Source organism: Adelges cooleyi, unplaced genomic scaffold (assembly GCF_023614345.1).
Source record: "Adelges cooleyi isolate 19-005CV unplaced genomic scaffold, UGA_ACOO_1.1 ACOO_flye_CR_arks_rails_tigmint_CR_PRNA_8, whole genome shotgun sequence".
NCBI classification, from domain to species: Eukaryota; Metazoa; Arthropoda; class Insecta; order Hemiptera; family Adelgidae; genus Adelges; species Adelges cooleyi.
Genome location: NW_026096513.1, coordinates 420,458 through 542,353, shown reverse-complemented (window position 1 = coordinate 542,353; position 121,896 = coordinate 420,458). Strand labels below are relative to the sequence as shown.

General features: G+C 31.7%; 10 protein-coding genes across 18 annotated transcripts; 7 read left to right on the top strand and 3 right to left on the bottom strand.

The window, feature by feature from the left end:
- The first annotated feature begins 8,395 nt into the window (after positions 1 to 8,395).
- LOC126845865 (homeobox protein goosecoid-like) lies at positions 8,396 to 15,794 on the top strand. Its single transcript, XM_050584855.1, has 3 exons — positions 8,396 to 8,807; positions 11,778 to 12,049; positions 15,410 to 15,794. The coding sequence occupies exons 1-3, from the start codon at positions 8,396 to 8,398 to the stop codon at positions 15,644 to 15,646; spliced, it is 921 nt and encodes a 306-aa protein (XP_050440812.1). The 3' UTR covers positions 15,647 to 15,794.
- Positions 15,795 to 25,641: 9,847 nt separating this feature from the next.
- LOC126845820 (serine/arginine-rich splicing factor 2) lies at positions 25,642 to 28,388 on the top strand. The gene is made up of 4 exons (XM_050584749.1): positions 25,642 to 26,033; positions 26,416 to 26,547; positions 27,831 to 27,979; positions 28,045 to 28,388. Exons 1-3 carry the CDS (start codon positions 25,852 to 25,854, stop codon positions 27,976 to 27,978), a joined length of 462 nt encoding a protein of 153 aa, XP_050440706.1. The 5' UTR covers positions 25,642 to 25,851; the 3' UTR covers position 27,979; positions 28,045 to 28,388.
- A 2,524-nt stretch (positions 28,389 to 30,912) lies between these two features.
- Positions 30,913 to 36,949, top strand: LOC126845598 (putative RNA-binding protein Luc7-like 2). Of its 5 annotated transcripts, none has more exons than XM_050584339.1 (7): positions 30,913 to 31,170; positions 31,252 to 31,346; positions 35,863 to 35,961; positions 36,031 to 36,249; positions 36,316 to 36,528; positions 36,584 to 36,711; positions 36,794 to 36,949. In XM_050584339.1, the coding sequence occupies exons 1-7, from the start codon at positions 31,110 to 31,112 to the stop codon at positions 36,879 to 36,881; spliced, it is 903 nt and encodes a 300-aa protein (XP_050440296.1). In that variant the 5' UTR covers positions 30,913 to 31,109; the 3' UTR covers positions 36,882 to 36,949. The 5 variants fall into 5 exon arrangements, with proteins under 5 accessions (XP_050440296.1, XP_050440295.1, XP_050440299.1 ...); XM_050584338.1 differs by having other exon boundaries at positions 36,785 to 36,949; XM_050584342.1 differs by lacking the exon at positions 30,913 to 31,170 and adding an exon at positions 35,413 to 35,502 and having other exon boundaries at positions 31,259 to 31,346; positions 36,785 to 36,949.
- A 272-nt stretch (positions 36,950 to 37,221) lies between these two features.
- Positions 37,222 to 40,608, bottom strand: LOC126845599 (rho GDP-dissociation inhibitor 1). 3 transcript variants are annotated; one of them, XM_050584346.1, is made up of 5 exons: positions 40,439 to 40,608; positions 40,149 to 40,346; positions 38,321 to 38,430; positions 38,141 to 38,255; positions 37,222 to 37,911 (listed from the first exon to the last, which is right to left on the bottom strand). In XM_050584346.1, exons 2-5 carry the CDS (start codon positions 40,342 to 40,344, stop codon positions 37,709 to 37,711), a joined length of 624 nt encoding a protein of 207 aa, XP_050440303.1. In that variant the 5' UTR covers positions 40,345 to 40,346; positions 40,439 to 40,608; the 3' UTR covers positions 37,222 to 37,708. The 3 variants fall into 3 exon arrangements, with proteins under 3 accessions (XP_050440303.1, XP_050440301.1, XP_050440302.1); XM_050584344.1 differs by having other exon boundaries at positions 37,226 to 37,911; positions 40,435 to 40,608; XM_050584345.1 differs by having other exon boundaries at positions 37,229 to 37,911; positions 40,443 to 40,608.
- A 253-nt stretch (positions 40,609 to 40,861) lies between these two features.
- On the top strand, positions 40,862 to 50,495 carry LOC126845887 (sterol regulatory element-binding protein cleavage-activating protein). The gene is made up of 21 exons (XM_050584876.1): positions 40,862 to 41,429; positions 41,513 to 41,677; positions 41,962 to 42,085; positions 42,261 to 42,385; positions 42,637 to 42,802; positions 42,883 to 43,028; positions 43,607 to 43,814; positions 43,888 to 43,998; positions 44,082 to 44,285; positions 44,363 to 44,932; positions 45,529 to 45,817; positions 45,904 to 46,148; positions 46,277 to 46,431; positions 46,618 to 46,758; positions 46,829 to 47,084; positions 47,461 to 47,632; positions 47,699 to 47,868; positions 48,733 to 48,880; positions 48,953 to 49,098; positions 49,702 to 49,764; positions 50,212 to 50,495. The coding sequence occupies exons 2-21, from the start codon at positions 41,532 to 41,534 to the stop codon at positions 50,386 to 50,388; spliced, it is 3,762 nt and encodes a 1,253-aa protein (XP_050440833.1). The 5' UTR covers positions 40,862 to 41,429; positions 41,513 to 41,531; the 3' UTR covers positions 50,389 to 50,495.
- Positions 50,496 to 51,470: 975 nt separating this feature from the next.
- On the top strand, positions 51,471 to 59,166 carry LOC126845888 (E3 ubiquitin-protein ligase ariadne-1). The gene is made up of 10 exons (XM_050584878.1): positions 51,471 to 52,024; positions 52,523 to 52,675; positions 52,955 to 53,026; positions 53,125 to 53,340; positions 53,411 to 53,632; positions 54,266 to 54,396; positions 56,400 to 56,604; positions 57,437 to 57,550; positions 57,629 to 57,741; positions 57,825 to 59,166. Exons 1-10 carry the CDS (start codon positions 51,818 to 51,820, stop codon positions 57,910 to 57,912), a joined length of 1,521 nt encoding a protein of 506 aa, XP_050440835.1. The 5' UTR covers positions 51,471 to 51,817; the 3' UTR covers positions 57,913 to 59,166.
- Positions 59,167 to 59,790: 624 nt separating this feature from the next.
- On the bottom strand, positions 59,791 to 63,074 carry LOC126845889 (zinc finger CCCH domain-containing protein 10-like). 3 transcript variants are annotated; one of them, XM_050584880.1, is made up of 3 exons: positions 62,812 to 63,074; positions 60,919 to 61,907; positions 59,791 to 60,579 (listed from the first exon to the last, which is right to left on the bottom strand). In XM_050584880.1, the coding sequence occupies exon 2, from the start codon at positions 61,903 to 61,905 to the stop codon at positions 60,919 to 60,921; it is 987 nt and encodes a 328-aa protein (XP_050440837.1). In that variant the 5' UTR covers positions 61,906 to 61,907; positions 62,812 to 63,074; the 3' UTR covers positions 59,791 to 60,579. The 3 variants fall into 3 exon arrangements, with proteins under 3 accessions (XP_050440837.1, XP_050440836.1, XP_050440838.1); XM_050584879.1 differs by having other exon boundaries at positions 60,923 to 61,907; XM_050584881.1 differs by having other exon boundaries at positions 61,144 to 61,907.
- A 183-nt stretch (positions 63,075 to 63,257) lies between these two features.
- On the bottom strand, positions 63,258 to 65,708 carry LOC126845890 (protein SCO1 homolog, mitochondrial). The gene is made up of 5 exons (XM_050584882.1): positions 65,489 to 65,708; positions 65,131 to 65,329; positions 64,183 to 64,380; positions 63,712 to 63,920; positions 63,258 to 63,538 (listed from the first exon to the last, which is right to left on the bottom strand). The coding sequence occupies exons 1-5, from the start codon at positions 65,519 to 65,521 to the stop codon at positions 63,341 to 63,343; spliced, it is 837 nt and encodes a 278-aa protein (XP_050440839.1). The 5' UTR covers positions 65,522 to 65,708; the 3' UTR covers positions 63,258 to 63,340.
- Positions 65,709 to 65,857: 149 nt separating this feature from the next.
- Positions 65,858 to 67,577, top strand: LOC126845891 (prefoldin subunit 2). The gene is made up of 3 exons (XM_050584883.1): positions 65,858 to 66,193; positions 66,270 to 66,393; positions 67,206 to 67,577. The coding sequence occupies exons 1-3, from the start codon at positions 66,060 to 66,062 to the stop codon at positions 67,389 to 67,391; spliced, it is 444 nt and encodes a 147-aa protein (XP_050440840.1). The 5' UTR covers positions 65,858 to 66,059; the 3' UTR covers positions 67,392 to 67,577.
- A 5,641-nt stretch (positions 67,578 to 73,218) lies between these two features.
- Positions 73,219 to 99,081, top strand: LOC126845712 (homeobox protein SIX6-like). The gene is made up of 2 exons (XM_050584555.1): positions 73,219 to 74,271; positions 98,502 to 99,081. The coding sequence occupies exons 1-2, from the start codon at positions 73,577 to 73,579 to the stop codon at positions 98,764 to 98,766; spliced, it is 960 nt and encodes a 319-aa protein (XP_050440512.1). The 5' UTR covers positions 73,219 to 73,576; the 3' UTR covers positions 98,767 to 99,081.
- Positions 99,082 to 121,896: the final 22,815 nt, after the last annotated feature.

Below are 121,896 nucleotides of genomic sequence, written 5' to 3'. Positions count from 1 at the left end.
AATAATGATGATACACAGGATAGCCAGTCGGTCGGGGGAGTTTCGGGTTGCGTCGCCGCCGTCCCTTTTAATGGAAACACCATGTATGTATGTATATATATATATTTATAATAGACCCCACGGCCGCCCACCCGACGATTGTTGTGCTGCCGCACACTAATTGTTTTACACGCCTGGCTTATGGCAGCAGCAGCAGCTGATAATGTCAGTGATTGTCGAAAAACAAATATCATAAAGGACTCGGGCCGGCCACTTGACTACCGGGTTCCCGTGTCAACAAAAAAAAAAAAAAAAAACCACCACCACCGCAGATCACCACCGCCGTCGTTTGTCGTCGCTCTTTTTTTTTTTAGATTTTCTCTCCCTCCCGGGCTTGTACACTATTCGAATTTCACTCGTCTGCTCGTTTGTGTTTGCTGTTTACCTTTGACCTTCTTTCCATCGGGATGTTTGCACCGTTATAAGAAAACTTTTTAACCACTCAGCGGATTTCGAAGACAAACACCGTCTCGCGGGGATCGGAAAGCTAAGTAAAACACGCGGACGGTTCGACAACAATGATGACTGTTTTTTTTTAATTATCCGGCGACGACAACAGCGCATAGGTGTGTGCGTGTGTATGTACAGCATGTATTGTATAATACAATAAGGTAATAGTAATGGTGCTTGACAGTAAAAGGACCGCGTCGCCACTGTCTCGTGTACACGTTTATAATTGTTTAGCTAAATCAGTCAATTATACGGTATAATGTACTCGCCGATAAATGTATCCACCTAATTTTATTGCAAATGGCTATTGATAGAGATTACTGTATTACAAAAACATTCATTAATTACACTATTATTGTATAAAAAAATAGTTCTATGGAAAAAATATTATTTGAGTACCAAAAAATACATAAGTACATTAGCTACGCTTTGAACATTTCATTTTATTTTATAATAATTTAGAAGACAAAACTCTATTTATATGTACAAACAATACAAACTTTTAAGGTAGTTTTTCTCAGAACGGTTATTTTGAAAAAAGGCCCTTCTTCCGAGAAATGCCGCAATTATACATTAAAAATAAGTTTTCATTGTTACTAAGGTATAGGGCTAAGTCCCTCTCCCCACCCATCAATTTAAAGCTAATTGCGTCACTTGCGGTAAATGTTGTTTGAGAGAGCTATTTTTGTGAGTAGAAAAAAATGTATTAACATTAGCAATAAAATACATAAGCAATTTTTCAAACTAATATTCAAAAAAAATATATTATTATACTGGTGACAATAACTAACAAAACTTTTAAATTTCAAATTCTAATAACTTTTTCGAAAAATATTATTTTATAAATCGACCATGCAAGTCTACAGCAAAATATATTGTCTATCAGCTTAGTGTTTTCCATATGATATATTTTTGTAATATTTGACCCTAAACTAAAATATTACACAAAACAAAATCCACCAGTAAATCTAATAATAAACGTGGTTGATTTAGGACACCCAGTGTCAGCTACGTCTTCAGATTAAATTGTACCAGAATAATTAGGATATCATTTTTAACATTTACAATGCATCCACAGAAATTAATTTTAAAAACCAAAATCTAACGCGAACTCTTTGACCTTAGCTGTTAAAATTAAGAGCGGCTAACTCAAAATTACTGTCGCCACCTTTTTGTCTAAAATCGTCATAGAGTTTATTAATTTTATATCTTACATATGTTAATTTTTGTAACTATAAACTTTAAAAATCTATGGCGGTTTTGGACAAAAAAAATGATAACATTCATTCTGAGTTGACCGCTCACTTATGATGACTGATTAAGCAGCTCCTAGAACTTTAACAAGAACTGGGCTTCAAAATGGTGCTTTCAGTTTCCAATTATATTATTAACTCTTTCGTGTTTTCAATTTGTATCTGCATCCTTGGTCATCTTCTATGATTTTTTCCTTCTATTCTAATCCCAGCAAATCATAAAGTCTAATAAGTAAACATCAAACGCGTTAATCTAAAGTTCAACTACAAGTAGATAATTGATTTTAAGGCTTTAAACGAGCACCGTGCGGTGTACTTATGTACCTATATTGTATCACCGGTGCCCACTAATTACAATAGGTCTTCCGGACCGTGTATATACGTCCCTGCAAGAGCCCGGACGACGACGGTGAATAATAATAATAATTGTGCGGTTGCCGATGCGTGAAACGGTTCCTTTGCAGGGGCCAGCACACACTAAGTACACAATATAATAATAATATGCCATTCGGTGTGTGGGATTTATGCGTGCTGTTGTTTGCGCATCTTCGGCCGATTGACTCTTTTGTACTTAGTGATTCAGCATAATATTATAATATGTATATGTATATATATATATATATATATGATTTCACTGTATACTACTATCCTGTACACACGGGTTGACCAATCGGCTCAAGTGGAATTCTTACATTGTCACACTTCACCGTGTCTCGCCGGGTACGCACACAAACAAGCGGTTATGGGATTCACCTCGAGCAAAGAGAATTAATGTACAGAAGCGCAGCGGGACTATTTAATATAATGTATAGGTACATGATATTTATTATTTACCGCATAGTGTAGGCACTCGTGTATTATAGATAGGTACCGGAGACGGCATAATAATAATATGCCAGACTGCTGCTACTGCTCGAGTCTTTAGGTATATAGCCGCTTCTGTACCTACTACATATATAAAGAATCCACTAAATCCTATTGAGTGCCGGTCGATTAAATCGTTGACACAAGGGCCGCTGCCTAGCCCGTGATAAAAAACAGCCTCGTTTCACAATGAAAGCGTGCAACGGACTTGACAATATATTTTATTTGTTTACCCAAACGACAAAATATGTTTATTTGCTTATGTTTATGACATGACATGCGACATAGCCGGCGATTACTAGCTACTGCAGCGATAGGTTGGGTTTACCCCTGAATACACTGAAGAATGCGGAGTCAGTAAATTGCGGCCCTGGTATATGTTACACGTACGTAAATTGCGGCCGGGTTATATTTTATTAATATGTCAATTGCGGCCTAAATATTTTTTATTCATACGTAATATTTTGCGTATAGGGATATTTTTTCAAAACCAATATTTTCCTTCCCATTTTTCAGATTTAGGACTGGCAAGATAATAATTGTATTAATATTGGTATGGTTAAAAATATTGGTTTTGCTGTTTGATGTTTATGATTAAAAAAATGTGTACGCTAATTCTTGCACAATATAGTCCAACCGAGTAATTTGTTTTGTTTTCAATTCATACATTTTTTTTTTTCTATAAATGTTTCTTTTTCCGTCATTTTCTTGCTTTTTGTTCCCTGACTTCTCAAGGTGATATACGTATCACTATGCATGTTTTTTAAAATGTCAATGAAATTAAATATGTTTTGGGTGTGATGAATTGAACGAACTGTTTGATTTTCTGTGAAATGATTCACAATTATTTGTTGTGCGAATTGTCGAGGATACAAATTCGGCCCATAGGTATCTGTGACGGGAACTTTGAGTCGTTGGTTAAATAGGTTTCTAATATGTATACAGTAAATTTTATTATTCCATCATCTCGTTGTTGCAATTAGAGCTACCGATTACACGTGTAAGTAAATACACGTGTAACACGTGTAGTTCGAATTGACGTGTAGAAGTTCGTGTAGTTCGCGAAGTTTGTGTAGTGATAAGTACACGTGTGCCTGCAACTACACGTATTCTTACAACTGTAAGTTTTAAGAAGACCTCTAATTTACGTGATACTATTCTTTAGTTAATGGTTGTCATTATGATAAAGTATTATAGCCATTGGGCCAAGTTGGTTGAATCTCGGGTCATACACGAACTTCTACACCTGAATTCGGACTACACGAACTTGTCCTACACGTGTATTTAAAATACACGTGTATTTATAATTACACGAACTTCTACACGTCAGTTCGCACTACACAATCCTTGTCCTACACGTGTATTTTAAATACACGTGTAGAATCGTCGGCTCTAGTTGCAATGGCATTATATCGTACGCAAAACAATCTTCAACCATATCAAAACTTAAAAAAGGAAGTCAAATAAATAATTTAAAAAAATTACTTATTTCACTATTGTTATTTTTATAAGCATAACTTAAGCCCAACTTCTGTATTTTTCTATACCAACTTTGACCAAGGTGAAATCTACACTGTTATACTTCAATAGAAGGCCAAACATGTTTTGCAGCCTTATGGATAGCTTTTTCAAAATCGACATACATTCGAATGGGACTGAATTGTAAGTTATTATTTTTGCACTCTATAACTAAACGTTGAAATGTATTCAAATAGCATTGTGTAGACTTTGAAGGTAGTAGAATAAAACGAGTGGAACATAAGACTGATTAATTGTACAATGAACTGTAAATCGTTGATGATATCATTTGGACAACTTTTGAATGTACCATCTACAAATATAGTATCTGAATTGCATAGCACTTTTAAATTGCTTAATGTAGAGAAACTTACTATATTTGTTTCTTTATTATTAACTAACAAAAAATGTTCAGTTGTATTTGTTTCAAATTCCATATTGTCAAAAAATATCATGTAATTCCGAAAAAGTAGCTGGTAATTTTAGTAGGACAGAAGCATTGTGTAAATTTCTTTTAATTAAATTTACATCTTGAGTAGTTCAAGTTTCAATATCAGCATTTTTTAATTCAGAATGGATAATTTTAGATGGCCTAGTAAACATATCGCCAACGGCTTTTCTTTTTAAATTATTTTCAAGTTTCTGTCGATTCATTTGTTGTTCAGATATTTGTGCATGATTGTGATCATTAAAACCCCCTTTAAAAATATTATTATCATTAAATTTCAAAAAAACACTTACACGTTTTAATTGTTCAACGCCAACGTTGAATAATGAATTTTTTTAGAAACTTATGAAAACAAAATTTGTAACCCTCGACCGCTTTCAACGTTTTATTTCTTTCGTTTTTCATAACGTTCATTTTATTTGTATATTAAATTGAAAATAATATACTGTATAACTGTACAACTGCACACGATCAAATGCACACTGGCTGCTAGTAATATTATTATTTTAGTGAACATATCTTTACCGTAGATTGTTACTTTAAATTATTTTGATGACTGCCGTGACTGGAAACAAACAGAATATCCCGGGCCGCAGTTTAAATATGTATAAAATATACACGGGCCGCAATTTACAGCGACCCAGAGAATGGATCCCTTTGAAGTAAACTGTAGCTTTTATAATATATTATACTTGCTTCGTACAATTTAATTTTTATGTGTAATTTTTTATCTAGCCCCTCCCTAATGCTAGTTATCACTCGATTGCATTCAGTCGTGTGCTGTACTGTAATCTTTTTTTTGCGTATAATTTATTAATAAGTCTCGATTCTATTGAATTTAGATTTATGGAAAGTTCAAGATCATGTTTAATCTCTCGTGATTCTCCCATCTCTAGAAGCACCCGACACGAGTGAACGCTGATATTATCAATAGAAAACTAAACAGTGGTGAGTACTATTAGATAATAGTAAAATAATATTACTTATTTCATAAAGGTCAGAAAAATTGTATACAATAAAATACGTTAATATTGTTTTAATATTAAAGTAGTAATTCAATAAATATTTTTTGAATTTTGACGGATTACCGATTACATCAACGTAGACGGTAGAAGCTATAAGCTGATAAGCAGTAAACTGTACGAGTATCTTTGAGACTATCTTAATCTAAACAAACTGATATGACTTTTGAAATCAGTGTAACCAATAGTTATGTCTTAGTTTCTATACAATAGGCCGAATTAGTAATTTCTAAAGCTATAAATACAATTTAAAGCAGTGCCTTTTGTTTTTTTATATATAGGCTAGAAAACGTGTGCAAAGCAGATGTGCTGTTGATGGGCATATTATCATCTCAACCGTTTCCTAGGTGGCTAGGTAACAACAATCAATAAGACATATTTATCGTTTTGTTGATATCATTTTTCACTGTCCTCGACAACAACTGATCTCATCATATTTATATAAAAGTATTTACAAGACTGTAATGGTTTATTTAGTTTTTATCTATTTCTTTATACTTCTACAATGAAAACAAAATTCATAATAAAATTAGAATTTTCCGTATTAATCAAAAGCAAGAAAAAAACACAAAGAAGTACTTAAAAATGAGAAATTTTAGGAATTTCTCATTTGAATTTGCTACTTTGATTTGGGGCAGGGGGATAAGTCAAACATTTTTTTTTAAATATTTATACTATTTATTACAAAACTGAACAATTATCACCCACCGTTCAATATTGTAATAACTAATAACCACTATAGTGTTTTATTTTATGTAAGTATATAATCTATGGGATTCTTATAATAAGTGTTAGGAACTAAAAACTATAATATATGCGTTGCTATTTTATAAAATTTTAAATCTTTGTTAAGCGTTCTTAGCAGTTTTTTTCATTTATTATTCCACGTCAACTATTTCTTGTGCCTATATAGGTAAAAATTAAAAACTAATATTTTAAAATGCGCTTTCATTTTATATATTTATTTGGTTTTTATTTTGGATTTATACTATAGTTGTATAATATTCCAATATAAATTTCTTTCAGCATTAAGACAAGAACGACAGATTCTCGTCGTTTATCTGCCTTTTACACTTTAGTTATTAGTTTAGTTATTAGTTTAGTTATTAGTTTACAGAGTTTAGTTATTCTTTTTGCGGCTATTAGTATTTAATACTTTTTGATATTTAATCTATCATATCATTGTTATCACATAAATGATAAAAGTCCCACTTTGTACTGATAATTTTTAAAACGACGAAATTAATCTTATGTATTACTAAAACGAATTGTTGCATATTCGGTAAACAGTTTATTTATTCGTCGTTTTATAAATTATCATTACAAAATGAGTCTTTTATCGTTTATGTGATAAACAATGATATGATTAAGTAAATAATAAAAATTATTAAACATTTATAGCTGCAAAAAGAATAGCTGAAAGGCAGATAAATGACGAGAATCTATCATCCTTGTTTTAATGCTGAAAGAAAATTATATTCGAACATTATACAATTATTGAAAAAATACAAATTGTTCAGGAGATATGCAAATATGTTTACAAATTATATTTCGTATAATTTGATGTTTATCTTAAATAATATTTTTAAAATATAGTATTTAAATTTTTAAATTAAAAAAAAATATATATAAGATAGGTATTTGGTTTTTTTCTAAACCTTATTTTCATTTTTTCAAACTCGTGTGCATTGCTCGCTTACCGGCGGTTAGGTTAGATAATATTTAGGAATTGTGTGCTAACTGTTTAGGTAAAATCACATACATTTTCAATAGGAATTCATTAATAGCAATATTAGTATATAAAATTATCGTTTAATGCTAAGTACCACATTTGTAAAAATCATTGAACTATAATTGTGGTTAGATTTAATACAATTTTTAAAAATATTAATTATATTTAATGCGTAGTTTGTTTACATGTATTATTTTTAAACAATTTATACAAATAAATTCATATTATAATAACGTTTTGTATTGCAATAGAATAACTTCCCCCTCTAAGAACAAGCCTTCGTAATGCATATTTGATATTACACGTTAAAGACCATCGTATTAATTATTTATATTATAATACAACAGCAGTTATATGGTCGCGAATAAATATGATTAAGCGGTACTTACGCACACATACAGGTACACACTGCACAATTACCTACTAACAGCGCAAAACACGGTACTATGTTTATTGTGACATGTTCGGTTAGATCACATACCGAGGGGGTATTTAGGTAGGTGCCTACCCGCCTAATAACCGAGTCGAGGAAAGGTAAACGATTATGATGTTTTGACAAATGATAAAATAGCATCACGGCAACGTTATCGGGGTGGGGATAAGCGGGGTACACGCGTTAACGTTAACGAGGGCCGGCACGGAGGGATAAATAAGTGGTGAGCGGCGCCGATTACACGGACACCGATCACGCCCACTCGGGGTGCGTGAAAGGGACAGGGTGCGTCGACGTCTCTGACCGTCAGCCAATCGCGGGCCACGTTCTCCGGATTCGACAACGGCCGACACCGGATGAATCCGTTGCGGCACTCAAATGTAGCGCGGCACTTAAACGATTGACGACTATATTAAAAGTTTACCGCGCGCGCACCAATCGTCAACAAAATCATACTATTTTATTATTACTCGTACCGCGGGCATCGACGTTCGTTGTTAACTGTTGTTGTTGTTGTTGTTATTTTTGCCTTTTTCGCTTTAATAATAATTACCGTTGTTGTTATTGCTGTCCGATTTGATGACCCGCCAGCGGTACGAGATTTCGTGAACGCTAACGCGACAAGCAGAAAAGTACATGAAATTGGAAGGCCAACGTGTGTTCCTCGGAAGTTTCGGCGTGGCGGGCCTCGGCGATAACGGTAACCGGCCCGAAAGGCCAACGGCCATCGGCGATTTTCGCGGCGTACCGCCGACACAAACACAGCCGTGCGAATACGGCGACACAGACAAGAGACAAACAGCAACCACGGCAACCGCAGCCACCGCCGCAGCCGTGCCGAAGACTTCGGCCGTCGGCTCGTCGCTTTTCACCATCGACAGCATACTGGCCCCGTCCCGACCGGACGCCGTCGGCCGCGGCCACGTTTCGGCCGCCGCAGCCGCCGCCGCGGCCGCAGGGTTTTTCAAGCAACCCATCAACTTTGGACAACTGGCAGCCGCCGCTGCTGCTTCCGGTTATGCGCACTCTACGGCCGCCAATTTCTTAGGTAAACCCTGGCAAAATTATTAAAACCCAATTGAAAATATTAAACCTAATATTTTTTTGTTAATTATCCTGAAATACCTTTATGAATTTTACCCGGGAATATATATTATGTAGATATTATATCGATGGCTAATTTAAAAAAAATACGTTAAGGAAATATTTGGCCAAATGATATTTATTGTACAATATTTTGCAAAAACGCGACAAATAAATAAGTCTATTTCAACCGACAGAAAGCGTATAAAAAACGCTTTAAGTACCTAATGAAAACAAAAGAGGATAAACTTTAAAATACTTTCATGTAAAATCGTAATTTTGTACATATATTTTTTAACTGAGCTATCGAATAAAATTATAACATTATAAATTATTTGTTGTATCCAAAATTCCAATAACTAGTAAGTGTAGGTGTCAGGTATTGTTGTTATTCTATTATAATGTTCCTAATCTAAATAAAGTATTAAACTATTGCACAATTATATAATAGGGTTAGTTTTAAAAAATAATTTACTTTTATGTACAATTAAATTCAAAATACAAACAAAAGGTCACTGCGGAATAATAGGTTTTTGCATTTGCATAGAATATTGAGTAACTAACCAAAAATGGGACTTAACGACTCTTAATTAAACGCCTTTAATATTGTATCGTATTTACACTAATAGAGTATTAACAATGCTATGATTGTTATGTAATGAACTATGCTTATACAACAAAATAATTAAGCATTTAATTAATTAACGCACTAAAAGGCGTTTGTACCTACTGCTGAAATCTACAAACTAAAAACATAATAACTCTGAAAGATAGATTTCGTTTTATAAATATATAATACGAAAAAATATTATCCTGGCTAAATTGCTCGTTTTATTAGCAGTTAGTGTGATTTGTAATATACTCAAAGCATTAAGAACCAAAACAATAAAATTATAATTATTTTGGTCGATGAACCGCTATTTCTATCATTAAATATAATATTTGTATTATAGTTTTTCAAGAGATATTAAAAAATACTTCATAAAATATTATTTTCGATAAAAGTAGCTTGTAAGAAAACATAAATTACATAATTTTAACTTGGATTTCTTGTTAAATTTGATCAAAATCGCTCGTGGCCTATTTGATTCTCATCTCATTACTTTATTTCTTTAAATAGTCTATTTTATTAGTGAAATAGCACCCGTGACTGAGATAAAAATTCGTGATTTTTAAAAATCGAATTAAACTCTACACCGATTAAGAATCGTATAGGTACACACATTATTATTATTATGATTATAAATAATGCGTATTGCGATTTGAGCGTGGATTTAAATTATTTAACTATACCATTATCCTATATTCAACAGATATATCTGTACATAAAAAATACATTTTATGTTTTCCAGTTACATTGTATTTCTAATGAGGTACAAACCGATTTTGTTATCCACCATTTCGCTCAATACGAATAAAATTGGGTGAAATCGCGCGATGATTTTATGTAGTAATAAAATAATATTTACTATATTATGTAGGTATAATATTTCAAATTTACACATATTATTATCGGCATTGGTCGTGTCTGTGTATAAAATATGTCGTACAATATTGATATGTGTGTACTTTTTAAAATAAGTTTTATTTACACACGGGTGGCGGACCGCATTGTGGTTGTATTCTCCCTTTAACGGCGATCGGTTAGAGGGAGTTTGTTGCCGTGTTGTGGGCACAACATAATAATATGTTTTAAATCAGTTGGCGATATGCAAAGGCTTCGCAAATAATTGCCTCGCGTGCATTCAAAAAGATCCTGTGGACCGTGTAAAGCCGGGCGGTCGTGCCAACGCTTTTGTGCGTGCCATTCAATAAAATATGACATTTTTCAAGTATAATAAATATGGCGAAATTACACCTGATCGGGCATAAAGGGCGTTTTGTAGTCTGGGGGATATACACATACACCACAGAGTACATACGTTAAAACGCATCGATACAATAATCGTTTTTCACATACACAAACTTACACGGTATATTTTTTTTTTTTGTATTATTATATTTTGTTTGCTATATATCATATATTATGTAGATATTATAAGTAGGCGCATGTGCCTAATATCGCAAAAACGGTTACCTATAGTAAAAGACTATATTATGTACGTGTACGTTTACTTTGATTATTTTTGTTTCTTCAATAGTATAGTATATGAATGATTCAATTTATTAAATTAATAAAACTAAAAATATTTTTATCTAAAAAATATATATTTACATGCGTGTGATGGTTAATTTGAAAACTAGTATTTTTTTTGTTTAACAGAATAATATTGATAATTGATTAAATGTTATTCCGTTATTATGTAAACGGCGAAACGCATAATTTCGAATACCCGAGGCATGATTCGGATTTGACAACAAAAGAATATTCAAATTTCGTTGTATTTTTGCAATTTTAGACACATAGTTGCGGTTTTCAGACCAATCATAATATGTTTTTTGTACTCGCCTGTTCGGGGCTTCTAGCCATCCATAATATGCGCACGTTTATACGGTAAATGCACATTAAATTAGAAACTAGAAAAACAAACGCGAATCTAACAAATCGCATAAGACCTTTGTTTAGTATTGCCCGGATTGGCTGTGTGCAAAGCCACTACGCGGGGATCGAACTTTAATCAACCATGAATAAATAATGCGCAACGGACGTACGTGTTTGCATTGTTCCCATGTTAGCGGTTCAAATCAGATCAACGGTGCCTTGGGCGCGGTACAGTGCATTTATGCATAATACGTATAACGTGCGTGCAACCCTCTCGTGTTCGATTGTATTTACATACGTGTATTTTCGAAAACACATACTCGACTTACGTTTTAGAAAACGATTATATTCCGACATAACTTTTGCAAAAGTTTTCTATCGGAAATTTTAATCTCCCCTCCCCCCTTTTAAAAAAAGCTTTTAAATTTAAATCGAATAATATTTTTGTTTCAGCAGCCGCTGCCGGTTACCAGAGCATTTACCCGAGCTATATGATGGCCATGGCGGTAACCGGCAACCACGGTGCCAACGGCGGACCGCATCACGGTTCGGCGGCGTCCATGTTTGCGGGCCCGCCGGCAAAGAGGAAAAGGAGACACCGGACCATTTTCACGGAAGAACAACTGGAACAATTGGAAGCCACGTTCGAGAAGACTCACTATCCCGACGTTGTGCTCAGAGAACAGCTAGCACTCAAAGTGGACTTGAAAGAAGAACGAGTCGAGGTAATGATCGTCGAGTGTACAGACTTTTTATAGTAACTTTTGGCAAATGGGCTTTAAGTTTTCTATTTTCCATCAGGCTCGTTAAACGGTCGTTTAATAACGCATACAATTGCCACGTCCGGGGTGTAATTGATGGGAACATAATGTAGATGTCGCGGGGGTTAAGTGATCTCTTTCTATTTCCTTCTCGTTTTAGGGGACTATATTATGCCGGAGTGTTTTGATTGGGTTCGGTCGAGTGGCTTTAGGGTAACAATGAACCGCTCCAACCTTCTGGATTTATTTTAATTAAATTGCATGATATGGTTTCGTTTTCTCTATTTCCGTAACAATATTCGCGTGTTTACAAGACGAATTAATGGGAAACGGCGTTTGTACAGTTTCTCCGTCGATGATTAACCAACTTAGGGCACTCTGTGTTTTTGTTGATCTTCGAACCCTTATAAATGAAAAACCTCTAATTGTGTCAAAAGCTTTTTATTATTATTAGCTCTTGCGCTCACACAATTCATAAACCCATAAAAATAACAATAGTCCTCTTTTTTATATATATGTATATATTAATTCATACATCGTTTTGGGACAAATATCGATGCGATACACTATTATTATTATTATTATAGAAATTAAATCCAATTGTTGCGATCGTTTTCGTATTTGTATTTACAAATAAATATATTATTTCCTTAAGTGATTAAATTAACTGTACCTATTCATCAACTTGAAAGTTAGCACAACTTCGTATACGAAACAAACAACAATTGTTAGATAATTTAAATAAAAAAATTAAAATTTCCTTTTTTATAAAAAAAAAAAAAAAATACTGCGTTAGGATATTAGATAAATTTTAAATACATATACGTTCACTTATACGTGAGTGTGCTGTATAAAATACTTACAAAGTTATAAACGAAAGAGAACATTTTTTAGTATATTGGAGGAAATGTTAATTTTGAATTTGAGTAGAGTGAGCAAAATTAAACGCATTTATCTGAAATTCGAGCGGAGCGAGACAATTATTTGTGGTAATTATAGTCTTAAAAGGGCGTACACCTACGAATTTATTTAACAATACACCACTGGATTTAACCAAATTATGTAATTGTTAACGAAAGTTTTATTTTAACTATATTTATTATTCACCTTGACAAGTAAATAAAAAATCGCATATAATATAAAATAAAAGTTACCCAACTACAATACGTCAACCTGACCAAAAAAAAATTATTTGTTGTTTTAAGTAAATATTTTATACTCCTAACAATATGGAAATATGTAAATAAATAGCACAATATATTTTGTTCAAACAATCCTATTCTATAAGAACAATACCATGATGATGCGCTGAACCTGTCTGTAATGTTATGTAGGCATTCGGCATTTAAAAAGTTTTGAGCCAATGGCTGTGAGCACTATTTTGAAACGTTTTTATTTTGTATACTTCACCTGTGACTTAAGATTTATACTTAGGTACGTATTATGCGTTATACCTACGTGTGTTGGTTAAGAAGAGCGGAATGAAATTTTTAAAAATACAAAACCAGAAAAAAACCGTAACTCTGTATAAATATAACGAATCCTGTTAACCGCGAGGCCGAAGGAATTATGCAAAAACAATACGTCAATTTTGTATGGAATCCTTTTTTTCCCTCGGATAGACGCAGCCGAGTATAAAAACATTTTGAATAGAAATGAAACGGTGTGTTATTTTTTCGCAAAACATTATTATTTTATAATACTACTAAATGTATATTGTATGTATAAGAATATGGCTGCGGATTTTTTTATGATTATTATTATTATTGTAAGGCTATCCAACTGTAACGCGGGAAATTCAATAAGCTCCCTCAGGGCCTCGCGCCCTGCCGCCATTACAGTTAAATCCCGACGTGGGAAGTGCAGACATTTGGTATATCAATACAGAAAAGTCCGAGTTTAACGATTTGAATATATATACCAAGCACCAATACAGTATATTATGTATATTTGTATATGTATATACACGACTACAATAACCGCAAATCGTGATTTATTTTTATTTTAATAATGATAAAATAATAATATTTATAATCTCTATTCCAGACTTTCCGACATTTATGGTGGGATTATTTTAAAAGTCAACGATATTTAAAAGTATACGTATTTTTTTTTAACGTACCAAAATAATATTATATAAAATTATATTATACCTATTAATAATATTATTAAAATATAGGGGTCGAATTTTTGTGTATTAAAATACCTGAATATGCATAAATTCATTCGTTAAACAAATAGACTAATATTTGTGTATTTAATATAGGCATCAAAATCTTAAAATTACACTTTTACAAAAATAAAATTCTAGTAAAAAAATCCAAAAATAGGTCTACAATTTTTTAAGTTGTCAAAAAAAATGTCTTTTTTATGAGAATATATTTAATTTAAAAATATTATACAATCGGTTTTCTCTACTTTATGTAATTAAACTTTAAAATTAAAAATCGCTAACTATGCACAAATATGGATAATTATAAACTCCATGTCTTTCGTTTTTGTAGACCGTAAAATACATTTATAAGTAAGTGTTTAATTGGGTTAACCATCGAGCCTTAGCTAGTGTTCTTCGAACATACATATATGTTACTGATTAGATAGTAATTATAGAATAGCATTAAACATGTTTTAAATGAACTATATCCCTGCCCAGAGTACTTTGTCACTACAATAATAATATAAATATTTAAAAAAAAAAAAAGAGAGAGAGCGAAATATATAAAAAAAGAACAATGAAATACATATTCATATTCATATTGTATTTATACCTGTATATATATGTACAATGTAATATGCGAAAATCGCGCTTTGTCAAACGTTTCAGTATAACATTATATCTATATATTATGTAGTCTATGCGCTTCAGTATTTTCCGCCATACGTCAACTGATCCGTGAAAACGTTGGTGTATGTTTACGGAACCGAAATAATTGGAACAAAGACTTTATTTGACTGATGTATACTCTCCTGGGTGTACGATATTATATTACCATTCGATATTCGTAATAATAATAATAATGCAATTTATAACTGTGTCGCTTTTCTCGCGCGCGTTTATCCGCATACGTGCACAATTATTATATTATATTACTATGTTGTCTATAATATATTATATTATACTACCTACACCGACGAATAGTGCACGCTTACGTGCACTGTGCAGGTATTTGGTCGGTTTGGTAAAATTTCGATTTAATCAATCATTAAACGCATTGCACGAACGGGTTACGTACATGCGTTATTATCGTGGCCGAAAATCTTAAGCACTAGCCTTTATTTATATTGTCTCGCATTGATTGTTTTTTTTTTTTTTTTTTTTTACAGGTTTGGTTTAAAAACCGTCGGGCCAAGTGGCGAAAACAGAGACGCGAAGAACAAGATAGATTAAGAAAAATGCAACATCATCTGGTCGACCAGCCTGGAGTGTCCAACGGGTTGGCTGTCGCAGTGGCAGCAGCGGCGGCGGCCAGGAGTGGAGAACACATGCGTATGATACACCATCACGTAGAAGAGGAAGAACTCGACGAAGATCCCGATTCTTCAGACCTAGAAGTGGCTTAATATGGATTTTTTTTTTTGTAAAATAAGATAGTTGATAACGTCGAAGTGTTTCCAGTAGGTAATATAAATACTATTGTAGTTTTAAACATTTGTTTTTATTTATAGTTAAAACAACGGCGTACAGGTCTGGCAGAGAGATAATGCCATTTTGTCATAACATAAATAAATTTGATTCGAGAACCACAAAATAAAAGCTTTCCGCCATATGAAGTAATCTCAGGGAAACAGATCTGACGATAGTAGGGGCCACTCGACGTCCCCTCGCAGTGAAATGAGGCCCCTTGTAAAATTGTGAGTGCTTGCAAAAGGAGGACCTTATTGATCAAAAGGGCCATCGCTTTTTGCCTCTTAAGCCAATTGTTTTTATGTGATAACAAAATAGTATTATTTAATTGATCTATGAAAAAATTTAAAAGTGACATTGATTTTTGAAAAACGTCATACCTCTCTGCCGCACTCGCTGTATTTGTTTCATTAAAATCAAACGTTACTAAGTAAAATAGTTAAAAAATATACATACAAGTAGTTGCCAAGCCAACTTTAAAACGTTTATCAATGTTGTTTTTAAATCTATTACTTCAGTAAAACGTTAAGTAGTCTGACACTCTGAATTTAATAGGTAAAAATAGGTAGCTGAAAAATAAGTAGGGCTATTGAAATTTAATGGTACAGTAAATTTTTCTATAAAATAATTGTTTTAGCTAAACAAGTTTCTAAAAAAATCCTTATAATATTTAATGGTCTAAATTTATATTTAATATTCAGTTTCAAAATATTAATTTTAAGGGATGACAGATTTAACTATGAAAAGCGGAATGAAGTACTAATGACTGGTCGACAAATTAGTTTTGGATAAATTATTTTTAAACTATTATCATTTAAAGGTATAGACCCGGGTGAAGTAGACTGCAATAATATATTTTATATGCACACACACACCACTCATCCGCACTTCCTTCTTCGCCTTACTTGAAATGGTAAAAAAAGTATTTATTTAAAACTGGCTTATCAACCAGTAATTATAGTTAATTACATCATTTGGTTTTGATAGGTATTTTAGGTAATTATAATATGTTAGTTGCTACTTGACTTTTAACAATTATCCTTTAAGATAAGATATTTGTTTACTATGAATATTAAAGATAATTTGTAAATATATATATATACGTGTATAAATGTATACGTATTGTTGTAAATATATATGATGTTTATTACTGAATACTCTTTGCGTGAAAAATGTATTAAACATTATACTTTATCTTGCTTTTATTTATAAAATTCATGTTATTATTATTATGCTTAATATATCTACATAATATATTCGAATTACCGAAAACACCTAAAATGTAGAGAGAAAATGCAATTAAATAATCAAAACTTCAATAACAATATTATGTTGTTAATGTTTATTTGTAATGATATGTTTTGTGTTTCAAATATGTTAAACATTCTAGTCATTAGAGCTTAATGGTAATTTTGTATTTAAAATAAAATAACGAAAAATACAAAATTGTGTGTACGTAGGTTTTAATGTAATTATTTTTGTTTCATATTGTTTTAGTTAAATATAACGGCTTGAAAATAACTTTAATAATTGTAATAACATGATTTTGTTTATTCAACCTGATTTGTTCCCGTTCTACCCACGTTAACTTCCAATTAATTATTTCCTTATTTCCTTGTTATTCTTACGAATTTTTATTGAGTTAAACTTAGTAAGGGATTTTTGTTGTTTTATTATTTTCAAAAATGTGCTAGGCTGAGTCGTACTGACTAACTCCGGACGGAACTACTCATACAGCCCAAAAAAGTGATTTTACGTTTGAAAACAAATGTCTTTAAATTTGTATGTTTTCACTATTATTTTGACATAATATTAGTTATACTTTTGCAACCTAGGTGTTGGCCTTTGTACTACTGTGTGTGTTATTACTTATTACTTATTACTCATTTCACATGTGTAGTAACTATTAACTAATGTTTTGCTGATTTTTCCTTGGGGAAACACATCATATTCTCTTCCTAATCCTTTATATTAGGACATTAAAAAACATAATCTACGTTAGGATCAACCACAGTTATAATTACGGTTCTCTTGGTAAGTAGTAACGGTTATATTAAAAGTGGACAGTAAAATGTACTCATTTATTTAGTTGCCAAGGTAGGTATATCTCATCCGTTGGCTCCAAATCAAACATTACAAATAATTATAAATAATTGCTAATGCTCATGACGTGTAGTTTATAATCTACTTATTATACTGTTCGAACAACTTTGTTATAATAAAAATATAACAATATATTATATATTTTCTCACAATTTGATCATATTGTTAAATATATATAATACGCACAATAATATTGTTAATTACTATAAAATATAAACATAATATTTCTGCGAACAATGTTGTACAATTTATACCTACATAATATTTATCTATGTAAAAATTATCCTTAGTATTAATATATGTAAACTGCGCCCGAGTTCTTATCAAATGGAAAAAGTTTACATTGCATGTAAACTGCAATGAAAACTTTGTAATTTTTCATGTTCTCGTTTTGTTTTAGAACTTTGAAATTTATAAGTGTCATTTAAATTATTTAATTTAATATATGTTTCTGTTTGAATTTTTTTAAACCTTTCTATAAGCATAAAAATATTTGGATGTATATAAGCTAGAATTAAAGTGGGAATGGAACGACTCGCATGCATTTGTGGTTGAAGTTGGCTCTGCTGATGCTTGAGCCCATATTTCAGGTGGATACTGAGCTCTTCACTTATACATACATACATCTACCAAATAATCCGCAAATCGTGTCACTCTTTCATCGTCGGGCTTAGATTTCATTAAATAATTTACAAAATACTCAGATAAACTTTCTGGGCTTAAAAATGGTATACCGTAGCATGAACTACTTCTAATATCACTGTTCTTATTTTTATAGTCAATACTCAAGCCATTTTGCTGGATATTTCTATTCCACGATTGTGTTAGATGAAAGCGACATCCGTGTATCTTTATCTGAGGCCAAACAGCATGGACATTGGTAATTTATGCAATTTGGTAAAAGTGGTAGCAACCCTAAAATATTAATATATCTGTGATTTTATTGATTCGGGCGCTTTTTGCATTTCATACCGATGATAAGAAACTGGGCGCAGTTTACATGTAACCTTTTTCCACTTGATAAAAACTCGGGCGCAGTTTACATATACCATTTTTAAACCAAATTATAGTCTGGGCGCAGTTTACCTAAAATAAGGTAATTTGGGCCATATAAACTACTCGGTCATGAAATAATCTAGCTTTGATTATTCTCCAGGTAACTTACATCAAGACTGTACTCATCTAAGACTACAAATATATGCCCTAAAAGAGTAATTTCTTAATAATTATTAAAGATTTCAAAGACTCGTTATTTTCAAAATTAATTTATAAATACATTCAGTTAAATGCCGATTTAATTAAACAATAATTAAAATGAGAAATACTTTTCTGGAACTCTGTTAATTTACAAAACAATCCTTACTAATTACTTGTCTGTCATTTATTTCTATTCGATCATCTTTTTCTTAGAAAAAGGAAACTCATTTCACTTCTATTTTAATAAAGTATGTTTATTAATTATTATTGTAATCATATACAATTGATAGTGTTGAAATATATATTTCGTTACGTAGTGCAAGTAATTATAATTACCTTACAATAGACATTACGTTTTTATGAAGTTTATAGTTTGCCTTTGTACTCTAAAGGAGGGTTCCCACATCTAGATTCTTAATGAAAAAGCAAAACTAAAATCTTTATCAAAAGCCAGTGGTTACTACATAATTTCCCATTAATCCCATTCTACTATGCGTATATAAGTACTACACGCTCTCATATAACTGTAATTATTTTCTTTAAAATATTATTCGAGTAGTTAAAACTCTACTTATTTAAATAACATTAAAAAAAAAAATTAGGAATCAGTCATGTTTTGAAAAATGGCAATTTTAACTTTTTTATGTTTTTAAATGGATGAGAACTTTTAAAATAATTACGATTTTGTCACTTATATATCTTGCTTCTTGTAAGACGGATTTGAACTATACTCAATTTGATTACCTACAGTTACTATTCAACTGATCTTCAAAAATATTTTAATTCTTACTAATAATAGTATATTATCGACGCAAACATATTAGAAATTGATCTATATCCTTCGTACCTTTTCAATATTTTCCACGAGCCATAACTATCAGGAGCATCCTAAGGATTAAGGGGGGGGGGGGGGGTAAACAAATGGGGTATTCCGCATGTGCCGTAGGGCGGCATAATTTATCAGAGCCCAGAGGGTTAGTTGTTGACAGCGGCAATAATAGTGGTTTCCTTAGGGTAGGACTTTATGGTTAGTACGGGAAAGCTAAATGTATAAGTACCATTGTTGGTCATTTTCATCAGTACCTATGGCTTAATATTATAGTGTAGGCGAAGAATACAGGAAAAAATAGTTACTATAATTATTTTATTTAATTCAACTATTAATTATTATACTTAAAAAACATTAAAAAAACGACTACAGGGATTTTGATTATTTTCGACGATGCATTAAGTAGTGGGTTTTATTGAAAAAACTCAAAGGGATATCGCACAAAAAGACATTTAACTTAATTTATTGAATGTATTTAATATTTAACTTTTTTTTTTAGAAATCGTAGGTACCTTAGTACCTACTCTTATCAAAAGCATTAAAAGTGTAAATGTAAATCTACGAAGATTTATATTATTTTTAATTGCAGTGTCCTAATGTTTTTTAAAGTTACAAATAGTATAGGTAAGTAAATGATGAAAATATTACAATAATAATTATTGAATCAGGAAAAAAACACGACGAGTCTATCAACTAAAAACGACAAAAATGGGGCTGAATATGTTTTTCCCTGTACTCTTCAGTTTAGCCTATAATTATTATAGTTTTCTAAATATACTATTAAGTTTTAGCTAAACTGGCTAGAGCGGCCATGAGAAAACTGAAGGTAAGTATGGGATATTCTTAATTCTACGGTACCTTACACGCACGACAGCATTCCGATGTGTTTACTTATATATTATTTTGAAAAAATTATGACGAATATGTATTTTGTAGATACATTTATAACCCAGAGGGAGAAGAAAATTTGTGGCGAAGTAGATTACTATAATATATTTGTATAATACAATAATTGTTGAAACCCCGTACATAGGTACACGCCGCGCGTTGGGAACCTCAAAGACGCCGATTTGTCTGAAGATTCTGTAAAAGAATTAAATACAAGGTATATCGAACAAGTAAGAATCAAAGGGATAGGATGAAGAGAAAAAAAAATTATGAATCGATGTAGATTATGCGGCTACGCGCGTCCAATCGAGTGGCAACGCCGTCTTCACCTCCATCGATCCGGGGCTAATTGTTTGAAAAAAAACCGTCCGGGTCATCGACTCAACCGACTCCAAATAAACATACTATTATTGATATGAGGATAACGATGATAATAATAATAATATAGTGGTGTATATAACGATAAAAATCCCACATAGGCCGCCGCCGGGGCTGCGTGTACATCGCACTGTTATAACATTATATAGGTATAATATAATATATCGGTCGACAATGGCTTTTGTGCGCTAGGCGGGGCCTATATAATACGTCGAAAACGCTTATAGGTACAGATAATATTATATATTTTATTCACAGGCGAACCGAGGCCACCGGGACGCAAATCCAAACTCCAATTTCACACTGGAGCGGTCACACCGGATCATTGGATGAAACCGGCCCGTTGCCGCCGCAAACAATAAAGCGCGCCGTGTGTGTGTATATCGGTTACACAAAAGGCCAAACAATGCGCACCGCGGATTAACTTATTTATACAACATGTGTTCTGTCGGCTTTAAACGGTTCAGATGGGTGGTCCCAAGCCCGGTGGCCGTACACGCATGTACACACGCACAGAAGCGACGCGACGGCACAAAGTACCTAGGTAAATACATAATAATATACATATTATAAGAAATGTAATCATATGGGAATTATTAGGATCCAATATAATATAATAATAATAATATATGTATATAAAATGCGAATTTGGCTGCACAATAATGCGTTTTTTTTATTATTACTAACTGTATGTCCGTATAATATATTTTTGTCTTGGTTTCGGTTTCTTTCTAGATTATAGCCTATAATATGATACTGGCATATCCGTAGTTATGTATTAATATAACAATATGTATGTATGCGCATTTCATTTTGTAACTAGTGCATGCCGCGTACGCGGTATAGGTACAACAATAAAGTCAGCCGTCGGAAAAATATACCTATAGGATTAGGAAAATTTGATAATATTCTATTTACGCATAAGGTATAGAACAAAAAAACCAATATGTTAACTATTCGTTATTACACGAATAACCGTTTAAGAAATAAGAATATTACATTAAACGTCCGGGGTACAATTCAATACACCATATTATGGAACTATAACCGTATTATTGATATCCACTATCCACAGTCGTGCGGCTTCCACCCTAGGACGACTACTGGGTCCATAGATAGCAACGGATTGAGTATAGAAACCAATGAAAAGTCTAAAGTAAATACTTTTAAAAAAATAGTCGTGCCTCGATAAATATGCAGGACAGTTGTGGAGCAACCGTCAACTGATTGTGTTTGGTCATAGAGTACATCAACGTTTGACGGCAATAACGATAAAATATATCTTGTTGATCGGTGGTACCTAGGCGACGGTCGTGATGAAATCCATAACAACAGCAGCACATCTGTTGATAAACACACTCATACACACGTTTTCTAGCCTATATAATATAAAGAAAACAACAAGACACTGTTTTACATTTTGTTTATTGCTTTACAAATTACTAATTAGATCTATTGTAGGAACTAGATCATGTTTGTTTCACTGATATTAAAAGTCATTTCAGTTAGTTCAGAATTAAGTTTACTGCTTATAACTTGTACCTTCTACGTTGATGTATCGATCGTCCGTCAAAATTCAAAAAATCTTAATAGAATTACTACTTTCAATTAAAATAACATTAATGTATTTTATTATAAGTGTAATTTGTTAAAAATTTGAGTTTATAATAAGTCAAAATTATAAAACAAATATTACATCATACCATTGATTTTATAATATTATAAAACCAATAATAATTATAACTACTCATCAGAGACTTATAACCTAACGTATAAGCAATGTAAGTATCACGATAAATGTATGCATACAATTATGGCGTAAATTTCTTGTTAAATTGCTTATCTGAACCTGCGACACTTTACTGCCACACTTATAAATTATACTTGTTACTATAAGTAGTAGTTAGGTAATTTTATTTAAGGGCGGACAGTGGACTGCTAAAGTATATCAAAGACTTGTCTACATAACTTTTGTAATAATATATTTTCAACAGTTTTATTCGGTTCAATTACTGCGTTAATACGAGGGTAATAACACGTTTTTTGTGTCATTTGAAAACTTACTAGTATGGTGTATACTAATAGGGTGCATAATAATATATTGTAGTAGGTATTATACGACATTTTATATCCTTGGGGTTTGGGGTCTAAATAAAAATCTTAAGAATCTCTCTGACAACTCCATATTACATTATCTCCTTTTATAATACCTATACACAACTATTTGTGTCCCTCCTTTTGATACCGTGATATTACCAGAACATCTAATCCTAATCTTTGTAGGTATACCTTTATAGTTTTTAAATACAGCTCAAGGGAAACAGGGGGAAATAATATACGAGGGTGAAAAGCACGTTCGGTAAATACATACAACAATGCTTTTGTCAATTCGCCTACAAGGCATGATTAACCTTTATAATCGTTTTTTAATACATTATAATATATGTACTCCCTTTGGATGATACAAAATTATATTAATTAAAATACTAACTAATTATTATTAATAACATGTTGTTATAATATTAAATAGTACCTATTGGAAAACAATTTGACTAACATTTTTCAAAATATTTAATTATGAACTTTATCAAAACAGTTCACATAAACAATACCTATTCAATTGTTGTAGATAGTTGTTTATCAATTAACAAAACACATATCTACGCTCAATCAAATTAACAAGAATATATACAAACAACAATTAAAAATAATGAGTAAATAATATAATACTAATTGAAAATAAAATAATATAACTATAATATTAACTATTCTGGACTGGTTAAAATCAGGTACAACTATCATAATAGCATATTACTATTATATTACGCACGATCTTAAAACGCTTAAACTTATACTTAGTTTTAAAAAATATGTATACAATTTTTTGTTAACTAAGTACCGTTTTAGCTGCGATGTTTTAAAATTGTTATATAATATTTCACTAATGGTTTTTTTAAGGGTACAACTAGAAATTGTTTGACCTCCTCGTCCTAATGTGCTACAAACCCCAAGCTTCTAAAGCCACTGAACTGGATTGTTTTTTAAAAAATTTAATCATAAATCAAAGTCCTGAATTAAAGAATGTATAGACACTAGACGTCAAAAATAACACCCTCAAGCTTATACGAGCTCACCTGAAAATAAATTGTTATGGTCGAAATTAATAATCAAACCACTATATTGCGTATATTTTACGCCTCAATAAATAGCCACTATCAGGGCTTTATGACTGGGTGTGAAACTAATTTTAAATTTTACGTTGTTGCACCTATACTCTTACGATCCAAAATAGTTTTTGGCACGGTCTGACTTAAAAAAACAAAAAAAACTGTAGCTCTAACAAATTTTGACAAGTACTGACGGAACTCATAAACGTACTTCGGCACGCATAATAAGGAGTTTTCATTTGGCAATTTATCCGTAAAATATTGTTATCTTATGTTTTCGTAGGAAAACTAACAGGTACTTAGTATCTGTAATATAATTAACTCCATTACTAATAAACATAATTCGTTTTTAGTTTTTACATTAAGCGAAATACGGAACCGTTGTGATACAGCTCACACATAGAACTAGCATTAGTACAAACGCATTTTGATGTGAAACAAAATTTAAATGTAATTTTGGTTTGATTACCCAATGTTGAACGCAGTGGCGGAACTACATTTCTTGAAACCCGCGGATACAATTTCCTAGGACTTGGGAGGCCCTTTATCGAAACTTAACTTATTATTAACCCTGTGTTTGATAATTTGGGTAGATACATAAAAAAATATTATATAAATAGGCATAATATTATATTAATAATTTATTGAGTTACAGTTACAGTTATTAAAATTTTTTTTTTTCTGTTTTGAGATTGAGTAAACAACTTTACCAATTACCAACAATGGTAAATTAAATTTCATTCTCTATTGAAATCATTGCAAGACTACCGCCGAGACGTGTTTGAAACATAATACCTACTTCTAAGATAATTTTTTATTAACTCAAGTTTTGAAAATAACCTTTCTGCACTAACAATAGTTACCAGTAACGTCAAAAATAAGTAAAAATGTATATATTATATTATATTTATTTATTAATATTTATATATTCATTATAATTTATATACCTTTGGAGGTATATAATAAATAGATGTTCCGATACCGACGAGTCCCATTGTACTTATTCAAGTAGGCAACTTTAAAAAGTTTGTAAGTTCTTCAAAAATGATTGAAATTTCTTCAAACTTTATTTTTGTCTTATTTTAATACAGACTAAACAATATTTGGGCACAAAACATTTTTTTCCAAAAAGAAATAATTCTGGGACTGAAAGGGTTAACTACATACATAAGTCAGTGTCGTCAGTATAAATCATTTTTATGTTTAAAATTTGCTATTTAAACTTCAACGCCTTAAAATATGCCGGGAAAAATGTTTTTAGTAGTATGTTGATTGTGGAAGGGAAATGTTTTTAAAATTTCGGATTATGATGGTAACACTGTACGAAATGACGCTTAGAATTAACACGAATTGTATGTTTGTGTACTGCTACACGAATTACAATACGGTACAATTCATAAACATTACGGTCGCCATTTTACTAGTTGACTTTTGTTGATGTGTTGTGTAAAATTGTCAGGCGTGACGTCTTCAAGTGTCACAGATTAGGCGTAGTTTAATTCACACACTATGCAGTAAGTTTTGGCGTACCGTTTTTTTTTTTCGTGTATCGAGTCGGTGTGTAAGTAAATTATTCACAATGAGCTACAGTAGACCACCGCCAAGAATTGAGGGCATGGTCTCCCTAAAAGTCGACAATTTAACATACAGAACAACGCCAGAAGATTTAAGGAGAGTGTTTGAAAGATGCGGAGAAGTCGGTGATATATACATTCCGCGGGATCGATTCACGCGAGAAAGTAGAGGTTTTGCTTTCGTCAGGTATACTTAAATACGTTCTTATATCATATTACCTTTTTTCTGAATATTGTACGTTCTTTTGCAAAAATGATTAAAAATTTGACTTTGAGCTAAGATACAAATATATTTCGTCCGGAGGGTCGAGTTTCCTTGTTACCGAGTTGAAGCTCCTCTTCGAGATGGAAGGCTGTGATTTTTAACTTTGATCTTATCTGATTTGCAAAAAGAATAATTATAATACATTGTCATAACTTATAGGCTCGTCCATGCCATGGAAATGAACCCCAAATTGTAACACTAACATGTGGCTGTTAAATTTTCATTAAGTGAATTTCCAAAATGGTGCAGTTGGACGAGCCTTAACAACATATAACTTATATTTAATTCAAATAATTAATACTAGATTTTACGACAAACGTGATGCTGAAGATGCATTGGATGCTATGGACGGCCGTATGTTAGATGGCAGGGAATTGCGTGTTCAAATGGCTCGCTACGGGCGCCCGACATCACCATATAGGAGGCGTCGTAGAAGGTATATTTTTAACTTTATTTTTTGTTTTAACCATTGTTTAATGAATTATGTATCTGTAAATTTTTCAATAACTTTGTTTTTATGTTAGGACTGATTTTATATTTTTTAATTATTCCTTGATCATATCCTTTCAATTTAAAAACTTTTAAATTAATTGCATCATATTTAACTACTTTAAATTTACTAATTAAGAGTACCTTTTTTTAGTAAAAATATCTAATTTATCAGTTATAAAAAAAGATAGGTTAAAAAATTTACTGATTTACCTTATATTTAGTTTTGATGATTTGTATTGTCAAAGTAAAATATATACTGTGGATATAATTTAGAGGGAGTAGTTTTTAAAAAAAAAAGGTAAAACCCTTTTTTTGAATATAAGTATAAATGAAAAAAATGTGTGTGTTTCATTGTGCTATTTATATAATTGCCCTCCCTAAAACCAACTTAAGTATGTGCCTGATATAAAAAAAAAAGTTGTTAATGTTTAACTAGACATAAACTCATAAAGAATAAAACATTTTTATATTATAGTCCCAATAAATTGTTCTTATCCTTTGTATAACATATTATAATCTCGTTATATTGTCTTATGCTGTCAATATATTTTAATTATTATTTGATTTATTTAGATAATATTATGTATTTATATATTATTATAAATTATTGTGCTTTAATCATTTACATAATGTCTTTTAATGTTTTATCATTTTACAAAACTTTGTAAAAGAACGTGAGACTTGTTGAAAACCCATTGATAGCAGCGACTATTTTCAGGTTTGGGGTGTAATTGGGGTGTCGGCTGAGTGCTGTGGCTGAGGCTGTGCTAAGGTGTATTTATCGGGCTGATCGCAGCAGAAGGCGAGGGCGTTGTTCCTGCCAATAGCAGATGCGTGCTGAGTGCTGACTAGCTGCTGTTCAGCCGAGTGCCAGTTGCAGATTTCAGTTTGCTGAATTAAATTATTTTTTATTTTTTGTTGAAATAAAACTAGCAATCCTGAGTCCTGGCAACTGCGATTAGGGTTAGGAAACATTATTTAATTCACCTATACGATCACTTTTTTCTTCGCGCTTATGAAGTTAAAATTAATTCTTGGTCAAATTCCCAGACTTTATGGATCTCATTAATTAAATTATCAATCATTTACTTTTCGTAATAATAAAATATGTTGAAATTAAATGCACAACAAATTATTAATACTGTATACTGTTTATAGTTTCACTATAAATGTAATTTTTATTAACGATCATTTTATTATATAAGTAACATTGACATTTTGATCTAGGTCTCGTTCACCTCGCCGTCGTTCGTACTCCAGATCTAGGTCACGTGGACGTCGATCACGTTCATATTCTAGGTCTAGGTCTCGTTCACGCTCTGGTAGTAGAAGTTCAAGAGGTCATTCTAAATCTCCAAGTCGTTCCCGATCATAAGGTATATATCAATATAATATAATAAACATTTATTTTTGCAAATAACTAACTTATTACATTTTTTAGGTGTGGGTTCTTCAGTTGTGGAGTACATGTCTTAAGTCAAAATTTTTCTGAAGATACTACCTAATTTGCTTTTACCATAACAAAAATAATTACATCCTATTTTAAACAACTAGTTTAAACTGAAATGTACATCATTATAAATTAATAATTGTAGCCTATATAAGTGGTTTTTTGTTTTAACTAGTAACTATTAAAAATATTCATTACAATTTCATCAACGAAAGAATCAAGATTGATGATTTTATTTAGCATATAGTAATAAAATATCAATAGACTTTGAATTTTTTATAATTTACTTATTTACTTAGTTATTATTATTTAATAATAAATCATCATTAAATAGATCAATGATACATTTTTTATTATGATATATTTTTTAACTGACTTATGTTTTTAAATTATTATTTTTTAGTGAATTTGTATTGTTTATCTATTTTGTAAACACAATCTAATGAGAAAAGCTAGACAAATAAAATAATGATTAAATGGTTAAGACATAAGTTAATATTTGGTGTATTAAGTACTTTGATAAATTCTAGAAATGTGTCATGATTTGAGTGTTTTTTGTAAATAAAGGAGAACGGAAAGCCCTATTAAATAGTTATAAAGGGCAAAGGATAGGTAATATTTGTCAAAAATTGATCTAGTAGCTATTTTAAATTTCCTGACTATTTTTAAGGTAAAAAACATTAAGTTTTATAATTACAAAATTTACACTTTTTTTCTCCCAATCATGAAGTAAGTTAGATAAAAAAAATTACTATCATAGAATTCAGTGTCTAACGTAGTTAAAATTATTTTTATGTGAAGTTTAATGTTGTCTTCATTGGGGGGGGGGGGGGTCATTAAAATGACGGGTTTTTATTTAGCTGTTAAAAATTAGTTAGATTTATCAGCAATAAATAAATATAATGCTTATAATAAAATTTTGAAAACGTAAATAATAAATCGCCCTTTTAGCTCCCATAGAGAAGATTTGTTATAAAATATAACGATATAAATTTTTTTTGAAATCTGTCTGGTAGACACTTCAAAATGCAACTTAGCGTTTTAGTCTTTTTTTCTCTACAATTTTGGGCTTTCCGTTCCCTTACGAAATTGGAATTGTGTAGCTGCAAAAAATGTTTTTAAAAAACCATCTCTGACTCCATACTTGATATTTTCCAAGCTGAGTATCATGATATAATAAAATGTAGATTAGCCTTTGTTAAAACTAACTTTAGGACATAACTGATAGAACGTGCAACACCAAAATGATATAAGGATCAAAATCATCTAATAATTTTTGCCTCTATTACTACTACGTTTCGCATTCTATTAGTAATATTAATGTTTTTGTCATATTTAGAAGACATTTTTTTATGAAATGCTACGATTTTATCAGTCTGCTCTGGTTGAGTGTGAGCAAAGTTCTTCAATTATACGAATAATCATTACAAAGATATGAACTTCTATGCTCAAAGACTGTTTTACTAATCTATTTTTCACATAGAAGCTGGCGGTGATTGTATTTTCAAAATCATGATGACTTGGAAATAAACTATTACCTAGGTTTGGCTGTTATATTTTTTGTATTTATTTGTATTAGTTATAAAATAAAAATAAAACTTAATTGTTAACATAAAATCGTTCATTTTATAATGAGTCAATATGTACAGGGTGATTTTTTTTCTTGTTTTTATAAAATGTGATCTTAATTTTTTTTTTACCCCCCTCTCAACTTAGTTTTTTTGATATAAACTTTTGAAACTTAAATGGTAACGCATATATTTCATTAACTTTTTTAATTTAGAATAATGTATTAAAAATGTTGACTAGTTGATAACCAGTATTGGATAACTATTTTTAAAGTTATAAAAGTTTAAAAGTTGGGATGAGAGGGGAAATGCGAGCATATAAAAAATAATACTACACTTCACCTTTCCTCCTGCCCTAAACTTGAAACTTCAATAACTTCAAAAATAGTATTCCGAAACTGGTTATCACCAGTCAAAATATTTAGTACATTATTCTCAATTTAAAAAGTTAATGAAATATATACGTTACTATTCAAAATTCAAAAGTTGCTGTCAAAAAACTAAGTAAGAAGTGGAGTAAAAATAAAAAAAGTTATGAAAAATTGTATTAAAAAAACAATTTAATTTCTCATTAAACCCTGTGAGATATTAAGTGGTCCATAATAAAAAAAATCACTGTAGTTGGGGAGTATGAATGGTAAATATAACTAATCCGAGTATAACAAAGTAATCGATAAAAGAGTGTAATGAAGCCTCGAATTATTAAAAAAAAAAGCCCGTACTGACAGACCACAGTGGGGCCGGGGGAGGTCTCGGGACTCAGGCTGTAGAAATTATTAACATAGCTTTTTAAACGCTTTGATGTGAATCTGTAAATGATAGAAATATAAGCATTGTAATGATAATAATGTGCTGTAGAAGAGGGAGACGCTTAGATTTATGTGAAAAATAGTAGTCTTCCCAAAAATTTCAATGGATATTTTTAGCAGAATGATATGAAAACTTGACATAATAATATAGGGTATTACATACTTTATATTATTATTTAGTAATTATAATTTATGCTATTTTAGAATAAACTATAATAAAAAAAATTTATAAAAAAGAATGGCCAACTTTATTGCTTACAGATAATTATCTATTTCAAGTATAATTTAACGATTAACCTAGTTAGTTTTTAACCAGAAAATTAAAATATTATTTCGTTCAACCTTACATTTTGAGAGTATACTTTTTCCCACTCAATTTTTAGAATCTCTTTGGTCCGTGTTCACCTGGACCTTGGTTGTGTTGTACGTTGTGTTTTATTAACACATTATTTGTATAATATTTTTCAGTGTATACTACTGTATATATGCGATGACGATCAGCGATGAGCGATGTTAGATGTGTTAACGTTACAATTTCCGATTACGAGTAGATACACAGGATTTATACAAAATTGTTTACGTTACATTTGTCTAAGTTTTTGGTATTACTTTTGAAATAGTTTTTCCTTTAAATTATTATTATAATATCTATTAAATTGACGCATCAATTATTGCGGTCATGTCTGCACACGACCAAATGAGAGCCATGCTAGACCAACTCATGGGCACTGGCAGAAACGGTAAGTATGCCTACATATTATGGGTTTATTGTACTTAGATTCTAATTGATTTCAATGACTTATAATTTGTTTTTATTGCAGGCGAAACAAGTCGATATCAAGTACAATTCAACGATCCAAAAGTCTGCAAAAGTTTTCTTTTATATTGCTGCCCTCATGATATTCTTGCATCCACAGTAAGTAAATATTTATTCAATTTTATATATCTTATGGGGCTAGTCGGTTATGAAATAATATTCTAACTGATAAAAACATCAAGTGTAATATATCGTTTGGTTGTTAATATATTCAATTTACCGTACATTATATACGTTTTGATTTCTAGTAGGTAGACTTTAATTTTTTAATGCATAATAAAACAATTCAAGTTCAATTATTATCGTTTTAATGTTGAAAAAATTATAGGAAACTTATTATTAATCTCGCTGTTGTCAAGCAAACTAAATTTGATTTGTGTTAGAAAAAATTATGTCAAATATCTAGTTATAAAATTAAATTTACTTTAGAGTACATTGATGACATCTATGTGTAAAAGTTTGGTTGTGTTATTTTTCTTGAAATACTGATCTATATGTTAAAGAATATAAAAAAAATACTTATACTCTGTTCCAAAAGAGAATAACCAGCGCAGAAACTAAAACACGTTAATATCAGCTGCGCCAGCACAGCCGGAAGTAACGCTATTTAGTTTCTGCGCTGGTTATTCTCTTTTGGAACAGAATATACATTCAAATGTAAAGTATTTTGCACTATACAATTTTTTTGAAACAACAATAAAATAATGTTTTTTGTTATACTGTCAATTAAGTAAAAAATGATTTTATATTTTCAATACAGCTACAGCATTTTAATAAAACATTTTATGATGCAGAAAACCTTTCATAGTTTTTTCAGCTTATTAAATTATACCATTAAGATTTTCATAAGTACGTGGGAATTTACCTACAGCTATATCTATTTATTAATTCGTTTAAAATCATTTGAGTATCACAAATAAAATGTTTTAACAAATAAAATTTATTAATTTAATAATTTAATTTTTTGGTAATCATTTTTGTATGGATAACAATACTATTTTAGTATTTTCCATAACTCTAACGTTTTCATATGAAGAATAATCAATAAAAAAATTTGGTTGATAACCAGTTTTAAGTATCTAACCACTTTCAGAGATCTAAGTGTTAAATATTTCACACACAAAATGTTTGAATACTCTTTATAATAGCACAAACAAAATGTTTATGTACCTTGTAGCTCATAACATACAAATTTTGTCATAGTATTGACTGTACACTTGTGATGTTGATTTTTTGATGTTAAATTATACATTTAAAACAATTTTTTTTTAATATCTTAATCAATATTATTTCCTATCAGTTTTTAAAACAATATCCTTTATGTGAAATTAAACAATTCACACAAGATTTGACCTATAATTTTAAAAAAATTAACTTGAGATGCTAAGATTTGTAATTATTTTTATAATTTTTGTTTAACACTTGACTTATTTATAATTAGAGAATTATATAATGGTATTTTTCATCAAAAAAGGAACTTGGGTACTGGTTTTTGTTCATAACTACTACATAATTTGTGTAATAACAAGTATTTTTAATTTTGTTATTTAATTTAAGAACAAAAAACGTAGACAATACATTTTAAAAAGTTATTAATATAAAAAATATAAATTTTTACGGCTACAATATATCTATAGGCTACATTAATTTTACAAAATTTCATTTTTTAACAATAAATATATTAAATAAGCTAAAAAATAATAAATATAAACAATAAATTCAATATATTTTATAGTATTTTTTAAAATCAAATCCACATCTAAAACAAGAAAAAGTAAATATATTTTTATATTTCCTCTTATTTAACATTTAGTAACTACTAATATACACCTACTATTGTATGCTCAGAGATTCATCTTAAAATGTGAGTACTTTGAAAATAATTTATCTTTTCAAATAAAAATAAGTAATATTACCACACAATATATATATTATAATAATATGTATATATTATGTGTGTATGTATGTATAAATCATTTATTCTGTAATATTACTTATTTAATGAGAAAAACATGTATGTTAAATATTAACCAATGGTAATTGAACTAAGTAAATTTGAACATGGATTAATTTTGACTTACTTCAAAACATGTCAACAATTAATTATCATCGTAAAAATTCTTAGAAAAGGTTGCTTATTTATGTTGAAAAATTACAGTGATTTATTGCCATTGAAAACAAAACTACATCATATTACAAATTGTTTGTGCGGAGTAAAAATCAAAACTTCTATTAACCCTTTGAATGGTTGCATTTTGACATTTTGATTGAATCCATGCCTTATCCTTATCCCAAATTTATTAGGGAACCCTTCTATAGGGTCTATTAGATCCCACCTCGACCAAATAAGGCTGAACATTTTGCATAGTATATATATATATATATATACTAATACTTCCCTTTTTTTGTAATTTTAAAAAAATTGAATCTTTTTTATAAATTAATTTTTTTTTATTTAAGTTAAAACATTTTAAAAGAGTCAAACAAATAATTAAAGTAAATACATGTTATTTTTATGTTGTTACTAAGTTCCATTACCATTGATTAATGTTAAATAACTGAGTAGTTTTACTTGTAAATTAAAAAAAATCTGCAAATGAACGTGAGTACATAATTTTTTTATCAAATGTTATCATTTTGTCACTTATTTACTTTTTTGTATTTTTAAGATTGAATATATTGTATAATTATTTTTAAATCTTTACACATGTATACATAATTATTTTTAAAAAATCACAATATTCTCATATGTGATTTATACATTTATACAGGGTTGTTACGGCACTGCAAGACCGGCTAATCTCTCACATTATTGTGTTAATTTTTAGATAAAGTAGTATAATTTGTATTCTATTATTTAATATTTATTTTCAATCTAATTTAGTGATAAAAGATTTAAACAAATTTAATAAGTGGCTATAATTTTTTATAAAGTATGCCAAGTACAGGTTATCCAAATGTCATGTTACAGTAATTTTTCCTATCAAATAATTGTTATTTTGACTTTTGGATTTTTATTTATCATTCAATATTACCATTATTGAAGACCCTGCAATTGATTTTTATTTAATTGTAAATTTGAACTAATTATTGTTTAAGTTTATAAATGTAGATTTTTTATTTGTATTGGAAAATATTTTCATAAATATATAACAATAAATAGAGTCATTCTTATAATAACAATAAGTATAAGCTCTATATGTTTGCTCTTTAAATGTTTATCAAAACATAAAGTGTCATAGTAATTAGTTGTTAATTTGATTAAGTTAGGAACTAAAATACTATGTAACAACCCTGTCATATACAGGGTGAAATACTTAATGTCTCTTCAAAAATTTGCAGTTTTGTAGTATTTAATTTTAAAAACATATTTGTTTATGTTACTTCACAATTTTATAAAGTTACTAATTTTTTGTTTTCTTTAGTATTTTCTAGAACTCTAAAAAAAATTGAGATTTTAGTTTAACTAGTGTAGTATAGTGTATACTATACTAGTTAAACTAAAATCAAGATTTTTTTTTTTGTGGGTTGGTTGCTTTCTGCATAACTCCATTCAATTTGTGGACAATTTTGACTGGTTGATAGCCAGTTTTGAATAATTACTTCTAAGTTAAAAGTTTAGGACAGAAGACGGACAAATTGTAGTATTATTTTTATCTGATAATTATTCTACCGCACTTTACCTCTGGTCCTAAATTTTTAAATTAAGTAGCTTTAAAAGTAATTATTCAAAAATATTTACAGACTAATAAAAATATTAAACAAATTATTCGTAATTTAAAAAGTTAATTAAATAGAGCTCTGGGAGAAAATAAAAAAGATAACAATTTGATTACGTGATGTTATAAATTAATATAAACTAAAGAGTTTCCAAAAAGAAAAACTACAAAATTGCAATTAGTTTAAGAAAAAATGAGTGTATCGTCCTTAATGAATCTCATCCCTGTATACTTTCAACTACACTTGAAAAAGCTAGTCTACAAAGATAACAACAAACATCTTGTGAGTAGTTATTATTATATTATACTCCTGGAAAGTCGATGTACTGACATTTTTTTGAGACTAAGTCATCAACAAGGACAGTACGTACATCAAATTCAGTATATTACGTCTATTTGAATGCGAATGTTTTACTCTTAATCCTGATTATTGTCACCCTCTCTAGGAATAGTCACAAACGAATTGTTGTTTTGATTCGTTTCAAGACAATGATACAGAGATGGGGAAGATCCTCGCCATCAATGCGTCAATGTCGGTGAGCAAATAACTAAATGGTCGTCTGTCTGTAAGTCAAATATTTTGAGACAACGGCAGAGCTATCTGTTAAAATACATTTAAGTTTTTTCTTAATATAATGTAATTATATATTTATATTATATTATTTATGTTTAATTAAACATAATTCATTTAAACCATATATCTTCCTAGAATGTGCAAGTGTAAGTTTCAGGTTAAATAACCATACGTAAGTCAATGATAATTATAAAACATTTTTCTAAAATATATATCACATCCCTAGGTTTGTCTATGGTCCTTATAATAATTCCTAAAGTTCCTTCTAATGCATTTAGTTTACTAAATGTGTAGCATAAGTTTAACAATAATGTTATTTCAGCGCATGGACATTGGGGAGTGTCCAAAAATACATGACAATGCGCTGAGAGCAGATTTTGAAAAAGCACAACAAAAATTTGACTATTTCTATGATGTTGATGTAAGTTAAAAAAAAATGTTACTTAAGTAATGAAAAAATAAAATTACTAATAATGATTATTGTTAATAGGCTACTGAACATTTACAAGCGTTCATTAGCGATTGTGATCGAAGGACAGAAGCAGCTCGTAAAAGGTTACTCGAAACTCAAGAAGAATTAACGGCTGAAGTTGCAGAAAAAGCCAATGCCGTGCATGAATTGGCTGAAAAAATTGGACAAACATTGGCTAAAGCAGAAGAACTAGGAGCCCAAGGTTTGGTCGATGAAAGTCTGAAGCTAATGGGAGAAGTAAATATTTCCTTTTTTTTTTATTAGTTTTTTATATTTGTTTAATAACTGTTTTATGTTTAAAAGATTGAAGAATTGCGCAAGAATAAAGCAGAAGCTGAAGACACTTATAGAAATTCAATGCCCGTTAGCAGTTACCAGCAGCAAAAATTAAGAGTATGCGATGTGTGTTCAGCATATTTGGGTATTCACGATAATGATAGAAGATTAGCAGATCATTTTGGAGGAAAACTACATTTAGGATTTATAAAAATTAGAGAAAAACTAACAGAACTTGAGGTAATACGAGTTAACTTAAATAATGTGCCGTCATTTACATATATGTATATTTTAGAAAAACTATGAAGAAAGACGTGAAGCTCGTCGTAAATTTGATGAACAAGAACGGTACAAGAGAGATGATAAAAGAAGCAATAGATCTAGAAGCCCAGATCGTAGTGACCGTCATAATAGGCGATCTAGGTAAAACTATATTTGTTTTAAATTTTATCTAAATGTAGTTTATTGTAAATTTGAACAAACTTAATATGACTAGATCTCGCAGCCGTCCAAACAAACATCGTTCTCGTAGCCGCAGTCGCAGCCGAAGCTATAAACATGACAGAAGAGATAGGGATAGACGGCGTTATTAATTTATTTTATTTATTTGTATCACGGACTATGTTTTTCTTTTGTATTAAAATTAATTATGACAGTTTAACTCGAGTTGTTATACACTTTTTTAAATGATTACCAGTATAATTCATAAACAAGAAATGTGAAAAATATGAGACTCAAATGTAATCTATATTAAATCTATGTTCGGTGACAGTTTCTGTCATGTAAATTTTAATCAATTTCATTTCGCTGAAAATTTGATAAGATTGTAGCATAGTTTTATTTATGTGTTAATATTATTACTACTAAATGTATAAATATGAAGCCCTTTTTTAAATTTTTAAACTTATAATGCCACTGCAAAATGTATTATATAATATTTATGAATGTAAATTAATAAAACTAGATCCTAACGAGTATAACAATTAAAAAAAAAAAGAGTAATTTATCTGTTTTATAAAAAAAAATACAATTTTATGTGATGTAGTATAAAATTATAAATAGTAATTCAAATATATTACATTGTTCGATATAAAATAACCCCGTGGTCCCTAAATTTGTTTAGTATTTATATAAATTAAAATAAGACCCGAGCACATTGGGTTGATCATATTTTACTTTGGCACTCAAATAAGTAGTATTACATAAATTAGTTTTTTTTTAACAATAATTTAGACCACAAAATTTGTTCAATAAATATTGGAGTAACAATAAACTATGAATAATCTGATTAAATTATAAGTTGATATATAATATATAAATTGAAAAAGAAAAAATATATCTTGTGATTACTGATTATATAAAATGTTTGTAAGCAAATAGGTCATTATTGACTTTGTACTTGATAGTCCAAAACTACAAATTAGTTGTCTTTCCAGTCTTTTTTTATTTCAAATACCCATTCCCACTTCAAATGTTCGTTTTTGTCGTCATCCGTAAACAAAGAATGAACTGTGTAAGAGCCACGTGCTATCATACCACTTGGAGCATCTTCAGCCGGTGTTGTATAGCTCTGTATTTCCATTTTCGGTGGGTAGGATCCAACCATATGAGTCATTTTGTCAACTAATAACAAAAAAGTATTTTATTAATACATATATTCAATTATAATTACACTGGCCTAAAAATAAGTCAACATGATCGAATTTGATTAAGCATTCATTTTGTAAATGCTTTGTTTTTTAATATACAGTCAATTGCAAATGATTTGCTGTTTCTTGAATTCTGTTTAATAGACAGAATTTGTAACAATTAAAACCTTATCAATCTTTATAAATCCGTTTTAGATACATACCTGGTACACCAAGACGGTAAGTTTTCTGAACATATTTTAATCCATGAACGATTTCCCGTTGAACAATAAAATCTATTCTAATCTTGTATGAAATTCCTTCTTTGATTATAAAAACCTAAAAATATGTTAAAGACCATGTTTAAAATTGTTGAAAAATAATTTCAAACTTTCATTACCGACCTGCTTTTTCAAATTTGTTAAATCTCCAGATAAATCAAGTTCCATGTCAGGTCTATCTGCGACACACAGAGCTAATTTCTTAACAATAACTTTATTTGGATTGTTCTCATCTATAAATTTCCAATAATATTAGAGTATTATTTGCATACTAAAAAAACATGCACACCTATCTATAGCTGGCTATCTACAAAATCACCCAAGTTCGTTACAATTAGTTAACCAAGAAAACAGCATACCCCAAGAATCTACTACCTGTTACTTTTTTATTAGTAGCAATTAATAACATTAACATTAATACTAGACTTCCAGTGTTATTCCTATCATCGTATTTGTCTGAACGTGGATTTAGTGCTGTAGCGACGCTATTAACTAAAAAGAGAAATCGGCTGCATGTCACTGAACGTGGCAATTTACGGCTGTTTTTAAGTAAATTTGAGCCTGACATAAACAAACTGGTAAAATTGCATCAAATTCATCATTCACATTAGAATTTAAATAAGTTTTTAATTTAATAATTTTAATAATAATTATATTTACATAATCATTTTGTACTTTGTTTTAATTGTAATAAAAATACTTCTAAATATGGTTTCGTATGCATTTTTTTAATTGATCTCATTAAAAAAACTCATTTGCAATATATTGGGGGGCACTATAAAATTTTTGATTCTCAAAGTGGGCGGTGGGAGGAATACGTTTGAGAACCTCTGGTCTATACATTTTATTTTGTATTAATTTATTAATATTTTATTTTTATTAATTAAGAACAAAATAATAAATTGTTTTGAAATTCGCTATAAAATACTAAATTAGAAAAATAAAATAATGGCATTGCTGTGTAACTAAAATTATTTCTCTAATATTGAAAATAGTTTTTAAATATAAAATATTAGATAAAATTAGATAATCTGTTGTTATTTCAGTGAATTGAGGTGGTTAACGCGCCGTTATTGTTTCCATTTTGCTGCAGCAGGCAGAAACCAGTTGTAGAGCATTATACTGGCTATAAAGCGCACCAGTTCTCGACATTACAATTATTATAAAAACAATAAAAACATCCCCTCCCACTACCAATAGTACTCGAATGCTTTTTGTTGTAGAGATTTGATTATAATATTAAAAGTACAAACCTACTGTGTATCTTTAGGTAGAAAGTTTTTACCATACCTTTATTGACATTTGTTTTATGAACTTTTGAATAATGCAAAAATTCTTACTGTAAATAATGTAAGCAAAAAATGTTTGGGAATATTGCTCTAAACGCACATAGTAAACATTCCAAGCTTTCTTTGGATATCCTTAGATTTATTCTACGTTTAATAGTTTCTGAGTACTATCTGAGAAGTCTGGAGAGGTGTTCTTAATTAAATTTAATAGTGGGATTATTAACCCTTCGTTAGTGTGTTGACTCAAAATGTTTAAAAATCTTTGTCACATTAATGAACCCCAACACACTATCAGAGGTTAATATTCCAAAAAACCAATTTCTGTAGTTGTTTTTTACCAAGCCACCTATTCTAAAAAATAAAAGAATCAAGAATCTAAAAAAATATAGTCTAACCTAAAAATATAATTAAGTGAAATCTGTCTAAGATGGAATCACATGAAACCAAATGAAAAATATTCTGCAGTAAGTAGATCCCCATCTTATTCAGTAAAATATACATGCAAAGTGCAGGTTAGCAGGGCCATACACAAATTGAGTGTTATCAGTTTTACAATTTAGTCAGGGTGCGTCTTGGAAAGGTTTTACTGTAGTTCATAATAAGTAATACAGGTTTGAATGTGTCAAGAGCTTATGACATAGTTAAGTAAATTATGATCTTACCAAAAATAATTTTTCCACTATTAGCATCACCCAAGAGCTTTTCTTTGTACTTCTGTAAACTAGGATCTTCCTTGTCGACACTTAAAAGTTCTTCAATGGATTTTTCCGGTGGTGGCTTGTAGCTAGAATCGATTTCGTCGTCATCGTGTATGGCCAAATTTTCAATATTATCTTTAATCAAATCTCCTCCGGACATTTCTGTGCGAATTTTATATATTTATGTATAAATTATTATTACGCCCTGGTGGTTAGTATTCATGAGAATATTTTTGTCGTATAAACGTACCTACTTACTTTTCAGGATGTTCAAAAAATATATTTTAATCGGAACTAGATTTGTTTGCAAGACGTGCCAATTTAATGTCGATTCTGAAAATGAGCGTAAAATGGCAACAACTGGAGAATTCGTTTGTACTATTGTTTTTTTGGTAACATGAACATTTTGTCTCAACTCCAATTCCAAACTGATAACGGCCGTGATAAGGACGGAATTTGTACCAAGGACTTTGTAAATGGACGAGTGTATTCTGGGTTGCTGCCACTTTTACCAAAATGCATAAATTACCAATGTCCATGACGAATTACTTATCAGCGGACAGCGAGCAGAATTAGTATTGATAAGGTCTTCGAGTGTTTTGACTTTTGGCACTCACTCGATCGGTCGTTTCGCTCCGCTAAACTAAAAATATCCTAGGTTTGCAGGCTACAGCCTATAGTCTAGTCTAACAGGCTACAGTTTAAGTGAAGTTTTTTGAAAATTTAAAAAAACTTGATAAAAAACTGGTCATTGGGAAAAGTGTACAATGGAAAATTGTCTTTGGTAAAAGTGGTGTGATCCCATCCTAGCGTGTAGTGTGTACAATAATTAGCGTGGTCACTATCAAGTTGGTTTTTTATCACAATATAATATTCACATTTCGGTTCACTATTCACGTTATGCAGCTAGTGAGTGACGACGGTGTAATTTGAAACTGTAAATAGTAGTATTATAAGGGTTTCAAGTTCAGTTTCAAGATGAACTAGTCAAACCTCGGTTAACACGTTCAGGTTTTTGTTTGATTGTACAATAATTACTATTGTTTGTATAAAAAAATTAACTCGTACCCTTGTAGTTTTTTATTATAAAATTGTAATTTGGCAGTTTCTAATAATGGTTTTTTAAAATCTACTGTACGAGGTCAATTCGATTATTTTTCGCACTATGGTTGTGAACTCTAGCTTGAAGTAATTCGAGCTAGTAATTTGACCACAATGTTTTTTAGAATGCTTACTATTAAGAAGGTATGATTTTTTTTGTTTATTACTACCGTCACCCACTTGTACAGTTTTGTAGTCATCAGTAATTTTTTTTTTTTAAATTTAAGTTCTAGATTTAGTAGTACGATGGTGAATTCTAATTGGGAAAATACTTCTGTTCCAAAACGCCTTCCAAACAAGGTGTCGCAGTTTTATTATTCCTACGGATTATTTTGTGCCTCTCATCCTGTTTTTGCATTGGTGTTAGCTGTATTTATTGTAATTACATGCAGGTAATTCAACTTTTTAATTGAAAAAATATATGCTTTGAATAAATGTTATAAAGTAAACGCTTTTTCAATGATTTCATTTTAATAAATATTAAAACAATTAAAACTAACAATTCAGTAAAAAGAGTCATATAAGATTTGGAGGGAATTTTTCATTGAAAAGGTTAATCAATATCTAATTACTGTATACCTATTTCAAAAATATGTTGTGAAATAATTATTTTACTAAGTTGTTTCGTTAATTTATATAGAAAACATAATATGTAATATATTTGTACTATTTCCAGTTTAACATTATTTGGATTGCCATTGTTCAGTAATGTCGCACATTCAATTGTCACACCAACATATACGCCAGACAATGTAACAAATCGATGGTTTCATGGGCATCCTAGTATATATATACAACAAGTAAACTGTGTTAATTAATTTATACTAAGTTAAGTTTAAAATAAATAAGTTAAGCACAATATTTTTTTTCTATGAAAAAAATGACAAAATGTGTATGTAAAACAATAAAATAATTTTTTTTTTTTAATTTCTTCTCCTTAACATTGTATTATTTTAACACAGTATTTATTTTTAGATTATTTTGAGATCCATCGTGACTCCTTGGACGGAAGATCTTGTTTTATCGGATGCATTCAGAGGTCCTTTAGCTGAATCATTTAGATTAGTTGAAATCATTAGAAATTACCAAATGCAAAATAAGTAATTACTTATTTTTTTTAGTAAATTATAAGGCAAATTTAAGTGCAACTTTTTTTAAATAAACAATATTTGTATTTTATTTATTTATGTTATATATTAACATCTTATTATTTAAAGTATTGAATTAAATTTAAAATTGTCATGTACTTTATTCAAAAAGTATCATTTACATTTGCCCTATTCATTTAAAATTACATTTTCAGGTGACCCCATTTTATTAGATTTACAGTTAACTTATTACTTTTTTTTAGAATGTCTTTGAATGATATTTGTCTGCACGTTGAAACTATCAATTCTGACATAAAATTATTACCAGAGTATAATTGTTTAATTGTATCTCCAAATAACTTGTGGCATCAAGATCCAGAAGAGTTTCGTGCTGACAACAATCTTGTGAAAACAATTTTCACGCATCAGGTATTTGTTAAACAGAGATCATACTTAATTTACGTGTACATTACTTAAATTAAATTTATAATTTTGAACTTTTTTTTTAGAATCCATCGAATATAAAAATAAGTATTCCAGAAATTGTGTTTGGGATGCCTATAAAGGAAACAGGAATTAAACGATATTCTGTACATCCTCGCCAAAGAGTAGTACAGTTTGCTATAACAATATTTATGAAACAGCTTGTTCCTCCGTAATAAAACATTTTTTTTTTTTTTTTTAATAATAATGTCTACAACACATTATCCATGTGTGAAATCACACTAGTTGATTCTTTGAAGTTCAAGGGGAATGAAAAAATGAATTATTTATATTTATATTTCATATTATTCAAACGGTCATTCATATAATCACAGATATTAGATAAGTTATCCCATTGTTAAAAAAAGTAGGGGCTAGTACAACTTAAGAAATAGGTAGGATTAGAAACTCGTATACCCGCCTTTCTTATTTGGTAAAAATGTTGTCTTTTGAATGCATCTTATCCGTTGCCATTTTAACAATAGATTTTAATTGATTGTCATTCTTGTATTACCAAAACCTAAGACGTAATTTAAATAATGTAGCGCTGTTGTGCAAAGACGTTAAACTTGGTACTGGATTTGAATCCACAGCACTACTAAACGGACTTAAGGTGTATGGTGGAACCTTACACCTTGCTCAAAGCCCTGCTGTTTTCTTGGAGAGACGTTAGAAATTAAAATACATTTTATTTTTGATGAGTGTAATTTTTATAAATGTAAAACTAATGTAATCTTATTTGATATTTAGTTATATTGAAGGTTTGAAAAATCATTTAAAAGACGTATATCCAATAAATGTAAAACAATCTCAACTTCTTTCGGAAACTTCCACGATGCACATATACTACCCTGGAGAAGTGAATTATGAGACAATATTTGTATTGATTACATGCTATATACTATTGTTTGTATATGTTTATTACTCAATTCAAAAAATGGATGTGTTTGGATCTAAAGTATGGTTTAATATTAAATTACCATCAATGATTAATTTTGTTTCATAATTGGTGGCAACACTTTTTTTTTTAGATAGGAATAAGTTGTGGTGCAGTTTTCACTGTTGTTTCAACACTTTTAACAACTATGGGATTGTGTTTTTTATTTGGACTAGATTTTACAATTAGTGTTCAAAGTCAGATGGTAATACTCATTATATATTTTTGAAATAGAATTTTGGTTTTAAATGAAACAATATAATGAAAAATATTTATAATTATGCTTAGGTGTTTCCTTACTTAGTTATTGTCGTCGGTCTGGAAAATATGTTGATAATAATTAAATCTGTGGGATCAACGGCGCCTAATTTAGATGTAAAAATACGGTTGGCTCAAGGTATAAGTAACGAAGGATGGGCTATCACACAGAATCTTTTGATTGAAGTTACCATTTTGACTGGAGGACTGTTAACTTTTGTGCCATCTATACAAGTAATTTATTAACTTTATTTTAATTAATAAATCAACAAATTATCTTTAATGTTATAATTTGTTTTTTTTTTTAATAGGAATTCTGTATATTTGCTATAGTGGGTTTATTGTGCGATTACTTTTTTCAAATGGTTTTCTTTCTTGCACTTATTTCTTTAAATATGAAATCTGTTGAAGATTCCACGTATCAAAAAACGTATTATCCTTTTTCGTTTACAAATTTAGCCAATAAAATGCATAAATCTAACCCGCCTGCATTGAAACACACGAGTCGCAGTGGAGTTATGTTAAAATCTGCATCTCATCCGCGGTTAAACGGTCTACAGATTATGGCCTCGATAGAAGATCCACGTCGTAAACCTTTATCTAAACGTTTAAAATTTCTTTACTTTTGGGCCTCCATAAGAATAGTTCAACGTGCTTTGATGTTGATTATGATTATTTGGATATCTGGCATTATTTATAATACAATAACTGTGCAAGACTTTTTTGAGTTGAGAAAATCTAATCCATCTTCGGAATTACCAAAATCTCGGCACAATTCCGATATACATTTTCCTCTTGCTTGGGAAGAAGGTCGAAGAGCTGTTATTATTGAAAATAAAGCTAGAGATGCTGAGAAAAAAGAACAAGATATAAATGAAAAAGTAAAGTTTTACATATTACTACATATAATTATTGATTGTTTAATGTATCCATTTTGAATATTAAGAATATAATATGCACATATCATGCCCACTGAGAGAACATGCCGGTTTTGCTCAAGTATACTGGCTACCTAGCAGCCGTTGAGGATAGGCTGGCAAATAGGGCGGTCTTGGAGGGGGGAACCCTAGTCACACTAGGTGGTGCGCGGAAATACGCAGAACAGTGAGTTTTCGTCAGGTCGCAGCATGTTCTATTGGCGGACAGGGTATAGAGTATATTGAATATATCATAATATCAAATATACTCTATGTATTATAAAATATGAAGTATACTCCATTTTCAATTATTTAAGACATTTTAAATATTGTGAAAGTGTGTTAGTTATTACTTTTTGTTGTAATCGATAACTTAATATAGTTGTGATAATTGTGAAATTAAAAAAATACTGAAGTAATTTATTGGCTTCTTACAAGAAAGCAATGTTTTTCATTGTATCCAATCTTTACATAATATTTAAAATTGGTCAAGTGTTCTGTGTTCCTTGTTAAGTCTTCATTTTTATTAAATCAGTCACAATTTTTTTTTTTTTATATAGATGAACAAAACAAAAGATAATGATTCTCCGTATCATATACAGCTGTTAAATGCAGAAAAATGGCCATGTTGGCCAAGACTTTCGTGGTACAATTGGCCTTTTTTGATGGGTCTATATAATATGAGTATTGCTGGTTCTTATGTGTCTATCTTACAACCTATACTTTTGGCTCATTCTGTGACGCCAAAAGAAGCGATGTCCTTACGAGAATCTCTTAATGACGCTGACAAATCTTTTCCGTCCCACTGGAAATCTTTGGCTGCTGCACTTGATCCTTTTGATTTTGTTGGTCAGTTACAAAAAATAACTATTTGTAACAAATTATTGCTATACCATAAGTCATAACTTTGTATATTTTCTAATTTCTGTATTTAGATACTCATATAGTAGCTCCCCTAGAAAACCGAAAGGATATAAATGTTGATAACTCATCCGAGCCGTTTATACCAACATCGCCATCTGAACTAATGTTAATTACTGTTCTGTGTTTAATTAGCATTTTAGTATTGGTTTACACATTGGTAATGCTTTATCGATGTGTATGTAGTCGCAATTATGCTGAATGGAGAGCTGGCTGGAGTCATGATTTAAGTTATGTGCAGCATGATTCGGGTATACAGGTTTGTTAGTTGGGTTTTATTTTATTACAATAATTATATCACCATTTTAATTTAATATAATAATATTGTAATGCTATTAAATTAAATATATTGCAATGAATGGTATATTTTAACATTGTATTTTTTAGGTAATTTTGGAAGCGGTTCCAATAGAATTTAAAGGACATTTGCAATCTGTAGAATGCATTGCCACTTATGGGAATATTATCGTCAGTACTTGTCTTGGAGGTTGTGTCAATGTTTGGAACGCGTTAACTGGAGAGTTAATTTGTAATATCGATCGGTAAATTAAATATATTCTGCATCTATTATGACTGAAGGGTTAAGTGTATTTACAATTCTGTTGTGATCTTCGAAGTCCTTCCTATAATAACAGCTATGGGCTTAAAAGAATTTTGAGGGTCTAAAGGTTTCCCTCCCCTCATGATTAAAATGCTACTTTTAGATACATTATTATTATTTTTTTTAGAAACAATTTAGAGGATTCGAGTGATGATGAAATAGGTGATATAAGTTTTACTGAAGATGCATCTAATGACCTTATGGATTTTACATCGGATTCCATCAATAGTTCACGTTTGCTACTCGAGCCTTTGAAAAATACAGAGCAGTAATTATTTAATATTCTGTGTAATTTACGTTACTTTGCATTTTCTACTTGGTTTCCTATTACCTTTAAGGTTGTGTGCGAGGTGCAAAAATATAATTTCTAATGAAAACATCCATTCCGATACCTTAAACCAGGATGCGAAAAAATCTAAATTGCCTTTGAGTATCAACCAAAATGATTTGGAGACTAGGTCAAGAAAATTATCTGAAGATGAAATCAGTGTCAACTCGCAGATTTGGTGTGTTGATTGCAATGAAAATGTTGTTGTTTTAGGATGTGCTGATGGTTCATTACAATTTTGGGATTTATATAATGGATCGCTAAAAGTAAGGTTTTTAAAAATAAAATATTTCAAAACTGTCATGACTGTTCTTACTAGTTTGGCTTAACATTTAGTCATAGAGCTTAGTATATCATTTTAATATTGTTAAACTATACTTATTTTTCAAGCTAATTAAGTTTTGGTAGGTGACAATATCCTTAGGTGTGTTCATATTTTTATTTTTATTTTTGTTAATACAGTTATATGTTTTTATATTTTCTTAATTTTGCCAAATTGTAGGTAATTTTGAATTTACCTGCAAAAGTTAAAAGTTTTTATTTTAATAATCCTATTTAGAAATTAAAATAGTAAAAATAGATGTTCAACTTTATATACAGTCGGATTAAATAATTAACATGAACTTTTTTACAATATTTCAGTGCCAGTGGCAGACTGATACTAGTGACGGTTTTACAGCCATAAAATTAATCAACAAGTATGTCGTTGCTGTAAGGTTAAATGGATCATTAGATTATTTTAAACTGGACATATTCAGCGATTCTACTCTTAGAGAAACTGTGGAAGTATCAAAAACCAAATTTGCCCACAGAAGTATTAAAACGTTTATTGTTATGTTAATATTGAAAACATAATATGTCATGTACTTCTTCGTTTTAGAGCATGTACGAACAGGAAGTATAGGATCGTCTATAAACACTTATAATTCAACAAATGACACTGTACGATGTCTACATTTAGAATCTTTGAAAGCACACAATCAACCAATAACAGTTCTTGAAACTAATGGAGCGTTTATTGTCACTGGTAGTCAAGATCATATGCTTAAGGTTAAAAATAGTATTCCTATTGATCTTTGTTGTATTACTTGATTTTGTTTACTTGACGTTGTTGTTAACAATCACTTGGTTTAATGTTAGAAATTATAGTCTGTATTATAAAAAGTTTTGGCGAACACAAGTCGCAAAGATTTTCTGTGCTTTTTCTCATGCATGTTTTTTTGGCACAGGGACTTACAATGTATTTAAAGTTTGAAATAATGATATTGTGTGAAGTTAGATAAGTACTATACTCTAGTTAACTTGAAAAACACAAGTAGCGGCGATAGGGTGGTAAGATTTATTAGCGGGGCCGCTGTTTAGTGTTTTTAATTAAGTAAATTTTAAATGTCATTTATAGTAATTTGGTACTAAATAATGTAGCTGTTGTGTTTATATGACTTGGAACAAAATTTGTATACATAAACAACGACATCGTTATAGATTCATTTATTAGCCTTTGACTTTAATGTTCTTCGCTGTTTTTTTTATTGACGAAAAACTATTTTGGAAAGTTTTACATTATACATTAACATTTAATGAACTATGTAAAAATATAGAATCATAAATTATAATTATTTTTGATAAGGGCTTTTTGTTGACCAAGTGTTGGTTTTTAAGGCCTATTTCGGTCGCCTATAGGGATGGTGGTTGTCTCTCTCTCTAGATAGTTGTCGGCTTAATAAGAGAGGCCTCCTAATAGCCGAGTGTTGAACCTTTGATATTGAGCGCTACACACTCACCTTACCCACTACTACTCATCCTCCTAAAAATGTAAAGTGAATAATTTTAGCAATTATCTTGATCTTTTTTCTTATTACTATTTTGATTTTTAGTAATTGTTACTTTAATTACTTGCTTATTTACTTTTTTTAGGTATTTAGAATTGAAGATCGGCAGCTTTTGTACACGTTGCACGGGCATTATGGTCCAATAACTTGCTTATTCATTGATCAAGTAAATCCCCATATGGCAGCATCTGGCAGTCAAGACGGAATGATGTGCGTTTGGGATTTAGTGACTGGTTTGTTCAAACATTCTTTATTATTAGATTTTCTAATTAATTTAAGTATTTATTAATTGTTATAATTTATAGGTACATGTATGTATACAGTACAAAGTCACGACGGGGCAGTTTTAGGCTTAACGTGTTCAGCCAGCTATGTAATTAGTATTGGTCAAGACGATCGAATTTGTGTTTGGGATCGATTTCATGGTCATAAACTTAACAGTATTCAAATTGTATGTGGTATTCTATTTAAGAGGACGTCACACACCCGTTATTTTCTTCAAAAAGCCCGCCTTGCGCGGATTAATTTTACACAGGCTATAATCAAAACTAAGAAACCAAATTTTTACATAATATAGACAACAACATTGTCTGTGTTCTACCATCGCCCTTTTTGTAATATTTCAACCAGTTAATGAATAATTAATTAAGAAAGGGTTTTTTTGACTTCTTTAAAAATGATATAGCGTTGATTGTATTAGATATATTGAAAAAATACGGATGATGGAACATAGATAATTTTGTCATAAATAATATGTATGAATTTCTTTCCTTAACTATATATGAAGCCTGAAAAAAATTAATCCACGCAAAGCAGTTTTGATGGCAAAAAAATTGTGTTTTAACCTATAGAAATGACTATTATAGTCTGACAAAAAAAATGGCAATCAACAAAGTGTCCTCAATACTGTATTAATAAGTATAGATTATAGTTCAAACTCTAAATTAAGATTTTTCGAAAAATTGCCTATACTTTACTCTTTAGAAATGGCCGGTGGGGCGTCCTCTTAAGGCTTTTATCATTTAATGTATTTTTAATTAGTATTGTTTTTCAGTGTAATGTATATTGTTACAATTTAGCAATGCTGACCCACAATTTGCTCATTACCTCTAAACAGGTATAGTAAATCATCAAGATATTATTTTTTCTTCTTCTAATTATAGTATTAGTTTTTGTATTAAAAATTATACATATATTGAAGGCTAACAGGCCACTGGCCTTATCCGTCACAGTTATGATTGTTCAGAAGATTCAAAAAACTAGTTTTCCTATATTAGTATTATTTTTAATAGTTAAACTTAAGGTAGGTATATTAAATTTACGAGGACACTTGAACAAAGGCAAATTGCCGATACATTCAGCAAAGTTTGATTCATAAGTTTGGTGCACAAGTTTGATTTTTTTCATACATTTAGTAATTTAATTTTCAAAAAAGGCGGACCTATTAGAGTGCGCTCATTTGATGTATATTTTGTCTTGCTTATTATTAATATACTGCTATGGCGGATAACTTGCCTGTTAGCCGTTGATGTGTAACATTGTTTAATAAGTATTTGATTTTTAGGGTTGTATAGTTATAATGGATGTTCAAACAGGAGATCCAGTTAAAGTATTTAGTTTGGGAGATTCAGACTGTAATGTTGTTACTCAAATGTTGACATTATCAGATAGCATTGTTTGTGACTATGGTACAGAATTGCGGGTCGTACGGTTCCCTATGATAGCTACTAAAGAAGATTAGACTTAACAAATGACAAAAATAAAGACAAATTATATTAATATTTTTTTTTTACTCAAAAATATATTTATTTTTATAATTATATGATCTCAAGTTATTTTAAATAAATTATTTTTATTATTGTTAATTATTGTAATTTGTTCTTCGATATTTTATCTTCTATATCCACTATTTGTAAAGTTTATTATCCCATTTTTTTTAAAATTTAATAGTTTTAAGAAATAATATTCCAATACTTAATAGTCAAAAGTTAATTCTTTATTTTGATGTCAAAACTGTTGGTATACTTTTGTCGTCCCATCAATCACCATAAATAATTAAACCAAAATGGTAACCTATAAAATGAATAGCAACAATGTTATTATTACACTTGATTTAGTGGGTAGCCATTAATTATTAGTATTCCACATTTTTGTTTTAAATAAAATACATAGAAGTAAGTACCTAGAAACTATTACCCTGTACCCAAAATAGTAATGAAGAATAAAAAATTTAACAGAAAAAAAATTACTTCATTATTTTCTAATATATAAATTATTATTAAACTTGTTAGTATATATTAAGCTTTTAAGTTTAATCTTTTAACTCATTTATATTATGTCATTATGTACTACTAAGTATTGAGTTATATTTTATTAATTATAATAATAAAAATAATATATTATATTATGTTATAAAATAATGCTATTATTAAATAACATTAATAAAAAAAAAACTCAATAATTTGTATATTTATTATTCAGTAGTTATTAATCAATTAGATTAATCCAAATACATAGGGAGTATTACTGTTCAGATTTGGTATTACCAAATTTACCATTAATTATTATATACAGGTTCACAGTTCTAGTCTATAGGTGATAAATCCACCAGATTAATTACGGTATCATTAAACACAATTCACAATCAAAACTCCGAAATATGCAGTGCTGCCAACGCTTGAGAATATAGTAGTTGAAGCATGAAACCCAAGGAGTTTATAGAGAACATTCGCTATTTGGCTCACACAAAGTAGATGACGTCACGGGGTCAGGAAACAACTGATTGCTACATGCTAGGCAAAATAAAATAAAATAAATAGTCTTTAAACCAGATAGATATTGTTCGTAAGAAAAAAAAACATAAATAAATATACATAATATATATATATATATATTATGTATATACATACACGTTTGTGTGTATATATGTACACATAATACATATATATAAATCTTTAGACTTAGTTACATAGATATACTAAGAACATTTTGTCAGTTTAAGATCTCCTGGCGCTCATCTGAACGAGATAGAAGTCAAATTACCAAGTGGCACTCTCAGCTCAAGTCTATCAAGAACAATACTCCAATAACGAAAAAAAAATTTTAATAGGTACAAAATAAATTAATCTTAAAATTTGTCTACTTGGCCATTGGACATAGGCCGTTGCGTTATGGATTCAGATGAGGATGCATTAAACGACGTAGATTCTGGTAACGAGTCCAGTGGTGACGATGTGGACTTTCCGATGGAAGTTGATGTGCGGCATGAACGGGAAAAAAATCTAGATGTAGATGAATTTCCTTTTGAAGTTTTGTCCACTGAAAATATTGTTCAGCACATGATTGATTGTATCAAGGAAGTTAACACAGTGCTTCAAGTAATTCTTTGCATGATTATTGACATAAGTATTCCCTTAATTTGTTTGTAGTTATCAATCTGTAGACTGGTGTGCAACCATCTCCACTTGTCTCTGTTGTTCGCTATCCTTTTTATTTACACATAATATGAATCACATTCTACATCTTTTATTATTTGTATCAAACGCAATCTTCCCCCAGTGGTACTTTCCTATAAGGCTCTTTTTTTATAGTCAATTTGACAAATCTATTGTGTCTAAAGGATTAATCTAAATATTTGACCTATCCGCTCATTACGTCTTTTTCTCGTCCTCTTCAGCCTTCCTTTACCTACTTCTGATATTCTCTCCAGTACCTCATTACTGGTTAATCTGTCCATCCAGTTTATCTTAAAAATTTTGCTACCACAATCTAGTTTGTTGTATTATATTTAAAAGTTAAGTTTATTAATAAATAGTAATAATAGTAGTTCATTGTCAAGTAAATATAACGGTACTCAACTTTGCGGTGGTTTTCAGATGCCGGCTACAACTACTCGTATTTTATTAAACCATTTCAAGTGGGACAAAGAAAAATTAATGGAAAGATTTTATGATGGTGATCAAGATAAATTATTTTCAGAAGCCCGAGTCATAAATCCATTCAAAAGAACACAACCAATCATACAAAGGGTATTTATAATTAAATATACTTATTTATATTTATACATTAAATATTCTTATTTTGATAATTTACATAAGATTAAATAAAAGTGTTAGTACTCATAGTATTAATTAAATTTAAAATTATCATATTACAATTTTTATCTTCTGTTATTTTTATGTTTTGTGTAGTAATTAGCAGTGTACTTTGTTCAATTTAATCAAAAACTTAGTAGCATAAATTATCTAATTATTTTGCATTAGTCAACGTATGGCAGTATTAATATCTACTTGTTTATTTATATTTAGCCATCGTCTACCCGAAGAGGTACTTCTGGGATGGAAGATTGTACTATATGTTTTGCAAGACTACCATCTAATGTAAGTTGATTTAATTTTATTGTAAGAGTTTAAAACAAATTGATATGATATTGTAATTATTTATATACCATTTTAAATTTGTTTTGTTATATCTCTAGTTGATGACCGGTCTAGAATGTAATCATCGATTTTGCGCTCAGTGCTGGACAGAATATTTGACGACAAAGATTATCGAAGAAGGTGTTGGTCAAACAATTGCTTGCGCTGCTAGCGGTTGTGATATATTAGTAGATGATGTCACAGTAATGCGATTAGTGAGAGACCCAAAGGTCCGAATGAAATACCAACACCTAATAACTAATAGTTTTGTCGAAGTCAGTTTATTTTATTAATTATATTTGTAACAAATGTTTTGTTTTATTCTAACCACATTTAAAATTATAGTGTAATCGATTATTACGTTGGTGTCCATCACCTGACTGCAATAATGTTATTAAAGCCCAATACATCGAATCAAAACCAGTCACGTGCAGATGTTTGCATGTATTTTGTTTTGTTTGTGGAGAAAACTGGCATGATCCAGTAAAATGTAATTTATTAAGAAAATGGATCAAAAAATGTGATGATGATTCCGAAACATCTAACTGGATAGCAGCTAATACTAAAGTAAACTATTTCAAACATGTATTATGCTTATTAATTTAATTATACATGCCAGGTTAGATAGGCTAGGTTAATTTGGGTTTACTTATTACCTATATATTTAATGGTTCATTAAAATTGAATAGGCCTATCATGGACCACTTAATAATGATTAAGAAACCATTATATGGCTAACTGAATTTAAAATAATAAAGTTCAACTACTTAAAAATAACTTTCAAGTTGTTGATATCTTAATAATTTTACGAGTTATATATGTCTATCGGAGTTGAGTTTTCTTTAATTTCAAGAAACAAATAATCAAGGTTAAGTTCAGTGGTCTTAAAATTATTTTTTTTAAAACTTCCACTTGTGCCATTAGGTTAACTAAAACAAATTTTTGTAACATTGTTCCACTTGCCCTTGACGTATAAGACGTAGAGAGTTTAAAAAAGTTACCTCCAATTCCAAAAAAAATATTGGTTCTTAAAAAATATATTTTTTAAACTTTGGTTTAATGACCTCATTACTTCCCCTCTAAATCCTTTACAAAGGGTGGATAACGGCATGCTTATGGTTTGGCTGGCTTGATCTAATAGAAATGTCTAGTTTTTTCAATATACGGTAATGTATTAATAAGTATTTTTTTTTTTTTTAGGAATGTCCTAAATGTAATGTTACAATAGAAAAAGATGGTGGTTGTAACCATATGGTTTGTAAAAATCAAAATTGCAAGACCGATTTCTGTTGGGTCTGTCTTGGCCCATGGGAACCGCATGGATCATCATGGTAACATTATTAAATTTAAACCTAATAATAAATTAAAAAATAACACTGTGTGTACCTATGTCATTATACACAGTTAAAGTGAATACTTTTTTAATACAAATTGTATTAGTTGAATGATGTAGAAGAGCAAAAGAGAAAAACCGTTGATTTTCTATTGATGGGAGAGAATAGCGAAGTGTTATTATATTACTATTCTGTTTTATTCATTAGATTGCACATCAAAATCTAACTCACCAATTTGTCTGTATCCACCTGGCCATTTCCATTTCAATTAACAAGTGTTAAGATGATATCTTTTTTCCTTTTGACTATTTTTTTTTTTTTAAGTAGTGAATAGGTTTGCTGATGTACAGTATATTAAACATGTTGCTAGATATTTTGAAGGAACAATTTATATACATATTTCCAATTATTCATACTATATATTCATGCTGTAATAAACAAATGAAAAAACCTTAATTTGAAAATTGTGCACATCACCAGAGATGAATATTTATTAAATCTGTTAATTTAATTTGTTATTTAAATGGAAAACTTCACCACTTTATAGGTTACGGGTAAATATTGAGATCGAGCAGTAAAAGTTGTAGAGCTTTTTTTTTTATTAACTAGAGTAGATTGAAGCATAATATTTCAAAAAAAGTCCAAAATAGTTATTTATATATTATGTATATGTATATAAGTGTGTGTGTGTTTTCCAAAAATACTGTACTTCTTTTTCATTTTTTTCTAGTGGCCAAAACTGGTAAATCACAGACAAAACTATGGAACATAGGTACACGCTTGGTGCTATTTGTGTTGCGCTATAAATTAATTTCCTCCACTACCTACCAATAATTTTATCTATACTCAAGTGGTTATACTAACATTATATTAGTCAATAAGATTTCAATATACATTTCATTATTTCATATACATAATTTATTATTAGGAATTACCACAATTGGCTGCTTGAGCTGTAAAATAAAAGCATGATTATACATTTTAATTTTCTTATTCTCAAAGCCAGTTCTGGCGTAAGGTTAGGCAGGTTCAAAATTAATTTCAAGTTAGTTTAAATTAATAGCAAACAAATTTAACATACACTTTTAAAACACATTTTGTTACCATACTTACTTTTATTACTATCCTTAAAAAACCACGAAGAGTATTTATATTACTTTATTTATTAACAGTATAACACTTGAAATCCGATTAAATTACTCGTAGAATTTTTTTAGCGTAAAATGTCTGTGTGTTATTTTAAAATTATTTTACTTATTTGAAATTTTGACATTTCACCTCTTTTTGGAGTTGCGAATAATAAAAATATATACTTTATTTGTTTATTAGGTATTATATAAGGAGGCATGATAAATGAAATTGAGTTTTATGTATTTCATTAGTTTGATTATTTAATTCCTATTCAATCATAACTACACATCGAATATCACTTTGATATTGTTCTCATAATATTATATAGAACATTGTATTGTACAATTTCCAGAAAAATGTTTAAATAATACATTTGACCAAATTAACCCTACAATGACAAGGCGAGAGAGGGGTAAAGATATATGAAGTAGGAAAATTAAAAAGAGAAGTCATGAAATTATTTATTGTCCAAATATGTGAATTAAACAGTTTTTCTGATTGTAATATAGTTTTACGATTGATTGTCAATAATATTAATCATTTAATTTCCGCATAATTATTTTACAAATTTATGGGTTTCTTTATTATTTTTTTTTTAGTCATTATTTCTAAATGATAATATGTTTTTATTTTTTCCTTAATTAGCCCTAGTGTATGAAATATTTATTTTATTTTCATTAGTCATTTGTGATTTAAGTGATATTACTATTATTATGATTTTACTGACAATTGTGTGGACAGAATTTGAATATAACAGTTTTTATCATGTTCATCAATTATGTGGTGAATATCTAAGTTATTATCAAGTTACAATAGATTATGATATATATTTTTTCTTTGTTTTTTTTACGCGAGTTATAATTGTTTAGGTACAATTGTAACCGATACGACGAAGAAGAAGCAAAAGCTGCCAGAGACGCTCAAGAAAGATCCAGAGCTGCATTGCAGAGGTATCTTTTCTACTGTAATCGTTATATGAACCATATGCAATCTCTAAAATTTGAACACAAGCTTTATGCGAGCGTTAAAGAAAAAATGGAAGAAATGCAACAGCACAATATGTCGTGGATCGAGGTAAATATTACTGGAAACAGCAATGTTATTGTGACATATTATATAGGGTGATGACTTGACAAAATTGGATAAAGAAATGTTTACTCAAGAAATATAGGAAGGGAGGGTAAATCCTGAGGTCGAGTAGAATTTTTTAACCATTTGGTGTATACTATTTTTATCAACAATTGGATATTGTTAAAATTCTGTTCGTCAGTTTAAAATTAAAACTATTTTTTTTATTTTAACCCTTTCAGTCCAGACTTTTTTATGTGGAAAAAAAATATAATAGCGTCTTTATCAAATTTTTTTTGTTTAAAGAGAGATTTATTAAAAACATTGATAACATATAATCAATATTATATTTTATTCTGGTTCTAACAATTTTACGAATTCAAAGATACCGCTAGATCCTGTAAGGTTAATCTAAACGGAATGAAAATTAATTAAAATGTATGTACAATACAATGTACAAGGGGACTAAAAAGGGATAAACAAAAAAAATTAATTTACGGCAACTTTTGATAGATTTTCTAACTACTGTAATCGTGTATAAATATGTTTTAAATAATTTTCCTCATTGTACAAATTCAAACTGTAAAGACTGTAAAATATAATCTAATACAAATTTGAATTAACTTTTCAAACAATATATTTTTTAGAAAATTCTTATTTAAAAAACCAGTATTTTTTCAGCTAACGCCAATTCTCAAGTATGAATTAGTCTTAAAATAAAAACAGCGACCATATCATTGTAAACAATGGGTTATTTTAATTAATGCTATTATTTTATTCATTATTATATTTTTTTATACTGATAAAAGATCGTTTAAAATGTAATTATGATTTTCAGGTTCAATTTTTAAAAAAAGCTGTAGATATACTTTGCCAGTGTAGACAGACACTTATGTACACTTATGTATTTGCATACTATCTCAAGAAAAATAACCAATCTGTACTTTTCGAGGTAATTGATAATCCATTTTGTTTAATTTATTACTGAAAAAATATATATGTACGTAATTTTAAATTTGTCCAAATTTAGGATAATCAACGAGATTTAGAAAGTGCTACAGAAATTTTATCAGAATATTTGGAGAGAGATATTACTTCGGAAAATCTAGCAGACATTAAGCAGAAAGTCCAAGATAAATATCGGTAATATGGACTACCTATCAACATTAGATAATCTTTTAAAATAAACAAATTAATATAATATATATTTTGTTATTATTATTTAGTTATTGCGAAAGTCGAAGAAAAGTATTGCTAGAACACGTTCACGAAGGCTACGAAAAAGATTGGTGGGATTACACAGAAAGATTGTGAACTAGTCACATACATCCGTGATATAGATTATAAATAATAAGTATACATAAAAAACAACACTTACACACACTCACACAAACATGCTTTAAATGTTTTTTTTTTAACTCCTGTAAACAACGTAAAACAATGTACTAAAAACTCTGTCGGAGATTTAAAAAAAAAAAATACAGAACAACTGTAGCTTTATTTACTAGATAATTATTAGTAATAAATCTATTTGTAATTTTTAAGTAGAAATTATCCTCGCTCTATCTGTATCTTATATATTACTACTATTTTTTGTCTAAGGTTTGGCCTTGTTAATTTCCAATGTCTTGAGTTCTTTTACAGGAATATCATGTGTATATTTTTTTTGTCCTAAACTTTTAAGTTTTTATTATTAATGTTTAATAGAGTAAATTCAGAATACTATTGCTCGTTATTTTAAACATAAGTTAACTAAAATAATTAATATAGAATTCATTTTCTATTATACCTAATCACTGAAAATAAAAGCTATTTAAACAAAACAACGATTTGTAAGTAAAATCTTTGAAAGAAGAGTTATTACGCGGTCATTTTATTAAACATGGCTTTATGTGTACTACTTCACAGATCGGTTATAATGGTTTTACTTTGGTTGCCAATCGCAATATAATACAAATTACAAATGGGGCAAAGAGACGGGTGGACAGTTTGACGTATATAACGTGTACTTGCAAGGATAAAACATTTTAAGATTAAGTTGGCCGTTTATTGTGGTTTTAAATTATTATCTCATTACATTTAGAAATTAAATAAATCAATTATTTTGCTAAACGTTAAAAAAAAAAACTGGAGTACGGTTTTCAGGGGCGGTTCTAGGACTCAAATTTCATACGGGCAATTTCTTTATTCTTTATACAAAATGTAGTTAAACATATAATGTTATAATAAATTATAGGTAATATAAACTATATTTTTATAATTCATACATTCTGGTACGGGCAGCTGCCCACCCTGCCCGTACGCTAGAACCGCCACTGACGGTTTTACAGTTTAACTCAAAAACTAACGATTACACTGTAAATTAGATTTCACCATGAGATAGTTAATTTATTTCACTTGGTGGTGATTGTGATGTCACGCACTGCCAGTCTCCATTTTAGATTTATGTATTATGTATATATTATACGGTTTGACTTATATATTGTACAATTTATAAAATGTCTCATACCATCAGATTATATTCATTATAAAATGTAACATACAATAAATAAAATCTATGAACTCTCATTATGTTTTTTTTTGTTTAGTTACCGACAATAATATTATTGATTTATCATAGAAAAGTTGTGATGATAATTAAAAAAATTCAACAATTGGTTGTTTAAAAAAACAAATATTATAACCCATTATTCTGATTCACAATTAAACATACGACCATGTGCCGATACACATTGCATATAAGGTTGATTCAAATTTTCACTTTTTTTTAATCTTTTAAAACGCGAGTATGCCACATTTTAACTGAATTAAACAATAATAATAATAATGGAATTATTATTTTATATTTATTATTATGATATAGACGAAATAATTGTTTTACTTTATTTATAAGTTCCAATAAAATTATATCCAACAAAATTTTGATTTAAATCATCGATTTTAATATTTTTATTACTTAACCATTTGGGCACTATGTTTGGTATTTCAAAGGCTTTGCAAAATTAATGTTTTTATCGTTCAATTCAGTTGAACTTTGGCATACTTATGTTTTTACAGATAACAAAAAAATTGAGAGGGTGCCAGTTTAAAAATATCAAAAAAGTGAATATTTAAAACCCTGGTGCGTATGTTAAGGAAAAAGATCACACCTTAAAAATGTATGAATTAATTAAAAATAAAATAGAACATAGGTAATGATGTTGGATAGTTTATTAATGATATAAAGTTACAATTCAATTTATTTCTTACACCGAGAAGTAACTGACAGATTTTTTTTGCATATCCTTGAACGGAATCATAGGTCTGTTTCGAATGAAAATAATTATGATAGGCTCCAGTGACAAAATAAGGAAAGTCATTTGAGAGGACGACGATGATGATGAGTTGAGTGTACTTTTGCAGTACCTTAACTATTTGCACAACATAGCTTGCGCTAATATAAGTTTAATATTGTAAAATTTTTATCTACTTTTGACCATAAGTAAGTTTTGCAATTTAATAACTTAACTTTTTATCTACCTCTTATAACCAATTTACTGACTAGTCAATAAGAAAAATTCTGAGTCAATTAAGTAAAACACACTACTGCAAAGCCAGTATCTCTTAATATTAATTACATAAAATGAGATATTAAATCTGTTTATACGTACAATATATTTATACAATTTAAATAGTATTTAAAGCTATATTTTCGTATCTACTAATATGCCGTACTGTATTTTAATAATAATAGCAATTAAAAAAAAAAAAAAAATACAATTATCATGAAATTTAGTTTATCTGTTGTCAAAAATTTGATGTACTTCTATTAATTTTACAACTCACATTATTTTATTTTATAAGTTTACATAAAACGGGTGATAAAGGAGTTAAAAAAGAAAAAAATTATAATACGTTCCTATTGAAATATAAATCATACATTCTTTGTTTTGTTAATGTCAAATCTCTATTAGTAATGTTCCCATTCTCATTGTTCATGAACTGAAACAATACAAACATACAAGTGTAAGTTTATAACAATTAATGTCAATAATTAGGAATAATTTAATCAGTCCATTTCATCTGGGCAAATTTTGACTGCCATGCCCACGCCCCTGCCAAGATGAAATAGATATTCTAAATTGCCGCATATATAAAATCCCTTCAAAAAGGTTTTGCAAAAATAATGAAATTTCTGGAATGATCAAACTAAAAGATGTCCACAAAAGGTAAAATTATAATTATGATAGGAGTCACAACATGTTAATAAATGTTGTAAAAATGTAAAAGCAATTCGAGACTTGTGAGTGAAAACAGAAAAACTAAATGGTAGGAACATACCTACGGTTGGATATAGTGTTGGGCCGATGTTGATCTGCCAATAGGATAAGATACCAAAGGCTGCGAGTTAGTCGACTGCGGCAGGGGCGGCGGGCCAGATCCAGATACAACAGGTGGTATCTGAATCGGAGCCATGGAGACGGTAGCTATGGACACGGGCGTGCCGGCCGCAGCCACCGCCGCCAAGCTGACTGGGACTGTGGTCACGGTGCGTATAGCGCTCACCATTTGCTGGGTGCTGCGCAGGGGCGCTTGTTCATTAATGCGCAGCTGTGCGTTTTGTTCCAACAAAAATTCGTTAGTTGCCTGCAGTTCCTCATTACGCTTTTTCAATTCGGCCACGCGCTTGCGCAACATCTCCACTTCGTCTTGCAACAACCAGTAAGGTTGTTGTTGCGTAGACCCGGGCGGAGCAGCAGCAAATTCCATGTCGCGACTTGGGAACGGACGCCCTAGCGGCATTCTGTTGTCGAAATCATAGCGCCTGCGCTTGGGATCGGGTTCTTCATCATATTCAAAACGCCTGCGAAACGGTTCGTTGCCGAAGTTAGGTGGCATTGTTGGTGGTTGTGGTGCGTTATAAGGACCACTAGGACCTCTAACGGGTATGTCATGCGGTTGATCTACATGTCGGAATTTACAATGCGCTTGACTGCGATGGCAATTGCCTTTCAAGTAGTCTTTGCAAATAGGTATGTCCTCAGAAGAGGGCGCGCCGCTCATTTCTAAGGTTCTCAGAACATCCGGTGCCATGCGTCCGGTTTGATTATAGTATTCCTCATCCTCTCGAGAACAATGAATGAACCGACAGTCATGGCGACTGCACTTGCCATTTTGAAAGTCGTGGCAAAATACATATTTACGCTTATCCTCTTCTATCGGAGGATGAAAGAATTTGCAAGATTTGCCTCTATTGCAAACATTGCGCATGAAATCGCGGCACACATTGTCTGGAGTATCCGATTCTAGATCCTTTTTCCCTTTCATCCCTGCGATTTTAGATCATTATTAAATATTAAATATTATATTATATATAAATTTAATAAATGGCTAATCAATTATTAATGGTGGAAATAAGGGGCTCATTCTTCCAAAATGTTTTCAAGCGCCTTAGTATTTACATTACCACCAATGTTGTAAGAAACACCATTTGGTGGTCAGTGTGTTAATATGTCCGAGTAATTAATAATAGGAAACTTATTTTTCTATTTTTTTCTCAATTCAGAATTTCTGTAGAATTTATAGTTTTTATATATGCGAATTGTAACTATGGATGTGATTTGGAATATAACTAGATGTACCAGTGAAAATTTGAGTCGACATTTGGACACATAAAAGTTCAGTTGTAAACATTTTTTCTTAAAATTATCTTTTGAGTAATAATTTTATAAATAAAAATTATTTTAGTCTATAGTAATATCGTTGAATAAGTAGTTTAAAAAAAAGAATCAATATATAAATAAATTGCTTAGAGTATTATTATTTTTTAAAGTTATTATTGATATTACAATTGGATAGAGCTGCAGTCAAATCTGTTCACTTAGCTACTATACTGTCTAGTAACATACTAACACAACGTATATATATTATACATAAAAGTGTATAGGTATTTTACCTTAATCTGTTCTAAACTTCAGTAAATCATTAATAAACTCGGGTAATTCGCATTTTAATCATCAGAGAGTAAACTAATAATGGCACATAAACTATGCGGTTTATACAATTTAAGTTTATAGCCAATAATGCGCAGTTACAGAGTACTAAGTGAAATTCAACGTACGATTTTATCTTTGAAAATTGGTTTTTCATCTTGCGCATTTAATATTATCGACCATTTTGAAAATACTAGTGACATTATCAATAATTATTATAAATTAATATTTAATACTTTACCTTCGAGATTAATATATTACATAAAACAAAATACGAAACTCCAATCAATACACCTTTTGTTTACAAGCGGAAACGCATACTATGTGCAGTAACAATGCATAATATGATTAATATTATAAAATAACGGATTTAAATAAACTGTTAAATAAAAAAAAATTACAATATGTCAATCAGAGGGTATTTTCCCAATTGAATGGAAAACAAAATACAAATATTATTATTTTGTCATTTACAATTGTTATAAATTCCAGATTTTTGAGGAAAATAAATAATAAATAATAATCAATGACCTTTTAGTCCCTGGGCGTGGCTTAACGCGATGTAAACAAAGTATTTTTTTCTTCCAAGGATTTGTATAAAATGGAAGCAAAGGGAAGCATTATTCAAAATAATGAAGCAATAAGCTTTTATAGCGTTGTTTTTTTTTATTATTATTTATCAACGATAACAGACAGATGTAGGATACAGAAAAAGCTAATGTTATTATACTAGGATTATAATATATATATAAAAAAAAAAAAATTGATTTTTAAAAAATGTTCGTTTTGTTAGTCAATGCATTGATCTTGTTCATAGTATTAGTCAGCAATGATCCTTTTTCTTGTTTGAACTTAAACATGTGCATTAATATATGTTCGACTATTTCTTCGGCGGTTTTATTTTGTCCAAAGTAATCAATGAATTCGCCTTCTGGATTGACCAAATACATTATGATGGTATGATCGACCTGTAAAATATATTTACAAAATCGATTGAAAACTCATTTTTTTTTTTTAAAGAAATCAGTGAAACCTGTCTTGAGACAGAATCGCACGGGACCATACACAATTTCTGCTTAGTACAATCTTTCGTTTTATTCAGTGTTCAACTTAAGACAGGTTTCACTCAATCTGCACTCACTATGTAATCATTGTCCAAGTCTTTTTTTCCTGGACTATAATATACTCGGTACTTTTTGCAAACATTTTGGATTTGTTCGGAAGTTCCACTTAAACCAATGAATTTTGGAGAAAATTCTTTAATATACTTTTCTACAATTTTAGGACTGTCTCTTTCCGGATCAACTGTAATAAATATACCTTGGATGCCGGTATTCATTTCTTGCTTTTCTAAAAAAAAAAAACAATGATTAAACCCCTGATTTGGGACAATTCTTCAATAAAGTTTTTTTTTGTTGTCAACTCATATTGATTTAAGACAATATTTCATCATAGAACCATTTCAGCTATTTAAATAATAGTTTATAAATAAAAATTGCACGACTATCCGAAAGACAAATCGGGAACTGAAACATGTGTTTTTAGCCATTCTGCCACGGCCTCTACACAATATTTGAATGATTAAATATCAAAGGTAATTACATTTGCTTACCAAGATTGTCAATAACTAGGGCCATTTTTTCTAATTCATCGGGACATATATCAGGACAATGGCTGAATCCAAAATATATAAGCATCCATTTACCCAAAAACTGTTCACTATTTACAATATTGTTCGATCCATCAACTAGTTCAAAAGGACCACCGATTTTAGCCTTGCCCAATTGTTTTTTTCTTTCGCGCCTTTGTTCTAAAAAAAAAAAACAAAAAAATGTAATTTGAATTAAATTTATACATACAAAATTGCTTTTAAAATTAAAATGAAGTTGTTAAATATTGGTTAGATAATAATATGCTTGAACTAATCTAACTACATAGTTATATTTTTGAAAATTAATTCAAAATAAAAATATGTAACCTAGGATTTATCTAATGACTCATGAGTTAATTTTAACCGTGAATAACGAGGAATATCTTATTTTCAATAATTTTATGCATGAGAAAGAAATCAGTTCAATTCAATATTTAAAACAATTTTAGATTGTTAATTGTACCAGTTTGGCCTATCAAAAATGGCCTTTACAGTATCAAATTTCAGATTTTTGTGGTCCGGGACAAATTAACCCGTTGACCACTATTGTGGAGTAAAAATTTACTCCTGTGAAACTTATTGTGCACTTAAAATCGTATTCAATATCTATAAAATTATGATGAATAGAATTGTGAAGACGTGCAAACCTGCTAAATACCTTATAAAATTAATACCTAGACTTCTTTTCAACGAATTAATATAAAATAATATTTTTTAAAATCGAAAAAGTTGGTGTTTTTACTTTGTATAAATATTTTGTAACTTTTAAACTTCCAGTTTAAAACTTACTTATTTCTCACTTGCTTATTTAAGTATTAACATGTTTCAAATGGATAATGAGACCATAAAATAACCTAAGGCAATAGTCTATGAAGTATATTATTTTATTAATCCACTGTAATTGATTACTTTCATTTTGTTCTTCTTTTAAATACAATAAGTATGCAATCATGCCAGATCCCAAAACACCTGTTATCATAAGGTTCTTCCAGGTAATAGGACCTCGTTTACCAACATCGTTTTCCTTGCGTTTTGGTAGTTCTATCCGTTTGTTTGGTTCCTTTGCTGCATTGCTGTAGTTCAATTGAGCTATACGTCTGATTTGAAACTGGATACAAAAAAATATATATAATATATTATACATATATAAATTATGAACATTATTAATATTACATGTTATAAATTTATTTCAGTTATTTATAGAGGAATTAAGTTAAATATGTAAATTAAAATTCAAGTTATATTCGTGAAAAATGTAGGTGTTTACTTTTTGATAAAATCTTCTAAGACTACACGACATCCTGGTTTAACAATGCTTTTAAAAGACACTAAATTAAAAAATATGAATAAAACACTTTTTATGAGCTTAGGTATTATTTGTTGTAAACTATAATGGAAATTGCCCAATGTTATGAATTATATGTTAAATAAATAAAAATACTTCTGTGCTCAAAGCTAAGTACATTTTAAGCCCTTTCAACCGAGCCTCGGATTTTTATCATAAAAAATTTATCAAAAGTTATCAGCCGGTTATGGTCGATTTGGTTAGTGATAACGATAGAAGGTAGTAACCGCTAACCACATAACCTATAACAATTTCATTCAAAATAATTTTATCAAGTCTTCCGAAGAGTAGTTTGAGTTTTGACTAGCAAATGCTGCATGATATCAGAGAAGAACATATTTGTTCGTTTTCAACTAAGTTTAAGAACTCTGAACTTTAAATAAAGTATATTAAATTTATTTTTAATGTGAATTGAACGTATGCACTTACTTATTTCTGACGTTAAGAACTGTTAATTAAATTATACCAATAAACGTTAAGATCAAACTTCGTTATGGAAAAATTAGGTAGAAATAAAAAACCCACCGAAGAAGAAATCATTCAAAGCACTTTTAATGCCTTAAGATTAGAACAAAGACAACTAGCTACGAAGTTATCTGAAATCGAACTTGATTTGAACGAACACAAGTACTTATTGTTTATTCATCCAAAACATTTGTTACCTCTGTACCTAATACTTTAATGTATAATTATTTTTTTTCAGTGTTGTTATTGAAACTCTTAACAAATTGGATGGCAAAAGGAAGTGTTTCCGAATGATTGGTGGGGTATTAGTGGAAAGACAAATTAGCGATGTACTACCAACCCTTATCAAAAACAGAGGAGAGGTTTGTTTAATTTTACTAATTCATTTTTTATTACCTCTTACACTGTCCAAGACGAAATATGTAAATTAACTGGGATAATTGAACAATCCAAAATATGTCTATAATACCACTGATTTTTGATACTTTACATTATAACAGTAAAACTATTTTCACATTCTTTCTTTTCATTCCCATGTGTTTGCATTTTAGATTGGGATTTCGTGTGAAACAACAAAATCAAATATAACTTATCACACTCGTGAATATATATTTTTTCAATGGAGTTTTTTATATCTGCCTTTATATAAGCAGATTTTATGTTAATAGGTAGAGCATATCGCCATCATGCCAAAAGTGACTAAAAACACAAAAGTGTTAAAAAGTGACTATGTGCAAAAACATGTTTAAATGACCTATTTTGATGAAGTAAATGATTTAAACATAATTTTTCACTTGGTTATTTTTAATACATAGTTACTTGGTATTAAGGCGTAGATATAAATTAATTTCTGTAACTTTAATTTCATCATAATTCAAGAATGCTAGTCCCCTTATTTTTTCAAGTCTTGACATTTGTGCTGCACGTATTGACTATACTATTACAATAACTTAATGCTTTTTTAAAAATAAATAGTTAATAAATTGATTAAACTTCTGTTCTTGGATGATTTGATTTTAATAGGTAATGAATAATTTCTATAAATAAATTTATATACATTTTTACAGACAATTTAAAATAATGTTACTATAATATGATTAATACTTCTTATAGTATTAATAGTAAAGCTCTTTTCCATTTGAGTAGTACATAATATGTATTTTAAACATTTTAGATGAGTAAAATCGTGAAAACTTTAAACGAACAACTTACTAAAAAAGGTACTGAAATCAACGACTTCAAAACTAAGCACAATATACAAGTAAGAGGTGGATTTATGGAACCAACAGAAATGCCTGATAAACAAGCTGAAGAAAAGAAAACTGAACAAGGGAGTTCTGTAATAGTTAACAATGTCTGATCTTAAGGATTTTTATTTTTTTTAAGCAACTCAATAATTTTGTTCATAATTCATATGTGCATTATTGTAAATTCTTTTCTTTGTATAACATTGGAAGAACTTAAATTAGTTTTTCAGTAACAACATTAATATGAAAAACTATTACTAGATGTAATCTAACATTTTTATTATAAAGTTTATTAATAAATGTTAACTTCCTAACAATATATAGTTATTCTATTATTCTTAACATTGATATAAATTACCATTATACATTATTATATGTATAAAAACAATTTTCATATTTTAGCTTGCTAAAGCCAGAATTTCAAAAATAAATGTACTAAAAATAGTATTAAGAAATGAACTTATATTATACATTACATTTTACAATACATTTAACATTGCACACAGAAATTATTAATTATTTCTTTTAAATTTTATTATGACTCGGTTAACATGTTTATGTATTTTGTTTTACTTTTTGAGTTATAGTTTAGAAGTTGTTTAATGAGATAACTGAAAATAAGAATCTAATTTAGAATTGGTATCAAATAAAGAGATGTATTTTCAGATTAACACCTAAATGCGCCATAGTTATCTGAGCCGCGTAAACAATGTTTAAGAATAATGATAGTTTTATTTAAAATTATCATAGCACAATGCATCGATTTTTAATATATGCTATCGTTATAAAATATGTAGTCAATGTATAACTGATAGTAATTAGTAAGTTAAAATAATATAATTGATTAGTATATATTTGTAGGTATAATTTAAATAATATTATTTTCAAAACAAACAACTATAACTAAAGAATATAAAAGTAAAAGTATAAAACCTAGGACAAAATATGTAATGATAATAATAGGTAATAAACACAATACTTACAACACTTACTTTACTCAGGCCCGTATTTACGAAAATTGCCGCCAGGGGCAACATAAAATTTGCCGCCCCCCAAAAAAATATTTTGAAAATTATTTTTTTTTTTCAATACTTTTAGGTACATATTTTACCTAAATCTTTAATACTTATTATAATATCTTAAATACTTAGAAAATGTTCATCGCATTCGCTTATATGTAAAAAAAAGTATTTTTATTGGGTAAAATCTGTCAACCAATTGCTAAAAATATATTTTTTTTGGAACATTTTTATTATCCGTTTATTATTATTATTATTTTGTCGATTGTAGACAATAATACAGCTAGTGGTTCGTAACATTTTTCTAAAATACAAATTAAAAAAAACATTACATAAAATGGGTTGATTTTTTTTAATTACATTTTTTAAATTAATTTTGCTTAAAAAATTTTGCCGCCCCTAAGACATGCCGCTAGTAGGGACAACTGCCCCTCCGAGCCCTCCCTTAAATACGGGCCTGACTTTACTCCTTAATAAGTGGGTGGATAGGATTCCAAAGGTAATGAAAATATTTCCATTATATTGTTATTTACAGTTTATGGGTAACTATAGCAAAACATGTTTATAGACTGACGATCAACCCTATATATAGGGTTATACTTGTATCCTATGTACGCCAGTACTACTACTACTCACTTACCGCTTAAGTATAATACTTTCTTACTGTATCTACTGGTTTCAAAATTGAACCTACTATTCACAGATTTGCATCGATGCGTTTATTTAAAAGTGATTTTATCACTTTCATCATAATTTCTATAGACCTGTGACCTCCCCGACCCCACTGTACTGGTTTTTTTATTTAAATATATATTATATTTTTTTTTATTGGTTAGTCAATAAATTGATACCTTACCGTGCCCCTCCCTATAAGTAAAAGGTAAAATTGAAAAACTGGTGCCAAATTCGGAATCAGCAACCCTGATGAAAACGTGTGTTACGATGCAGGGACGAAATTAGCGGGGGTTTAGGGGAGTACCAACACCAAGGCATCAGACTTAAAGGAACACATATTTTTAGGGACTTCGTAGAACGTGACGCCCGAATGTATTGTCTCAGTCTAACGAATTGGCAACATAGCAAAATTACGTTGCTTAGATTAAAATATGGTGTTTAAGTCGAAATTATACTTTAAACACAAATAAAAATGTTTAATAAAGAACATTTTCGAGGGCACCCTGCTGTTTTTTTTTCTAAAATATAATTATATTCTCCAATGTACTTTTTTTTTAATAGAACGAGTTCAAAACACAGAACACTATCTATTATATCGGCAAAATATAAAAAATTAAAACAAAGTGGTATCTATTTCGTTTGTTACGCTAACCATAGACTAGGTACAGTGAAGACTAAAGAGGTCGTCCTTCAGTACCCAGTCTACATGGACCATAGTTGACCAAAGAAATAAAAAAAAAAATGATAATTCTCAGAACAGCAGTGTTAAGTATATTTATTTAGTATGGCTGAGTACGGACTGATAACATCACACTTCAACATCCCTTGCCCTAAGTTAATTAGCTCTAATTAGTAAAAATGACTTAATAATTACATTAGTTTTTTATACATATTTTAAGGAAATATAGATGAAGGGCACAGGGGAAAAACGGTAGTTTCACATATAACCATCCCAGCACTGGGAAACACTTATACAATTTGAAAGCGGCCTAACATAGCCTAATAAAGCTTCCGTGCACAAATGGGTCCACTTTGGTAATTTTCTACTACTGTTTATTTAAGTACTAAAACATTTTTTGTAACGTCTAGACTCTAGTATTTGGTATTTAATAATAAAAAGTTGTATTTCATTTCATATTAAAAATGTGTTTTAAAAAACAAAACTGGGCATTGACTAGTTAAAAACTAAAGGTTTTGTTAATTTATTTTTTTTTGTCAATCCTTATCCAAAAAATTACCTACCAGATTTTGTTTTTTGTTTTTGCTGTTCTTCATTTAAAAATATTACAAAAAAACGGATTTCTGGATTTATGATGTACAACAGGTAGAAGTAATATGAATTATTTAATTTATTTATCTTTTTAAATAGGTAAAACAAAAGAAACAACCACCATATATAGACATTAACTATTATAATATTCGGTAGTTGTACACTGACGTACACTTAGTCAAAATACTATTTAGAAAATATGTATTACCTAATGGTACTTGCACGTTGCAAGTACATATAGGATTATTTCTCAAAAATAATAAGATCTACCGAGTGATCCTTTTAACGCCCAACCAGTTTTCTCTTAAAATATATGAAATTTTGTATTTTTGTTTTTTAATATTTCTGTTAATGCTATATACAATATTCAAATTTTCATCTTTTTTAGCATTTTTACAGAGCTTTATTAACTTTGGAGTTATTTTGATCTGCCCACATTTCCCGCACTTCACCTCCCGTCCTAAATTTTTTAACTTAAACCCTCCGTTAGTCACCTGATTTTTCGGTCCCACTTAAATTAAGTGTGCCTATGTACATTTTTTACCTGAGTCACCGTATGATTAAAGAAGCGTTAAAAATAATTATTCAAAACCAGTTATATCGACCAGTTAACATTTTATTACATTATTTTTAATTTAAAAATCCAAATAAATATATATGTAAAAATTTGAGTTTTAAAAGTTGATAAAGCTCTAGTAAACACTAAAAGAGTTTAAAATTTGAATATTGTCATAAATACAAATTTTTTCAAAAATAAACACTATAAAATTGCAATTATTTTGTAAAAACTTATTTGAAATTAGGCGTTTTTATCCCACGAGCATTTGAATTGCCTACACAATACGCCCGGGTTATATATCTTGCAAACAGAGTTGGGCATTATATAAATAATATTTTTTAATTATTATTCGTGACTTATTTTATTTGTTATTATTAGATTAATATAATCATGATTAAAAAGTTAACTTTGTATCAGGATTAAAATGGTTATTTATCAATTTAACTTTTATCTATTTTAACTTAAAAAAAAAAAATACCCAACTCTGCTTGCAAAGCGTCGCGTTGTTACATACATTATCTGCTGATATTTAATTTGACTACTACGGTACATAATAATATTGTGTATGACAGTATGTTGGGTACTTTTTATGAAAAACAAATTTGTGAACATATTTAAAGCAAATACTACTATGTACTGACTACTGAAATCAGAATCATATGTTTAGGTATCTTCTTCTTTTAGTGCTTGACTTATTAATATTTTTATTATAATGAAAAATACCTATTCAATGTTATCACATGTTTTGCGAACATAATATTTTGCCGACAAAATAGTGTGGACATATTATGTTCAGATAAACCGGTTAGCTCGCAATTAGTTTTTCTTCTTTTATGTAATAAAATATACAAACAGTTTTGATTTTTCAAATTACTGATTTACCCACAAAACCACTATTTTAGTATAGTGTAACAGATCGCTAAATTAAAAAAAAAATAACCTAAGGGTTTTAATAGAAGGCTTTATGGGACTGAAAGCAGACCGTTTTGTTGGACCTTTTAGACTAAAAAGCCTGTAGACATTTTGACTACTATTAGGATGGTCCGGTTTACGTTCTACATTTCAATTGTATAAACATATACGTATATTACGAGTTGTTTCATAGAACTTTTTTGGCTATTTTACTAAGTTATGATAAATTGTTGATGTAAAAAAATCGCGGTTTGATATTCAAACATTTTCAATTATAACTTTTTTAATTACAAAAATACTGCCCCCCCCCCAAACATAATCTAGTAAAGAAGTAAACAAATTCCATTTTAGCTAGAATTATCAAAAATCGCGTCACAGATAAAGTATCGACCTTTCGATCATTATGCCTTAAAATTGTCGAGCTAGGTTAGCTTAAATTGCCTATACATGACTCCTTAAATAAATAGGCGGGTGTGGCGGGGTCCACTAAAAGGCTCGCGTATAATACCGTATACAATTTTTTATACTTTAAATTCAATCGCCGACTAAAAATAAAAAAAAATTAATGGTTTTAAATATTTTCACATAAAACTAAAAAAATAACATAAAATTAAAAAGCACACTCGCCACTCGATGGGTACAAAACCTTATATCTCTTGTTTTTCTTATTTAATTTCCAAAATGGTTCTAAACACCGATGTCGACGAGCGTTTAAATACTATTACTCGAGCTATAGTACCTACTATATCTCGAGCTGGCGAATGTACAAAGAAAACGTACCTAAATATTTTGTCATAACAACATCAGACGCCTTTTACAATTTACACTAATAATATTATTATGCGGTGTATATAGATACTAGGTGAGTGTATACCGTCTTGTGCTGTGTGAATAAAAATAAACGAGCTGTGCAAGAGAAAAAAAAGCGACGAGTTTGCCGCATATAGTACACCTATTTATGTACATATGTATATACACACAAGATAAGATTTATCCTCTTGGCCGTATCCGCGGCAGCAAGCGAAACGGGTAGTGTGATTTATTTAATAATAATAATAATAATAATAAATAATAACGTATATAGAGGTATAGTAATAATAACGATGACGACGGCGATGATGATGATAATATTATATCGGACGGTGCGAGTGCGGCTGCGGACGGAGGGGAGGGGGCGATTCTGCGGGCCGTGTGGGGGTGTGGCGGCAAAGTCAACGAAAACATTATCATAGCACCGGTATACGCGGTGGCGGTGCGGTGACGCGCAGATAGGTGTGGTTGAGCGGCTACCGAACGCGTTTTTGTTTGTGGAAATCCCCACCCGAGTATCAATCACTGCAGTGCCCGCACTGTAACCTATACGGGGCTCACGGGATACGCCCGCGCCGGATTGGCGGTAGCCATGGCGACGGACGGCTAATCATGGGCGGGGCGATACCCCGGGCGACCTTACACGGTATCGCGCGCGCGATACCCGCCGTATACTAGTATCAACCGGTCAACGATATTGCGATGATCTGACGCAAACGATACCCCGGTCGACGAAAATATTTTATCATTATACACACACTCCGTCACACACACACACGCACACCGGTCGTGTGTGCGCGCCGCGATTACATTAGGTATAATAATAATAATAATAATAATACGTACGCGTTCGAATCGTAATCGAATTTCATAGGACAATATTAAATACTATTTTAGGCGTTATAATTATTTATTATTAACTGTACCCGACTACCGTCGTGTTCGCGTCGACTCGACTCCGCTGACCGTTCCCGCTGTAATTTGATCGGTTCGGAAAGTGCATAATACTATAATATCCGTTTTCAACCGGTGCGTCCGTAGTGGAATGTAGTGATGGCATTGGGCATATCTTCGACGCCGACGGATTCGTCGGGACGGGGATCGCCGGTGAGTCCGATTAGCCCGATCACGCCGCTGCCCACGAGGCTGGCTCCCATGCCGATGGTGCCCAACCCGATGTTCGGTCTGCCCATGCTCAACTTTAGCGTGTCGCAGGTGGCCAGCGTGTGCGAGACACTGGAGGAGAGCGGCGACATCGAGCGGCTGGCCCGGTTCCTGTGGTCGTTGCCGGTGGCCCACCCGAACATCGTCGAGCTGAACAAGAACGAGGCCGTGCTCCGGGCGCGCGCCATCGTTTCGTTCCACAGCGGCAACTACCGCGACATGTACACTATCCTGGAACACCATAAGTTTACCAAAGACTCGCACGGTAAGCTACAGGCAATGTGGCTGGAGGCCCACTACCAAGAAGCGGAAAAGCTGCGAGGCAGGCCGCTGGGGCCCGTCGACAAGTACAGAGTCCGCAAGAAGTTCCCGTTGCCCCGGACCATTTGGGACGGCGAGCAAAAGACCCACTGTTTCAAAGAACGCACCCGGAGTCTGTTGCGCGAGTGGTACCTCCAAGACCCGTATCCCAACCCGACCAAGAAGAAGGAACTGGCCCAAGCCACGGGCCTCACGCCTACCCAAGTGGGCAATTGGTTCAAGAACCGAAGACAGCGAGACAGAGCGGCTGCTGCCAAAAATAGGTACGTCCAAAATAATTGTCTTATAATTTTTACTTTAAGTTTTAGAAATCAGTATTTATGCGTATTAAATTATCTTACTGTTTTATTAACGCATTTTTAAAAAACATTGTTCCCGTGGGAAAATTGCTTTTTTTTATTGGTAATTCAAATGCACTACTAAATACACTGCAAAATTATAATTAAATTATTTTTATCTTACTTTAAAAGTTCCGGTTTGAAAATAACTTCGTTACAATTGAAAAAAATACTTGTTTAAAATAAAATATATAGGTATACAAAAAAAGCTTAACTTTAATAATAATTAATAAACATATACCTTGGTGATGAATATAACTTGATTTTTGTCAAATATCTGAGCATTGAAAATGTCTCAGTCACAAATAATCATACATGTAATTACAAACTTTGGTTCTTTTAATTGATTGAAAAATAAGTTTCGATTTATTTTTGAAAAAAAAAATGACTACAAAAAAGTAACTTGAATTACGTATAAATTACTTTCCAAAAAAAATATTTTTACTTTCAAAAATATCATCAAACTACTTAAAAAATCATTTCGTTCCAATAACTTGTAATTCATGTTAGATACTCCCCAACACTGATATAAAATATTACCTATACATAGGTAGGTACCTAGAATTTGTATAAAGGCCAGACGACATTTTAAACAGATAAAGTGCTTGTCAATATTATTTTGCAACATAAGTATTTTCTTTTTATTATTTCCAACAGCAACACCATAATACGGTAAAATGTAAAATTAATTTAAAATATAACATTTGCACTGAAAATATTAATTTTACATATTCTCCATGTATAAAACATGGATCCAGGAAATTAAATTTTCTAAAACTATAATATTTTCATAACTCTGCACCTATTTATAAAATTAAAATTTAAAACTAAAATATTATTTATTTTAACTATGCACTATCGATGTTATATTTAGTATAATATAATAATATATTATAATAATAGATACATTTTTATTAATCACATAAGACAACTGAAGTCGATACTTGTTAGTTAGTTACAACATAAATGGACTTATATGAATATTAAAAACAAAATTACTCAATACAATCACTGTAAAATATTGGCTAGAAACGTAAGTTGATCTAATCCGCAATAAAATTTAGAATAACTGATAATTTTCAATCTGATATTATCATTAGAATAGGCGCCATAATTATAAACTATCAAATTTAAATTTAAAATACAAATGTAAAGCTATTATTTGCTTTATGTGTAACAAGTTTTGTACCTATATCTACGTACACGACACAACCGAGTCCGGAATACACACAACGTTTTAAAAAGATATTTATATTAATAAAAAAAATACATATTATAGTATTTTAATACACCCCTGGGTGGCTTGTTCATTCATTATAATATCATAAAACATAATTTGTTCCACCTCATTGTGTGCTACCGAATTTACGCTTAACTATTTTATATGCATATAGGTTGATGGAAAATTGGTTTTTTTTTTTTTAAATAAATATAACATTATGTTGGTTTACAAATTAAATAGGAACCGGTTTTACATTTACTTTTCATGAACCGATAATATTATATGTATAATACTACCAAACGCGTCGCGGTTACAATACCCATATATGTGGTCTGTATGGAGCGAGTGAGGTGGAGGACAGTGATTAGTGTCTGGCGTATCATTATTACAATGTTTAATGCTTCTTTTCGAATTTAAATCAAGCCTAACGTTTGACATTAGTATAATACATCAGAAATTCCAAATAGTCTGCTCACAGTGCAAGTATATGTAACCAAGGTACATATGTGTTTTGTATAAAATTGTGAAAATGTTGACCCTTTTTTTAGTTTATTTAATTAATTGTGTATCGTTTAATGTTTAAACCTAATGTCTCGTCTAAGTCGATTCCTTTATGGGATTTTGTACATAATATCATAGCTTTCGATCAAAATCGAATAGGATGTCGTATGTTTTTTTATTATTTTTTGCCTATCTCGCAAGTATATAATAGCAGTTCCACCGAATTCTCAAGTGGCGGTGTCGGTCAACATGATACACATATACAACAATAATAATACAACGGTTATTACTAGGTATACTGAGCTACACTATATAATGCTATACTCTATTTTTTTTCTTCTTCTGAATAGTCAAAGAAAAACAAACACTTATGTACATTACATCGAATGTACGATTGCAATTCAAACGTTTACTATATAGGTACACACACACGCAGAAAAATGTATTATAATAAATAATAGTGTATATACGGCGAGTCCACGGTTGCATATAGGTGTACTGAACTTTACAACACAATGTGTAAAACACAAATAAAATGTACATTAAATCGCATTACAATGTACCTAATATTATATCGCATAGTATTAAAACATAATATTTCTCATAAAATACAACAACTTTGTTTTAAATATAATAATTATTATTCATAACAAAATATAAAATGCATCGAAGTCCAAAAACAAACATTTTCGTTTGTACGCTATTTATATAAAAAATGTTTAAACACGATATCGTACCTACTAATAACCAAAATCCGAAATAATTGTAGTTCTGTTTTAGTAGTTATATTATTGTATTTGTACTGATGACGGCATTTTCGACTGCACCGTGAGAAACGTCCGTTATGAGCTATCATGATCATTTTGATATTCAATACTCGTCCGTCATATTTTTCCACGAGCCTATTTACACTACCCACATATATAATATAGGTATACTATTGTATAATACAACACATACAAGCGTGTACGGCCTTTTGTTTTTGGCCCCTTATACTACTTGCGCTCTCCGTGTTTGTTCAGGAGGTTTGTGGCTATATTGATTTCAATCGCTCATCCCAGTATGTATCAGAACCCTGTACGGCTGTACCCATATCCGTATAATTTATATAGGTAAATATAATGCATGAGAATTAAAAAAAAATACATATATATATATATATATATGTATACACATGTAGAATATTATATATTATTATAACTCGGCGATTACCGATAACACACACATTATCCTGCGCTATGTACTAGATACAGGAAGGGTGTACACGTATTATGCGTATAATAATATAATACATAATAATATTGTATAAACGTTAAGTCTGCGCGCTGACGGACACATTATCGCCAAAAACGACCGTGTTGGGTGTGCACGCGCCGGCCCTGTAATTTTTTTTCTCTCCGGCCAAAGCTGCCATTGTCATCCCTCAAAAAAAAAAAAAAAACCCTTATCAGGTCCGATCGAAACACGACCTTACATAGTACGCTCCAGTATATAATATAATACCTATATACACACAACCGGCAGCTGCCCCCGGGGGTGTCAAATTCTGGATCCATTATCAAAAACCGTTCGAATACGTTTCGCCCATATAATAATAATAATATAATCCCTAGGCGAGCGCACACACTCACACGCGTTCGTTTACCTATTTATATTGTAGAAGAATACATCTACATGTATGTATATATATATATATATATATATTATATTATATTATCGTATATTATTGTAGCCGGCTGCACGAGGAACGCGACCAGACTAAATTACACGGTAGCTACTAGCTAGATAGATTTAATTGGACGATAAAAATATAATAACAATAATAATATAATGTGTATTGTGCAATAATCGTACACACACATTGTACATAGTATATATTTTTTATTGCAAATATAATAGAGAACATGACGCGATCAGGTCAGAACTCGGCAATTTTTTTTTTTTTTTAGTAGACAAAATTCGCTGAAAATAGCAAAAACTTTTTTTTCACAATTGGTTTTTTTTAATAAAAATTTGTTGGACAAATTCTTAACGTCAAATTGTGTTAAAAATCATATACTATTATTTTTTTTTTTTCGAGACCTAGTTATCGAGGTGAGGCGTATAATATATATAATATAATATAGATATCTACTGGAATTAGTTCCCACCACTGAAATGAACACATGCGGTTAAGTTGATCAACACTAGTAGCGATTGTACTTACATAATAATATAATGTATACGTATCGGTTTTCCCAGTTTTCTCGTTTTGCGGTTGTCGGCCGACCAAAAAGTAAACTTACATGCGGTCAGATAAAAAATTAATTATACACAGACATAATATAGTATCGAATCGTCGTAGCGGAGCGTAGTGTTTGATCTGTGCCGGCTCAAAGAATAACAGTATAGAGGTTACTAAATATTATTTTGTTACTAAAGTATACATAATAATAATAAAAACTTAATTTTTATTCCTAATTATAATATTATTTTATCGTTACACCTTCATTGTGTATAACATGTAGGCCTACCTACCTCCCAGCGCGCGTCACTTGTCGGTTTTGGTATTGGCTTTAATCGGTACGGTTTTTTTTTTAAGATTTCTCTATTATATTACAAGCCGCCGTGAAAAACCTTAACCCGTAATACGACACTTGCTGTTTATTTTTTCCTCAGCATTATAACCGAGTACCTATTATGAATGAAATTTCATAACTTATTTCGCGTTTCGCCAACGTTTTTTTTTAAATATTATTATACGTCCATTTGCCGCCGTAACATAACAGCCGATATAATCACTTCCAGTCGGTTGACGTTTATGTAAAAAAATAAAAAAAAATATATATATATATAGGTATAATACAATATAGGTATCTCTATACGGTTACACGTGCGGCTCGCAGTTCGTCTGTCGTATCGGCGAACCTGGGCGCATTGTGCGTGCGCGCACATAATATTATAATACTTTGTTCTATACATGTTGTATAGTTTGTATGTGTTGTGTAGAATACGAGAGACGAACAAGAGGATAGTCATATACCTACCTATGTAATAAAATAATAATAATTTTCGTATACCGGTATAGGGGCGACTTTGGCCGGGGTGTCCGGTTACCGTACGGCACGCAACAAGTCTATCCCGTTTACACGACTCATTGAGTCGATTTTTCCATTAAACCAACTTATATACCGCCGCTATATACCTACTACCGGGGTATTATATCGTTGCCGTCTCCTAATAACGCCGCACTTATATAATATAATAATACCGTGCAAAACCGGTTGACTTTGTGTCGGGCGGCGTCTTAAGTCGCGTAACCCTATATATATATGTATACAAAATTATAATATTATCAGCCAGCCGCGATTATTTCCGGTCGGCCGACCTTTGTCGTACGAGACTTGTCGGCCGACTGGATTACATTTTTTACACGTGACGTCCAATGTCTTTGTGATAGTTGATTAAACGATGTGACAAATGTGTCGCCTGTGTGCCGCGAGTTGTATTTTTACCACGGTACAAACAGCTAGGTACAAGCTATAACGTTCTAGTACACATAGGTGTATAAACAGTGGCTAAAACTACAGTCACCGTTATACCGAGGCTGTAAAACGCATGTCAAACGTTGTCTCGGCATATGTCTATAAGTACCGTGCCGGTGTACTTGGAGCGCCGAAGGGGCTTACGCGACCGAGGGAAAGCGCGTTCGCATCCGTCACATATGTGTCTTGTCAAAATATAAGTACACGTATGTATATACACATATAGTTATGTATAGAAAGACCATGTCCTCGGCAGTTGACGAAAACATCATCGTTGGTGGGCAGCACAGCCGTCGCGTATGGCGTCCCAAAAACGAAAACATTGTTTTAACGTTGACGGGTTAAGTGAAAAAAAAAAAAAAAAAAAAATGGAAAATATAATGTATAATTGTTCTAAACTTAGATCGCGCAGCACTTAGCGTTATTGCGCCCGGGAAAACGATACTCTTTTCGGGTCGGACGCTCAACAATAATAATATACATCCTACCTAACACTATACTTGTTTTCAAAAAAAACAATTCCTATAATTGACAACACGGATCGCGTCGACACGTTCGGCAAAAAAAAAGAGTTTGTAATAATTATATTTTGTATAAATGCGGGATAACTGGTTTTCGACATTGATCCGCTCGACTATGATGTACTTACGGTGTGTAACCATTGCGTTTTGTCCGTTTGTGTTTAATATGAAATAATACAAGGCACTGAACTTGGCCCACACGCGGTCTACAGTGAACAGTCCACTTTGGGTCGCATGTTCTGTTTTCATTTCGATTCGCCCGGTGTAAACTATTTAGGTACTATTGTACACTTTAGTGTGTTTTTGATCATACAATAGATTTTCCCAATGAGACTTTTTTCATAGTTTACCATACATTTTGAAATAGATATTGAAAAGAAAACTCGTGAACGTCAGCCTCGAGAATACATTGAAAATATCATTTTTCTTTCCTGTGAAATTTGCGCATCTTTGTGATGTTCAACTTAACGAGTTATACTTAAATGGAGTGGCTTGGACAACATTTGTATTTCTCGTTTGGCACGACGGCGCCGCCAAAACGAGATCACAGTGCGTGCTTACATTTAATATACCTACACTATGTATACACGGGAAGTATAGTGCTCAACGTGTTGTCCCTCCATTGGGCCACACGTTATAATAATAATAATAATATTATTATTATTGTGTATTGTAGTTCGCGACCGACAATGATGTGGATTTTTTCTGTTCTAAATTCCGCATATTATACGGTTCTCCGCGGTCTTTGCCCTATATAACAAGCGTTTTATGAGAATGTCATTAGATTATTATATTGTGCTTGCGGCCTAGGTTTACGTACCATAGATATTTGATGTATATATTGTACCTAAAGCGGTCGTGAGATAATATACATTTCAACACTGTCACCTGGGCCCTTTGTACGGGGACTGATCGCGGCGGGCGGTCTTCGTCCGGCCACGGTAATTAGCCTGCACGCTGTGCCGAACCCGTTGTCGTTGTCGAGTGGTTCCAGGGTGTCTGATATTATGTACATGATATCGTGTGTACACAGGGGATGCGTCGTTTATAATAATATACTGGATATCGCATTACATCGTGTACATAATAGAGCCCCCCCCCCCTACCGCGTTCCTCCCCTGTGCCTCGAAGTTCGGTAGTTAAATGCGTGTACACGTCGGATCGTAGACAGTATATAATATTATTATTATTTTATGGGACGTATATATTGTGTCGAGCACACGGTAGTCAAACTATAGATCCGGATCGCGTTACACCTACCCGAGTATAAATACGTTTATAGTAGGTATATGTTCGGCTAGAACGTACCTATTTTACGCGGGTAATTAACCCATAAAGGTTAATTCACGGTTATCTGCGGATAACCGTGAACGTACTGGACAGCGGTACGGTACACTTAGGATGTATATAGTTGTGCTCATTTTAGAAGATGCCGGTAAAGATTACATCGGCGGGCGCCGTAGACTTCCGTTGGGTCACCTCGACAACAATAATAATAAATAATAAAATATATTAATGAATAATGATAATAATAATAATAATATTAGGTATATTGTACGGTTATGGCGAGGAGTCTGTGGGTTTGTTATTAGAGGCGGCGTTTCAGGTTACACACACACAAGCATACGTCACTCAGTCGGGTCACCTGGCTTGCGGTCAATGTGGTAGCTCGGATAGAAAGGAAAAAATAAATAAAAGAATCGTTTCAAAGACAACGCAACATCTAAAAAAAAAAACAACAACAACCTATTGAAAGGCTTTCGGATAAATCCGCCGCACGTTCTGTTATACGATATTAGCCGATCGGTGTCGTCTTTGCCCGTCGTTTGATATTACCGGTGGACCGTGTTAGTCCGTCAGCCTGTATATATACGAATACACCTGAACGGCAAAACGCCAAAGACAACGTTGGTAATTTTTTTTTTGTCCCTCATTCATGAAAAAATAAAATTTGACCGGTATCGTTTATACTCGGTTGGGTTAGGTTAGGTTATTCACGCATAATATTACTGTCGAACGTCTGTCGCATTGGTGGTGGCCGCCAAGAACGTTTTTCGGGACAGCCGACTTTTTTCTTTTCTTACCAGTATCAACATATCAGTACTTAATCGGTAGGTATTGTAATATATCTATAATAACAATATACCTATTGAATTCCATGTAGAATTCAATGTCGCCAATCGCTTGTTCTATGTACAGGATTTCTCATATCAGATCTGAGTGGGCCGTGTCCGAATAGTTTAAGTCGTTTAAAACGATATAAGACGTGAGCCGGGTGAAATTAAATCAAACAGCCAATAACTAATGGCGACATTTATTAAAAAAATTAATTAATTTTTCAACGCCCGACTCAGCCAGCGTGTGTGACGAGAGCCAAAAGAATACAAGCAATTATTTATTTCTGCGGCTTGAGGCAAGTAGGGCCAGTGTTACTTTTCGAAGTTTGGAAAATTTAGAGTTTTCGTTTTGCTTATATGTTTTCATACACTCTTATTAATTATCAAATAACAAATCTATGATTTTTGTCGGACTCGACAGAGCGTTTGATTATGTAATTACAAAGTAATTTTTAGTGTAATTCATTTTGACCAAAATTTGAGATTGGCCCCTTTTTCTAGACGCGAGCCACAGATTTGATGTATTGGCAGCTACATTTTGTCACGTCGAAACGTTTTTCTAAAGAAGTCTCATCTGCGACAAATGGTTCGCTTTTGTTTTTGGATAACGGCTGAAAACGCCCACTAGGTTTGTTCAACACTTTTACCTCATGGTCGACACGGGATTGCGCGCACAAGAGGGTGTATAAGTGGCTTGCATACTTGGCGCGTGTGCTCGAATGTAATTCAGCTAGTGTACGTTTTATTAAGTGTACCTACCCGCCTAAAAGTGATTCGGCCGAGCGCCATTCGAGTCGCTGTCGTTAATAATTCATCGTTTCGACGTTTGTCGTTTTCCAGCTAAACGCACAACGTACTCGCTCGTGTATAGTAGAAAATAATTGTACACAACACTATAGGTACACAGCGGGAACTTTGCGGCCTCGTATGAATTATATATATACTATATATACATATATATATATATATATATATACTATACTGTTACATAAGTTTCGACGTCAAGTACACCGTCCCAGAAACGGCAAACGGCGCTCTGGCTTTTCTATGTATGTAAGTATACACTATCGAGTGGTTCACTCGACGCGGGTCATACCCGTGTGCACGAATGCGGAATCCGGCAGTCATTACGGACGTAAAAATAAATAAACAGACGACGGTGACACGACAATGTACACCTATGTATTCGGCAAGTGCAAGTGCGACACGGTGCGTTGGAGTGTTTGTCAAACAGCGAGCCGTTAAATTTTAATTGTATCTCCTATTATGTATACCTACTGCTTGTACTACTCGTATTGTGTACCGTTATTTGCCTTAGCCGTGTCCCGTTTCCAGCCGTGCTTCGCGGGGTGTTGCCTAATCGAAAGCAGCATTTCCGAAAATCCCATTAAAGTAGTCGACCAACGCGGTAGTTTATTTTCTAACGACTCCGGCACGTTTTTTTTTTTTTTTTATCTAATAAAAATGTGTGCGCGGATTATGTCGTCTGTGTGAAATATAGGTTTTCAAACTTTTAACGCCCCGCCGTCGTCACCTGACGGATTGATCGCGAACAAACATCAAACGGCCTCTCTCTCTCTCTCTCTTGGGCGCATAATAAATGTGTAAGCCCCTCGCTGCGACCGGTTGGCACCTACGTTGTGTATTATATATTATATTTAAATCCCTTTGAGTATAAAACAATTTTATAACAAACCGCGCGAACCCCGTAATTTGCGTCACTGTCGCCGACGTTCAAATCGATTATACGAATCGCTGTTTGCAGTATTTATGTATATAGGTCCTACATAAACAGCTACAGCAACTACAACGTAAATAAATAGCGTTAAGTGTTAACATTTACTTTGGCGACTTTCTTCTTTAAAACGGTTCGAGAAATCTGCGGGTGACGTGGGCCACCGAATTTCCCATTAAAATCGCTTTGGGTAGTAGGTATATTATTATGTATCTGTGTATAACTCCAGACTGGGAAATAATTATTCTATACGATTATTATAATTTTATTACTCCGGTAAAAATCGTCAATCGTTATTATAATCAGCCGGTTAGGCCGATTGATTTGATATATATATATACAATCGACGACCAATCGTTGTCTTATTTTTAAGTAATCGTATTGCCGTATTCGAATAAAATATTCGGCAAATAACATTAAAATGTATTCGAATAATGTTTCGTTAACCTGTTGAAGCTATACAGCGGTTATAACCGTATTATTTTAGAGAATAAAAATAGGTAATAGATAAATTTCTTGGTTTTTTTTTATTCAATATAACGCCCCACTCTAGTTTAAAAATTACAAGATTTTATTTCCATATTTTATTCGTCCTACTCTCTATATTCGAAGTTGACTTATATTAGTATTATGTCTCAGCAAGACAAAAAAGTCTAAAGTCAAAAAAGGTCTAAAAAGACCAAGGGGGACCTATCCCCCATTTCCCCCTCTCCTATAAATACGTCACTGCTTTGCATCCCAGCAACAATAATTATATAATTTATATATATATATATATTAATTCCGAATTTCTCTCTCTCTCTCTCTCGCGCGGTCTCAGGTTTACTCTGTCGATGAACATATTTTAGTAATATATGCAAATTCAACACAATGGCGGTACGATTCGGCCAGTGTAATAATATCATGATGGCGACAATACAGTATAATATTATGCTGTACTATATGCGGTCGGGAGTCATGGTCGTACTATAATAATATAATACAATAATAAACGCGTCCCCGATTTACCGAAATCGTCATCGTTATAATATACTATACAATATTATTATCTGCCATAATGCGCGCATCCGTCCCCGCCAATATTATATATTATTATACATAATACCTACTGTTAGGGTAGTCGGTTGGGTGTACATTTTTTTTTGTTAAATCGAGGGGGGACGTTGTATTTTACTGTATGTATACAATGATGATAGAGACGTATATTTTTTTTATTGGATACACAAACGAGTATGCCGAGTCGAACGTTAGCTCCATTCCCGGTGTATGTACCCAATGTATGGTGTTATGGGCGTAACCGCGTTGTGTCATCATCGTCCTGTAGTCATTTCCCCCGTCACACTGATTACGCGCTTATACGGGGCAAACGACGACAATAATTAATATCGCACCCCTTCCCAAGTGAAACGGGCTACCACCGCCACACCATGGCCGGATAATGATAATAATATTAGTGGCAGAAATAATCGTAATAATACAAACTACGGTTAGTGACGACAAAACAAAATAATAAATAAATGAAAAAAAAAAAGAAAGGCACCCACGTATGATATTTAATTTAATTTCGACGGTTTTGTTGTGTACAATACGAATTATATTTTCGGTTATGGTCCGCCGCATTGGTAAATTGCTATCGTTCGCATAACGCCCGCACATAGAGAAAGTCAGCTATAACAGTATAATATAATATTATGTTTCCAACGAAACATTATTTCGGGTATAACAATAACGCCCAAATACAAACGTATGACACCGGGAAATTGCAAAAAAAAAGAAAAGAAAATATGTATCAACTTAAAATTATTTTCCACGTCAAGAGAGGTTCCGTTATTATACGTAAAAATTATATATTATTGTCTCGGGGTGGTAATAGCAGTCATAACCACCATGCAAAAAACAAAAATTAACTGGCCAATACTGCACACCACCGTGCTTCAAAGGTATAATCTAAATTGGTCGTAAAATAATCACGTTTCTCTTTGACAAAAGTATAAATTTATATCACACCGATTTTCTTTGGTATAATGTACCCACACACCACTCACACAATATGACTTATTAATAATAATGATTATACCGACCGCAGTTCAAACATAAATAATTTGACGATGATGAGTATTTATATACACAATTTATTATGTTCTCTCACTGTCACTTCTGCTTAGTCAAGACTAATACTTAAACAGATAATACTTTCGGGCTTCGGCAGAACACAATAGAGTAGCTCTTATGTATCCATATTAGATAGGTATAACAACTTGATTTTTGAAGTAGCACCATATTATAAACCGTATTACACATGTCGGTGTACTTGTGTATGCTATTTATTTATTTTTACACAATATGGATTATGTTTTTCTATTCTACATGAGCGCTTGATGATCCAAGATCTTATACCTAGTAATATAGTCGGATTTTTTTTATTGTAAATAACGTCATATTTTAATAAGGGATTTAATCGTATTATCAGATATCAATATACACGGAATTTCAGTGCCGGGTGCTTTTTTTTTTTCAATTGTTGAACGATGATTGTACGACACAGTTTGTATTGTCTAAGATATGATGTACCCGTATACGTCATATACTTTGCGTGTACACATTATTGATCATATAACTCACATTTCTGTATAACAATACTATATAAAATTGGATTCGTGACCGCTATAATCAAACACTTTACTCAATATTACGTTTTGTATAAAACTATAGCTGTATACCCACCTACATAAAGGTGTTGTATTATTTTGTTACGCGTGTTCCGGACGATTTTTACCAACGCCCTCGCAATGTTGGCAATAATAATAATATAATGGAAACGATTAGACGGTTGTCGGTGTGTGTATATAAATATATTGATTGGGGCGGGCGATATTGTCGGCGGCGCGGAGGAGGTTTGGAAGAGATAAATGATGTTGTCCGTGCGAGGTGACAAAGAGAAAAATTACTCAAACACCGCTCATAGGAACCGGCGGCGGCAAATATACACACACACACACATATGTTATAGACAAAACTAAAAAAAAAAACAATAACGAACACCTATATTTTTTTATTATTGCTTTGGGGATTACAAGTGGACCCGCCGCCGTTGCTGCTGATGAACGCTCATCGATCAGTCGAGTCCCCGTGATGTCGTGCGGACGTGTGCAGTAACGTTCGGTCCGACACCCTCCGCCGGGTAATTGAGTCGTCAACCCGAAAACGATTCATTATGATTTTTGGTAGAAAAAAAAAAAAAAATAGTAAATTAATAGCGCCGGAGGATAATACAGTATAATATTATAGGTGGCCCGTACCTGTTTGCGCGGTGCCCAGATGTCTGGGCCGGTCCGTCTGTCTGGAGAAGACTAATAACCTAAGAAAATTACCAATTACCGGGTATCGAGTTCGGCAGTGCGTTTACAAATCCGAATCTGTAAGGTAAAACGACCGAACTACGATAATAATATAATATTATGTTTTCCTTTTGTGTGTGGAAAACGCGCGAGCGGTTTTCGCTTGGTTATCACATTTCTCGGATAGTCCTAATGATACACAAAGTCCGATACACCACCACCTTGTACCGGCGTAGGTATCCACCGCCTGTATAGTCTCTTTGTAACCATACTCTCCTTTGTGCTCCGCGTTTGTTTCTAGAAACCTAATTATAGCGGTTCGTCTTTTGGCCGCCGCCGCCGCCACCGCCCTCCCTTAGTAATAATGATAATCTGCACGAAACGACGTGGTATGCTTTTGTGTATTGTCCCTAAAAAAAAAGGGAAGATTGTCACCGTCAACCGCCACGTTGATAATCTCACTGTTATAAAATAATTACAAGTATTTCTTATACCGTTGTGATGCGAGCTAATATTATGTATAAATGATAATAGCAAAGATAAGTGTGACAATTATTGTTGTTTTTGTTCAATTATTTCAAGTTATTACATTATTGTTGTTTTTATTAAATTATAAGTGACTTGTCAATGTGTTATTAAACACTGTTACCTATTCACATTTCAGTCAAACTGGTCGGTCGGTTATTTCACTTTGAGTTATTATTTCTCATCTATAACATGGTATTTATAGGTATATTATATTTGACAAATAGGTATTAATTTCGTCGGCTATAAAATATTTACTGAATGATTTTTTTTTTTATTATTGTAATCGCGTTAAAAAATCCCGTTGACGCGTTATTTGTCATCGAGCTTTCGTTGTTCTTTGTTTCGTCCTAAACGCTGTGCCCCTCGTTGCAGACGCTGTCGTTTAAGGGTGAAAAGGGACAACAACAACAACAACAAAAAAAAAATCAAATGAACACAACGATTTGTTTACACGCGAAATTCAAATCCAATTTCCGCCCGACACAAGGGTATAGAGTGACGCGCGTTGATCAGGTCGATTTTTGTCCTGCAGGATTATCATGGGTCCCGGCAGTAGCCGAAGGGGAATAAACGCCATGGCAGGATAATAATATTATACAAAGTATTTTGGGCTACACAACGATCGACTTGCAATATGCGTCCAGTCTCGCTCTATCTCACTGCGTTTAATAACGCGTTCATCGATCGTTATTCTATTCAAATCCTACAAGAGTTTTGTTAGCGACATTAACAAATTAACCTCTCCTAGGTGTATTGTATCATTTCTTTACTATCGGTCCATTGAAGTTGTTCTACTATATGTGTATTATACTATTAATCTATCTATTGACTGGAGGTTACTTGCAAACGACCGCCACGCAATACATCCCCCGATAGATCTCTAGAACTTATCTAATGGTACTTGGCACGTGGGAAATAATGAACAATTACAACAGTCCGGTCCGATATGTACCGTTCTATGCGTAGTTGCCAATTTATGTACTTACCTATACATCCAAAACAAAAATATTAAGTATTAAACATGGTCTTCAGAGTATTGTATGATACTTAATTATTTTAGGCTTTATTGTCTATTCATAATAAAGATTTCACTTTATTATCTTAAACAATCAAATATAATTTGTGTAGCTAAAATAATTATTGTTGTTTTTGAGGGTGAGTCTAACACAATTTTTTCGATTATTTAATATAACTTATGATTATTATTATTGTTTATGTATTATGAAACTATTTTAGGTAAAACAAATATTTCATAGAACTACTTATCATGTAACATACAGTTCTGAAGACCCTAATATGGTAACTGGTGTTATATAACGTCTAACGGTATACTTAGTTAGGTACACTCGATAATTATCGGTGTATTCGCATACTCTTGTGATAAAAGTGTTTACAAATACGTTGTGTATAAGTAATAGCTCCGAGATAGCATTTGGAAATCATCATTCGGTCGACCCGGTCATATGTTATGAGACGAACGGGGGATAATTATAGGATAATTTGTCAATTAACAACATCATAATACATATGTATAGAAATATAAAGGCAGGTAGGTAATGTTATTACCGACGCACCAGCTCTTTATATAGAATGTTAAGTACGGATATTATATTATTAATTTCGAAACCGGTTAAGGCGCGGACCACCTTAACCGACGGGGATCGGTCGCGCGTTGGTTATTAAGACGTTAATACGAAAATACATTTAATACAAGATGTTTTTGGTCAATCAATGTTTGTTGGAACCCTTTTGAACCGGCGTGTTCCGTGTGCGAGATGTTAAAAAAAAATCCTCAGAACAATACGTAATATGTTTCGAGGTAATTAATGACTTATAATTATTATTTAAAAAAAAAAACTGTATTATACAGACTTAAATCACATGGAGTGATTAACGCGGGCAACAGAACATGGTATAAAAACAATAATAATACAACGTGAGATGCCTATTAAGAACGGTGGAAACAAAATTATTAATATAATAATAGAAAATAATATATCCACCGCGATTAATTTGTTTGGTGTTTGTTATCACTACTTTAATCGTCGTGTACTTACAAAGAAACCTAATCTTAGAAGCTAAATAACATGAAATAATTTTAAAACGGGCAAGGGGGCGCGCGTGACATTTAATACTCAATAATTAACTGTACGTTTAAAAAGGGGTTATAACACAATGCAAGTATACACAATAAACAGTATAAGGTTATCGGGCTATATGATTTTATATTATATTAGATATACAGAGAACGCGATATTATACTATAGCAATGTACCGTTATGATGTAATACATAAGTATAACATTTGCATAAAATTATTGCAAATATGTCGCATTGTTCCGTTTCCGTTACAACATAATTCGGGGGAGAGAAACGATGTAGGAGATATCCACGCAACAATATAATAAAAAAGGGAAAGAAAACCCTTTTTTTAATTTATAAATAAATATGTAATGCAATAACTTAAACCGAAAATAACTTATATTTTCAAATAAATAGCGCCAAGACACGAATGGTATAAAAAAACACTGTTTGATTCGTTTACTTTTTTTCGATTTTGGGGGTGGTTTTAGAAAATAACGAACAACTGATCTGCAAAATCGAAACAATCAAATAAATCCGCAAAATGGTTGTTTCTAATGGAATTGATATCCATAGTTCATAAATCTGATAGATTATTTAAATCGTTAAAAATATATACCATAAGCTCAAGTGAATCAACTGACCAAAATTGAGAACAAAAGAGTTCAATTTGTATGTGAAATATGTTTTTATCATTCTGGTAAGTGGCATTTTATATGGACTATTATTATATTTTTGGACTAACCTCTTCAGTTTGTTATCAATCAAGACTGAACGTTAAATACGAATGTACAAATTTTATTTTACAACATTTTTGGCAAAAATTTCAATTTTGGATATTAGATTGGATCTGTTCTATTTGACAAAATCCGTTATGTTTTAACGATTACCTACGATTATTCGGATCGTTGTTCAGCTTCCTCATAGTCACGTTTACACGACGATTAGCAGTAGGTATAGTTTATAGAGCGCGTTAAATGCCAAAAACAGGAGATGATTCGCATGACAGATATTATATTAAAGTCATTACTCATTATACAGTCGTGCGGTATTTTAGTAGTTGTACAGTATTGTCGTATATGTACCTACGGTGAACATTTATTTTGTACCTACGACTTTGTATGTACATTAAGTTTGAATTTGATGATTTGTACTCTTATCTAGTATAATTATTCTGAAAAATTTTAATCGAAAAAGCGACTTGCAGACAATATAGTAATAACGACATGGACGGTGCGCGGGTAAAAGGGAGCAAGCGAAAAATTCCTATTTCGACAAATTTGAGCTTAAACGTTTTTATTTTCTGTAAGAAAAATGTCTCTGTATTTAATTTTGTACAATACTCTTAATGACTCGTTGTGGAAATGCCGGTTTTCTGCACAATAAAAGCGCGCATTGATTTACATGCTTAGTTGTGTAAATCTGATAGATGCGCCTCTGTACGTACATAATTGCCGCTGGTTTTTATCCGGTGTAGTTTTTACGACAATACTGTTAACGTTGTTATAATGTGTTGCGCTTCGAGCCAAAAGGGTGAACGGCTGACTTAATTGCTTTTGTGCGTGCGGCCACTGCCACGCCGGCGGTGTAACCGATTTCGGTGTAGAATATTACCGCTCGGGGGTGGACAAATTCGCCATCAATCGGCGTACACCCGGTATGTAATATTATATTTTTTACCATGATGTATAAAATTATATATTTTTGTGCGTTCGGCATCGTTTTCTCGTCGGGCCCGCCGCAGCGATACGACTCGCTGTGATGTATACTTTTAAATCAAGAATATTGAATTTGAAACGATTCGACTGGAAAGTCGGCTGCGGATGTGGGGGTAGGGTGGACAAAAGACGCGGTGATGAATCTCATGACTCGGAACAAATTTAAGGACAATGTGAAAAGAAAATGAATATAAAAAAAAAAAAAAAAAGCAATGAAATAATACGAAGGGGACTCCTCTCTGCACGCGAACGTCATGCCGGTATTGTTGATTTGAATAACTTGTAATACGCGGACAGACAAATTGGTTATTTATTTTACTCTTGTTTTGCCGAGCACTGAACGAAGTCAATTATTGGACCGTTTGCATGTGCATGTGTGCGTATAGCGAGCAACTATATCCTTTGATCTCGGCACATAACGTACTATGGGAATTTACAAATCAAACGTACCTTATTCAGTTCACTTATATATATATATATATATATATATATGTACGCATTTTGTACAAAAGTAAACTTGAATATATATAGAGCGGTAATTGCGCGGTCGTCTTACACGTACCTACACATCTTGTACCTACACGAGTTTTTGTGTTTGATAAAAAATAGAGTAAAGAAACTTTTGATTAGATTACATAATATGTTTACAGTAATAACTCCCTGATGGAAACAAAAACCCACCAAATCCTAGGGTCCAGACAGTGGTCGAAGTGAAGGGGAGAGTTACGGGAAAGGGGGTGGCATGATAGTATTTTCCATTCCTCCACTTCTTTTTTTTAAAACTATCCATCCCTCTTGGAGTTTTAAAACAATTAATTGTTTTATAATTTGTTGTTCTTACAAAGTTTTTAATGTTCTTCTATTTTATTTTTATTAAGCCACAACTAAATCAGTAAAAATGCATTAATTTTATTTTATTATTATACTTTTTTTGATCCCCTTCGACCATTGGTATTCTTTCAAATCATTAATGATTACATTACATATAAAAAGGTCATTCAGAATGATTGTTTACAGTTTTTAAGTGCACAACTGCAGTAGTAGGTACAGTATTGTACCTATCATTTTTTGTATTAATCATTTCAAAACCAGCGGTTTGTATTTGTCGTTTGTTTATGGACCGTGCGGGTCGCGGCGGTTCATTGAGTGTTACCGGAGCCGGTCGGCTTAGGAAACGATTTCGGTTACACAAGAGTATAATTTTTTGCGTGATCCCAGATAGTAATACATAATATGTGTATAGTATAAACTCATAGACCACACAGCGCAGGAACAATATAAGTATAAAATATATACACATCTAAAAAAGATCCGATAACGCGATAATAATATATAGGCGGATCTCGGCTATAATAATACATAGGTCGTATATGCGCCCACTAGAACATAATATAATATAGTTTCATTTCGTACAATATTGTTTTCATATAATATGACATTTTCGGTTTGAACAAAAAGCAAAAAAAAAAAAAAACGGCACGGTCTGAGGTTGTTTATCTAACCGGGGAGATCTGGCAAAATATTATTGGGAACATAATACGGCGTTCGGGTGTGTTTGGCCGGGATGGCACCGACAACTGGTTTGCCAAGACGACGGCCGGAAGTATTATGTCAAGTCCAGTTTTTATCAAAATACACATAACACAAACAACAGCAAAAAAAAAAAAAACAAATACATACTTACCAGATGAAACAACAGTGGAAAAAAAATATCGAATTACCCCTGGGCGGCGGTATATTGCAAAAAAAAAAAAAAAACCTCCATGCGATTTCCTCTCTGTCTTTCTCGAGTGTGCACAATGTCTTATTCCGTTCTGTCTAATATCTCTCTATCTATATCTTTAATGTAATTTATTTATCGACCACGGTACATTGCACACGCGGTCTGGCAAACATCAAATGCCGGTAAATTTCGATTTGTCCTCCGGCCGAACAATGTGGCGCCTCGTCTACCCTCAACATTTTCGTGTGTGTGCCTTTCGGGAGCCTCTTGACCAATAAGCTAAAAGGCGCCCAAAAACAACACAGACTTCTTTATATTTATATACTATACACGCGCGTCTTATTTTTTCACCCTAAACGGGCACACACAAACACGGATGTTGCCCTCGTTACAAAACAAACTCGACCGAGAGTGTGTGTATCTTTTTTTATCCGACGAAGCCCATCCCCGCGTGTGTACAGCACAAATGCGCCTGTCTATCTACACATTTAATAATATCATGAGAAGATGTATATATATATATATATATATACACACACATGCAACACCGCCGGGATGACTTCTTGTATGTTTTGGGCCAAGGGGGTGTATAGAATGTTGTTTACGTGAGAACCGTGGGATCACGCGGTACATAGCCCCCGCGCTTTTTAATGCAACATAAGCGCTTGTATGTGTACAAATCAAGCGGTACGGTATCGTGTTACCATATTTTATGTATTATTAATATTTTTGAAGTGCCGCAGTCCTTTTTGAATGACCGCGATACTTAACCGTGGACTTTGGCCTCTGCCGCAGTATTTTACACAATGCATACCATATAATATAATATTATACAATAGCGATTGGTTCTAAAACGAGTTATTTTGTTGAGAAATTTGTAAACGTTACGAAGCCCTGCAAATCGGTTTGGAATTAGTAAAAAAAAAAAAAAATACACTAATTTGTTTAGATTGTTATTTCAATCCGTTTGAGCGGTCCTAAACGATTTTTCTCCTTAACCGTATTTGTTGATGTTACAAACATTAGCGAAGTCACATTTAGTCGGCCGAATTTACTTTAGAAATTATTTTCAAAACCTTTTTAAAACTTTGTAAAATTAACTTTTTTTTAACCTAGTACTCAAAAAAGTACTTAATACTATAAAAATCATTATTAAAAAAATACTTTAAAACTATAGTAAAAAATGTATTTTTATAAATAAATTTTGTGTTTGATGCAATAACTTTTTTAAAAATTATTTTCATTTTTTTGTACAGATTAACTATTTACTCGTTTACTCAGGGTGCAAAGCTAAAAAGAGGCGCACTAACTCCTCCTCACCCTATGGCCTATCATTTCTCCTGGCTATATGTACCGTTATACGATTAGAACGTTATAATTTAATATGACAATTTATGCAATTAGAAACCACTTTGGCCGCTCAAGTGTAGGCGTATTAAAGTTATAAAAATATCATATGTATATTATAATAACATTATTCGTTTAACCTGCTGTGTCGTTAATAAATAATATTTACTACAATATGTGACGAGGGCTAGCGTATATTTGTTTCACAAAGATTAAATGATCAGGAACTTGGAAAAAATAAGTAAAATAGTTAAAAAAGTATATATTATCTAAAAAAATTACTTTAGTAACTATATATTATATACACGGGTGAATTCTGAAAATGGCTCCATAATGGAGTGTGGGTTTCGATTCCATACATTATTGTATATTTTTTTTTTTTGTAGAATATAATTTTTGTCCGCCCGGATGAGTTCCTCTTGACGGCCGGCTCCGCTCCTATCTATATGTAGGTACAGCTGGCGCCTGTAATTCGCGCAAGTCATTGGGTTTATATATAAATAAATATTGGTTTCACCGTTGACGGCGTAACCTCGGGTCTGGGCCGACAACGAAACCGGCCTCGTCGCCGTCTCGTCATAATAATATTATATTTTATATTAAAACCGCTCGGTTCGTTAATAATAAAGTACCGGGTCTCTAGTCCTTAAAAATATATAGGTTAGGTACTTATAACGTCTAATGCTGCGACTAATGTGTGCAGTTGGTATGTCCGGTAGTCAGCGGTCATTGTGGCGCAGACACCGTGGTTCGGTAAATAATATTCGATTATTATCATTGTCAAGAAGCTATCTAAAGCGGGGTTGAATCTGTAAAAAATCACCTCCTTCTTTTACGAAGTCGGTTAAAAAACGAAAGAAAGAAAGAAAGGAGAAAGGAAATGTATATTATCATAATAAAAAAAAATTGTCAACAACGTGTGTGTGTGTGTGGGTGGGTACACGTGTATATTATAATATTATTATTGTTTGTGGATCCTTTTGGAATTCTCGGACGGTCGTGCTTGGCCAAAAAAAAAAAAACGCGCACGATGACGCGATGGCGACGACACGGTGTATATAATATATATTTACCACACGGTTTTGGGTTTAAAATCGTCAATGTCATCGTCGTTAAATAAACATGGCACCGGCCACGGCAGAGTCATTAAATTGTCAAGTGCTTATATAAATATAATATATACGCTATATACAGAGCTCGGTGGGCGGATACACCGGGGGGGCCTGTGAAGGCTGTGCTCGCCACACACACACACACACACATACGGAAATATAACGCCTACCAGGCAAGGCGACTACAATATAATAATATTATGTGTAGAAAATAACCCCCAAAAAAAAAAAAAAATCCAAAATCATATTGCAATTACCGTTCCGGGTTTAAAGTTAATATTGTATTATATTATGTACATGTATCTATACTGAAAATCACACTGCGCACGCCGCGACGCACGTTATTATATTATTATTGTATAATAATAATAATAATAATATGTGCGTTCCCTCGTCGTTATGCATTGTTACCGAACCGCACAAGCACAATACGATTTTGATTGTTGTAGAAAGCAAAAAAAAAAACCGTCGCCGTTGCTAGACTTTTCCCCTATATGTAGTTTCGCCCACAGACAGTATATTACTTCCCTCGCCGTATCCGAATGCCTCGCGGCCTCGACTTAGCGCTGTCTGTGTACATATAATATGCGCTCGGACGTCGGTCCGATAAAAAGGATTCTACAAAGACAATCGGAGAGAAAAAAAGAAGACTTTTCCGCGTTTCACTCGACCCCGGCAATCGCCGTTTCAATCTAATTCCAGTAATATTTTTTATATTATGACGACCGACGATCATAGGGAAAAAATATGATTTTCTTTTGTGCGTTTTCAAGTCTATAAGACGTGTACGGACCGCCGCCATCCTGTACATACTAATACGGAACTCTATATATACTTGCACCTCGGCGAAGGGGGTAGTATATAAAATACGGGGAATGGGGATGTTTTTGTACGGCCGATTAGGCGTCGTTGTCGTCCGGGTTAGCGAGCGATTAAATAGGGCGAGGGTGCTGCCCGTGCGCGTTCAAAAGACCGCTAACAGGATAAAAGAGAGTGTATGAAAACATAATAACACACATACACACACCGTGAAATATGTTAGTGATTCGCGACGAGCACCGACGTGCAATTTGTGTACAGCAGCAACTCGCGTGTGCTGGCCAATTGATATCCTATACATGGGAAATCCTCTAAGGCGCAGATGGCGTGAAATCGACTTGTGCGTTTTACACATTTTATTTACAATAACACAACGAATCTATACCTCACTTCGGCCGCCGCTATATGGTCAGGATTAATCGTCAGGGGATAATAGAAATAGTATTATTATAAATTTAAGCAAATAAACTAAAGGAGCTCGTGAAAAAAAAAAAAAAACAGAACTAGAACGGTATTCACAGTGTAGTGTATTCGGCGTACAATGAATAATAGAATAATTGGGGACAGGTAGGCAGGTCGTTCAAACTTGACAATCTTTATAACTCTACTACAGAAAGCTATGTGGTGAGGAGTTGTAAGGCCAAGAAGGTAGGTATGGAAATAAGTTTTAAAAAGTACATCAGTAAGAGGTATTATAATATAGCAAATACACGCGTGACTTGAGCGGACTGCCCGTGACACTTGAAGGGGTAAAAAAGAGTGACCGGCCGAAGTCTTGATTGATGTTAACAGTAAAGCGTGGGTCTTTTAAATTGTACCGATTGTATTCGTATTAAACGTGATTAGTGTGTGTATGGCGCCCGGTATAGTGGCGAGGGGAGGGCGACATCCTTTCAACCGAAATCACCGCGTATTCTCTTGACGTTCTATACTATGTTATACAGTTTATAATATTATAGGTCCCCGCGGCACTTCCCGTCTATTATTGTCGTTCATATCCGCAAAAAAAAAAATGTTTAATAGCCCGTTATTAACGTCAAAAGTACCGCGTGAAAATGGGCTAGCACGTTATAATTAATGACCTCGTAGTCAATTTCCAGCGAGTTTAGCTGTTAATGGAGCTTTAGCTATAATAATAATTGTGTTTATACTATATTATAAATTGTATCTGCGACAGCGTTGGGAATTCTTCAGTATAGATAATTTTGTATAGTATACCGACAGAGTAGTAGTAATTATAAAAGGTTATTTACCCCTTTACATTTTTAAAGTAAACAATATCATTTTGCGTAGGAACGGCGTACACAGGTGCGTTAAAAAACGTTTTGCAATAGATAAATTGACGTGATTGTGCACCACAGTTTAGGCAACACCGCGCATGGAGCTGGATTGTTAATTATTATAATTTATACTCATTAAAAATTATGTGGTGGCGGTTTGGCGTAATTTCACTGCTCGTTAAACTGTCGCCTATGTAGTAAGCATACACGTTATATCGTACGATTTATACTTGACTGTATTATACGATTATAAACGATTGGTACTACTATTTTTAAGTATTTTAATAAACAAATGTTAAATTAAAATTATATATATATATATATAATAGTTCAAACAAAATCCGTAAACATCGAATAATTAAAATTTCCATAGATTATCTATAAATCGATTTTTATTTTTTAACGAATATTTCTTAATTTAGACACATATTTTTTCTACAATTTGTATCTAAAATGAGTGTTGAGACTTTTGACTAATAATAACGGGTTTTATGAAAACTTGAATTTTCATGTAACGGACATGATTTTCCGTACAGTATAATTTCTAGTTAATGTTACTAATACGTTTTGTATTTGTCTGTGTTGGCAGGATGCAACATCAACAACTGGCCGCCCAACTGGCCCATTCCGGCGGACGGCACCTGAACCTGAGGCGGTCCATGTCGCCGGGGGCGATGAGCACCACAGACTCCGAGTCCAGCATAAGCCTGGGCGCCCCTTCGCCCGGGCCGCCGCCCTCGCTGCAGTCGCTGCCTCCCCAGCTCATGTCGGTCGACCCGCCGCGCATAGGCCTCACCAACCCTTCGGCGTGCACGCTACCGCAACCGCTGGCGCTGCACAGGCCGTTCACGTGATACAGTCCCACTCGCCCGCCCATTAGCGGCTGGTGAATCGACCTGATAAGAAATACACACAAACCCGGCAAACAAGTATAAGTACATAACCGAAAAAATCCGGCAGTATTGTGTACAATGTTTTTTTATTTCCCCGGCCAAGTCAAAACGACCCGAGTCTTATACAATATACAACAATATTATTCTTTTTGCCAGTGCCGTGCTGCCTGTTTAGGTATCCTGGATACCATGGTTAAAAAAAAGGGCAACAGTCTTCTCTGTCGTTATTATAAGGCGTGTGCTACCTTATGGCACTTGTCCTACCCCCCCCCCCCCCCCACTTGGCACGGCTCTGTTCTTCGCAACAAAAAAAAAAAACGTGTATACTATACGCAATCAACGCTGTTTGTTATATCGCGGTATGCGTTAATTTCGATTAAATTATTTTGTACATATTATATTATTAAAAAAAAAAAAATTGTGATACCGTTTGACATAATAATTACTCTAAACGCAACAGTAATACTATTACTATTATTATTATTATATAGGTAACTACAATCGCGCATGTTTCACCGCTTGGCATTTGGACAAGTTTGCTGTCACAAATACATAATAATATTGTTATTATCTTATAATAAATTCACGAGACAAAATAACGACTTTGGTTTTACATATTTGATTACAATAATATTGTGACGTGCAAGAAGTGTTTACTATTATTTATATTATAAATGTCTGTCGGTTGAGATATGTTGGTTTTAGCATTTTATACAGCGACCCTCCGTACATCATTGTTATTTATATTTGGAAAAAACACATACTAAATAATAAAGAAATTGTAAATTGTATTTAATATTTAAATCATGACCGCTTTGACTATACGAAACTAAATAATAAAGAAATTGTAAATTGTATTTATTATTCAAATCATGACCGCTTTGACTATACGAAACTCACCATCCTGTAGCTTATACATACCTTACATACACATAGCTATTGTACCTTCCCATAATATTATATAACAATTATTACTATTATTTATACATAGTATAGTTTATATAGATATTTGTAATTATATACATATAATAATATATATTTGGTATACTTATTTTACTATTAGTACGTTTAAACGCGGTGCAATTATCATAACATTTTACATAGTGTATTGTACATATATATATATATATACGTGTAAACTTTCCTTATTTAAATTATACATGATAATATATTTATAAAAGAAATATGTATGTGTACGTAGCAGTATATAATAGTTTATTTATTGTATTTCGATAACATTTATATAATGTGTATTAAAAAAAAACAATAGGATTTCATCAGATATTCTACGGCTCACGATCATAATAATTAAATAATCTGTATTGAAACCCTATAATACTATATTATATTAGCTTGCATTTTTTTGTTTGTGTTATTTCCATTTATAAGAATATAATATATTAATTGTATTGTAGTATTTACTATATAATATACCAACAACGAGCCGTGTGGTGTCGTTTTAAATCTGCTCTGCGACCACTGTAAAAAAATATATATAAATATTTGAAGCTGTTTATAACGATACAAAAAACACCTAAATATATATTATTATTAATTGTTTGTTACTTATGTGTCATTATTTTCTTTTTATCGGCGACCGATACTAAAATATTCGTTGAATATTTAATATTATATGAATTTACATTTTTTTCGTTTGGAACGTTGCTCGGTCAGGAAGGCCACCGCGGTCGAAACGGCGCACATTTATGTATATGCTATACGAGACTTATTATTATTATTGTTATTAATTTAATAATATCTTTTCGTTTTGAGTGACACCTCTAGAATACTTAAGTCGCACACAAACCGCGATCATACTGCTATATATATATATATATAATAATATAATGTCGGTACGTGATTTATTCGGGAACCAACGGATTACCTTTGCGGACCCGCTCTGGACGTATCTATCATTCATAATATATATACATAAATACATTATATAAAAACGTATGTATATATTGGGAATAATACAAGAGATTCGAGAGATTATAACGCTCTAACGCGCTTGACCATCACGTGCTTGAGACAACATAATCATATGTAGTATGCCAGCCATTATGTTGTGTACCTATAGTAGCCTGTTGCCAGGTAAAACACACATAATATAATATTGACAAAGTATCGGATATATTAAAGGAAAACAAAAATCATAACCGGCGACGATCGGTCAGACTCAAAACTCTTTTTCAGTATCCAATGCATACCGGTTAAACATTTTTCAACTTAATACCTAAAAATATATTATGTTGACTGTTTGTTGGACTTTTCGTTTCAATAACACAACGAAAGCACCGCAGCGTTCTCACTAACATAATATGAAGAAAGAGTGACGAATGACCGATGTCGCTGCTCAATTAAACATTTTATTTAATATACTCAATTATAATTAAAATTATGATAATAGTTGATAGTTCTAACTTCTAATAGTAAGTATACATACCATTGTTTTAAACAACAAGGAACTATAAACGATACAGCATATTAATACATATACAAATGGTTATTTTTTCGCATACACAAATCTCGTTGTGAGTTGAGTGAAGACCTTTTTTGTGTTGTGTTGTAAACAACTATGATTAATTACTATAGTTAGTCCATTATTACACGCTTTCCGGTTATGGTTCCGGACGCAAGCACAAGACATTAAATACACTTAAATTGGTACCACAAGTATACAGCACCGCTATATATTATACACATATCGTTTTATACTTGTAATAGTGCTGGATTGCTACATTGTACACACACACGTTCATATACACACATAGCACCTACATATTAGTACAAGTCTGGTTAGCAAACCTTAATTATAACTATATGAAGCCTGGAGGCGACTCGTTCGATTTATTTTGATTGGCATAAGGAGAGAGGTCTAAAAATAAGTATACCTGACTTCCGTGTATATGTATATGTGTATATATATATATATATATATATATATATATATATATATATATGTTTATTGAGTGTACATCTGTAATCTACAGTGCAGTTGCATAAATATATTTGAAATTTGAATAACCCAGAAAATAGTTTTGTCGATTTAAACACAAAAACAAGTAGGTAGGCACACCTTACAAGTCGAGGTTGGGTAAGGCTTAAGTATTATTATTGGGCGCAAATTAAGGTTGAAAGAGCTAGAAAGGGACTAAAAAAATGCATAAGTTCAAATTGCATTATAGGCATTATGATTTTGGTTCTAAAAATGTTTAGACGGTAGTTCTAGTATATAAAAAAAGTGTACTTTTAATTATAGTAGTATACAATTTTTAGTTTTTCCTAATTCCACTAAAATAATTTATTTATATTTTGTATTTCCATAACATGTAGTTTCAGAAAATTATGTTGGGTATTTCGTTACAACAAGATGGGCGAAATTCTTGAATAAAGATAGAGCTCTGAAGGAATGTAGGAATTTGAACATATATTTAATATCAAATATAAAATTCCACCATTTTCAAAGTAGTTAAAGTGTTAATTTTACTTTACTTTGATACCTTTACATTTTACTTTTTCCAAGAATTTAATGAATACTTGGGATACAAAATAGGGAATTTTTACACGTAGGTACATTGTATAATTTATACAAGTACTGTGTAGTTAATAAGTACCTATAGGTACTTATGCACTCAACATTTTTGTAAATCAATTTGCTTGACTGAAATAATAAATTGAAGTATATTAAATACAATATTTCTGAATTAGGTACACTAAAACATACAAATAGGAATAACACATTTTATGTATTAAAACTTCAGTAATCATTTTCAGACATCTATGTTTCGCAAACAATTCTTTATTGTTAAAAATTATATATATTTTTCTTTATTTATAATAATAAGAAACATAGTATAATAATTCGGTATGTTCTATTATTTTTACTTGTATACGTAATTATTAATACTTTGGGACTCGTTAGGATATATTTGTCAGACATAAAACTACTTACTGCGTGTTGCCCTACGTTCACTTGTATAATGGTTTTTTTTTTTTTTTTTTTAAGAAGGGAGACCGAAGTGATTATTTAGGGGAAATCTCAACGCTGTCATGTTCGGATAATACGTCTTTGGTAAAGACCATTAGTACATATACATATAATATATATACAGACAGAGTGTAGGGTTTTGATTTTGTTATTAAAGGCACTGCCGTGGTACGGACTATGGTGGGTTTAACGCTTAACAAAACAGCCGAGGGACTCGCCGGGCTGCTCTAAGCGACGTCGTTTAATGCGCTTATGCAACCGCAACTTCAGTGTTGTTTTAATTTTTTCCCCCTTCAGTTTAATGCCAATTAATCTCGGATATACATACACGAAATATAACGCAAGCGTCGGGCCTCGGCAAGGCGAGAGAGAGAGAGAGAGAGAGAAAAGTAAGAGAGAGCATTGTCAAAAGCTAAGGTGCGGATCAAAAGCGCAACAACAACAACCACAACGACAATACAAAATATATACACATGTATATTATTCATATGTACAGAGGATCCCGCCAAAAGGGTATTAATCGGAATTTCAGGAGGGCGGCTGCGATATACGGTCACGAGTAGGTGTGAATTCCTATATATATATATTATCAGTACTACTATTATAGCACCAACGGGCCGGGATGGATGGCTATGTGTGGGTGGAGTCAAATCTAAAAGCTCAGCTGCCAAAGTATAGCTTTTAGCGAACATACCGCAAAAGCCGTTTGCTCAGTGCCCGATTATCTTCCCTTCCTTTCATCACTATGTACCCTTGTCGGTTCCCAGACCCGAAGACCGGCAAAAGGGGTCGAAATGGCAATACATTATAATATATATATTATGTGTGCGGAAGGTTTCAAAATCACTTAAAGGCCAACGCCGTAAGCCGATTTACCGCCGTCGCCATCGCGTTATGCGTTGTAATCGTAACTAACGCATTAAAACTTGGCCACAGCCGTACAATTTTCCCGAAGAAAGAAAAAAAACTTTTAAAAAACTTTTGGTTTAGACGACCTGATTATACAATTAGTTTAAGAACTTTTTATGTATAGTAAAAGGCATAATATGTATTTTGTAAGGCATTATCAAATTTCTTTCATCTAATTGATCTATCTAGATGAATTTAATCTAGGAAAAACTTAAGCAACACTTGTGCTTGTATAGTAAAGAATTAAATAATAAAATCGTAGCATAAAATAATAGAATAATCATAGCAAAAATTAGTAATATAAGACTATATATAGTTGGAGTAACTAAATAAATAGTTGGACCAACTATATTTATAGTGAATGCAAGTTGCAACTATACATTTAGTTCGGTCAACAATTAACAAGTTATTCCAACTAGAATATTTAATGTGTCTTATATTAACCATAATTATAGTTGTCCCAACTATATAGATTTTTCCGTGTAGTATTGCTAACGAAAGATGCGTATACGCTCAACTGTATTATTTTTTATGGTTACCTAAGGTTTTTTTGTTTTAATATTTCATTATTTTATTCTTAAGATAAAGTTAACAAATCATTTATCTCATCTAGGTAATAATTTTAGAAAAAAACCATATGAAAACCATTATATTATTTAGTTAGATGTTTATTAGAATCATCTATTATCTGATCTATAAAAAAAAATAGATAGTTGGCCGATAGATTTATAGTATATAAATAACTACTTAATTATCTTTGCCTAACACGTCTTGTACAATATTCTTAGGTATTATAAAATCATATTAGTTAATAATATGCACAAAAATAGTGGTAACATACTTTTTAGTTAGCATCAAAAGTTAATATTTTTTTTTAAGTTGTCTTATTCTGTCATACAGGCAATCATCCACGTCTTGAATAAAATATTAAGTACATTTTCTTAAACTATACTATAAAGTAAATAAATGTATAAATATTAATATTAGAACTATAAACATGGTCCAAATTTTATAGATGATTTTATCTACTAAAATAAATGACACATTTGTCAGAAAATGTAGTTCAGTTAACTAAATCAAAGTACCTAGTATGCGCGTTGACTTAATCAAATGGTTACAATTAAAAATATTATTTATTAAGTAAAATCGTACATGTTATACAGATTATTGTTTGGTAATTGGTTTTATAGCTTGATGACTAATGAAGCGAATTCACTATAGTCTCCGTTGTTTATAGCTCCTTATAACGATGTGTTTAATAAATTGGTTATATTTACACAATTATAATGCCGTTGTGAACTATCTGGTTAACAGCTATATATGCTATTTGCATGACGATAAACGATTTTACCGCTGGCAATTTGGCAAACTATTTTTTGCCGGCTCGCAACCGCACAATACACATACAAATGAGCAATTAGTGCTTTAAAAAAAAAAAATTGTTTTTTTTTATTAACACTGTGTGCGTTATTGTTCCTCTTGGAACTTACATGAACGCCTAAACCGCAGTCGCATTAACGGTCTACGTGGTCGTTGTGGTAATTGTACCCCGAAGTAAATATACTCTATAAAGGTAACCATAAAATAAGAAGTCCTCGACATAACAGCCGGAAGTTTGACCTTGTTAAAGTGTATTCAAACGGCCGGGACGGTTTCGAATAATATACGGATTATTATAAAACGTGTATTGTCTTTATTAATACACACGATGAGGTGTCGTTATGTCGCAACTCACCTACTTATACATACATATAGGCCGATGGATTAAGTATACACCGGCGGGTAATATAAAATAATAATTATTATAGTTATACCGCCGGCGGACGGGCTATTTGTTAAACCTATTTATGATGAAATTAAATACTTTAATGGCCGAAAGTAAGTATACACATTTAAAACCGCACCAATCGCGTTCGTGACCGGTGTCTGTGCGTTACACAAGTATTATTTTTTTTTTACAGTGGCTAATGGCACATATAGGTATATATACCAAATAGACACAGTAAATGTTTAAACCGTTTAACATTACTCGTTTTTCCTTGACGGTGAATACATTTTCCGGATAGTTTAATAACTATAATACAACTTATATAATGCGTCACTTATTGTGTATGGTGTAACTTGTTTTCATCCATATATATATATACATACATTATCCAGAATAATATTATAATCCCTCGTGTCCCTTCCCCCTCAAAAATATTTCTAAAAAAAGAGTTGGGGGACGGTGTAGCATATTATAATGATTTTGCCATTACGATTAGTATAATATATTATACATGGTTTAGTAGTAACAACAAAATGTTATAATACTAGATTATAATATTATTATAATATATTGTATAGTTTAGAAGTAAAAAAGGGACCGAAATTAGACCCCGACTTATGTAATTAACGTAGTTTAATGTAATCAATTTATCTGAGTATCGATATGTAGCCTATGTAGTCTGCACGGTATTATATAGAATATAGGAACTATGTCTTTTTTTTATACAGCGAAAAAAAACTAATTTTATTGCAGGTGCTATAAAAACTATAGTTATGTAGTTGTCCAAAGGCCCTTAGATATGCGTTTTCCAATCAGTTAATCAACAGACGGCTACAGGTATACATGTGTAGGTTTGTATTAATTATAAGCTCCATCCATCGACCATGGCCCATGATAAATTTGAACCTGTTGAAGCATCTTGTTCAAACGTTAGACAAAGTAGATAGTATAGAATTGATCTGTGGTGTATTAAATACAAAAGTTGTTTGATTTTTTTATAGTGGCCAAAAATTAATGAGTTTTTACGTTTGGTTGTCAGGGTAACTTCTTGATTTTTGTCATGAACTATGCAAACAACACAATTTTCTTCGCATCTGATGTCAACAGCCCGAAGTGTTTGTGCTGCATTTTTGTCAATGTCTTCACATTTTTTTACTACAACAACATATCGTCTTATATTACCCTTTGATTCAATCATTAACTAGTTTATATTAATTTTCTTTATAAATTTATTGTTTTTTTCACTCATTGCTACAAGATGACCGAGCAGCCATTGATCATGTCGGGTCGGGCTAAGATGAACCGATGGAAGCCGATGAAATGATAATTGGAAACTGTCTTTTCGACAGTTCCCCGTTCGGTTCAGTGTCGTCGGCCCATATTTTGTTAACGACTTTGGATTTCCCGTCTTAAGATATTATTAAGGTGTCTGCCGAACTTGCTGCCGGCGACTTTGGGCCGGAATATGATTTGGACTGGACGTGCGATAAAGAGTAAAGTGAGCCAAAGAAAACCGAAGCCTGTCGGCTACTTTCCGTTTGACGTCGGGAACTCCGTCCGGGGACGTTATAAATCCTGGGAAGATTTAATTCTTAATTACACCAAGAATCCCGGGAAGCAATGTGATGGCCGTTCCATCGTGGCAAATGGTCCAGCCCGTTGCCGAAGAACCCCAATTACCAATTTGTGTGGAGGCTCCCGCAATATACTCGTGTAAACAACTGTTTTATGTATAATCTCCAAAATATGTACCTACGCTTTTAGGTAAAGTTTTAAGAATTAGGTCTGAAAATTAGACCGAAGGTGGATTTAGAATGGGGCAAAACTCTGTTGTAAAGCTTTATTTTTATTATGGAAAATTAAAAAAAAAAACAAGGAAAAATTACACTACAGCGTCAACGGGTATTTAAAAATATTTTCATTATATTGTTAATTACGATATACAGGTAACTATGACAATAAACTGTTATAGACAGGCGATCAACCCTATTGGCATCCCCCTTTAATTCAAAAATACATTTTTAAGCACATCATATTTGTCATTAGTTTTTATCGATAATTGTATTTCTACCATTACAAATTCTGATGAAAGCGTTTGTTTGAAAGTGTTTTTATCACTTTCAGTTTAAGTAATTCATATAGACCTGTGCCCCCCCCCCCCCTAATATGTGTCGACTCCGCAGTACTGACTTTTTTAAATATTTATTTACTAAGGTGATAACGGTGATGATAAATTGTATTAGCATTTGTAAAATTGTTCTAACAACTTTTAGCTTTGTGAATGTTTGAGTAAAAGCAATAATAATCATTGTGCATTTAATAAGGTAGTATGTACCTCCACGACCGTTTTGAAACTATATGTAATTTTAAATTTAAACTATAATTTAATGTTTGTATGCGAATACATAAATAGTACATAAGTTACTATGCATATTGCATATACAATAATTCAAATGAACTTACTGCAAACAAACAATGACGTGGTCGTGTGTAAACCATAAGCGTATCTACCTTGTATTTGCTTATTGTGTAATGTTGTGATTTAAAAACAGAATATATTGTCTCGGGTGGATGAGCCGCAGGGTTTCTATCGGTAGCTCCTAAGTCCTATTATAAGTTGTATGCAAACATTTTTGAAGAAAAAATAACGCAACATTTCGCCACTACTGGCTTTTGTCAAAAACGAAATAAAGAGTTTATGGGTAAACGGTAATCAACAATAAAACATTTAGTTGGATAATATATTATTTTATTGACATAAGACGTTACGCGCACATAAGACAGTTTTGTTATGATATATTATTATACAGAGCATATAATACAGACACAATATGGAGTGCCCGCAAGCGACGATGAGATTCTTCCGCGGATTTTGCCATTCTCCGTGTATAGGTATAAAGTACCTATGTATTTATGTTTACAAAAAAAAAAAATTGTATCTGTATATATATACAAATATTCATACTCTCCTGGTCCACTAAACACACACCTATATTATTGCAGTGTATATCATTATGTTATTATGAAGTGGTTTTTTTTTTTCGGCGTATATACCATATTATATTATTATATTGTTGTGTACTCGCCCCCCTTCACACAGTGATAATAATGGGCCCGTGTTTTTCTTGTCGCCTTGACAAAAGTGTTCCCGTCAAACGCATCGCACCGTCGCAAGTGGTTTACGTGGATGTTTAGTTACTATATATATTTATATTTATATTATATATTATAGTGGTGATGAGCAGAGGGGGCAAGAGTATAAAATATTATCTATATACTGCAGGAGAGCTGCGATAATCCTGTGACGGATTTTCACGGTCATCCGACCGCCGCACTTATTTGTGTAAACGGGGCGACGCTCGTTTGTCTGTCGGGCATTGTAATAATAATACGGTCTTGTATACATACATACATAATATAATATCTATCTTAATCTTTACACGTGTGTATGTGGTGCGCGATTCATAATAATGTAGGTATATTATTATGATAATAATAATGCCAACGACGATGCGTCTTGGGTGCGACGGCGACATCTGCGCCACCGTTGCCCGAGATTACTATCTATAACTTCGCTTTTTTTTCTTTTATTTACTTACTTTTTTTTTTTTTTACACAAACAGTATATTACTAGGTATATCCTTCCATTCATAACGCACTAACGCTCATGGCCAAAATAAACCAACGGGCGCGTCTTGCGGTCTGCCGAGTTTACCTTTTGTATATTTTGTTCTCCTCTTCTTGCGGGTTATCGATAAGGATTTTCCGGACACTGGTCCGAGGGTAAATATTTTTAATATTATACAGTATAGAGTTACACGAACTTGGGTGAAAACAATACAATTTATTTTTTATTTTTAAACTGACGGCGAGGTTGGCTTAACACCAACAAGTCGACCGATGGTCGTAGCGAGGATCTTGACGGGTAGTAAATGCTTCGATGTGCATTAACATCTACGGTTAGTGTTAATGGGAATAATAACATATCCAATGTAACTATATATACATATATATATTCCTAAACCAGTACTCTTTCTCAACGATTGACGGTAAACTGTACAAAATGTATAATCTTTTTGACAAAACATAGCTACATTACGTGGAGAAAAATATAATTAAATATTACACATCAACTATATAAATTTAGGAAGCGCTATCGGGACTCCTTTCATTAGAAAAACATGCTAGTTTGACCTCCGGCTTGACAATTAAAACTATATGTTATATGTATTTATTTATACGTTCACTTACTTACGACGCTATATTAACATTTTAATTTCAGCTATACTTCTATATTTCTTGCTCAATGCTCAACACTCAATCCCATAGGTGATAGGTGTACACAACTATTGCTGGCCTCGCTACGGATTTTCAACAATTTTCATTTCATTTGACCGTTCACAACGACAAGTCCTTTCACCCTATTTATATATTTATATTACAGCCACAACGACTTAATTTTAATATACGGTATTGCAAAAATATGAAATAGATACTAGGTGATTCGTTAATCATCATAACATTCTAAATGTATTATTCATAGCCTAGGGCGCTGATACGCAAACTCTTTCAAGCGCAGCATGATGTGATCATTTGTATGACATTTATTTTAATGTCATTATATTAATATAAATACAAAATTGTTTTTAAAGTTATTTTTATACAACTAAATAAATAAAATATATGGATTTCTATAGAAACCCGACCAGAGTTTAACCGACAATTTTATTTTAACATTAAAATGAAGATGAAATTTAATTTTTAATTGATCTAAAAGCATAATTAAACAAATGATTTTTATTTAAGTTTTCAGCCGTCACATTTAATATCAATTAAAGCAGGATGAAAACAATCAGGTTAACTGAATGTTCAATTTTCCTGTATTCCGGTATTCCTGTTCTAGACTAGTTTTTAGAACCCGTTAATAAAAACCATGTTTTCAGGTGTTTGTTTTTTTTTATGAGGAACGTTATACTAGTATTTTGGCTTGTGATAGTTTGAAATAAATTTTCTAGTTTAAAGATCAGTTGTTTGTATGTTTTTTTTGGGGAGTGGGGGGAAGTTATGTACGAAAAAGAATTAACATTACAAAAAAAGGAAATGTAATTATCATTTTGTCAAACAGACAACAGCGCTGTTTGTGTTTATATACACACACATTATACAAATAGATGTATAATAGCTTGTTTGCTGTACATCGTAGTAATATTTTAGTGTGTGTTCGTGTAGTGCCTAGTTGTTGTGAACGTGTATGTATCTCAAACCCCTTGAGAAATAATACATAAGAGTCTCGAAAAACGCATGTCGACCGAGGGACGATTTTGTACCTATTGTGTATTTAAATTTCCATAAGCAACAGCTATAGAACACATTGTTGTGTATGCGTCCGGTTACAGTTCAGTGTTGACGGCAAAACAGAACCCAATTACTTATATTTTCCGGACGATCATTCTAGGATCCTCTAGACGTGTATTTGTTACTGTATATGTCTGTAAACAAGTCATAACCACTGTTTAAACACTATTACCATTAGGCGTTCGTGTGAATGGCGTATGAATAGAAAATTAAATATTATACTCATGTAAGAGCCATATGTATATAGACAGCCAAAGATCATGGGAACGCGAAGTGCTTTATTTGTACACAACACAACACAATACATACGTATATAGCTGGTACCTACACATAGCTTAAAACCTACCTAGAACTGCCTATGTCGTGTGCGACTGAAAATTTTAAATTTATTCTATTTCTTTGTGATATTTACCGACTTGAAAGTTGTTTTATAGGCAACCAGTATACAATTATCGTATAATACTTTTGTACTATTCATCATTTAATTTAACATAAATATTTTCCTACTGAAACTATTATAAAACGTTAACGTTCTCAAACAAATAAAATGTTATAAAGTAGTTTTTCTTAGATAACATTGAAATATTTACACGAAAAATATATATTTTGTTGCATTCAAAACACTTATATATTTTATAGTTGTATTAACTGTATTAAACGTGTGTACTAACTTTATAATGAGAACATACTACTGAACATTTTTACGGATCCATTTAAATTGATTTTATTATATAATCAATCATGTTATAATCAATAAAAATATTTTCGAAACATTTTACATAACCAACATTTAATTTTTTTCGTTTTGCTATTGACACTCTGATTTTCTGTTTGTCGACCTAATAAACATAATCATTAAATAGCTGCAAGAAGGAGGCTCGCAGTTGTTGATTGAAAACAAACGAAATAATTAAAAGAATAGTACCTATACGGTCATATTTTCTAAAATACATACCCCGTGTTAGTTTTATTTTACAAAAATAATTACTACAAGAGGGATCGGTCCGTATTTACACCCAAAGCACAGCGTTTTATTTTTTACTCAACGAACTCGGAACTAACAGAAAATATAGCGGATCCTAGTTTTCCTGGCACACATAGGAAATGCGGTCGTTTTTGTTGCATGTGCGCACATACACTGTATATTATTATTATTATTATTATACAAGGAACGGATGGCTGAACGGGCTGAAGAGCAAAAGTGGTTTAGGGCAAACTCGTATAACATTTCCCGGCGGTTTTCGCTATTGATCCGCGCGGTCGCACGACATTATTATAGCTCGACTTATATATATATATATATATATATGTAAGTAAACATTTTTTCGCGTTCGTCTTCTTCTCGGATATTTCTTTCTTTTTTTTTTTTCTTTCACCGGGACCAATCAAGTGAGAAACCACGCCCACAGGTTATACATATACACACGGAATGTTGTGTATGTGTGTTTGCCATACTCGCGCTTAATGTTTGCGCTTGTTCCGGAAAACGCCTAAGGTCCAACCCGAACCTTTGTGGAATTTCTCTTAGGGTATTACTATCGACGACAACTCGGTGTCTCCGGAGAGACGGAAAGGATAACGAAGACGTCTGCCTCTGTGTCTTCTTACAAGACAACGATATTATCATATGTCTACAGTCTAGTGTACATAAGTAAACCCTTCACGCGTTTTGTTCTAGGTGCAACTTAAATAAGTTGTATAGACGCATATACCTACACCACTATTGTCCTATTGTGGATGTCCTAATGTAGGTACATCCCACGACACCGCAGTTGCTGCCGGAGTCCTATATAATCATATGAGATTGTTTGTACCATATAGAAGACCATACTAAACTTTCGATTGTATCTTATTTTAGTATGCCATTTTTGTTTCATACAATTGAAATCCGACTTTTCCTACTTTTTTAATATATTCAAAAATGTTTATTAAAAACCTATTTCATACAATGTTTTAAGTATGGCAAATGTACAAATAACAGCAAAACCCTTCTTTTTTCAGTTGGAAGTTATGTACCTAATAAAACTTAAATTTTTGTAACACCAAATTTTGATTTTGTGAGAAAATCCACTAACATCATTGTATGTAATGTTTGTATTTATTTTCACTGATTTGTTTATTTTTTCATAGTTTATTTTTTGTTTTAATTGTTGAGCTGTCATATTTTTAAATAAAGCCAAAAAAAAAAATCATTGGTATAATTTTACTTTTATATATGTTTTGTACATAAAAGGTGTTTTAAATTTGCATACATAAATTGTGCATATTTGTTTGTTAATCACAACAATACGATAAGTGATAACTTAGGCATATTTGCTCCAATAAAGTTCCAGTAAGAGAATAGTCTGCTATTGAAAAATCGTTTTTAAAAATATTTAATTTTTATTTAATGTGTAATATACAAATATTTTAGTTCGTTTTAGAAAAGCATAATTTGTTTTAGAATTTTTTTTTCGTTAGTTAATAAAATGTAAATTTTATCTAGATCTTTAACTGGATTCTATTATTAAAACATTAAGTGCTCATATAATTGCTGTATTTTTTTTAACTAATACTTAAAACAACATTTTTTTCTATTTTTATAGGATTTATAACACAAACAGTATAGCTGCGCTGTCTGCAGACATTCTTTATAACGAAAACGATTTAATTAATTTTGCTGTTTATAAATAAATGGTAAATGCCCACGTTTTTTACAATATAGGTATATATATTTTTTTTTGAGTTGTATGGAAAAATTAAAGCGTGTAACCTAACCAGATTACGGGGCGGTTTGTAGGGGAACACGGGGCAAGAAAAGTACACCTCACTATAATACGTTTACGAAAACGACGGTATAAGAAAAACCTGATGGGAAAAACGAGGCGTGGGCGGCGCTTGTAAATTGTATTATCCGTCGGGCCGTTAATTTGTTTGGAGAGGATCTCGCCGCGTGTCCGTCGAATCGTGAAGCTCACCATAAATATTTAGATTTGGACGTGATGTGCGCAAACACTCTTTTTGTATACACATGTAAGTGTATGTATATTATATCGCGCCTACTCGGCGGGAGAATTGTATATTGTGATGACACCGTTTGAGAGAAAACAAAAACAAAAAATAAATAAACCCAAGAAACACAACCGAATAATTCTCATTCGTCATCATCGCCCGAACGTCGACGGCTTCAAAAAAAAAAAAAAAAAACATCTATACATACATTACACAGTACCTACATACTCGAGCGTAATGATAATTTGTTCACACAACAACAATATTAAATACCACAACGTTTATTAGGCACCGTAGTCACTGCAGTAGTCGTCGTATGTGTATACTCTTTGAAGGGTTTACGCAGTGATAAATACACACATAAGGCATACCGCCGACACCACTTGCGCCTCCGTGACGGGTGACCGTCTAGAAGTCGTTCTGCTCGTCAGTTTCAACACCGTAATATAGTATTTACAGTACATGCTGTGCATGCCGTGCATAGGTACAGTGATTATCATGAAAACGTATGTATGAAATAAACATTACATATGTGTACTTCCTATACACGCACAGACATAGCCGGGTTTAAGATTTTTTTGGCTAAATTAAAATGTAATTAGTTCAAAAAACAGAACTTGTAAAGTAAAAAAAAAAACATTTGATTAGGTCGTAGAAAATTCACTAATTATTGTTTTTCCAAAATCCAATTAAGGCGCTCTATACAATAATTCCATGCGATTTTCTATAAGTTTCGTTTACTTGAGAATATTTGCATGCGAAGTAATTATTTGTTATTCTGCATGCTTCTAATTAGGAAAACTAACAATAGAAAATAAATATTTAAACCAAATAATCTACATAACATACCGCCTAATATACTGACCCAGTATGCACTTCTGGAGTGTACTAGTTGATTTATTCTTGTCATTCCATCATTAAGAAAGGATCAAATAAAATAATTTTATCGAGCATTAACGGTAATAATATTGTGTTTGGGAACTCTACGAAAAAATAGCCTAGAAAAATTCTGAACAAAACTTGTCGTTGATAATACAATAATAAAAATGTCCTTTTTTAACACGAAAATTACAATTTTAGTAGTAGCGAAACTACTACCATTTTCACATTGAATAACTAATGGTTTTGTGATTTTCGAATACAGTGCAGGAATAGAATAAAAAAAGTAGTTAAAATGTATGATGATCGAAAAGTGAGCTTGAAAAAAATATTTAAAAAGTTTATCTATAAATATTAAATGTCATAATACAGTATAATACACAAAGGAAATAGTATCGAATAATTTGTGTTATGATAATATTTGATTACCTGTCACTTTGGCAGGTCAGGCATTCTTTAGTATGTTGACAAAATTCACAATAGTGTGGTAGTTTTGATAAAAAGCATTTTAAGTTTTCAATAAAATATGTGTATTATTAAAATATAAAATATGATAACCACACCAGTATGAAAACATTATATTTTATGTAAGCCTATTTTCGGTTATTTGAAAAATCAAAATATTATTATATTAAGTATAATTTTTTGATGAACATCACAGTGATCAGTCACTAAAAAATAACTTTATACGTGCATGTATATATTATGCACCGATGACAATACATTGTGCATTCAAATAATAATTCTACATCCTTTATAAATCATGGCTTTAAACAAAAACAAAGATTTTCCTAACCGTGAATATATAAATGTGGTTTTCCTCAACGTCAAAGAATATAAAAGTATATTATAAGTCACTCAGTCTGTTTTGAGCGTTCATGATGATAGTAGGTACATATCTATAACAACTGTGAATAAGTGTGTAAGTCGATTTCGGTGATTTTACAGGGGAGCGATTTTAAACTGACCAGCTGCCCTTTTATAAGTAACGCGTTTAATAAATTATAATTTAGACCTAGTACGAAAACCATTAGCCGACGCGACGTCGTCGTCAGAGCGATACCAATGGGGTAGCTATTTGTACATGTATAATATTGTAACAATGAATTTTGGCAAAGCATATGTAAGCGCACGGGGATATTGCAATATGGAGAGACAAAATAGGTGACAAAAAGTATGGCGTTTTCACTGGAATTTTTCTCGCGTCGGGGTGTAGCGTTTCACGAAATAAAAACTATACTCATTTCCCCGACACCCCCTCGCCCCCTGCGTACACTTTATTATTGTCCTTTTTTTTTTTGGCAAAATATTCACAGTGGGAAGTCGCCGTACGTTGACAATAAACGTTTTCGGTATCCGCCGCACAAACGCACGTTATTCGTGTAGAAATGTGTACAAAATAATAATAATAAAATAACGTTGAACGAACACTGGCGGCGTCGGCGGGCGTGTCCACGTGATGTTTGTGAAAGTCTATGGCGACAGAGCCTTTGTGAGACACCGGATACGAGGTCGCGGGAGCTCCACCGGCATTATTGTCAACGCATATTGTTCCATATACCTATATTATAATGTATACGAATCTGGTTAAACGCCTATCAAATACAATATGTCACTACGTGTAGAATACATAATATAATAGTCGTCGAGTGCACACTACATATACAGCGGACACACAGTCCAGTGTAGCGGTTTTAGCAATTATATTTTTGACTGGGGTGACAAAGTATATCAATTCCACCCAACACCCGTACCATATACCAACCAGGCTTGTGTTGTTTAGCCACTCGTTTTTATCTTAAATTTTCCGACGTCCAAATGGCGTTTCTAAATGATTCTAATGAGTTAAGTGATTGTACTAAAATAATAAAAACTTTCGACTGGATGGGAATAATGGTAATCAAACAAAATAACGACTCAGAAAAATAAATAAACGAACAACATATTAAATATATAAAGATATGAACACAAGAAACAATAATAATAGAATAAACAATAGGTAATATGATAAAATGTTAGAAAGTTTAAGATTAAATGTTGTGACATTTATAGTGTCGTATCTAGATCATCATCTACTCGTACTTTACTGCCTCTGTATGATTATTACTCCATCAGTCTTAGAATTTGGTACTGGGACACTCTTTGATGATATGTCACATTGCTTGTTCGGCTCCACATGAGCAAAAGGGAGATTGGATGATTCCCCATTTGTCTGAGGGATTTACTACTGATATAGGTACCTATATTATGTGGTGCACTTTACAGTTCAGCGGCCGCCAACGTTAGAGGTGCTGGTTGCTTTGCGCATTTGCTCTTGCCTCTTAATTAGAATTTTAAAATCACATCAATAATCAAATAATTATTATAACAATATATTATCACATGTAAGATACCTAAGCGGTTGCGCGTTCGGGAAACTGTTGATAGACGTCGATCGACGGGTCTCCCTGGTTACAATTCGAGATCACTGGTCTTTAAGAATATAGCTTCAAGACAAAAATGTCCTAGTTCTTACAGTAGGTCTAATTAGTAATATTTACAACACGATACGTACAAATAAAAAAGCAGTGTCTTTTTGATTTCTTTTTATGGGCTTGCAAAAAGTGTACTTTATGTATATCAACAGATGTACTATGTTGTTAGGGATTTCATTTCGACCGTCGCCTAGGTACCATAGATCAACAAGATAAATTTTATCGTTTCTGCCGTCAAACGATGAAATACTCAGTGACCAAAGTCATTTTTCACTGTCCCCGACAACTGTTCTCCATATTTATCCGCGCACGACTATTTTTGTTTAGTATTTATAAGACTTTTCAATGGTTTCTATACTCAATCCGATGCTATCTATCGAGATGAACACAATGGTCGTCCCGGCCGTGTTCGTGAAGGCTACACGACTGTCATAGAAGTTTAGATCAACAAACAATTATGTCCGATGTACCGTGCAAAAATGTTGATCAGTATAAGTCTTAAAAGTTGTACTACTATAAGTTATTAAGTTTAATGTACGCATTGAAAAATAACACATAACATAGTATTTGAATCTAGTAGGTACTTAAACCTTCTTACCTACTGACCTACTGAAACTAAATACTTACCTACTGAAACTGACTTGCGAATGACTTTTTATTTAGATTTGCCTGACTTTTATCAAAATAATTTAATGGTTTTTTCTATAAAAAAAAAATTGCATATTTTCTTGATATAATTACTTCGTTTTTTTTTAATGTTTTTTGTTGTATCAATTACCAATTTTTAAAAGTCATACCTACCATATGTGTATAAATAGCAAGTTTTCGAGAGTTAAGTAAAATTTGGCGTGGTAGATGTTAAACGACTCTACCGCCCAAATTCAGGCTGTCATATTATATTGTATTTTGGAAATTTCCGTTTAAGTACTCTTGGTAAGAACGTTTTTCCATCATTGTTCGGGTGCGTAACGGTAGACAGACAAAACGTAAACTGATAAAGTGAACATGTTCTTATATTGTTTGATTTATAACCACTTCACAACTTTAATTTAAGTATAATAAGTGCGGTCCGAGAGAATCAATGAGTTTATCTCTAAGCCACGATCAAGTACACGTCACTGCGTAGGTACCTACACAGCATAATATTATTTAAAATTAATATAAATAAATATTTTTTTGATTTAGGTACACACTTTAATCGTTCCCACACCTGGCCTATAGCTTGTATACATTATTAGTAATTTATATTGTATTTCTACTATGTAATTGTTACATGAATACTATTACAGATGTTCACCGAGATCTAAACATTAATAGGGTTATTAGTTATAATATAAGACATTATTATTAGGCGTATTTCGGTAAATTATATTTTAAATAAATTAAAATTTAACTAATCGCCTAACATAATAAAAGACAATAAGCCAAGACGTTAACATGTTTCGTGAAGTGTTACAATAATTATTGTAGTAAATCGCCGGGCGTGGCTTTAGACATTTATTTATTTTGTGGTTAGTCATTATCAAACAAATTAAAGAAAAAATAGACAAGCGTCCGACGCGTAACCTTGTCGGCAGAGCGTTAACAATATTATTAGTGTTAATATACGGTGTTTTACATCATTTATTATAATATATTATACACTACCTACTTGTAATTGTACCATTAATTTTAGTGAGCCCAACACAAACGAGTAAAATAATATGTACACTTTAAGTATTGTATAGTTCTTATAGTCGTACAGTCTTATTATATAGATTATTATAGGTAGATAATACTTGTCGGTGTTATCACTGATGTCAGGTACATCACTCAACATAACATAGATTTCACTCAGCATTTTTGTTTAGGTATTATGTGTGTATAATATTAATACTTACTTATAATTTGTATCGTCAGAAAACAATGTATATTACTATATAGGAATACAATTTTGTAGACCTCAGAGGTAGAACAGTTGATGAAATAGGTAGAATGGCAGAATGGATACATATTTAAAAAAAATGTTTGACACTATTAGGTACGCATATTATACAGACCCAAAGTCGTGGCCCAACCAGGATTTTTTCAAGGGGGGTGTCCGCCATTAGCGTATACAGTAGTTCCCCCAATTATTTTTTGTAAAGTTAATGATTATAGAATTTCAGATGACTTATATTTAATATTTATTATATTGTCTTATTCAAACCTACCACCGTAATCATTTCTGAATACACTATTGGCGCCCGGCGTTCGATTGACTGAAAACCGTATATCATATATACTTAGATAAAGTTCAAGGGGGTTGTCCAGACACCCAAAACACCCCCCTTGGTTGCGCCACTTCTCAAAGTTGAAGCTTTACTAGATAGTATGTATTCATTATCTTTACCTTATCTAGATACGTTTTGCAGTGATTAACCGAAGTGATGGTGACTAATTCTACCATTATTATAACAGATAACTATTTATCTAAATACAAAAAAACTGTTTTATAAGTATATTTTATACTTTAGGTTAATTTTCAGTAAGTTATTCGCTTACTCATTACTTCTGGTTTGTTTGTTTTTAATTCCTTAAAGTTTCCTAGGTAAATGTCTACCTAAACTATGTGGTATAGACTTTTTTTTTGGTAATTTTCAGCAGAGATTTAACAACACTCTAATACTACATGGGTTATTTTTAAAAAAAAATATGCATTTATCTAGGTGTTTTACAAGCCATATTTATTTATTGAAGTAATCTAGTTAAACGACCTTTAGTTTTACTTCTATCTCCACCTAGACAACAGTTTATTAAGTTATTTGAGCTTATACAAGAGGTGCAATCTTAACACTTTCCGCGTGCCTATGACTTATGAGCAGTGATGTTCCCATCAAATTTGTTGAGGGTATACCTACTCAGCACAATTTTAACAAAAAAGTGTTAAGGTGCTAAAAAAAAAAAGGTCTTCTATATGCTATTTCCAAGTATATAAGTTCCAGAGTATAACCTTGGTGTAATAAAGGAATGAGTGTTTTAATGATAAAAAACAAACTTTTTATAACTTAAAAAACCTATAAATATATATATATATATGTTTTTTTTTTTGTAACATTTGTATAAAACTATATTATTTATGTACGGGACGGGTTATGCATCTGGTGATGGAAGATAATATTTGAAAACAAAATAATATAAAAATCAGATTCTATTTTTAGCAAAAATCAATAAAATCATAAATGGTCGGCCGTCGGCTACCGCACCGGTGTAAATATTAGTCTGCATTCATTCTGATAGAGAGTATTATTTAGAGACATTTATTTGTAATATAAATTAAATTGATTTATATTTTTTATAAAGAAATGAATCTACAAAAGTAATAACTATTTTTTTTTCGCAAATTAATTTAGACTTGAGAGTATACGGCGTATATGGAGTATACCCAATGGGGACACCACTGCTAATGAGCCATGCACGCGATGCTTGTTTACTCCAAGTGTAAACTTATATTTACAATCGCGCTCTGTCGCCGGCAACATTGGATTGAACGACAAAGACGTTGTACAAAACGCTCTCGTGGCACGCATAACATTATAGTACTATTATTGTACACTATATCGGAGACATTATTATTATCAGATCGGATTTCCTCGAACGCGCAGGGGTCACGCATGAACACCTATGCACCATATTTCGTATATTATATTATACCTATAATATTATAATAGCGATCGCGGGGATAAACGCATTTAAGGCCCTGACCACATGTACAACGCTCGGACGAAGAAAAAAAAAAAAATAAGAGAAGGTGTCAATATAAAGGACGTTGCCGTTTATATGTTAAAAAGCCTCGACGGGGAGAGCGTGAGCCGAGAGAGGTTTAATCCCGCGGCCAAAATACCCAGTAGCTTAATCGTTAAAAGGTGTTGTCTCGGAATACATATATATATATATATATACACCCGTGACAAGGGTAGAGGTATACCCGAGAATTCTACTGGTCCTACACACACACACACAGGCATATTATAATATTATACACACATAAACCGTCTACATAGTCTATTATGTCAGCCACATGCTGAGCCACCGCCATTGTTACCGGGTTTCGTTCCCCCGTCAACACTAATCTCTAAATACTATTTAAAAATGTCCATTTCCAGGATGCGGTTTTCGCCGTGCCGTGTCGGTTAAGCGGGTTCGCGGGGCGAGGGGGGGGGGGCCGAATACAATAATAACACTGTGCGTATAATGTATACCTATATAATATTATATATCTATTATTTTTCGCCTGCCCCCCTATTTTTATTTTTTTGGTTTTTTTGTCCCCGAGTGTGTTGTGACAAAATAAATACACGCGGTGTCGGCGGCGGTTAATAACATAACCGGCGAGAAACCCTTAATAGCCTTATTTTCGTAACGGGGCTGTGACCTACCTATGTATTGTGTACTTAAAAAATATAATATTATAATAAATAATACCACAAAAGCGGGGTTTGTGTCGATTTGTTGTTGCGCGTGAGACCGACACCACCCCGTGTAAATGGGTCGCTTTAAAAAAAAAAAAATGATAGTGGAAAAATAAATAGAGGTATACCATATATACGACCGAACCACATCCAGAGAGTTTTTTTTTTTTTTTTGCTTACATAGACACACACACACACACATATGTATACTTACGGTACACACACAACGCGCGCACGAGAGTAGTGGTGGAAGGAGAAAGATGTGTTTTTATATGTATTGTAACAAAAGAAAAA

Bases quoted from the DNA above. Each gene is read 5' to 3' on its own strand.
- LOC126845865 (XM_050584855.1), top strand. From the start codon at position 8,396: ATGAAATTGGAAGGCCAACGTGTGTTCCTCGGAAGTTTCGGCGTGGCG. The intron at 8,808-11,777 runs GTAAACCCTGGC...TTTTTGTTTCAG, and splicing joins TACGGCCGCCAATTTCTTAG to CAGCCGCTGCCGGTTACCAG. The intron at 12,050-15,409 runs GTAATGATCGTC...TTTTTTTTACAG, and splicing joins TGAAAGAAGAACGAGTCGAG to GTTTGGTTTAAAAACCGTCG.
- LOC126845820 (XM_050584749.1), top strand. From the start codon at position 25,852: ATGAGCTACAGTAGACCACCGCCAAGAATTGAGGGCATGGTCTCCCTA. The intron at 26,034-26,415 runs GTATACTTAAAT...AATTAATACTAG, and splicing joins AGAGGTTTTGCTTTCGTCAG to ATTTTACGACAAACGTGATG. The intron at 26,548-27,830 runs GTATATTTTTAA...ATTTTGATCTAG, and splicing joins TATAGGAGGCGTCGTAGAAG to GTCTCGTTCACCTCGCCGTC.
- LOC126845598 (XM_050584338.1), top strand. From the start codon at position 31,110: ATGTCTGCACACGACCAAATGAGAGCCATGCTAGACCAACTCATGGGC. The intron at 31,171-31,251 runs GTAAGTATGCCT...TTTTTATTGCAG, and splicing joins CATGGGCACTGGCAGAAACG to GCGAAACAAGTCGATATCAA. The intron at 35,962-36,030 runs GTAAGTTAAAAA...TATTGTTAATAG, and splicing joins ACTATTTCTATGATGTTGAT to GCTACTGAACATTTACAAGC.
- LOC126845599 (XM_050584346.1), bottom strand. From the start codon at position 40,344: ATGTCCGGAGGAGATTTGATTAAAGATAATATTGAAAATTTGGCCATA. The intron at 38,256-38,320 runs GTCGGTAATGAA...ACATATTTTTAG, and splicing joins TAACAAATTTGAAAAAGCAG to GTTTTTATAATCAAAGAAGG. The intron at 37,912-38,140 runs GTATGTATCTAA...TTTTGTTATTAG, and splicing joins TTACCGTCTTGGTGTACCAG to TTGACAAAATGACTCATATG.
- LOC126845887 (XM_050584876.1), top strand. From the start codon at position 41,532: ATGGTGAATTCTAATTGGGAAAATACTTCTGTTCCAAAACGCCTTCCA. The intron at 41,678-41,961 runs GTAATTCAACTT...TACTATTTCCAG, and splicing joins TTTATTGTAATTACATGCAG to TTTAACATTATTTGGATTGC. The intron at 44,933-45,528 runs GTAAAGTTTTAC...TTTTTTATATAG, and splicing joins AACAAGATATAAATGAAAAA to ATGAACAAAACAAAAGATAA.
- LOC126845888 (XM_050584878.1), top strand. From the start codon at position 51,818: ATGGATTCAGATGAGGATGCATTAAACGACGTAGATTCTGGTAACGAG. The intron at 56,605-57,436 runs GTAAATATTACT...TATGATTTTCAG, and splicing joins ACAATATGTCGTGGATCGAG to GTTCAATTTTTAAAAAAAGC. The intron at 57,551-57,628 runs GTAATTGATAAT...GTCCAAATTTAG, and splicing joins ACCAATCTGTACTTTTCGAG to GATAATCAACGAGATTTAGA.
- LOC126845889 (XM_050584879.1), bottom strand. From the start codon at position 61,905: ATGAAAGGGAAAAAGGATCTAGAATCGGATACTCCAGACAATGTGTGC.
- LOC126845890 (XM_050584882.1), bottom strand. From the start codon at position 65,521: ATGTCGTGTAGTCTTAGAAGATTTTATCAAAAA. The intron at 65,330-65,488 runs GTAAACACCTAC...TTTTGTATCCAG, and splicing joins TTAGAAGATTTTATCAAAAA to TTTCAAATCAGACGTATAGC. The intron at 63,539-63,711 runs GTGAGTGCAGAT...TATATTTTACAG, and splicing joins ACTTGGACAATGATTACATA to GTCGATCATACCATCATAAT.
- LOC126845891 (XM_050584883.1), top strand. From the start codon at position 66,060: ATGGAAAAATTAGGTAGAAATAAAAAACCCACCGAAGAAGAAATCATT. The intron at 66,194-66,269 runs GTACTTATTGTT...ATTTTTTTTCAG, and splicing joins CTTGATTTGAACGAACACAA to TGTTGTTATTGAAACTCTTA. The intron at 66,394-67,205 runs GTTTGTTTAATT...TAAACATTTTAG, and splicing joins TTATCAAAAACAGAGGAGAG to ATGAGTAAAATCGTGAAAAC.
- LOC126845712 (XM_050584555.1), top strand. From the start codon at position 73,577: ATGGCATTGGGCATATCTTCGACGCCGACGGATTCGTCGGGACGGGGA. The intron at 74,272-98,501 runs GTACGTCCAAAA...CTGTGTTGGCAG, and splicing joins GCGGCTGCTGCCAAAAATAG to GATGCAACATCAACAACTGG.